Source organism: Mchenga conophoros, linkage group LG10, assembly GCF_057382185.1.
Source record: "Mchenga conophoros isolate Kocher_MC1m ecotype Shallow Benthic linkage group LG10, M_conophoros_male_GT1.1, whole genome shotgun sequence".
Taxonomy (NCBI): domain Eukaryota; kingdom Metazoa; phylum Chordata; class Actinopteri; order Cichliformes; family Cichlidae; genus Mchenga; species Mchenga conophoros.
In genome coordinates this window covers 24,778,297-24,922,475 of record NC_140535.1, presented here as the reverse complement: position 1 = coordinate 24,922,475, position 144,179 = coordinate 24,778,297, and the positions used below count along the sequence as shown (strand labels likewise).

Here is a 144,179-nt window from a genome sequence, read left to right as displayed (position 1 = left end):
CAACAGAACACAGTGTGCTTTGAGGTAGGAGCCAAAAAGGGTGTAGTTTGTGGGTGTGATCACCCGTGTGTACACCTGTGAGCATGGACGCGCTTGTTTTTTGTTTTTTTAAAAGGTTCCTTCATGTAATAATCTGCTAGAGGGTGTGGGGGGGCCACAGCCCCGTCCTCCAGGGCTTGAAGCAGGTGTGGAGGAGATCAAAACTCCAGACATCCAGAGGCCCCCAGAACACAAGAGACCAAGGAAGACCAACAGAGGGGCAGCTGCGCCACTGTCCCGGAAAGAGCTGAGGAGAGTCCCAGATGAGGGCTAAAGTAAATCACTTCAACATAAAGTTGTATCAGAAAAAGAGGTCAATAAATAAATTTCATTTATTTGTTGTTTCACTCACAAAAATGTAGGTCATGCAAGTGTAGTAAACAGTTGCATTACTGACTGTTCCTCCAGGTGTTGTTGTTGGTGGGTGATGCACTTATTCAGATCTTTGAAGTAATCAATGAATTTGTAGCTTGCCATGAGTTCTCTTTGTGCTATAATAGCAGTCCAAGATAAAAGTCACTGCGGCATCATGGCTCAGCTGCTTGTTGCTGGTATTGAAATTTTTATTGTCCCTTCCAGTATATTTCCTTCTGGCTGGTTAGTCTTTATGCTGCTGACTGTATTTACACTTGCAAAAAGCATAATATTTATTTTCCTTGAGTCTTTTCCAGTGTCTTGGTCAGTGTATTGAGGCTTTTTATTGTTTTTTTTTATTTCATTTTAGAGACTGAAGCCTTCACATTGAAGTATTTAAACAACATAATAATGTGTTTCCCCCAGTAATGCGTCATTTGGGGAAGTTCTGACTTTAATTGTTCATCCATTCATTTATCCACTTTGCTTCAGCCTGAAAATGGTTGTAATAATGGCTCAGTATAAAAATGACTATGTTTTACTTTCTTACTTTGAGTACGTTTCACATTTCATTCCTGCTGTAATTTTTACTCGCCATCCACACACATCCATGCATGCGTGCTCATACATCTCTCCCTTTCTTGTTCATCCTCCTGTCCTTCCTAACCTGGTGGGATTTGCTCCTCTTGGATAGGCTCAGAACCAGATGGTGCTCAAAGGCTTAAAAGTTCTGACTGGCACCGTTTCTGATTTATGTTTATCTGTGAGCTGCCTCGCGTGCGCTGAAAACATCCGGGCCAGTGGTTCATGTCTGTTTATGCATAGTGCAGTTGACCTTTGGGATTTCAGTCTTACAGTTTTCTGGGGACAATCTGCCCAATGAAGCAAGGCACTTGATGCTTCATAAAACCTTGACACCACAGGCGTACACGTGTGTGGGTTTAAGTGTGCATCCATGTACTTGAGACATGCTGAAAAAATAAATAAAAACACAAATTTATGTAATTATTAGGTCCATGGTGGGCTTAACTTCAGAAATCACATACACTGTCTCACAGAGTCACACAACTGTGAAAAACGGCAAACCACTGAAAAGGGCAATTTAATATCATGGTCTGAAACTCTGAACAGTATCTTTCCTTATCAGCCTTGTCATGCAAACAGCAGTTGGTGTTCATACTGCATGTGCTTCTGAAGAGGTGAGCGATAAGGAAAGGGAGGAGGAGAACTTAAAAAAAAAAATGAGGATGTGACTGAGATACTAAAATGAATCTGTTGGTCTGCTCCAAAAGACAAACACCATGGCAACCACATGATAACACAAAAGAAGAAAAGATTGTCCAAGTCTCAATTCTTGAAATTGTTCCTGAGTTGATTGGTTCAAACATTCAAATGTGTTCTGCATTTACAACCTTGTGAATCCAAGTAAGGATTAATGCATGATGGGATTTTCTGTGAATGTTGTAGAAAAAAACACTTAAGTGTTTTATAAAACCTTTTTAGAAATACTGTTATGAAAATACACAAACTATCCAAATGACCATTATATTAACACCTATCTAAATAATCAGAATTTGTTCGTGACAAAATAGAAATGTCAAGGCTTTAATGTGACACTTCCACTATTTCCGGATCATGATCCCGGGTCATAAATCTGGCTGTAAAGGCTTTAAAGATATATCTAATTTAACAGCTAAAATAACCAAAGTGAGTCAGTCCAGCAATGGGTATTGTCGTGTATCAATTATTCACCACGCACTGTTTTTAATAAATTGAGAATAAACCACCAGGTGACACTGTTCTCTGTTTATAGATCTTTGACTTTGGAGTATGACTTGCAGGGTGTTTTGCCTCTAAAATGTTCCCTGAATAGAAAGGCAATGGCAGAGAAGCACAGTGACAAAGAGGGACAGAGTAACAAACAAGAAAAGTGCGTTTTTGTCTGGGCTTCTAATTGTCTCGTAACATGATTGATTCTGTTTAAGAAATATAACTCTTTACTAAGGACAATGCCAGCCAATTGACTGTAAAAATAAAGCCACGTTTGTATCTCTGAGAAAAGGTGTGTGTGTTTGTGTATATGTGTGTGTGCACTTTTGCCTGTGCTGCAGTTATCTAGATTTGATTTTGTCCTAGTTTGCTCAGGTCCGTAATTCTCGTGTATCAGCCATACTCAAAAACAATCAAAAGCAAAGCCCATCTCCTCTGATTGGAGGATGAAAATTAGTCAACTTTACGTGCCCTTCAGAAACATGACTCATTAAATTGGTGGACATGTAATCAGAAATGGATTTGTGTTTCAAAGGGATGCAGAGAATAGTGCGCGTGTTCAATGAATGGTACTGACGCACGAGGGAGTCACACCTTGTTCTTTGTGTACTTGTTGAGAAAACAAGCAAACATGTGACCGCTATCTAGAGAGGTTAGGCAGGATACAGAGTGCGTTATGTATGCTTTTTCATTTCAATGTAGGTTTAATTGTATTTTTTTACATCCAGAAATGACTGGGCGGAAAGGGTTTTTCCTTCGGGACTGTTTATCATCATATTATCTCAGGCCTCAGGTGCCTTACTCTTATACCCCCCCACCCACCCACCACCACCTCCACCACCAGCCCCATCTATCCCATCAATGAAAAGCCTTTTCATTTTCCTCAGTTACCAACAGCTTCAAATATCAAACTATGGACGGTTGGAGGCGTTTTATCCTTTCTCTTGACTTTACTTACCAATTTTGCTATTATTCATTTTATCTTCTCTCAAAATAAACAAAATTACCTTGATCTCTCTCTCTCACACACACACACACACACACACACACACACACACACACACACACACTCTTTAGCTCCTCTGTGCCCTCATCATGGGCAACATTTTTCCCATTCCCCTTCCATTAGCAACTGAAGGTCATCTTAATGGGGCCACTGGCAGACCAGAGGAATTGCAATTTAAGACAAAGACAATTAGACATTGATAGGACAACCCACCCCCACCTCTGACACATCAAACCCACATGTCTATGTATGCACCCATACAAATCATTCAACTCCTCTCACAAATCCTTGGCTTCATTGTCATCATTCTCCCACTCTCAGTCATTCCATCTGCCATTCTCTCACTCAGTCACTCCATCTGTCCCTTTCAAGTCTCATTGACCATTTTGCTCATTAGCTTCTTACTCACAGTTGCCCACACGTGCAGAATGCCAGTGCTTACAGCTTCAGAAAATTGCTTATTTGCAGCTGGAGAAAACGGATTCAAATATATAAAGAGAAACAATGAAAACTGTGTACACAGATTCTACATTTAAAGCATTTGACTCTATATATCATGTGCTAAATGGTAAAAGAAATGTTTCAATGAAATTCATCACACTGTGTCTTAAATGGGTCTGCAACAAAAGCGCTTTGGCTGCTTTGCAGAGTTGTATATAAACATAACATATACAGAAATATGTATCTTTTGAGAGGGCAGCTGGATCACTGAAACAGGGCTTAGAAGGAAGGAGGGACTCAGCTATATATTTCATATATTTAAGCCATGGTTTTAAACCAAAGCCTATAAATATATAAATAATACAAAAAATATATTAAAATTTGTCCACCAACCCGTTGACCTCATCTATGCAAACAAGTGTCTTATAGAGCAGTTCATTAGCACAGTGACCTTAAATAAAGCTTAACATGCCAAAGCAAAAAAAAGTGGTGCTTAACACAGGGTGGAGAGAAGTGAACAGGATCAGAATCAGAATCAGAATGGGGTTTATTGCCAAATGTTGAGCAGGTTTACAACATTAGGAAATTGCTGCGGTGCTTCAGTGCAAACATAGTGTCATAAATAGCACTTAAATAGACATGGAAAAAAATAAAAGTAGGGATAAGAATTAAAAGTGCTACGTGGAAAGATATGTGCATGAGATATACATGAGATATATACATGAGAATAAGAATTAAGAGTGCTACGTAGAAAGATATATACATGAGTGCAGGTGGTGATCAGTGCCAAACATGGAATGATGCAGTGACACAGCTAGGGTCATGTGTTAGTGATGGGTACAGTCATATGGTTATTGTTCATGTGTCCAACAGCAGAGGGGAAGAAACTGTTCTTATGGCGAGAGGTTCTGGTGCGAATGGACCGGAGCCTCCTGCCTGAGGGGAGCAGGTCAAACAGACTGTGTCCAGGGTGAGAAGGGTCAGCTGAGATCCGAGCTGCACGCCGCAATGTCCTGGAGGTGTACAGGTCCTGCAAAGATGGGAGTCTGCAGCCAATCACCTTCTCAGCAGAGCGCACAACACGCTGCAGTCTCTGTTTGTCCCTGATAGTGGCTCCAGCGTACCACACGGTGATGGAGGAGGTGAGGATGGACTCGATGATTGCAGTGTAGAACTGCATCATCGTCCGTGTTGGCAGGTTGAATTTCTTCAGCTGCCTCAGGAAGTACATCCTCTGCTGGGCTTTCTTGATGATGGAGGTGATGGTGGGCTCCCACTTCAGGTCCTGGGTGATGGTGGTACCCAGGAAGCGGAATGAGTCCACAGAGGTGATGGGGGTGTCAGTCAGGATGATGGGGGGGAGTGGGGCTGTGTGCTTCCTGAAGTCCACAATAATCTCCACTGTCTTCTGGGCATTCAGCACCAGGTTGTTGTGGCTGCACCAGGACACCAGACGTTCAACCTCCCTCCTGTAGGCAGACTCGTCCCCGTCCGAGATGAGTCCAATAACGGTGGTGTCATCTGCAAACTTGATTAGCTTGACAGACTGGTGGGTGGAGGTGCAGCAGTTGGTGTACAGGGAGAAGAGCAGAGGAGAAAGAACACAGCCCTGAGGGGAGCCGGTGCTGATGGTCCGGGAGTCCGAGACATTCTTTCCCAGCCTCACATGCTGCTTCCTGTCCGTCAGGAAGTCAGTGATCCACCGGCAGATGGGATCAGGCACATTCATCTGGGAAAGCTTGTCTCGGAGATGGTCTGGAAGGATGGTGTTGAAGGCAGAGCTGAAGTCCACAAACAGGATCCTGGCGTAGGTTCCTGGGGAGTCCAGATGCTGCAGGATGAAGTGTAGGGCCATGTTGATGGCGTCGTCTACAGACCTGTTGGCTCTATATGCAAACTGCAGGGGGTCCAGGAGGGGGGCCGTGAGGGTCCTGAGATGGGAGAGAACTAGGCGCTCAAAAGACTTCATGACCACAGATGTCAGAGCCACGGGTCTGTAGTCATTTAGTCCAGTGATCCTAGGTTTCTTGGGGACAGGGATTATGGTGCAGGACTTGAAGCAGGCAGGCACATGACATGCCTGCAGTGAGGAGTTGAAAATGCCAGAAAACACTGGGGCCAGCTCGTTTGCACAGTGTCTGAGGGTGGCAGGAGACACACCGTCTGGGCCGGGAGCTTTCCGAGCATTCAGACTCTTAAACTGCTTCCTCACATCTGCTTCATGAATATGAAGAGTTGTGGTGGGAGGAGGTGGTGTGAAATCCTCTTTTGTGTGGGGTGAGGAGGGGGGTGTTGTAGGTGAACGGTTTGAAGGTGGTGATGGCTCTATGGAGGGGGGAGAGGTGGGGGAATTAGTGTCCAAAGTGTCTCTATTGTTGGGGCCGTTGGAGGTGTGAAGGCTGCCTGATGGCTCGTCAAAACGGCAGTAGAAGTCGTTAAGGGTGTTGGCTAAGAGCAAGTCATCAGTGGAGTGGGGGGGTTTTAGGCTTGTAGTTTGTGATATTCCTAAAACCTTTCCACACAGAGGCCGAGTCATTCTCTGAGATCTGCTGCTGCATCTTCTCAGAGTGCTGATGTTTAGCGATGTCCACTTCTTTAGTGAACCTGTGATGACTTCTGTCCGACCATGGTTACAAACATTATTATATTTCGGTTACTTTAGCTAGGTTAAATTTACTTTAGTCTTGTGGTAACCTAGTTGAAGAAGATGGAGTAGGTTTATAGCAGTGTTTCCCAGCCTTTTCGAGCCATGGCACATATTTCACATTAGAAGAATCACACGGCACACCACCAAACAAAAATGTCACAAAAAGCACCAGGTATAGCAGAATTGTCTCGGTTTGTCCCCAGCAGTGTTGGCCAAGTTACTTGAAAAAAGTAATCAGTAACTAATTACTGATTACTTCCCCCAAAAAGTAATCCTGTTACTTTACTGATTACTTATTTTACTTACTACTTATTATGCATCACTTATTATGCATCAAACAAACATTAAATTATATGCAACATTCACTCACCGGAAGAAATTTGTTTAACATTTAAACCTATTTTCTGCACATTCCTGCACATAAAATAAAATATTTTTTTGTGTTTACACTCAGTCTTTCAAATAAATACAAGTGAAACACAGCAGAAAATAAATAAAATCAAAGACTAGCGGTCCTGTTGCTCTATTTTCACCTGTATAGCGGGAGTGGGGTAGGTGGAGGTTTGCCCTGGTGCAGGTGTGCCGCAGCAGTCAGTGGAAAAATACGCGAGTGTCTCCGTGAATTTCACATTCTGTGGTAGTGCACTCGGTGCTTGCTTGGAAGTTAAGGGTTTTTTTCGCTGTAAAAATAAGTTTTCTTCCCACGCAGTGAACAGCGGACGCTAATGTTTTTGTCACTTTTTACAGAATCAAACTCAAAGTAAGGTCAGTACTTCCACGCTTTAAATGCTGCACGCTCATACTCTCTCCCACACTCGATATATTATCAATTCTTGATCTGGACACAGCTATTGCCACAAATGTCGCACTCGTTTACATCATTGTCATGAGACACTCACAAAAGAATCACAGTTTTAGTAACGCAGTAATGCAGCATGCTTATGGAAAAGTAACGGTAATGTAATTATCTTTTTTGTAATAGTAATCACTTACTTTACTCGTTACTTGAAAAAAGTAATCGGATTACAGTAACGCGTTACTGCCCATCTCTGGTCCCCAGTATACTTTTTTTGCTTTCTTCTGACCACTACTCATGCTAGGGCCTTCATCTGGGTCGGAAATTTCTCCAGGACCACGTCAGATTGAATGCTTTTTCTTTTCAAATATTTATCTATTGCTATTAAGTGCTGCCTCTTCTCACAGCATGACTATTATGTAATTTCTTCTGTCTTCTTCTGTTTTACTGGCAGTTGGTAACCCATTTAATTAGAGCAGGTAGTTGTACTGCCCTCTAGTAGAAGAGAATATAATTGTTCTGCCCATTACGCCGGTCGCTTAGAGCACCAATCAGGTGGAACCAGATAATCTTCCACGGCACACCTGATCATTTCTCGCAGCACATAGTGGTTGGGAAACACTGGCTTATAGCATAAGCTGAAATAACAGTGTCCATTCCCAAATGCTGCATTTGCTTTCTATGGTACTGATCACAAACTAGAAGGATGTTATTGATATGATTATTGCCATATGATTTTATTTTTGCACTTTCAGTATGTGTGAGAGAAAGAGACCGACAGAGAGTGAGAGAATGTGAGATAGTGTGTTTGCTCAGGTACAATGTGGTGGCAAGAATCTAAAAAAATGCCTGCCCAGGGGCCTATCATAGAGATGACATACATGGCAGTCAGGGCTGCTAACCCACACATTTTATTTTAACAACTCTATTGTGAAATTAATTTGACGGAAAGTGAGTGTAAAGAAATCATGATTCGTATTACAAGGAAAACTTTCAGGAGGACATATAGTCAAAGATATCATAGCAGGATTGATTTGGTTTGTTAAATATTTTGCTTAAGATACACTGAAATGCCAGTTAAGTGTACTTGCCTGGTCTGTAAGGATAAGTAGCACTACAAGTAGGAATAGTCACAGTAAGGATTTAAATATATCGCTTCCTCGAACTCATTTATGATAGCTACTGCATACTACAGTTATAATACAATCTTCATGCCAGACAAACTTTAAGATAATAATAGTGATGATACTAATGATAATCACAATTCGTAAGTCTCTTTCAGATGTGAAAGATGGAAATGACTACACCTAAATAGATCATTTAGTCAGCAAGAGAATTCATTCTTATCCAAAACAATTGCTATTGCAGGGCTCATTTAACGCAATTTTGACAGCGTCTTTTTTATGTTTTGTTTTGTTTTTTGATGGAAAATCTACCGTACATACCATAATGATAAAATGGAAGCAATGGGGAAGGGAAGATAAATGCTGAGATATCTAAATAGATTATACCTTCTGTCTTCTATCTAGCCAGTAAGATAAATCCCCCTAGGGTATGACTCATCTCAGGAAGTCAAAGCAGTGGAATCTAGTGTTTTCCGGTAATGCGTACAACACCAAGTCGCGACTGCTTTAATTTGGAGGGCTGTCGTGTTGAGTCAAAGGAGGCTAGGAAGCACTCTTAGATTTTGTACATGTTTGCACGTGTATGTGTGTGTGTGTGCGCGCATGGCTGGTTGCATGGGTACACCTAACACAATCCCAGTTGATGAATAGTTTAGCTGAGTTTCATTCCATCTCATTAAAGGCGTTACATGTCTCTGTGGTTCTGGCTTCTTTCTAATCTCATTAAAGCTGTCAAAAAAAGAAAACCATCAGTGAGGAACCAGCAGGCCGAGATAAAGTTGCTGTCATAGCCCTTTATTGGATAAAAAGGGTGACGGTGTTTGGTCAAGTTAAATTATACGTCCCTCTGTGTGTGTGTGTGTGTACGTGTACGTTAGTGAGTGAGTGACAGAGATAAAGTGAGAGAGACAGACACAGAGACAGTGAAAAACATTTGTCTCTACACAACAATTTGCATAGGCTAGACTTACATCACAGATTGCCAGGAATGATAAATTGAATGGACAGGGAACAGTCTCACCATCATCAGACTATCACTTTCTCCTTCTCTCCATTAAGATATTACCTAGATGTGGCTTATTAAAGTAATTTAGATAGAACTTTCTTGATATCATGGGTAATGAAACAAGGTCTAAAAGGATTATGTCTGGGGTTTTTTTTTTTCGAAATAAACAGGATAGCTCATATGCTATCCTGTTTGACTCCAGAATGATGATAGGGTTATATTCAATAATAATGGTAATAATAATAATAGGTAAAAGTAATATCATACAGTACAGTGTGATTTCATGTGTTAAGCAACATAATAACTATCTTCACCACTAGGACATACATGAAAAACCCCTACACACTAGTTATGCATTTAAAATCTGTAAAGCTGGGCACAAAGGCACAAATGAATGCATGCCTATGCAGCATTATACTCCTTTATGGTTTAACTAATTCATGCATATAATAATTAAAGGCAAAAACAGTAATAAACTTGGCATCTTTGTTAAGTCTGTAATCTTATAAAATCAACATTATACACAATGAAAACCAATATGGCAACAAAATATTTACAACAACCTGCTATTACCGGAGCCAAGCATGGCATGTAATTATAACTGTCAAATCATTAAAATCACTTTTCCGATTTCTTTTCTTCTTCAGAGAACATGCTAGGAAAACAGAATTATGCTGTGATTGCCTTGTAGTCCAGGCTAATGATTCACTCTCAAACAAATGAGTGATGAGTAAGCGATGAGTGACATTTTTTTTTGCACACACACAAACACACACACTGGTTTTGACTATCTTAACTACTATTCCACGTGTGTGTCAATTTTCCTGCCAGAAGACAAGTTCACTTGACATTAATACATGTCAGTAAGTGAATGAGTCTCCACCAGTCCTGAGTTGAAACAGGTGCACCAGCTGGCAAAGCTTGAGAGAAGCAAGTCCCATCTCTACTTCCAGCTGGTCCTCCAAACATACTCACCCATTCCATAAACAAATGTCCTCACAGCTTGCATCTCCACCACTTCCTTCTTCTAACATTTTCCTTTAAAGCATTCCCTCTCATGTCTAACCTCTTTAATAATCCATGACTTCTTCACTTGCTAGATACATTTCCCTGTCTTTTTTATGCTTTTATTTTCTAGGTAGCGTTGTGATGGAAATACTAATTTTGCTCCAAGGGTACTTAACTCAGCACTAAACTCTGCTTAAGTGTTTCTTTCAAGTGTAGCTGTGGTGGCATGAAAGAGCAGTGCATGTGTCTCAAACTCACTTACATACAGTATGCTGTTTAGGTTAGGTCAGAACAGTCAACAACAACTCCCGTACAGTTGCTTATTTGCATTAAGTATGTAAGTGTAAAGGAATGTAGTGATGCAAGTGCACACTAAACCACTAATACCTCCTCAAGTACCAGTAACTCAGTAAATGAAAGGTTGACAATGAAGTGCAATGGCAGAGAATGTGAAGAGAGGAGGAGGTCCCAAATGCAGACATTTACAAGCGAGTGAAGTTGAACAGGAAGCAAGCTGTTTATCGAAGGCTGGAACAAATAACTACAAATAAAAGGCAAAATGAGAGACTGAGACTTGACTAACTAAACCGGGCAAACTGAAGCTAAGCTAAAACACAAGGAAACCAGAACATAAGACATGAACGAGGGAACTGGACCATGATGCAAGAAACACAGAGAGCCAATCAAAGGACAGAGGAAAACAGTCACAATATAATCAGAAGAGGGGAATTAGGGAAACTGGAAACACACAGGGAACAACTGGAAGGAGTTGACCTAACGACACAGAGGAAGCAAAACTAAACACACTAAACACAGGACGCGACACTGTCAAAGTAAAACAGGAAACACTAAGATGCAGACAGGGGAGACACGGAATGATATCATGAGGGGAATATGTAAACCAGAAAGGGAGACAAGACAGAGGGAAACACGGCTGTAATTTAAGAGACAAACACAGAGGACATGACAGACTCACGCAGGAAACAGGGAATGACACATTGACAAGAAAACACAGATCATAAGACTAACTAAACTTAGAACCTAACCAAGACTAAACTCCATACCAACTGTAAACAATAGAACTTAAACATTTCCCCAAACAGCAAAAAGGAGTCAAAAATACGAAAGACATTCAAAATGCTGCATCAACAATCCAGCACCCTGACAGGTTCAGAGCAGCAACGTACAGCGCCACGAAAAAGTTTTAACTTTTTTCTGATTTCTCAGCTTTTTTTTAAGATCAGCAAACAAATTTAAATTTTAGATAGCCTGCTTAAATACAAAATTCAGTTTTATATCATTATCTCATTTATTAAGGGAAAAGAGCTATCCAAACCTCTTTGGCTTTACCACCCTTGCCATCATGTACTGCCATCAAACTTTTGTTATAACTGTAATGAATAATTTATGCTTTATTGTGGAGGAATGTTATTTACTTATTTGTTTAAGGTTATACCAAAGCATTTTGGACACAGACTTTGACTAGGCAACTCTACAATTGTCATTTTGTTTTTCTTGAACAATTCAGACAATGACTTGCCTGTGTGTTTCAGATCAAAGTTGAAATTGTTAAACAATCTTACTGCCTGTAACAAGGTCAAATACCATGGATATCGTATTGCAGATCAAATGTAAGACAATGGTGACATTTATAGCCAGTGTAGGATAACATATTTACAACTGAGTATCCTCTTATATAAATTAGTTTTCAGGCTGAGCACTTTGAGAACGAGACAGATAAAAGGTTTAGGACCACAAGTTATCAGTTCATTGTGGAAACACTGGTGTTGTTATGTCTTTGTGGGAAGGTGATTTTGGTGTAGCTTTTATTTGATTTTTTTGTTGTGGTTTTTTTTTTTTGTTATGTGATTTGTTTAATTTTTGTTTTAAATTGTGGACTTTAAGTCTGGAATAAATAAAGATTATTGCTGAATCATGAACACAAACCTTAATGGAGACAAGTAAGCCTTGCAGTTTTTTAGATGATCTAGGTTTTTTATGGCCTTCTGAATAAGCTCTCAATCACTCTTGGTTCACCAGGTTCACCATACTTCCAGGTATCTTTTTTCCAACTGTGGATAATGGCGCTCATCTCATCCAAAAGCCTTAGAAATTGTATTATGGCCCTTTCCAGACTGATAGATGTCTTGTTTCTCACCTGTTTCCTTAGATCATGTTTCATGTTTCTCTTTAGATTAGAGAATTATGTACTGGTTTTTGAGGTATTTCAGCCTAATTCACTTTGTAAGACAGGCTCTATCAAGTGATGGAATCAATTTTTCACATAAGGCAAGGTAGGTTTGGAAAGCTTCCCCCCTTAATGGATGAAATCATCAAGAAAAAAAAGTATTTTCTGTTTACTCAGGTTATCTTTGTCTAATATTATACTTGTGATGATTTGAAGCATTTAAATGTGACAAATATGCAAATCAGGAAAGGGGGTTACATTTTCATGGGACTGATAGTGAGTTGTTATTGGCATTCACCATCTGAAAGCAAATTTATTGTTTGGCTAGGGAGTGTTATTGATTACAGCCTCTTGGTAAAATGAACTAGTGTCATGACAACTGGGAAAGAAGTAATTAAATGATATTTAGGGACCACAGACGAGCAGTTTAAATGTGTCCTAATGTTTTGTTTTGTTCTGTTTTTTCAAAATAAAGCACATTGTTAAAATAACACATTTTTTTGTATGTATGTATTTAATAATTACAAAATATAACTTACTGTACACAAATATATGTTTGCGTACACTTGCCTAATGTCATATATCAGTATTCTCAGTATCAGTATTCTCAGTATCAGTATTCTCAGTGGATGCGTTAGATCAGTTTTGTTTTTTGTTTTTTTAAATTGGTGTTAATAAATACAGCATTGATCCTTGTTTCACTTCAATCACTATACTCAGTCTGGTGGAAATAAAAGATGAAATTTTAGACACTGTTTACTATTTTTAGAATGCCCAAGATTCCACAGTATAGCATATTATTATGGTGGTTTATATTATTGAAAACATCCCAATGCACCACAGCAGTTTGTTAGAGTGTGCCTACTTCTAAGTAATGTAGCAAACATTTCCCTATTGGAAAAGGCTAACAATCCAATTACTAAAAGGCAAAACCTCACTAATTAATCATAGTAACATGTTTGGGTTTCTGTAAGAGATTGATGAATTTCCCATCACATGTACCTTAATTAAACCGTGCCTAGGACATGTTTCCCACCCTCTTTTTTTCCTTGAGGTTGCATTGTCTATTGGATACTCTTTCAACACTCAGCATAAAATAGTGGGTTACATGTTATAATTACTTTCCAGACTAGCTTTTTACTTATTGGCTAATTTGTCCCCCAATGATGAATTCAAGCCTTGCCAGTCCATGGTCCTTTGAAATATGCATACATAAAAATAAGTAGATTTATGTTATGGAACAATGTAAACACTTCACGTTTTTGCTGTATAAGCGCCAAAGAAAATAGATGAATGTTTTTTATTTTTTTTATTTTGCTGTACTAACTAGTAATTTATCATCACCCTCTCTTCAGCAAGATGGTTAAATCAAAATTAAAAAAACAAAAGGGCTACAAAGTCACACCAAGACATTCCGTCTTTAAATATAGTCCATAAAAACATGGCTTTAACAGCAGTACAATTGTTTATCAACAATGTGATTATCTCTCAAGAGAACAGTTGTAAAATTTCATCTCAAATTGGATTTCTCAACTACAAGAAATCCTATAAGACATGCCAATGAAGAGGAAGGACTGCAGGGCAAGTCTCATTAGGGCTAGAATATTTTAAATTCACCTTCTTTTGAGATGCAAGGACAACAACAGTGACTTTAATTTGTTTCAGATTACTTTGGTGACCTCTGTGACTCTACAAATAATTAAGGTTGCTATGTATCTTATTTTCAGTCTTTTATTTGACTGAAAGGACTACGTCGGTTTTTTGGAATTGATGCTCCGTGGCCATCCAATGATCAGTTGGAGAAGTTTACACAATTAAACTGTGGGGTGCTACATCTCCTTTTTGTTTCATCAAGGCTTCTGGCAATTACACCAAAAAAAAAAAAGGCCTGAGGTTATTTAAATCTAAAGCCATTTCCTTCTCATTTATGTTGAGAAAGAGTCACACAAAGTCCCATGAGGTAAGTGGTTTCTTCACAGTATAAATAATTCATTTCAATGTTATTTTTTTTAGAGGTTTTTGCTCATCTACTGGGAATAACATTACATCTAACTGTTGTAAAAGTCTCAACAGTAAAGAGATTTGTTTCATGCTGAGGAACCAAAGAGCCAAAAGCAGGAATTTGTCAATTACTTCACAAACGTTATGACATCTTGTGCTTTTCTTTCAAAGTCAGTTCTTGAGAGGGTGAGAATAATAGCATCATGTAACTCTGAAAAAGCATTAAATGAACGTTATATGAATGAAATGGATTGATACAATATAAAGGTGTGATGTCAAGCATGTTATTTTATTATCTGCTATTAACTGGAGTTAATAAGCTCTTATTAATAGTTATTTTTTTAAAATAAAAAAGCCTATTTTCATTGCTAAAACATCAACATCAAAGCATCATTCTTTTGTATAAAAATATTGGAAGCTGGCAGTGCTACCCGTCAGGCTCCTAGTAGATGCACCTATGATATTCGTTCAGGTCACCAGGATTTGAACTCAACCCAGAGTTTTAGTAGATGCATCTATTGTATTAACTTGAAAGTCTTATGTCGACTCATTTATTGTATTCACTTACACAACTCAATTGTCCACGCTTCCCGCCCGGCCAATGGGGTAACGACAATACCCCATCGACATTTTACAGCTTTGGAGTAAAACTGATATGGTACAATAAACAACAGATACTTACAGGAAGCACAGAAGTGAATAAGGCTGATATTACTTACATACTAGCCAATCTGGGATGTATGTTGACAGATTCCATTAAAAACCAAAAATCCCTTAAGTAGTTCTCTACCTCGGCCCTCTGAGAACTGCAGCAATGTCCCTTTTGCATTTTAAATCCTACTAGAAATGCACAGCGCTTTAGAAATTTTTCAGTAATGCTAACACATCAATGTGGGCTCTGATTCAATTTTCTGACAATCCACACAAGGGGTTTACTCCATGTAAGACTCCTTGTTGAAAGACTTTCTCCCGACATCTCGTTTCAGATTCCCATGACACCCCAAGGAACAAATAGAATATTGCCAACACAGTGTTACAATTCAAGCAAGACGCTAAAATTGGAGAATGAGTCAAGGAGAGAGGGATTGGTTTTTTTTGTTGTTGTTGTTTTTTCATTGTTCCTTATGTTTTGGGACACATGAAATAATTCACGGTAGTTCTTCAATTTCGTTTATTGTTTATCCATCTGCATTTGTCACAGCACATGCTTTGTAAGCTTCTCTTGAAAATGTTAAGCTGTTATTGTGAATAAAGTAACAGCAGTCCTGTTACAGAAATCAAAGCTTTGAGTATTGATAGTTTACAGCTCCTGCTGCTGTACTGTTTCATAACATTTAAACAGAGAATACACAAAAAACAATACACTGATCTTTAAATATTAGAATATAGACAGATTTGATTTCATTTACTTTACTTACTTGCAAAGTACTACGAAACCATTGCTGGAATCATTGCTGTGAGAGCCTGATTTTGCCCTTTTGTTTCCTCTGAACAGAGCTTCACTGACAACTTTGTGTTTTAGTGTTTACTGTTTAACATATTTCTTGCAGGGCCTTTGAGGTATTAACGTATGAAATTAGCTCCCTACCAAGTTGAAATCATCAGTATATTTTAATGTTTTTTCCTTTTGCAAAAAGAAAAACTTGTCAACATTGTTCAATTTCAGATGGTACCTTTTCATTGTCTTCCTCTTTGCATTTTGCTTATTGGAGTGTTTGCATTTTATAGCTTATTCACTGTGTGTACCTATCCAATGAATTCAGATGGAAATATGCTAGTGGCTAAATTTGCTTTTATGAGAACGGGCTTCATTCATTTGTATTCACCCATTAACTAGAAAATACATGTGCATGAAAATACCACTGGGTTCATGAATTACCGTATTTTATTCTTACTATTGTGCATGTGTCAGTCAGAATCAATCTAACCCAACAGACCTGTACAATCTGTATACTATCTGCATACTGCCAGACCCCCATATCTCTATGTAAGGTGAAGCTGAGAAAGCATTTGTGTTGTAAGAGAGGATCCTGCATTGCTGAGGCAAAAAAGCAGGAGAAAGTCCAACTGAAGAAATTGAAACAATATTGTCTGAAGAGCACTGAATGAGGACCAGAGATCGTTTGAAACCGAAACTGAAAATTATTGAAAATTGACACTTCCAAAGTAAAAACTGGTGTTTTTTTTTTTTATTTACCCCTTATTTATACAGGTAGTCCCATTGAGACCCAATGTCTCATTTGCAAGAGAAACCTGTTCCAGACAAAAATATTAAAATGTCATATTAAAATTAAATAATTATTAATTTAAAAACAAAAAAACAAAACAAAACAAAAACTAATGTACATAGTCATATTAAAAACAAAAACAACTTCCCAGAGACGATTTCACAAAAACATTTGTATGTATTTTGAAGTCTGCAAGTGAAATCAATTGAGAAAGCTTCAAATCCTTTTGCAACATGTTCCATGAAGATGGGGCAGAAAAGGAGAATGCCTTATTCCAATCTCTGCATGAACTGATGGAGTGATGAATGTAGGTGTTTGTGGACAATGACGCTTAAGTGTTTACCAAGAAGCTCTAGAATTTACAGTTCTTAAAACAGCCTCTTATTTTGCATGCTTTTTGTATTGTGTTGCAACTTACCCCTTGTTGTGCCCTTTAGTCTCCAACTCTTTAGTTTACCTCAAATGTCTTTTGTGAAGTAGACATTTTTGAGGTTTTAGTTTTAAAACCTTTTGTGTACATTGGGACCAAATGGGCCTCATCACAGTTTACATTTAGTTAATTTCTCTTCACAGCACCTATTTCATGGTGGAAAACCTGAGATGTATGTAGACATATATCTCATATAGACTTTCTTTTTTTTAAAACAAACAAAATAATAACGTAAATATGCAAAGAAAATTATGTTTTATGGAATCTGTGGCTTCATAACCAGGGAAAAAGGACTGTTTTCTATTTGCAAAAAAATATGAGTTATAATCATATCTTTGGTCTCTGTTCTTTTGCAGCCCTAATTTCTTCCCCTGTGTTTTTCTATAACGCTGCAAATAGAGATAGCCTTATTAAATCAACTCTGGTGTGTTGCCATTTGTTAGCACATCAATTAACACAACAGGCCAGTGTCAGCACCCTACATCTACTGTTCAAAATTGATTTGGGGATTGTAATATTGACACAGGAGCAGAAAGCTTGATTGAAGCTACAGGGGAAAAAAAAACTCCCAGCAAAATTCATTAACACACTCCTTGTTAGCTTGTAAACAATAAACAAAACTAGTTGTGTGTTATTCGTTATAAGCTCTTGAGAAACATAATATTACCATAGTTTAATTAATAAACTAATTTATTTGACTTCGATGCAGGTACAAACCTATGTGAACTTTGCAACCTCTCCAGCTGAGGCCCTTTTCTCCATATAGATGTGCAATAACCAATAATGCTTGGTTATTGCTTGCAGACATGCTGAGAATCAGCAAAGAAGCAATGCCAACATGAGACTGCTGCCAATAATGAGCTAAGAGCAGGTACTCACCAGGCACCGTCTGTGCTGTGGTGCCATTTCAGCACTGGCCAGTTTAAATGGCCACACATCTACTAACCAAATGGCCTTCAGGAGGAGCCAAGAGGGGCTGGCTAACTGAGCAAGTGAATGACTCATCGTGCACAGCCACATGGTTTCAGTAAAACAACACACAAAAATAAGGCTAGATGCTTTAGATGAAGCACATTAGAATTCACATACAATATCACATGCATCCAGACTCCTAGAACAGATACAACTTAACAATACTGAAGCTTGGTAACTGTATGAAAACTATGGTGTAAGAATTGGCAACATAATTTTACAGTTTGGGGTCATCAGTAAAGGTTATGCTTTATTTTGAAATTGTTCAATTTTCCTACCTCTAATATCTATGATTTATATGCAACACTTCAATTAATTACTTTTAAACTTCTATTTAGCAACAAAATGGGAAATTTTTAGAATTAATAAGGGGTATGTTATATCAGCTGTTAGAAATCCATCCAGCCATTCTCTTCCCAGCTACTATAGGGTGAGAGGCAGGGTACACTCTGGACAGGTAATTCAATTCCCCTTCTTTGCAAGCCAGTGTGGCAGAGAGCACATTAATGTTGGTGGTCTATTGAGTACACATTATTCTTCAAATAAAAGAAAAACTGTGGTCTTATATTTTTATTACTTATTCATGGGTCCACAATTATGCTAACAAGTAGCATAGCTTCCAAATAATATTCTGCATGAAGTTCAAAAATCAAAATGCACTCAACTGCTCAATGTAGGCACTGAATGGGTCTGTTGAGAATAACTAAAACAGTCCAGTGCATTTTAATGCTAAGAAGATATTTAATCCCTTGTGCAAGGACATATAGTACAAGTAACCCTATGGTAGCAGGGTAACATGTTTTTGAAACCAAAACCTATATAATCCCTTAAATTCCTAATGTTAGCCACCTTGTTCAGGTCTTTGCTTATTTGTTTAGGTTTTTTTCACTAAGAAAACTGAGAGCTAAATTCTTTAATTTAAGTGTTAAAATGTTTAAACTTTGTGTTGCGACTGCTGTTGTAATGTTGTGTTATATGCAAATCTCAGTGTGTAGGTGCCTTTCCGTGATTGGTGGCTCCAGAGGGCGGCTCATACAGATTGGCTAGCTACCTGTAGACAGCTTATATGATGACACCGCCATGGACGGCCAGTCATTTATCCTCGGCTCATTCCAACCAGCAGGCCTTTTGTTACTTGCCCAGCGCTGTTCACTTAAGTAGGGGTGGACTGCCTTTTTGTTGATTGTAGTTTTCTCATGTTTTTTCTTAGTTAGGGAGGCACGTTGCTGTCATTTGGTCTGTTTCTTTTGAGAAGGTAAATTTGTTAAATCCTCGAGATTGGCTCCTTTTGTTTGTTGTTTTGACGTCAGCTCCTACTTTTTATTACAATAAAACTATGATGGAAGAGAGAGTGAAGCAGGGTAATGTAGTTCATTGCAAATTAAAATGACACATCAGTCAGTTTTAATTTCTCTATATGTCCTACTCTAGTTCTTATTTGTTGTTTTCAGTTACATTTTTGTCCTTCACTTTTTCTGACTTTTATTCTATATTTATCCCTTTTCTCCCATTATATAAATTAAGGTCATTGATGCAAACATGGATTATATGCAGCCCATCCTAATGCAACTGATACTGGGATTTATCTTGTAACACAGGTTGGGTGGACAAATTGTTTATTCAGTGTTATGCAATTAATCTGTTTTGCCATTTAGAATTTCTTTATTGTTAAAGATAAAATGGGTAATCTCTATGTATTTGCATATGGATTAGTAGAATGGTGCCAAAATCCTTATGGAAATACACTTGGACATTTTTCAGTTCTTAAGAAAACATGAGTACTATTTTTTCAATTTCTCACCATCATATTAGTATAAATTCTGAGCTTATTCAGTACTTCGTTTATTGGAATAGATTTTTTTGGCTTCAGAAATTTTTCATAGACATAGCCAATAAAAATGAATGCAACACATGAAACTGGAAATTATATTGAAAATAATTTGCCCATGAAAGCAATATACTTTATGTATTATGCTTTCACGTTCTTAATCCCTGCTAATGTAAAGAGATTGCGGGTCTGTTCTCCCACGCAACCATTTCTGTTCCATAGCTTTTTTTATTCCTCTGGATCTTTCCACAGTGAAATTAATTAAAGACACATGGAATAACGTATTGAAATAATATTCCTGGCAGAGAAAAGTGATTTTATAAATACAATTGCCGGTCCTTTTAATAGCATCAAGTGCTTTGGAAGATTAGGGACAAACAAGGATTCATGCATTGTGTCTTCATTTACAGATTATCCTATTCAAGTGGATTTGTTCATTAAACTCGCTAACCACAAGGAATCAAAAACATTTTTGTTCAAGGGTGGCACAGAGAAACTTCTGTCTGAATTTCTTTTAAAATTTAAATAATGTTGCTAAACTGGCCTTATTTAATGCTACTAATGTTGTGTAACAGAAAGGATGTTAGTGCTTTTAAGTGGAAGTGGAGCTATTTCAGATATATTCAGCCATGTAATTTAGGGCTAATGTAGCTAATGTACCATTTTCTTGGCACTGACAGACAGTCCAGTCTTCCTTCACTCGTCTTTCCTATCCACATGGGCAAATTAACACATAATTGTACAACATTTCTGCACAGCTAGGGCACCCTGTGGGTTCCACCTGGTGTAAGCATCTCATGGTGTGGTATTCAAAGAGCCTCTCTTCCTCTTCTCATGCTACTCCCAGGAAGTAGAGGCCATGTTAAAAGAAATAAGTCATTTTCTAAGTGTTCAGTGGGCTTTTATACTGTACACAAGTTATGACATCACTAATCTTGACTTTAGAAAATGGCAGGACAGGAGTGGAGGGAGGAGAGTCTGGTTGATATATCATTTTCCATCTGGTCTATTTTTGGTCACCTTTGGATCTTTACCAAGAAACATTTCCTGGGGGCCATCATTGTCTAATTTACGTTGTCATATAGACCATACATGATGCGTTGAATACACCTGTAAATGTCTGGGCACGGAAACGTAAAATACATACACAAAAAGGAAATTGTGAAACACGTAAAAATATTTACAGTATTTGTGTTACTACACTATCCCATTTGTCCTACATATTGCGTGTACCCTTCTTACTTCCTGCTACCCCCTTTGCTATACCTCTGAGGGCAGCTGGTATTGTCAGAAAAATAGCAGCGAGGTAGAAGTAGCCAAGGGTATAAAGCCTGCTCTTTTGGTCCATTTTCTCTCCCTCTAGGGAGCTCCATCTTCCTCATGATTTTCTTGCTGTTTTCTTTTCTTGCAGCCTTATTCAATGCACATTTCAATCTGCCATCCATATACTCCATAGGTAAATTTCATCTGTAGTTTTTCAGGCATGCAGCTAATTGTAGTCTTTGGAGCTTGAAAAAGAAGGCGAGTAGACTTCTTTAAACTTAAGCAGCCCCAAAATTGACTTTTATCTCAGGGAGTTTATAACAACATTAAGGACAATGTTTAAAGAAGTCCAGTCGTCGTCTTTTTCAAGCACCCAACATTGCACATGTAGCAACACATTTGTAAGAACCTTTGCTATATCTTGATGTATGTTGATCAACCAAGTCACTGTCAAAAGAGACTAAATGAGACATTCTGTTTTTTAAAAGCATTAAAAATGTCTAACATCAAACAAAAGTGAGAACATAAATAATATTCATAACCAAATATGGATGACCAAGACAATAAAGAGTCATGTATTTGGTTTGTAAATGTGTTTGTATGTGGATGCATATTTCTATGTACTGTATCTATCTAATCCTTCTGGGTCTTTGCTGGTATGTGATATTCATTCATAATAGAATATACTAAATGCCTACATTCATCAGTTGGCTTTATATGACATTTGAATCAGGAAAATATACCCGATGAGAACTGCTATTGATATTAAGGTGTAGAAAAAGCAGTTTTCCTCACTGGTGATTTTTCTGTGAGCGTGAAGTGAGAAGTGACGCTGTTAAAAAGCACAAGACGGTAGCCACCTAGTGACAGTCAGTATGACCTTAACTCCATATCCTGAGTAGTGTTAAAAAGAAACCGAACTGCAGTTGTTTGTGTCTATGCTATGTGAACACATGGCCTCGTTAGAAGATTTAAAATGATTACAGAATTTACACTGGGAATGTCTGAAAATTGTTTTATTGTTGAAAATCTAGAAAAACTGTGCACACTCGTATTCAGCAGATTTGCTTTTTGAATCTTGGGCTTTGTGACAGCAACGTGACATTTTTATCTACACTCACTTTGTGTTTTGCTCACTTAATGAATGCTTTATCAAAATTTCTTTAATTATCTACAGATTCCTGATGTAGATGCATAGCAAAATTGCTTTTACTATATATGTGTTTATCCAACCTATATTAAACATATTTCTGAATAGACTGCACAAAAGAGAATAATTAATTAAAGAGCTTAATGTATTCATCTAAGAAAACAAAAGACATTACTACACAAAGTTGGAACTGTTGAATGGAATGATAACTATAGCTAGAACATTTTTTTCAATTTGTGGGAAAATCTGGCTTTTAGCCCAGAATTTTAAAACAGTTTCTTACAATAGATTACGCTCATTCTAAGACCAAAGCAATGCATTAAGAAAATGTGTTTTCTACTCCCAAAGTAGACAAATTATTGCAGTTCTAAATGTCCCACAAATGGACATCAGTGGTTGTAGCAGATCTGTACGTTTGTTTTTCTTCATCCAACAACCTGTTTGTACATAAGGAGAAAAGAGTGTGCTTTCATGATGATACCTAATGACACCACCTTATTATCTGATGTGTAATTCTTTTAATTCAACCAATGTGTTTCTCACATTAGTACACATCGAAGTCCACTAATGCATGTACTGTATCAATAAAGGATTAAGATCAGACATTTTTGGGTCACTGCTGTCCCTTAAGGTATTGCTAATATTTTTCTAGATTATTTAGACCAGGGGTCGGCAACCTTTCTGATGATGAGTGCCATCTAAAATTTCCTCAGAAGTCAATGTGCCATAGAATTGCACTAGCAATACATTTAATAATGCTTTATATCAACAGTTACACACTATATAGAACAACTTTATAGAATTATATTTGTTCGCAGATGTTGGCAGCTATCAGCGAATAGTTTTCCACTATTTTGAAACAAAAAAAAAGGACACATTTTATCCATAACATGAACTCCATAACTGCAAATGCACTGTACAACAGAAAATGCAAGTGCTATTTATGGTCTCCTCACAACAATGATAAAAAAAAAAAAAAAAACTGGACCAATATGGCATGTTTGTTAATACAGGGATACTCATGTTAATGTGATCTCTGGTTTCCCACTCAGAGACACAGGTCTCTGAGTGTCCTGCATTCAGAAAGCTACCTGAGGACACTCTTCGTGTGAGAGAAAATCTGCTCACACTGATATGTAGAGCCAAATACTGTCAATAAGGCCTCTGCAATGTTCTGAAGACAGTTAAACTTGTCAGGTAGTGATGTCCAGCAGGTGAAAATGCAAGCCCCATGAACACACACAGCTATGGATTCCAGCTGCGTTCGTAGTTCTGCAAACCTTGACCCCCACAGAGTCGAGCTTTTCAGTTCAATCAGCTGAATTTCGATGTCCTCTGTGTCCAGCCAGTTAATGCGAGACAAATCCAGCTCATTAAATTTCTGGTTTGATACAACTTGTTGGTATATGTTGATTTATATACATTTTATATCAGATAAAAACTTTGGTTGTAAGATTCAGATAACTATTTATTAAAAGCTGGACATTTTAAATGAGAATAAGAAAGAAAAGTATTTCTTTGTGCCCCCCTTTCCCTGTTAATGAGACCCGCCCCTGCACAGTTACCAGCCGTCAGCTACAAAGGATCCTGGTGTTATTTGCCTCTCAGAAACAGTTCATAACTTTCGGTTCAACTCATTTATGTCACCTAAAAGGTAAACCTGTTTCTCTATCACCTGTTCAGCTCTGATGACTCAGTAAGGACATCTCCTGGTTGCATCTTCATGTTTCCCTCTCACCACATATCCAAACCGATATCATAACTGATACTGATGACTTGTAGACAATAAAGTGAAAGTGGGGAAAAAGACCCTGAAATAAGTACTTTTAAATACAGGTTTATTTAATATTTCATATTACTTTTTGGTCTCTTATCAATATTTTTCGCACAGACTTGACAATAAGTCCAGTATCTTCCTGATTTAAATTCTGCCTATTCTGCAATCCAAACTAGAAGTTTGTACCCTCTTATTTAAAAATCTACTGCTAATGTTATGTCTGAGAGAAATAATCAAATGGGATATTTTCATGAAGTATGAGTCACCATAAGAGCTAAGAATTAGTTTCATTTTCTAACCATAGACAAAATGCATGTTAGAGTTTGGGTGATTTCCTCAACAAGTAAACCAGAGGCAAGACACACATATAAGCACACATAATCATAAGGGCACACACAGTGGGACTGGCTGACAGTATCTTAAGTCTAATCAGAATCTTAATTAGTCTGCTAGCAGCGTCCCATTAACATATATTCCTCCTAATTAACTAGGGACACACACATGCAGAAGAAGAGAAGCAGAGGCAGAGAAATTAAAGATGTTTCATGAAGTTACATAATATGAGAAAATAAATTAACAAAGTAGAATAACAAAAGTAAAGCTTGAATCCACCAACCTTATTCTGCCTTTCTCATAGGAAAAGGTTATCTCAATAGATACGGTGGGAAAAGAGCTTTTCAAGCAAAGTCAACAAACACATTTAACCATTACTTTACTCTAGATAAGGAAAAGGAATGTGAAAGTAATTGGTCAGTTATCTCACAGGTTAGTATCAGACAACAACTGAATAAACACAGATTTAATACATAAAGTATATAAAAGGAAAGCTGAGTGGAAGAGAAAGATGTGTTAGGAACAGGGGTACGAGGAACACAGATGACCACAGGCTTCAGAAGATTGTCAAGAATCATCATTTCATGGGTAGGTGCATCAAGTGCCGCTATGCACAGATTTGTACAGGAAATGGGCTACAACTATTGCATTCCTAATATCAAGCAATTCCTAAACCAATGTCAGAATAATCTTACCTGGGCTAAGCAGAAAAAGAACTGGAACAGATTCTGTAGCTGATTGCTAGAGTTGAGTCTTGGATTATCAAAAATTGAATCACATAAGCATTTATATAAAAATGGAAGGTGGGCTTTTATATTAGAATACACTGAAACACACACTAACACGCGCACATATACTTCCGGTGTCTATATTTATCCAGATGCTCTAACACAAAGTCATACTTTTGTATTGCAATTATCCCTCAACACTGAGTCACCATTAAAAAAAATGCTGGTTTGATATATTGGCTGAACAGTCACTGCTTCCCTTTGTAAGTTTAATCGCAAACTGAAGACTGTGGGTGATGACCAAAAAAGGTGTTGTGGGTGAAAGATAAAAAGACACATTTCACACTCGTTCTAATGTCTTTGTTGCGATGCCAAGCTTGCCTACCGCTCTATGTCATGACTCATGTACTCCTATTCAGAGCCACAAGAGCTCTATTTCTACACCACGGTGGCTCTGTTTCAAATCTCAGCATAACATTCTGCTTGTGTGGAATGGAAAAGGTTATGCATAGTTACATACAATTTTGTTGCTATCACATGCAAGTTCTTTTGATTTATCTGGCTTTGGCTGGACTACAGTCATGTTAAAACATAGGTGTGTGTGTGTGCGTGTGTGTGTGTGTGTGTTTCATTATAATGGGAAGAGTGTTTAGAGAAAACTCAGTGAAAATGGGCTCTTTCAATTATTCATTCAACAAAATTCTTCAGTGGAAAATGTACAGGTGCAGAGTCTTCTTATGGCAGTTTTACTAATTTTACAGATTTGTGTACAATATTCCAAAGTTCATACATATGTGAATGACTCATTAACCTTCTGAAGTGTTGGTATGTGCTTTCCAGAAGATGAATCACAAAAAGAAGCCATCATGTCAGAAAATGACCCGTTTTAGCTTTTTTGTACTGCATAAGCATCAACTGCATTATATGTTGCAGTCGGTCATAATTCAAGTGCATTTGTCTACTTTTTGTTAATTTTACACAACTGGGAATACTTGCCATGCATTGAGATCACTCTGCTTTTTCCCCCTCATTTGAAATAAGTGCAAAACAGGCATTCTCTGAACTGTATATAATATTTATTATCAGGGAAATAATTTCACTTCCCAAGAAAAGACATAATTTTTACAGAGCTTGTCTTTCAAAAATGTGCAGCTATGTTCTTATGAGTGCCATATACAAGGGTTTTCCAAGGTGGAGGGTGTTGAGAGTGAGTAGGATTGATGCTGCTTGGAAAGAGGTCCAGGGCAGCAGGAGGCTAAGGCTTCTTCTGTGACTGTGTGCAGACATACTCAGCCAGAAAGATGTGTCATTTAGGCTTTTAAGATGTCATTCGTTCCAGATTCTCCTAAATAGAATCTAGAATTTCCAAAAACCTTAACTTTCCAGGAATTAAGAAAAAAAAACATTTTCAAACCATTTACAACCATGTATTTTATATGAATTAAATTTTAAACAAGGTATCTTGACAGGATTTCGTTATCATACAAATCATTACATTTTCACTATCCCTAAGGGGCAATGCAACCAATAAGCATTGTATAAATATGAAAAATGCTCAAACTTGTTTTACAAGGTTTAGAGAAAAATGGGTTTTGCCATTTTTACATTGGAATATAGAAGTATAAAAATATATGAAACAAAAAAGTGCTGTGAAGTACAAACACACATCCAAACTGTGCTTTGGAAATGCATTGCTATCTGGCCAACATGCACCCACTTCCCACACTCATACTCAGATACATCATGTGTTACAGCACTATTATTAAGATTTGTTTTTAAAATCTGAGTTATCTTTATATGTCTACAGCTGATGTGGATAGAATAACTTTGTTTATTATTGTATTTTTTTTTTTAAATACTAGCCATGTCTAGATTGTGGTTATGGTCAAATACTGTACCATACTTTTAATATAGTTACTGTGTACTGTACTGTATCATGAGCATTATATTAAACAGGAGAAGGGAAATAAATTACAGGGAGAACAGATAAAACAAATGCACCAAGCCGCTTTTTTTTCTTTTTTCTTTTTCTTTTTTTTAAGTACAAGTATATTGTAGTCGGTGTTGTTAATAGTGTGAACTGTGCTGACCTGAGATGTTTGACTTTTGGTCTGATACAAGGTATTATTAGCCTCTTAATCACATGACCTTTTGTATTTGTGTGTTTTTGTGTTAGTGGTGGTGTGGACTAAGCTGTGTTTAGCTAATTATTGGTACAAAAATCTCGTATACATTTGCTGAAACATTATAGCAAAAACACCCTGCAAAGGAACATCAACTACATTCATCAAGACATGTTTACATTTTGGCAAAAACAAATACTTATTCTCCGATTAATAGCATAAGATCAAAGTGATCAAGTGACATTGTTGAATAGATTATTTACATTACATCTGCTTTTGCATTCTCTCTTTCCATGTTACAATATAAATGCTATTGAAAATCTTTTTTGTTTTTTTTTTTGTTGTGTAGAAAGTTCTTAAGTATTTATTAATATGTATTAATATGTTTCAATTTCTGATTAACAATATATATGTTTGCTATATACATATATAAATATGCTTTTGGAACATGTTCCCAAATTTTTTGTTGAACTCCTCAGAGATTCACACCAACAATCATTTTCTAGTAGATCCCTCTAAAAGTGACCCAAAAAGAGAGCAAGAGAGAGAGAGATAGAAAGCTATATTAAAACAACAAAGACGACAAATTTTGTGACATAATCACCATAACCATTGAACAAAAATACAATATTTCACTTACAATGCACAGTTTTCAATCTTAAGAAAGCAGTGTGAAATTGACTATTTTGATAATTAACATATATAAATACCAGAGCTGAAAGCTCACTTGAATCTGCACAGTGTGTCTAACTTGTTTGTGAGCTGTTGGAGAGTGACTATAATGGTTAAGTAAATTATTTCTAGAAAAGAAAATTGTATTTTTAATAACACCACAAGTAACTATTAAGACATTTTTTTAATAAACCTGTAAACATTATGTATATGTATTTGTGAAATGAATTAAACACAAAAACTGAGTGAATATTTGGGTAATTAGAAAAAAAAAAGATTTACTTCTACACAGAGCATGCAGTGGGTCATAACTGTTCTTGGCCACACTTTGATTAAACATTAACATATTAATGCTTAGAGTATTCACTCATGCCTTAAGACTCAAAATGAATATCACTCCAGAGGACTTCAGCAATATGCGCAAGATTGTGTTTTAGGTAAATATCTGAAGTTAGCTTTCCCCTCTTCCACTATATTTAACAATGTTTATGTAGGTACAATTTCACATGTGAGGCTTTGCTACTCTTTTTTTTTTTTTACCTCTAGTTTTGTTTTTGTTTTTTAACAGAGCAATTTGATGATCTAAATAGTATAGAGCTACAGGAAAGGGACTTTGGAACTGGTGTATCGCTGCCCTAGGTTTGTTTTAAATTGAAATATATAGTGTAAAAAGATCAATAAGGTTTCTCTTAAAACACTCCCATGAGCACCAGATGTTAGAAGAACTATTGTTCCACATAAATTCCACCTTCTGGGCAGTACTGTTAGCAAGTATTTTGTCATTGTTCTAAATTCATTGTGTATTGACAGCTGTATATTTTGTGATTGTCAACATATTTTTCAATGTAAAAACAATACATGGTAATTTTATACCCATATATAGTATACAAGTCTAGCTTGGGATTAAGATGAATAAATAAACACATTTGAGTCAAAGAAACAGAGAAACAAAAAAGTCAAAATAAATATTCAAATCGTGGTGTCAGTTGCTACTATAATGACATAATGCTTGTATATTTATGAATTCTATTCTTTCCATCGAACACAGGCACCCATTTAATTTCACTGACTGTTTTTTTTTTGTACAAAACAAGAGACGAAGAAACAATCATTATATCATCAAGCAATTTAAAGCAAACCCATGTAACAACGATAAACAGATAAGAAACAAATTAAAGGAAAAACAATGAAGTCACTGATCACTGAAGTGATCAAGTGGGGAGAACCGGTGGCTTTGTTTTGCCGATAGTGGCATTTTGTGGGAAGGTGGTCCAAAAACCTACCAACCAATAAACCAAACAGAGATTTTGGTTATTACATTAGAATACAACTAAGAGAATATGTTTTGGATTAATTTTCCATCTCTTCAGCAGAGTTCCACAAAATTGGGGAATGAATGTGAAAATGCACTGAATTGATTTTTGTGACACATGGTGGCCCAGCACCATCTTAATAGATTATATGTTGGATTATCCTTTAATTTGTCATGCATCTGTTAAAATAAATCTCATTTAAGTGAATAACAGGAATAATATTGTTTGTTCCCTTAGCTGTCTGACACAGTGGATAGCACCCAACAATCATAATAAACTCACTGTATTTTCTTTTAACATGCAACTCTTACTCAATCAATCTGGAATGTTTTGGTAATTTCCCCATTTTCAATGATTTTTCAAATAACAAAATCCTAAAAAAGTATATTTCAGGCCCCCGTGTCCCATATAAACATGACATTTTGATATAATTGAGACAGAAAGCCCTATTAACCTGAAACTTGCTTCAAGTACTTTGAATTAGTATCGGTAAAAGTAAATGGTCATTATAAAGTGTCAGCTTATCCATTCATATCTCATTTATATAACAGTTTGGCAATTACTGTTTAGTTTAAATCTAAAGTAATAAAAACATAAGAAACGCAAACATTTTAAATAACGGAAAGATCCACACATCCCATAATACATAAAATGTTAAACAAATACTCAGGAACAGGCACCTTATGTTTGTAATCTCTAGTGTAAGGTTTTCACGTGTAAGCCAGCAAATGTTCTTTTCCAAGTTATGACAGATCCAGTCCGTAATTTACCGATTCAGTCTAGCAATTACAAGATCACATGGATAGAAAACAAACAAGACACAAAGACAAAATTAGCAACATATTTGCTGTTTGGTCTTGCCCTCATGAATGTCCTTTTTATTAAAAACATTTTTTTTATCCTAATTAACGTAATAAAGCCAGTAAACAACATTAAAGAAAGAAAATACAGTTGGAAAGATCATCCGTGACCATTTGTCAATAGAGTTTACATCAGACAAGTCAGGGATGGTGATTTTTAGCTGTGAAGCACGCCTCCGTAGTCTGCTTTTCTTTTGAGTCATGTGACGCTCCAATGCATTTCGGCCAAAATTGTGCCTGGCCAGCCCTGCTTTGCGATACTGTAGGGCTGAGCTGTCATATGTCAACATGGTATTCCGTGGGTCATTGAGACCCAGAGCCAGCTCTGAAACACCCATATCGTTCTTAATATCCAGGGTGCCCAAAAGGATGTTTTCATGTGGGTCCATCTGCCCAGTAAAAGAGTAAAGTTTGTTAGATTCAAGTTTATGTAGTGTTGGGTTTATTTTTGAGACATTGGCATTGACATTAGCACAAAACTCATTTGAAATCACCTGCACATCATTTTCAGATACCTTATTTTTTTGATCAAGTCCAATTGCTGCATCATCCACAAAGATTGGTTCCCACAATGACTCATGGCCATCCATATCACGTTGTTTCATTCTTGCATACAGCGTGTCATCTCTGCCAACTACATTCCCCACCAGCCACTGCAAGCACATTCAAACAAAACAATATTGCTGTGGTTCAGTTGATGGACTGGATTAAAAAAAATTGTTAGTTACATTTTGCAGTTTATGAAATAATTATCTTCTAGTGCAGCGGTCCCCAACCCCCGGGCCTCGGACCGGTACCGGTCTGTGAGTCGTTTGGTACCGGGCCGCGAGAGTTGAGGCTCAGGTGTGAAATGTATGGTTTTCAGGGTTTTTATCGGTTTTCAGCGTTATTTTGTTATCGTTTTTATCGTTAACTCTGTTTTCCTGGGTCTTTTCACGTGTGTTATGAATAAATCTTCTTTTTTTCGGTACCGGTACTAGTTTTATTTTGTTGTATTTATCCGCGACACCTTAAAGGCCGGTCCGTGAAAATATTGTCGGGCATAAACCGGTCCGTGGCGCAAAAAGGTTGGGAACCGCTGTTCTAGTGTTTCCATTTCAAATTCCATGTAGACATAACCTAAATGGTTAACAGAACAGAATTCCTAAATTGCTATATAGACTGTGCACTCTTTGAAATAGGTCACAGGATATAAATGCAGTTATTTTTCTATTTGGTTTTCTTTGGCATTTTGCCTTGAGTATTTCAGCAGTCCAGGTGCAGCCATGTTATGGTGATCATTTGCATTTTGTCAAGGCGAAAAGCCATCTGTCTCCGAGACCCTCCTCTTTTTCACGAGTCATTTTGGCTTCCAAACACGGGCTACAACAATCCTACTAAGCTGCTTTAACAGTGAATGTTGTTAATTATTATTCTGGACTCTTTAGACAATCTGAATAATCCATTTTCACTGTAAATGCGATTTCATGCATTTTCATGCATGTAGAGGTAAAACATGAGATGTGGTTTGCCTATGTATTCAAATATATGTTTCTAGTTTTTAATTGTTTATGTAAACATTTTTCTGAAAACCATACTAATTCTCAATAAGGGCCCCATTATACCTGTCCTCTTGTGGTGGCAGAGCAGCATTATACAACAAAGTTGACGTCAATTTGACACCAAGTTGCAATAATTCTGTTGCAAGCCACCCTTTTGCCAATTGTGTAACCCGGGACATTGTACTACTGCTGCCAATGCTGGGTTGAAGACACAAGGATCACATTGGTTCTTATCACCATTTTATTGATGAAGGCCAGAGATTTGCAGACTATACAAAGTGAGATGTTGCAGCAGTTTGAAAAGATGAGACTTTGTGGGGAAAAAAAAAAACTTAGCAATTTTTTGACTTCCAGTTTTGGCTTCTTATTATCTAAGTGCCAACACCTATCGTTCACGAGAATACTGTAGTGGGTACCTTACCTCGGGCAAGCATAAATGGATGTGGCTGTGTGAAGATGTCAACTATGTTGTGCAAAGTGACCAATGCAGTGAGTATACTGGACTCAACAAGTCCTTTCTAAATGCTCGTAGGCAGGTAGATGACCAAACTACAGGGACAAGCTAAGCTATTAGATAGTTACCTTGTTTGGATCCATTCTCATCTTTTCATTGTTGGCCATAGCTGTCTTCTCCGCTGCCTTTTTCTGACGCTGAGGGCCCCGGCCAAAGAAGATGTAGTTTACTAGGGCATACTCCAGCAAAGCCAGGAAAACAAAGACGAAGCAGCCCATCAGGTACATATCTATGGCCTTGACATATGGGATTTTGGGGAGCGTTTCTCTCAGGTGAGTGTTAATGGTAGTCATGGTCAGCACAGTGGTAATACCTTAACCACAAAAAACACAAAAAAAGATATTGAGAAATTCAGTAGTCAGATTTAAAACTGCAATTTTGCCCTTTGACCTCAAGATCAAGGTCAGAGGTCCAGTTTTCAGAAAATCTTGTCAATCTGATAACTCAAGAAAGAAGTCATACCATAGAGAAATCTACGACAAATCTTGGACAAGTCTGAGTCCCGGCCTGTGAGTCTAAGGTCAAGGTCAGAGGTATACTTCTCTGAAAATCTTATCAATGCAATAACTCATGAATGTGGCGATGTAGGATTTTCAAATTGATGCCATACGGGAATCAACTAATAATCTCAAATGAGTTCAAATCTAAGTGACCTTGAACCTCAATGACAAAGTCAGAAGTCAACTTTTCTAAAAACCTCACGAGTACAATAATTCAAGAAGGAAGGAATATTAATAACGTTGTGAAAGTAAGGCCTTCACATATAAGGTGAAGGCCTTACTGTATAATATTGGGAAGTGTAAAATTTTCTTAATAATAGTGACCAAATAAAAGGAAATAAAATTGAAAAAAGACTGAGATTGTGGAAAATAGATTTCTTGCAAATAGCAGAGCAACTCAATAATATGTACTCTTTTTTAAAAATGTCAGTAAGAGGGACAAATATAGAAATGTGTGAGGAAGCTTATGTTCTGACAGTTGTGTTCACCTATCAGAAAAATGGAAAGCTGTTGTAGAGTTTTATAGAGAAAACAAAGAATGATTTCCAGAAGCAGGGTTGGATAAGTCTGTGGGAGAATGTGCACTGCTGGTTTTTTGTGGAATGCAGCTGGTGTGTTGGGTTGTCCAAGACGGACAACGGTTTGTTCAGTGACTTGCTGCGCACCATTGGCTGAAATGCCTCCAAATGCTGGCTGCTGATTCGATTGATTAGGTGACCTTGATCAGTGAAAGTAAAGGGTTTGCCCCATGATTTTAAAAATATGCTTTAGAAGAAGAACCTGAAGTGGAGTATTTTGAAATTCAAATGTCAACCTTGATCTTGTTCATTAGTGGAGAACTCCTATTGAGAAAGACAGTTTTTCCAAAGCCTTCCCAAGCAAACTGTCAGACTATGCATATCAATGTGTTGAGAATTTGCTTATTATGCACGGCACACAAACCCCTGCAAGAGTTATTACATGGCAATTTTTCCCTTTTTTTTGTAATTTTTAACACAATGTTCGCTCTTGGATGTACATGTGTTGGGCTTACATTAGCACTGTTCTATTCATATAAAGGAAATGAGAAATGGTAAGAGAAGCCAGATTCTAATGCTTATATGAGAACTTACTAAAATGGTTAAATTACAGTGCTTACGTGTCCTCCTACATATGCCTCATTCATTGAAAAAACAGCAGTACTATTTAAATTCTAGTGAACAATTGGAACAAAATTTCTAAAGTAGTGAGTAACATATAAATAAATTAGAATACATTAATTTAACAATCATTAAAATGCTGCATTTAAATTAAATTACAATAAGAACGACAACAAAAAATAACATCAAGTACTATAAAAGTGCAAACTCTGCTGAGGCAGCTCACTCATTTCATTTTAATGGAGTAGTATTGTGTTTTGTATATCAGGATTATCTTTGTTTGGCCAAGTTTGTGCACACAAACACTGCATATTCAGTGTATATTTATTTAGTTAATTTTGTTGTTGTTTTTAACGTACTTGTTGTACAGTAAAAATTGGTTAAGGGCAGCACGACGTGTGTTTACTTTGATTACACAAACATTATGTAGGAGTAGGTAATAAACAATGGGTACTACTCTGTATATAAGTGGTCATGAGTAACTTTATTATATATTACACTACAGTATATTTCTAACTAACTATGCAGTTCATTTTCTTTCTCTTGCCAATACTTTCTTTAAAGATTTAACACATTTTGGGGTAAACCTGAAAGAAAGGAAGATGTGAAATGTAAAACTGAGATCAGGGGTCAAATGGCATGACCTTACAATATTCTGTAGGGCCATGATATCCTGTCTCTCAAATGAAAATACCATGAAAATTTTTTAAGATGGCGCCGGTGAGGTCGGTGAGGTCGGCTCCCGTCACGACTGCTCCGACCACTTTTTCTTTGTCTTTGTTTGTCTTTGTTTTTTAAGTTAGTTTTCAGCGTTTCTAAATCGGCAAAATCATCACCATTGGGTACATTAGGTATGACAGTGACACTCTTGTTTCTATTGGTATACAATGTACTCACAATTCGAAGTTTTTAACTCCGGATCCGAGCTGGCCGAGTGAGATCTCGAGGGAGAACAAAGGGAAGCGGCGGCAGCCTAGAGGGAAGCGAGCCGGCGTCAGGAACAGGCTGAGAGCTCGTGCACACCGCACACCTCTGCCTAGCATCCTGCTCGCCAACGTCCAGTCACTGGAGAACAAGCTTGACGACCTCAGGGCCAGGATAAAGTTCCAGAGAGACATTCGGGACTGCAATCTCCTCTGCTTCACCGAGACATGGCTGAACCCAGCGGTGCCGGACCACGCCATCCAGCCGGCCGAGTTCTTCTCGGTTCACCGCATGGACAGGACACGGGACTCGGGGAAGTCAAGGGGAGGCGGCGTGTGTTTAATGGTGAACAACAACTGGTGCAACAGTGCGAACGTTGTTCCTCTCACACGCTCCTGCACACCAAATCTGGAACTACTGTCCATCATGTGTCGTCCTTTTTATCTACCTCGGGAATTTACATCGGTCATTGTAAGTGCCGTTTATATTCCACCACAAGCGGACACGGTCACCGCCTTATGCGAGCTGCATGAGGCACTCACACAGCACCAGACACAACACCGGGACGCTGCGCTTATTGTGACGGGGGACTTTAATAGCGCCAACCTCAAACGCGCAGCGCCGAACTTTTATCAACACATCACCTGCCCCACCAGGGGTGAAAGGACACTGGACCACTGCTACACTACGGTCAAGGACGGCTACAAGGCACAATCCCGCCCCCCGTTTGGCAAATCTGATCACGCCGCCATCTTCCTCATGCCAAAATACAAACAAAGGCTGAAACAGGAAGTTCCGGTTCAGAGGAAGGTCGCGCGCTGGACGGATCAATCGGTGGCCGCGTTACAGGATGCACTCGATGACGCAGACTGGGGCATGTTCAGAAACAGCTCCGACGATGACGTCAACGTGTTTACGGAAGCGGTTGTGGGATTCATCGGGAAACTAGCGGATGATACCGTGGAGACAAAGACTATCACAACGTTTCCCAACCAGAAGCCGTGGGTGGATAAAACCATCCGCGACGCTCTGAGATCCCGCACCGCTGCCTACAACACGGGACTCATGACGGGGGACATGGACCCGTACAAAGCCGCGTCATATAACGTGCGGAGGGCGGTGAAAGAGGCGAAGCAGCGCTACGGGAGGAAACTAGAGTCACAACTCCAACAGAGTGACTCTAGGAGCCTGTGGCGGGGACTAAGGACAATAACGGACTATAAAGCACCAACAACCGGTATGACGAACGCGGCCGTGACTCTGGCAGACGAGCTGAACACTTTCTATGCTCGCTTCGAGGCTGCAGCTAAGGTCTCCAACAATGCTAGTGTTAGCGGCGCTAACGGCTGCAGACAGGAAGATACTGCCAGCACCGGAAACGTGCTCGTCATCTCCGAGCATGAAGTAAGGAGAGCCTTCAAGAGAGTGAACACCAGGAAAGCAGCAGGACCAGACGGCATCCCAGGTCGTATCCTAAGAGACTGCGCATACCAGCTAGCTCCTGTGTTCACTGAGATATTCAACATCTCTTTATCTCAGTCGGTGATCCCCACATGCTTCAAAGAGTCCATCATTGTTCCTGTCCCGAAGAAACCCCACCCTGCTTCTCTCAATGACTATCGCCCTGTAGCCCTCACCTCAGTAGTGATGAAGTGCTTTGAACGCCTGGTCAGAGACTTCATAATTTCTTCACTACCAGACACACTGGACCCACTACAGTTCGCTTACCGTCCAAATCGTTCCACAGACGATGCCATCTCTCATCTCCTCCACACATCACTCACTCACTTGGACACTAGAAGGGGGAATTATGTTTAAATTCTCTTCATAGACTACAGCTCTGCATTTAACACCATAATTCCCTCCACACTCACCACCAAGCTGGAGCATCTGGGACTCAGCTCATCTATGTGTCAGTGGATCTCCAACTTCCTAACTGGCAGACCACAGGCAGTAAGGATGGGCGGACATGTCTCAGCCTCCACCACTCTCAGCACTGGAGCCCCCCAGGGGTGTGTTCTGAGCCCCCTGCTGTACTCTTTGTACACATATGACTGTGTGGCCACTACCAGCTCCACCACCATCATCAAGTTTGCTGACGACACCGTCGTGGTGGGCCTGATCTCTGATAACAACGAGACGGCCTACCTGAAGGAGATTAGGAATCTGGAGAACTGGTGCCAGAGGAACAACCTCCTTCTAAACGTCAGTAAGACAAAGGAGCTGATAGTGGACTTCAGCACTAAGCAGGAGAGGAACTACCAGACCCCCGTCATCAACGAGTGCCCAGTGGAGAGAGTGGACTGCTTCAAATACCTCGGAGTTCACATCACGCAGGACCTGTCATGGTCCTGTCACATCAACACCGTGGTGAAAAAGGCCCGTCAGCGTCTCTACCACCTCAGACGCTTGAGAGACTTCCAACTGCCCTCCAAGGTGCTCAGGAACTTTTACTCCTGCACCATAGAGAGCATCCTGACGGGAAACATCTTAACCTGGTTCGGGAACAGCACCATGCAGGACAGACGAGCTCTACAGAGGGTTGTGCGGTCAGCTGAGCGCACCATCCGCTCCGAGCTCCCTGACCTGCACTCAATCTACAGCAGGCGGTGCTGGACCAAGGCCAGGAAGATCGTGAAGGACCTCAGCCATCCCAACAACAGACTGTTCTCTCTGTTGAGGTCAGGAAAGCGATTCCGCTCCCTGAAGACCAACACAGAGAGACTGAGGAGGAGCTTCTTCCCGCAGGCGATACGGTCTCTCAATCACACCACCACACAGTACTGACCCACACATACAGTTCTTACACACACTGGACTTTCTGGACTTTGTTTTTGCACAACACTGGTCACTATATTCTTCATTTCCGGTTAATACTTGTACAGCTGCTGTTATTGTGTATATATTTATTTATATTTAGATTTCTTCATACATTCTTATATAGTTCTATATTGTGTATTGTGTATTTTGTTGTACAGTTATTTTATTTTCAACTTTAATTTATATATTTTATCTTATTCTTCCCAGTTAAATTTACCCTTCATTCTAATTTGTGTTGTACAGTTATTTCATTTTTAACCTTAATTTATATTTTATTCCTTCCTAGTTAAATTTACCCTTTTTAATTTTTCATATTTATTTCCTATCTTATTCATAGCCTTTTCCTTTTTTGTTTTCTTTAGGTCACGAGCAGTTGTCCAAGCATTTCACTACATATCGTACTGTGTATGACTGTGTACGTGACAAATAAAATTTGAATTTGAAAATTAGACACTGTTCATATTTTTGCAAGTGAGGAAACCCAGTGGTTCAGGGGGTTGGGACGCTCATCTTGTAACCGGAAGGTTACCAATTCGATCCCCAGCTCTGTCTGTTTTGGTCGTTGTGTCCTTGGGCAAGACATTTCACCTACTGCCTACTGGTGTTGGCCAGAAGGGCTGATGGTGCGATATGGCAGCCTCGCTTCTGTCAGTCTGCCCCAGGGCAGCTGTGGCTACAACTGTAGCTTGCCTCCACTAGTGTGTGAATGTGAGAGTGAATCAATATTGGAATTGTAAAGCGCTTTGAGGGTTTCGAAAAGCACTATATAAATGCAATCCATTATTATTATTATTATTATTATTATTATTATTATTAATGCATCACATTCAAAATGAGCAGCATTATAGACTTATTTTACTTTTTTTATATATTTAATTTGATTTTTATAGCATTTAAATTGTGCTAGTCATTGCATCCAGGCTTTAAGAAACATTTTTTCAGAGCATCCCAAGAGTTCTAGCCAATTAATATAAATTAATACTGGTCAAAATAGGATTCAAACAATTTTCCCAAGCTGTTGTGATAAGAGCTTAACAATAACAACAGATTTTTGCACATAGTGATCATGTGACATAGCCCTTACAAGTCCATTTTAATGCCTGAAAGGAGGTCAGGATAAAGTAGATTCTGAATCTAGTATGGCGAAGGAGGTGGCCAAACATTTCCCAACTCTGACCTGCCTCTATTATAAAACATTAACTTTTTTCATTAAATCCCATGCATGCCTTCCCCTGGACCACTACATATAGCCCAGTCGTCAATCAGCAAAATTGCCTTGTTGACAAAAAGGAGGGGTTGGGTAGAAATATAGATTAAGCTGAATGAATGGAATTCGGTAAAAAGAAGACAGTGAACCACTGATAAACACAGAGTAGCTCGTTACAAATCTCCCAGGCAACATGGGATTTACATAATCAAGAATGACTGGAGGAAATTGCGGCTCCCCAAAAAAGAACAGACGGTTTCTGGTTTAAAAGTAGAAACAAATCAGCCTAGTCAACCATCATTATAGTTCTATGATTTAACCCTATACTTGATTAATATTTGACCCACTAACACCCACAATACTTGCAAAAGATACAGTAACAGTGTGGTTTATGTGTAAAGTTCAAAAAGTTCACAAAATCGAGGAAATAAGCAACTAGAGATAAAATGAGAAAAGATGAACAAGAGAATGTAAGATGCATGCTCTTCATTTTTGTATTTAGTACAACCAGCACACAGGTTGGGCAAGCTTTCAACTACATATTCCCCTTTTATTGGCCTATTTATTGTTTTATGAACCTTACCTAGAGCCACTCTGGCAGCAGAGGCATCGTAGTTGATCCAGAAGGAGACCCAGGAAAGGATGGTGATGAGAATAGAAGGCATGTATGTCTGTAGGATGAAGTAACCAATGTTTCTCTTCAGCTTAAAACTCAGAGACAGACGAGGGTAAGAACCTTTGGAGAAAGGAGAATAATAATTAAAAATAATGTTTAAAAAAGAGAAAATGTCACGGTCTGTGGAGAAGAAATGCTGGTGTGTGTGGTGGACCCAGGTGCGAACGCAAGTGAGTAGACGGGAGTGAACTTAAACTGAAAGCGAGCCTTTATTATGGCTGATGACATAGAGTTCAAACAAAGCAGAAATACCGTGACCAAACTAAACTATAACTAAACTGGGAAACTGATACTGTGATAAACTATAAAGACTCAGAAAACTATGACGATGACTGCAAAGACTGGCCGTGAAAACATGGAGGGTGGGAACACAGATGACGCGACACAGACTGAAAGAAACACAAAGACTAAATACACATAAGGGATGATCAAGGGAAGTGGAAACACATAAGGGGGAACAGCTGATACACATGGACCTAATGACAGGACAGGGAAAGCGAAACTACATACACTGACATTAGACACAGACTTTCAAAGTAAAACAGGAAACATGGAGATTAGACGTGACCTGAACTTAACCACACAGACATGACGCATGACAGGTAGATGCACGAACCAGGGAGACTGAGTACAGGAGGAGATGACATAAACAACTAAGAAACAAAGGGCTAAGCAGCACCCTAGAAATTAACTAGATGAACTAAGCTAGAGCATAAATGAATACAAAAGATACATAAAACTCAACACTGGGTCGCACAACCCAGGACCATGGCAGAAAAGATGTGAAATGCCAAAGATATCAGGTGTGTGGCAAAAAATATGAACACAATCATCAGTAATCAGGATCAGTTTGAACCAAGTAATTTAAATTTGTTCTTTCCAATATCACTGACTGATGAGCAACTGTTTTTTACTACCTTCCTTAAAAAAAAGGTCATGGCACACACTCAAAATAAAGCTTAAAAATCTGAAGGCTGAAACATGCTTCATTAGGAAAACAGGGGTTTGTGACCATGTTGATCACGTGGTTCTGTCAATGACAGTGGTGTTCTGTCAGGCCAGAGGAAAAATCTCTGCAATTCTTGACTAAAATTTGTTTTGTGGTATCCAGAGGATAAAGTCTAACTTTCGTGATCTTGTGACTTTTGTTCTATGAAGATGAATGAGGACAAATCCAGGTTATTCCTGTATAGCCTGTTATTTGAAATGTCAGCATATATGTGATAGAAACAAATACAAATTTGGTATACAATAAAGTCTTACTACAATTGTCCAACTACAACACATTTCTTTGAGGTTTTTTTTTTTCAATTACAGAGTTTTTCAAATTAGCACTATAATTATGACAGTTTTATAACCAAGCTGTATCCAGTGAATGTTTGACACCAGGGGAATTCCCCCATTTCTATATTGGGTAATAAAATCCAGCACACTTCAGGTAGACACTTGGGTAAAGTTTCTTGCATACTAATAGTATACCAATACACAACAACACACATACATACACGCACAAGCAGTGTGTGCAGACAAAACAAGCTTTCATTGGTGCAGCTGCAACATTCATATTGAATTTACGTTACGCTATCATTCAGTGCAGCGGCTTTAACTTATCACCAAAAAAATCACTGTCCTGCTCACAAATGCTTGTTTGCATGACAAAATCATGAATATGAAAAACTTGAACATATGAATATTTCATTATATCAGGCAGTGTTCTCTTTTGTTTGTTGTTAAAATGTCATGGTATCATCTGCCTCCGAAGACAATGATTCATTCAAAGATCTGTATGCCTGTTTGTTTTCATGATGTTTAGGATTTCTGGAAATTATTTTTTCATATATATAAGTTGAAACAGTGAAAAAAGTCAGTACTGATAAAGTATGAAACATCTAAACTCTTTTATGAATATACAGAGACACTGAGAGATATAATAATGAAGTAAAATTACTAGTAATAATAGTAACAATGATAATGAATCATGATTTTTATGATGCGTTACCTGTGGAGAAGACAACATTCTTGGAAATGAGCTTATGATCCACAATGGAGAACTGGGGAAGTTCGATCTTGTCTACTCCTGTCACAGCATTATCTCCTCCTCGCCAGTAGAATTCAATGTCATCTGTAGTGTAACCATCTGCGAGACAGTACAAGCAACAAGAATCACTGATTGACAATAAGGTCTACACACTATATCTGTTCACGATCTATCCCATGTCGTTCTTGTATATTTAATTAGTAATGATTAGGTTTGCATTTGTTACCAGTTTACAGTCTTTTGACTTTAGATGCAGTCACTGGGCTTTGGTTTACTGATGAAAAATTCATGGCAGTCCGCAAGGAAAAACTCTTTTATTCATTTGAATTTTTTTTTTGTAAAAGCATGTGCATTTTAAATATGCTTCCTATTCCTATTTGCTTCCTTCTCCTCAAAAGGCCTGCATAGTGTATATATGGTTTGAAATGTTTCTAAGTTGTGGGTTTGTTTACCTGTTATTATTTTCTAGTCAAAACAATCGACTTTTGTGCTCTTAACACTCCTTGAACCACACATATAACAGTTCGCAATACTGCAACCTTGGAAGAATGAATGCTGGTCATTAATTTTTGTGTAACTAACATATTAATTCTGTTAGTTACACAAGTAAAGCTCAGTAGTGCAATTACTGTGTGTTAAAATCTTATTCAAAGCCATCTCAACATGAAGATACCCTTACTATTTAGATCTCTCACTACTGTGCACTTCGCAATAACTGCAATGTGGCAAAATATTTATATGTGAACTAACGGTTGTGAGTGTGAGAGGAGATGACCTGAGAGATAGCTAGGATCATAGCTAAAATGAAAACCTAGACCTTCTGTGGCTGATTACCAAGACTACGTGAAGTACCTTCTTAAGGTCTACTAGAACATGGACAATCACTACTGTGACACCACAGCAACTTTGATCACTGAGATGCTTGGCTACAAGATAAACAGCCACAAAAGGCAGTACCCTCCATCAAGATAAAGGCAGCATGGAGGAAGATTAGCCAACTATTGGTGCTGCTAATATAACAAATGGATGCATAAGAAGTAAGCTTCCCATACCTGAGGCCTTAGAAATTGTCAAGCAAAGTCTCACAGCTATGGCCAGCTGCTTGAACCTGAGAGACTGAAGCCAGGTGGCAACAAAGAGAGGGAAAGTAGTCAGAACTGAGGGGATTGTACTACCAGAAGGCAACACTACAAACAACGAAGACAGCTACAAGTACCTGCAAATTCCACAGGCAAATGGGAACCATCAAGAGGCCGCTAGGAAATCTGCAATCATCAAGTTCTTGCAGAGAGTAAGGAAAGTCCTGAGAAGAACAACATCTAGGCAATCAACACCTATGTCCTTCTAGTTGATAATAATATCGTGCTGTGATAATAAGCTGGCCAAAAGAGGAGATAGAAGCCACTGACGGCAAGAAAAGAAACTTCCCTATTATGCAGGGATGGTTTCACCCCAAATCCAGCACCTTGAGACAGTACACTAAGTGTAAGGAAGGTGGGCTAGGACTAGTGAATGTCAGAACCAAGAATGGGACACCCAAATCCAAGATGGCCACAACTGACCGTGTGCTTAGTGAATACCTCAGGCAGAAGAAACCCAAGAAAGAAGAGGAGCAAGAGTAGGAAATATCATGGAAGGACAGGCCCCTGCACTGCATGCACCACTGACAGGTAGAAGAAGTGGCTGATATTAAGAAAACCTATCAATGGTTAGACAAAGGTGGACTGAAAGACAGCTCACAGGCACTAATGATGGCAGCACAGGAACAAGTTCTAAGCAGAAGTTCGATGGAGGCTTATCTGTCTGCTTTTTATTTTTATTTATTTACTTATTGTAATTTTTTTTTGTTAATGTGTATGTGACTTTCGGTCATTCTTCTATAACAAAAAGTTTCCAAAGAAGGAATGGTAAAATGACTTCCTCAGTACAGGTGCCAGAAAAGAAAAAAATCCTCATGGAGTGAAGTGTATAAGGAAATTATATTAGTTGAGATGACTGAAATGAAGTCAGGACTGGTCAGGGGCAGACAGAAATAATTTTAGTTTGGATGAATTTTTTAAGCGACAAAAAATCCAAAAGTACTAGCTTACTACGTGTAGAAATGGATCCTGGTGTAGAAAGTAATATTAAATAAATTCTAACAACAGCTTATCAAGCTTAAACGTGCTGCTGTTGTTTAGCCGCTGGTTCCCTCTTTCTGGTGCAAAGTGGGCCAAAAACAAACAAGAGAGACGGACTCGCGACAGAAAAGCCGATCAGCTGATCATTGATCAGTTTCATGATTGAAGTAGCAGCAGGAGAGCGAGGGAGAGCGAAGAGGCAGTCACTCCATATATCGGTTGTTATGCTTAACGTTGGAATGCTTTACAAACATTCAGAGATGAACTTACACACTTGCTTTACTTCTCTCTGGGATAACTTTCTCTGAGATGAAATGCTGGTTTGGTAGCGACAGGTCTCGCACGCCACAGCCGCTCTATCACGTGACGCATACTGCTCTGACGTGCTACGGTTATGAGCCGAGTTACGCCATGTCGCAAGTTTTGTGAGGTGTTTTTGTGATAATTTTTATTTCTCTCCGATATCCGATCAAATTAGATTAAACAAGATTGTTGCAAATAATTAAATTTTTCCTTGATGCATAAAGTTAAAATATTAAAACTAATAAAACAAATTTTAAAACAAGACTTTTTCATTTAAATACATTTTATATGATCGATTATGCAGAAAAAATAGAATTGGGCTGAAAGGTCTATTGCTTTATTACGTATTCAGGTTGTGTATCATGTTTTTTAAAAGTAACTAATTACTTTTGAAAATAAGTAATCTGTAAAGTAACTGGATTACTTTCTTGGAGAAATAATCAGTAATTATTTACTAATTACTATTTTCAAGTAACTTGACCAACACTGATGACAGCCAATGAGTGCGAAGGATATCTTTGACTTGTAGAAGACCTGGTAGTAAATACATGAGAGGGTTACCTAGACAACAAGAGTCTTTCTGAGCCATGTGCTTATGGTGAATTGACAATATGAGGTCATAGCAGTAATTATCAATCTGTGTTGTGGACACACTCAGGGGGGAACAGAGCTACTGCATGACTGAAGTGGATGACTGAATGGGGGCATGTTAGGAAAAACAAACTGTCAACAAACAAGGACTACACACACCTCTGTACTGTAATAGCATAGATGAGTAGAAGTTTGACCCAGTGCTCTTATAACTTAGTTTTTAGTTACCTAAGAACTTTAACCCTTAGACTGACTTTGCAATTTTATTTTACTGAAGTTTTTGTGTCAAAGTGTTTAGCACATTCAGATTGTCTTAATTCCCATCCCATATGAAATTAACTGCAAGGAATATAGTAAGAGACACAAAATAAATAATTAGTTGAGAGTATATCTATTAATTACAAAATGGTGAAATAAGAAACTTGGCTTTGTAACTATTAACTGGCACAAGATTACAGAACTTAGATTAAAAAAAACAATAAGTTTTAAATAATAATAAAACACGGGGTGACGATATCTATTTTACACTAGCACAAAACCTTCTCTTATGGATTCCAATGTCAGAGAGCACCGCCAGACCAAAAGTAAATGAAATTGTTCACGATAACATCAGAGGAGATAGCAATACAATACTAAAGCTATTTAACTGGGACTCTGGCATATCTCCCTGACCAAATCTGACTCCAGGCATTTTTATCAAGCTTATGAAATAATGTCTCAGTTGATTTGTTTTAATGGGCAAAGAAGGATTTTGGAAGGAGATAAAACACTGGCTTTGATATTGCTATGGGCAGAAGATAATCAGGGATAATAAAAAAAGTGTTTTTTTATATACTTATTATAAAAGAATACCAAGTTCTAATACATATATTAAATACCACTGGCATGCAAGGTCATGATAAAGCATTATGAATCAAAACAATCATGTTATTCTTCACATCTATACTTTTTTTCTAAATATATTGTAAATAAAACTTGTAAACACATTTGGCATTTGCAAACATTTGAAATAAGAATACTTTGAAATACAGTATGCTGTGACTCCCTAAATTTTGACTGTTTATTGAAAATTATTAAAGTCACCAAGCAAGTCCTTTGGATTATTTTTTCCCCACAGTTTATCAGACGAAATGCATATCAACTTAATACATATTAATAGACATTCTGTGATGCGTAAACACATGTGTCCACATACACATTCACAAACATCACCATCACTCTCACACAAAAATCGATACTTGAAATCCATCCCCCGACAAATGCCTGCTTCACGCATAGCCCAGTGAAGCTGAGAAGGATACTCAACTCTAAATATGTCTGCAACTAACTTTGATTTTACAAAGTTCAAAGCGACTTTAATGTTATTCCTAGTAATTAAAAAATATCTTTAAAGTTTTGCAGTATACAGCAAGCTGCAGCTCACTTGGATGCCTGGACAGGGGCGGAACATCTAAAGATAAGATAAATAAATAAGCCATGCAAGCCCACGTGTGGAAACCATTCACACCCCAGAGAATGTCTGCAGTTTCCAAAATGGGCTCTGATAAGCAGTGATGGCAACAGCGAGATAGAGTGGAAGTGGCTGTCCATATCATGGGGATCACTGGTGCAGAAAATATAACTATAACTTGACAGAGATGCTGTAATGAAATGATAGTTTCATAGTGAGCACATATCGACTGAAACATCTAATGTAATGTGCCTTTTACTTTCCCCTCAGTACATGTAAAAGTTATCGAACACGTACATAGCTGTCTTAATTACTTTGTTTCATTTTATGGCTTTTAAAACAGCTTTGCTGAAATGACCAATTTTGTCGTCTTGTGTAGAGCCATACATTTTGTAAAGTTACTACACTACAAGTTTGTAAAGCTGCTACACGAAGATGCTTCTTGGCTAGTGTTCAATGTTTAACGGCTGACTGATCCTAATCTTGGTATGATTTATTGAAAAGGTTCACAGCTACTGTTGTTATGAAGTCAGTGTTGTATCTTTTGATCAAATCAGTTTTCTTTTGAAGGTAGGGCTATACAGCAGCATATAGACTGTATATTACTGTAACAGCGACACTGAGCATTATAAATAATGTATGAATGGCATTTTCAAATGCAAGAAAATCCTTCAATAATAGTCTAGGTGTGAAATTTTGTATACTAATACAAACTTTTGTACCATAGGATCTGAGTTGATCTGAATTGAAGCATGATTAATACTTTGAGATTTGTGTGCACGGTAACAGATTAATTAACTTTAACAGTTTTACATCTCGCTATGCTGATAAAGTGTCCACTGTTCCAAAACCTTATTTACTTGTTATGGAGCACTTTTGCCATAGCATGAATAAAAGCTGGTAAATCAGCGGTTTTACATTTGCCTCTAAGTCACATAAAGTTCAATTTGAAAATAGAATGGCTAATGGAGCGATACATACAGAGTAAGAAAGAAACACTTGTGGTGGAACTTTGAGAAAGGAAAAAAACACTGATGAATTTATAAAGGAGATAGATGGATGGAAACCAGTAGTCTACCCTTTTATATTAGCACTGGGAGTCCTTTAAACCTTTTAAGTGTGCATGTGTTTTCAGAGGTTTTGTCTATTGGGTATGTTTTAGTGGCTATGATAATTACACATACATAATCTATATGATGGATGCTCACAGCCACAGTTAGTAATATCCAGCTAGTTTCTTAAGAGAAAGAAAACACTCCAACCACATTAAAAGAGAAGGATGTGCGCTTGTGGTACTAATGACTGGACATATTGTGAGGTGAGCTCATATGTACACCACTAATGCTCCACTCCTCTCCATCTTCCTCTCAGTTGTTTACCATCATTCTCTGAACTCAGACAATTTGTTCAACTGGACACTACAAAGCAGGGGGTTACATTTGCAGTAAAAATATACATGAAGTTCCCATTTAGATTTTATTATAGTATTTTTTCTTGTCTGTCCCCTTGGCATGACAAACTATATATAGATGATATGTGGCAGTTGTGTGCATTTGTGTATGCAAACAGCAACAAGGACCTGCCATGATCCACTTCTATTCGAATATCACATGAGTGGCTAACAATACTCATACTGGCTATACCCACAAAGGTATAATTCGTATAAATACCAGGTAACAAACTGGTAGATAAACTTCTTCTACATAACATGGAAGCTCCACACATATGAGCAAAGCTCAAAAGGGTATTGAAACAACAAAATGTCAAAGGACCAGGAACTGGCGGGTAAAGCAGCAAATAGATAATAGACAGTGAGACAATATGAAGCCTCTTAACAATAATGAGCACCTTGAAGCAACTGTTATTGTAATTTGGTGCTATATAAATAAAGCTCAATTGAAACGAACAAGTGCTGATGAGCCCTTTCCATTGTAGGAATAAGACCCATACCATCAACGCTTTCAATGTCAAAATAGATATTGGCTTAAATAATAAAGTGGCCACAAGAGTTGGTATGGCAGTAACATCAATACAAACAAACTTCTGAGGGCACTGATGGTTCCATCTAAAGTCCAGCACCATGAGACTCCACCAGCCATGAAAAGAAGGATGGTGAGGATTAGTGAGTGTCAGTGCCAAGATCCAGTTGTGAGAGCCAATACATATTCCTGATGTATTCAGAACATTTCTGAATACATTAGGAAGATGGGTATTGGGGATGAACTGCTATGAGAGTGCCTTAGGCAGCAGAAGATGTATAGTATGTTGACAAGATGGCGCTGGAGTGACGGCAGCCTTTCCAAGTAGCTCTGCAACACCGCACCTTTTTTGTTAACTTTAACTTTTTTAGACTAGGCTTTTCAAACTTTTTTTCACCTTCGGTGCAATAGACTCAATACTTGAAATGTGCAATTCACTTGTATTTTTATTCCTATTTATTCTATTTATCCCCTTCGTATATTTTATTTATATTGTCTCTGTATTTATATATATGTGTGTGTGTGTGTGTGTGTGTGTGTGTGTGTGTGTGTGTGTGTGTATATATATATATATATATATATATATATATATATATATATATATATATATATATATAATATTCTGTAACTCTGTAACTTCTGTCGGTGCTGTGCTTTTTTGGAAAGCGAATTTCCCAGAGGAACCCACCCGAGGGATTAATAAAGTTCTATCTAATCTAATCTAATCTAGTAATGAAGAGGAGGAGTAAAATCTATGGGATACAAGCCCCTCCATGCAATGTATGCATCATCAGCAGATAAAGGAAGTGACTGAGATCAAGAAATCCTATCATTGGCCACAGAATGCAGTCCTGAAGAACAGCTTGAGAGCAGGCCCTTAACATTAGATCCATAAAGGTAGGATTCTACCAGAGAAGAATTATGAAAAGGTGCCCTGGAGACTGTTAAGCACATAGTAGCAGTGTTAAGGTTGCAAGCTGGAAAGACATACACTGAAAGGCATAACAATGTACTGAAGATATAGCACATGTCGTATACATGTGCCACATATGAATTCAAAGTACTTATGGAAGAGTTCCAAAATTTTTGAAAGAACAGAGCTTCGAACTAACCAACCAGACATGGGCGTGGCTGACATGGGGCTAATTATAACTGTGAGATCTAGCAGTTCTACAGTAACATAGGAAAGATGGAGTATGAGAACACTGAGAACTATCAGAGGCTGCTGGACCAGCTGGAGTAGAAATTGAAAGTAAAGCTGCCCAAAAGTAAAATGAGTATTGGGGGTTTAACTCGAGTATTTGCGAAAGGGGGGGGGGGGGGGGGGGATAAATGCAGCAATCAGTTTACTTTCTAAGCAATAACTAAATGACAACAATGACAAAAACTGACAAAACATGCATGATACATTTAAAATGTTTTCTTCCATTCTACTTCCCTTTATTACCCCTTTCCTCAAATAAATCACCCCATTTATTTATTTATTTATTTATTTACTTACAAATGTGTGTATGTATTTATTTATTTTTATTTATACAGTTTCCACTTCAGAATATGCCTTGATGTAGTTTGTAACTATTTAACTGAATACAGAAAGCTTGATTTTAATTATTTTCTTATTGGTATTTATTCTGTCAATTTATTTTTTGTTCTATAAATGTCTTTCAGAATGGATACAGAATATATCCATAACTGAAATGCAGTTATGGAGCTTTATATGCCTATCATGAACCAAGCAAACATTGTGGTACGAACAATGTGGTTTGTGTATAATAATCATGGATTACTACAACAATACTCTCACAGATACTTTTGTAGCAGGCTGCTAGATTACAAATAGCGTGTTTCATTTGAACAGTTTGTAAAGCAGCTGTGAAGCTGCATGAACCCTTAGCCATGAGTACAGAAAGTAAAGTTCCAGTCAAAATAAAATCATCTGACATGACAGTCATCGTAAAACTATGATAATCTTAATAACAGATAACTGTTACAAGAAGCATATTTGCATTACTGTTTTGTGTTAAAATCCATGTATTGTGTGATCCTGATGTTCTTTAAACCTTCATGCTATAATTCCCTTCATACATTAACACCAGATTTATGCCTTTCAGGGTGTAATGCACTTTAGCAGCATTGCAGGCATTCAGATGTATTTATCATTATTCACCATTAGTTCTTATTAAAGCTAAATTTCAACCACTTTTGTTTGGAGGTAAATTAAATTTCTTTGTGAATGAGTGGCACAGTCACTCATTTTACTTTAACTTTACTTTACTATTAAAGTACAAAGGAAGAACACGGGCTAAAAGGGACAAATTTAAATTGCTAGACATAAACCTAGAATTTTAAACTGTTAAACTGAGTCGACATATTAATTCAACTCTGATAAGAAAACACATTAATAAAAAAAAAAGAACACATTATGGTCATTAATGAATCAATTACTTACAACTTTCTATCTCAAGTGTGCAGTTTTGCTCATCCAGTGGATACCTTCTCAGGTCCATCATACAAGCAGCAGTGGTAGTTATCCTGAAAAGAAATCACAGCAAAATTAGAGAGCAAACTCTATTTTTTAACAGGGTAACTACAGCAGGGACTAGACAAAGATATATAATATAGATGCTGTTAGTTGTGAGAATCAACTTTTTGTTTTGTTTTGTTTTTCTTTTAATTGCCTCATTTTATTTACTTTTAATTTATTTTCTAAACAGTTTTGATGACCATTTGCTAGCTGCATGGCACTGAGTAACTGAACAAAATCCAAATCTTGTAAAAATAAAATAATACATAAATAAATAACCCTAAATTATTATTATTTTTTTTTTTTTTTAAAGACTGGAACGGTGGTAGTGGTGGGAACTCCACTGGGCATTATAGGTGAATAGCTAATCCTTATGTCCCAATTCTAGCTTTGTTTGGATAATCCTGTGAGTTCTCTGTTAGGTTTCACCTGGGATATGAATCACTGTGGGGTTTATTCTCTGTGAGACAGTGGTGACAGCAGCAGAAGAGAGAGATATACTGTAAAAGTCAAAATGAATGTAATAATGCCTTAAAATGCCATATGGGATCAAATTAACCTTATTGAAAACTTTGACTTTGTAGGTCAGTATTATTGTGTGAATAAAATGATGATGATGTTAGTGTAACTGGAATCAGCACAATAAATAAAAAATTTCAGACTGAAAGATCAATATTATACTTTCATTTGTTTACTTATAGCAGTTACAAAAAATGTCATATAACTTAAATAAGTATGATGTTACGTTAGTGTCAGAGTTTTATTTAAGTGTGCACTCGTCTTGTCAGACATCACCTTTTCATGAACATTACTGTTTATTGTGAGATGCTGCACAGACAAACAAAAATGACATAAATTGTACAAAGCTATTCTTTTAATAATTAAAAGAAGAATCTAAGTTCCTTTGAATATTAAACAAGGAAATATCTTTATTATAGCATTATTACAGCATGGTACTGATGGGTTAACACTCCTAACATACAGCTATATAAAAACCTCAAATATCTGAGTTGTTCAGTTAATACATTCCATTAAAAAAGTACTTTAAATGACATTTTCACATAATTTCCTGTTTCCAAGCTTAAATGGGACTTGGCTTTCAAATATAGCACCTGATGTGCCACAAATGAACACTTCATGACTCCATGGAGCATGCGAACATCAATAAAATGATAGATTATTATCTTCATGGGAAATGGTAAAGATAGATAAAACAGCTTGGGGGGAAAAGAGAAATGTTAGATTACTGCCCCCCAAGGCTTAACTTATCCTTTCCCTTTAGCATAATAATTCAAATGTGAAAATATGTCATGACTTCAAATGAGGGATGAGAGGCAATCTAAATAGAATCTTGGTGTTTTTTTTCTTTGTTTGTTTTGTTTAACATTTTTTATTAGATGGTATTTCTATGTTTCATGTTTTACACTCGAGGAATTGATCTCAGCAATATGTCAAGACCCTCTTTGACCACATAACTCTGACTCTTTTGATGTGAACCACAATCAGGAGCATATAGAGCTTTATAGTTCCACTACACATACTATTCTGATTTCTGACTTGCTGTTTTTTATAGCTATTAATACTATTTAATGCTTTAGTTTGTTATAGTTACTCCACAGTGTCGCATTCACCTAACACATGAAAGCTTTGAGACCAGGAGGAGACACAAATTTCTTTGGGGTTGCATCAGGAGAGGCATTTAGTGTAAAAAAAAAAAAAGAAAGAGGAAAAGAAAAAGAAAAAGTAGAGTAAATTGGGCATGTTAAAACAACCACTGTGTTAACCCTTTGTGAATAACAGAGCAACCTAAAGCAGTTTCTATCTTAATTTCTTGTCATGGATTATGAGAAATTAACCAAAGAAATGTACTGCTGTGGTAAATGTGCTTATATGTGTAAACAACCCTGGTCAAAGAACCAGAGCTTACTGTTTTACTACTTCTATCCTATCATATTCTGTGGATACTGTATCTATCACCATAAAGGCATTCAGCCTTTCAGTCAATATCAAAACAAATAGGCAGCAAGGGATAATAAGGGATAATAACAGAAGGCAACCATGAGTCAATAGATAAGGTTATGCTGTCCATCAGACTTTGTGAAAGGAACATAAGGATGAGGCTGTGAGTAATAGGCTGCCATTCTTTCCTTGACTCTGGTCTTGTGTGAGAACTTCACTCCCACTGAGGGAGTTGCCACAGAGCAGCACAGCATGGTGGGTAATCGTCTAGGCACACCTGACAACATAGATAAATTTGTGCCAGAGGAGAGGCTCATCTTGAGTCCAATCCTCTGTTACACAGCAGAGATAACCATGCTTGTGTGCCTCTGTGCCTCTTTCGCTTTCTTTGTTCTATCTCTCTTTTACTATGCCATTATTCAAACAGCCACTATAATGCCAATACATTTATATTCATAAATTACAAACACCTACTATACAAACACAGAAAGATTAATGGACATTCAAATTAAGGATATAATCAACATTACATGATATTATTTGTAAGCAAAGATTTGGAAACAATTATGCACCAGCGTTACAAGATTTTACTAACACCTAAAAGGCATCCCATAGTCTGTGTCTATGGCAAATATATTAAAACAAAATCCAATAACTGACAACATGTCTGCAAAGAAGCTAACAGCGGAATTGGAGACAATATTCTCCTTTTATGCTCCACTTGCTGGATTATGGGGCGTTTTAAAAAAGGAGACCTAAAACTTATCCCTGCCTCACTTAAACTGAGCATCCATCACATCAGTTATTCTTCTGTGGCCCACTTCCTACCATGGAGAGGGGAATAGGATCTTTTAGGAGACTACTTAGTTCAAACACCTTGTTAACTTCAGCATGTCTCACCTATTGGATAAAGTTTATTGACAACTTCAGTTTATTCTGGAACTGTAAAGATCACTCCAAGATACTTGCTGCCAATCTATGTCCTGCTCTTGGAACATCTAATACTAATTAAACTCTGTGAATAATTCAATTAAATTTTATTTATATAGCGCCAAATCACAACAACAGTCGCCTCAAGTCGCAACAAGGACAGAATACATAGGCAGGACACCATACATAGTCAGACAGAATATGCTCCTTCCTCCTTAACTAACTCCATCCACCCTATTATCCAAAGCTTCCAGAGGATGTCCCTGTAACAACCTGCAGCCAAGCCACCTGGCTGTGACAGGTGGCTTGGCCTGAACTCACTCACTGGTCAACGTTCCACACTGAAGCTGAGCCAAATTGAAGATATATTACGCAGCAGTGGTTACACACATCACCAATCAGATGCGTATCATAGATGAGACAGACTCCATGCCACTTGTCTAAACAGTGATCCTATGTGGCAAGATCAAAAGCATTAACCAAGTGTACTCAGAGTGCACAGCTAATGCATTTAATTTATAAAGTAATATATTACAAAAAATGATCTTGATTTTATGTTTTTAACCCAAGCCTGGTTAATCGAACACAACAGTGCTATGATTACTTTTCAAAAATCTCCTCTGCGTTTCCATTTCATAGTTTCGACTATAAAAGGCAAAAAAAGGAGTGCGAATGGGCATTGTATACAATGCCAGTGACAAGCAGCTTTCATAAAGAAGATGAATTTAGAAGCTTTCCTGCTTCTAAAATCAGGTAAAACTGAGGTATTTGTACAAAAAACAAGGTGATGCCTACCAGTGTAAGTGTCTAACCAGACACTTGTTGCTCTCCTTTTGTGCAGGATCTCTCAAATTACAAAAACATCCTGTCTCAAAGTGATGCTGAAAAACTAGTTCATCCATTTATTGCTTCTAGGATATCTATTGTAATTCATTTATTATTATCATGGTGTTCTAAAACCTCCCTGCAATGCTTAAGTTACTCCAGAATGCTGCAGTACTGTCAGGGACTATAAAGACCATATACAGTGGGGCAAGAAAGTATTTAGTCAGCCACCGATTGTGCAAGTTCCCCCACTTAAAATGATGACAGAAGTCAGTAATTTGCACCAGAGGTACACTTCAACTGTGAGACACAGAATGTGAAAAAAAAATCCATGAATCCACATGGTAGGATTTGTAAAGAATTTATTCGTAAATTAGGGTGGAAAATAAGTATTTGGTCACCTCAAACAAGGAAAATCTCTGGCTCTCACAGACCTGTAACGTCTTCTGTAAGAAGCTTTTCTGTCCCCCACTCGTTACCTGTATGAATGGCACCTGTTTGAACTCATCATCTGTATAAAAGACACCTGTCCACAGCCTCAAACAGTCAGACTCCAAACTCCGCCATGGCCAAGACCAAAGAGCTTTCGAAGGACACCAGGAAAAGTGTTGTAGACCTGCACCAGACTGGGAAGAGTGAATCTACAATAGGCAAGCAGCTTGGTGTGAAAAAATCAACTGTGGGAGCAATCATCAGAAAATGGAAGACATACAAGACCACTGATAATCTCCCTCGATCTGGGGCTCCACGCAAGATCTCATCCCGTGGGGTCAAAATGATCATGAGAACGGTGAGCAAAGATCCCAGAACCACACGGGGGGACCTGGTGAATGACCTGCAGAGAGCTGGGACCAAAGTAACAAAGGTCACCATCAGTAACACACTACAACGGCAGGGAATCAAATCCCGCAGTGCCAGACGTGTTCCGCTGCTGAAGCCAGTGCATGTCCAGGCCCGTCTGAAGTTTGCCAGAGAGCACATGGATGATACAGCAGAGGATTGGGAGAATGTCATGTGGTCAGATGAAACCAAAGTAGAACTTTTTGGTATAAACTCAACTCGTCGTGTTTGGAGGACGAAGAATACTGAGTTGCATCCCAAGAACACCATACCTACTGTGAAGCATGGGGGTGGAAACATCATGCTATGGGGCTGTTTTTCTGCCAAGGGGACAGGACGACTGACCCGTGTTAAGGACAGAATGAATGGGGCCATGTATCGTGAGATTTTGAGCCAAAACCTCCTTCCATCAGTGAGAACTTTGAAGATGAAACGAGGCTGGGTCTTCCAACATGACAATGATCCAAAACACACCGCCCGGGCAACAAAGGAGTGGCTCCGTAAGAAGCATTTGAAAGTCCTGGAGTGGCCTAGCCAGTCTCCAGACCTCAACCCCATAGAAAATCTGTGGCGGGAGTTGAAAGTCCGTGTTGCTCAGCGACAGCCCCAAAACATCACTGCTCTCGAGAAGATCTGCATGGAGGAATGGGCCAAAATACCAGCTACTGTGTGTGCAAACCTGGTAAAGACCTATAGTAAACGTTTGACCTCTGTTATTGCCAACAAAGGTTATGTTACAAAGTATTGAGTTGTATTTTTACAAATCTGTGTTTGTATTTAATCATTAGTTATTATTAAACTCTCTTCCACTCCCTTCTTTTCTCCTCTCTCTTTCTCTCCCCTCACCAACAATAGATTGTGGTGAATGGCTGCCCTTTCTGAGCCGGGTTCTTCCAGAGTTTTTTTTTCCTATCAAAAGGAAGTTTTTCCTTCCCAGTGTCCCCAAGTGCTTGTTCGTAGGGATTGTGTGATTGCTTGTCTTTCTGATATTGCAGGGTTTTTACCTTACAATATAAAGAATCTTGAGGTGACTGCTTTTGTGTTTATGGTAACGTATACGTAAAATTAGGGCTGTTCAATATAACGATATATATCAGATGGCGATATGAAAACGTCTATCGTTTCATATTACGCTACTGTTTGTTTCGTGGAGTCGCAAAATAAACTGTTTACGGCAATATTTTTCATCGTTTTGATGGTCACTGTAGAATTTCTTAAAGTTCTCTCTTTCTCTTATACTTAATATAATCACCCTACGGACGGACAAGCGACTGTTTTTATGTGTTGTCGTTAGCAACAATGACGGTAAAACCATCGCGTGGCTCTGCCGTCTGCTTGTTTATTTTCCACATAAACCTTTCACAATAAAGCTGAAGATCCTGTTGAGATTTTTCAAAATAAACCAAATCACGTGAAATAGTATGCACAGTGTTTACAGACGAGAAGCTAAAAAGAGCCATCAGGTAAAAAAAAATACTCAGAGAAAACTGCAGCTGTTTCAACTTATGTAACACTCGACTCCAGGTACACGACGCCCAGCTGAAAACACTTTACGGAAGTAGAGCTGCCGAGATTCACAGAATTTACAGAAAATGTAAAATTTTTGTGATCTATATACCGGTATCGTTGTCGGCACAATAAATGTCTTATATTGGGATATGAGATTTTGGTCATATCGCAATGCCCTACGTAAAATTAAATTGAATTGAACAGTACCGAATCTGAACAAACAACACTTAAATGTGGAGTTCCTCAAGGTTCCATTCTTGGACCTCCACCATTTAACGTACAGTATGCATGTTCCCTGTTGTTCAGATTACATAATATTATAATTTCCTATCATTGTTAGCCAGAATATACACAAAGAAAAAGAAAGTCTCTGCCAATAGAAAGTGTGACACTTAAATCTTGAAATCGTGGAGTCATTGGTTCACCTAATTTTCACAGCCACATAGCGGCAATTACAGTCTCAGGCTTTTCCCATCTTTTCCCCAGCTTTTTCCCATTTAAAGCAAATACAAAAAAAAAAGTAGGAGATTACTTAATGTTACTTATAATTTCAATATTAATATTACACATTACTATTACTTTACAGGTATAGTAAAATAAGATCAGACAGCTCTTATGATAAACTTAAGTATTACTTTTTAAATATTTTTGCTAAGAAAAAGAAATGTTGTAATTTACTTAGTTATTCAAAAAATGGAAAAGCCATAGAAAGAATATTTTAGGACAGAGGATGTGAAGAGAGACAGTGAGCAGTCTATCATAACATTTCCTTCTAATGCCAGTAAAGAAGTTCAAAGGGAAGAGTTCTAACATTAACATGCTGTTTCATATTACACACCTCAGGGATTACCACCCCACAGAGTGTGACGGTGAGGTTGTTTGAGCCTAAGAGGTTTAGATAGATTCTCCTTTTCTTTCTCTCTTGTCCCCTGTCTTTGTCAGCATTTATTTCACACTGATGGATTTACTGCTGGTGATGGGGCTCTGTGGCTTCCATGTGTTTAACCAAGGAGTAAATTGCCGGTTACTTTTCGGCAACTTTCTGATCTCTGTGTCAAGTCGGAGTCACCGGTGTAGAACTCAGAGCACAAGCCTCTGGCAGGGCTTTTAGAAAACATAAATGTTATGCATGTTTGTATGAGGTAATGTGTGAGCATGTTACGTAGCTGTTACACTGTAGAAGTGTGCATCAGATTGCCTATGTTTACTGCTGTCTTGCTCTCCATTTACCCTCTCATTTCCCCCAGTTGTTCCATCCATTAAATGATGCAAAGCCACATTTTTCAGTCTGCTTACACTCCCTGGTTGCTAAAAAAAAAAAAAATTCCCTGATAAAGCTGCCAACCACACTAAGTCCCATATGTTGCATCACCTGCAGTGACCCTCCATATTTTTCAAGCTGTGCTCAGAGATTGGCTTGCTGGATTGATCTAACTTGTGAGGTCAAATCAGGGCCAAGTAGCTTTAAGGGAAGAGACTGGATTTCAGGCCAAAGAAATGTGCGGGCTGTTGGTCACAATCACAATAAATATGAGTGATTAATGCGTTGCAATGATTTACTTTTGTTTTTTACTTAAATATTCTCAGTCACTTATTTGTACTCAATTTATGCTGGTCTTAGTTTATAGTAGTTGCAACAGAAACATTTGAACTTTTACAGTCAAAAACATAACAAATAATTAATTGTACAAAAACATTATAATTTAGTACAGTTAAATTATACATACATAAAAAAATAGTAGGACTCAGAGAAGTAGGTCCCTTTTATTTGGGGTTTTCAGTGAAAAATATCGTAAATGTTCCTTGCACTGTACTTGGAAAGGAGTACCCCTGCATAATTGTAGTCTAGCCATTTTCTGTGATTATAAACAAAATACTCCACTCTGATTGCTGGCAGAGCTCAGAGCTCATTGAAACAGTGAATGTGCTGTGCACCAGAGCTGCATTATTTGATATTTAAGATAATGACAGCATTTAGAGAGTCATCATTCCCCATAGCCAGCTGCTTTCCACCCACTGTTGTCCATGAAAATATAGTAAGTAGGATGCTCTAGGTAAAAGATTAACATTTAATCTTAATATTCAAAGACATTTTTTTGTTAATTCTCAATCAGGCATTAGTTGTGTATGCTAAGAGCTCTCCTAAAGCTGGGTTTAAAGGTGGGTATTTTTCAGTGATAAACACCCTATCTACCAACAAATACTCCCTATATATAACAAAGACAAAACACCAACTCTTGTTTTGGTTTCTCAGCCCAAAAATGCTTGCAGTCTTATTATTTTATATTTGCTTTTGCACAGGTAATATTTGCCCTGGAGTCAATTTTAGCTTTTTGCTTTTCTTGAAAGCAGCAACAATTGTGGGTTTAGTTCTAAAACATCTGCAGATGCTACATTTAATTATATTTTCAAAACATTTTTCTTTGTGACAGTACATCTTCCCGAAACACCACAGGTCACTGAACATGGTTGTAGGGATATTTATTTTTGTCATCCTGTAACTTCATATGCCAAAACTGCAGAAGTCCCTGCACCTGGCTTGTTTTCATCTAGAAATAAATCTTTTAAAAGCCTTTATAAAGCCTGAAATTGCTGTTTTATCTTTATGCGCCTATAATAACAAAATAGCCAAAATTTATTAATCTGTCACGGGTTTTGTTAGATATATGATGGACTTAGTTCAGACTGCTTCCAGTCTAACCTAAATCTAATCTTTTGAATTGCATCCACCTATCCATTTTTCTAAACCATTTATCCAAATAGAGCTGTAGAGATAGAGGGCACGTTCTAGAGAAGCTGATAGTCCATCGTGCCACTATGTTTTCGTCCTGATTTTATTATGCATTATTGTTACATTTTTTCATTCAAATATTTTTAATTGATGTCAGACTACAAGAATTTCCATTTGCATGAATTTCATCTTAATGCATGCTTGTGTCTACACATTTTTGTAGTCTAATTGAATTTATTAACATAATAAATTGAATAACTGCACAGCTTTAGTAGGTCTTCAGTGGGCATTAATATGCTGTATCTGCATGTGCTGTGTGGATTTATGAGCACTCACTGACCTGCACAAGATTCCATGACCCAATTTAGGATTTGCAAAAATCTGGTCATCCTACTTACATGATATTGAGTGTCAAAGGTGATGGATTTCTTCCCCCAATTTCAGTCTAATCCTACTCCATCCAAAGTAATATTTGCACTTTGTGTCAAGTTCTTCAGTGGATGGGAAACGTTCAAACCCATATTTCGTGTGATTATGGATTTTTTTTCCATTTGGATATTGCATCAGTGTGTTGATAGCTGTTCATTTTACATTTAACTTGGATGACCTGACACAAGAATGATTTGTACTATTTGAGTTCTATCTCAGTATAATCTGACCTTCACAATCTGCTACTGCCTCGAGCTTTCTTCTGTTGGGTTTTGTTCACTTTAGACATTCTAGACATGAAGCACTTTGGCTTTGAAGCAACAGAGACTTTTTGGCTGCTGCTCGATCCATCAAAGTTTAAATCTGGTAGGTGTCCATTATATGAAAAGTTTATTGAACTGTGTGCAAGATAAGACAGTATAAATGAGAAATATATCAGTCCAAAACTGTTAAATACAAATGAATTAAAAACAAACAAAGGAAAACATTTCCTCCCAATTATAAAGGAAAGGTTTGTCAATTAAAATATTTTTATTATTCTTACACTACACTTTTAAAAGATTACTAGTGATATATTTTGCAAATATAGCTTGCTCTGCATAATTAATCAAGCAATTGATAGTATATGATGGGCAAACAAAACAATAATAACCTAAGAAGTGTAGCTAAGTGAACCCTATGATCAGGCCATTGAAATTTGCTGATGATACAGTGCTCATAATTATCACTTCATCTGCCAAAAGAAGGAGGAGAAGTGGATTATCTGATGGTGCAGCTCTAACAACTTGCAGTTAAACATGCTTGGAGACACTGGGCTGCAATCCGTACTGACCACTCAAGCACACAAATTATTGAATAAATAATTAAAAAACAAAACAAAAACCCTACCAGCAGAAACTCAAAGCATTTTAAAATTATATTGGGTTTATTCTTGGCTCTTTGATCAATTTGCTATTTAATTCTTCAACCATGCTTCAAAAAATTTGAAAAGGAGAATTCTCTCCAGCCTTTGTGCACCTTCAGGGTCAGGGAACATACAGGTAAAGTCATCCTGACCCCGAACATCTCTAGACAACCTTTTTGAGCTATCTCCCTAGCTGAAAAGAACAAATGATTTTGTTGATTTTCTTTCATGATTGGCCACGTGATTGGATTGTTAAAGTGGAGATCCTCTATAATGCAATGTGGCATAACATTTGAAAAAATCTTATAAAATTTAGAGTATTTATAGACAAATTCACAAATAGAACAATACATCTCTAAAGCTTGTGTATGTTGTTTTTTTTATCCCATTTTCTTTCATTTTCCCTTTTTTGCATGAGAGCTTTGGATTTCTTCCATGAAAATTGACTGTTGATTATTCTGATTTTAGCACAAGACAATGTATTATTTAGAATTTTCCACATAGTGCTTTCTTCTTCCATTTCTTCATCTCAGAAAAAATGTCTTATTCTTCCTTCTCCATCCTCTTTATCCAACAACAGCAATGAAGAGTATCACAGAAAAATATAATAGCAAGATTCCATTTTAATCCTCTTCTTAACACATCTCTCATCCTTTGTCTTGTGCTCTCTCAATCTCTATTAAATTTCACCGTCCCAGAGCAGATCCGGTTCATCGTCATGGTAGCCATTAAAGTGTTATGATTTTCAATAACATTTTATAGACTTTGGGCATAAGAGGCCTATTTACAAAATGAAATGATGAGACATCAGTGAGGAGTAAGAAACGCATGGTCATCATGTTAACTCAGAGAGGTTGAAACTCAGTGGAATGATCAATCAATTTATATAGTGCAACTAGGATTTCTGCTTCGGGTCTCTGGGAAAGAGCTAGGTTATGTCATATTATCATATCAAATACCTGCATGGAGGAAAACCATTGAGATATTTAAAGTAGTTGCCCTCCTAAAAGTTTGTTTTAAAAAACGTTGCAAAAGTTGTGGTGTTTTTTAGGTAGAGAAGTATCTTGCTGAATGTGTACAGCATCGTTGTCAGCAAAAATTACCAATCATACTTCATAATTTGTCACCTAATGCTCTTTGATTTTCAGTAGGTTAAATAAATTTAATGGCTTAAATATTTAATCATCTCACAGTGTTAGTCAACCCCATCAAAATTACTTTGATCGTGAAAATGTTTAACTATTGTTAGGAAGAAAAAGTAATCTAACATCATTTGTGCAAATCTAGTTGACATGTAGTAACATTGGGGTAACGGGAAAAAAAACCCCAATGTGCTCAGAAAGGTGTAGCTGGCAAGGCAACAACAGAAACGGTTTTATTAGCAGTGGTACTGAAGAACAAGATCTAAACTAACTGAAATGACATTTACAGAGTTCAGTGTGCTGTAGCTGACTATCTAATCAGCCTTCAAATGAGCAATGTTAGTACTGAACGTCCCTGGATCTCGAAAGAAACAAAAAAGTAATTTAATTTCAGATGAACTTTCAAGGCTTTACACCTACAGCTATTCTAAGTACATCTGCTTTTTATACTTGGTGGTGAGGTAAATTATGCAGAGAGCATGCAAAAGACTTGAATTTAGTGTTACACAAGCCTTTAGTGAGGCTTGGCTTGGTGATGTGCAGACGTCTTTTAAATGAGGACACAAGTAGGTCACTTCCTCAACATTATCATTTTTGCTTAGGGGGAATGTTGCACCTCCCATCAGTAGTTTTCTTCATCTGGCTCTAATGAGCTAATTACTGACTTGGTCCAGTGCAGCAATGGTTGTCTCACTGTTACCTCACCTGCAAGATTTTCTTTTTTCCAGGATGTTTTCAAGATGTTTAAAATAGAAAGTATGCTGACAAGGATTAAGTATGAATTGTTTGACAACATGAAGTAAAAGAGAACACAATTCTTGTGCAACATGTTTGTCATTATTTGTTACCAAGGTCATGCAGCATTTGTGCATATAACATTTTAGTTCTTGTTCTTGTGTTGACAAAAATGTTATTTTAAGAGATTAAAATCTCACCTTAGACCATATAATACGGTGCCATCTGGGTGCAGTCGGATCATTCTGTTTTTTACTGTGACACCATGGACAAACGATTTCTTGTCGTTGAGGAAATAGGTGTCAGGCACCCAGAGCTGGTCAGCGACCCGGTTATCTAAGGTCAGGTTGAGGGGGATGTCAGAGTAGGACAGCCGCTTGTCTCGCCATGCCTGCTGGAAGTACATTGTCAATGTGTAGTCCTGCAAGTGCACAAAGATGGGCAAAGGAGGACAGAGAAAAGAAAAGAGCAAGAAAATAGAGGGTAAAGATAAAATGGTAGGAAAGGAGTTGGGGAAGCATGGAGGAAAGATGAATAAAACAGAGAGATGGAGAAAAACAACAGAAGAGGTGGTTACTTCCCCCCAAAAAACAAGCATTTTACACAGCTGGTCTGTAAGACTTTTCTTATGCAAACTCCTAGATTAGACCAGACTAGACAGGCTTCAATATTGGATGAAGTTCACTTTAAAGCAAATGAAATAGTAGCACTACAGGCCAAAAAACCCTCAGTACAAAGCAACTGGGAATTCCTTCTGTTCATAGAAACATGAGGTTAAGACAGATAGTGTGAAAGAGTGTGTATGTGTCAGAGAGAGGAAGAGAGCGAGGGAGAAAGATGGCTCGTGTTTGGTGTGTAAGTGTGTGTATGTTTTTGTCAGTATGGCTGTGGAGTATAGCACATGTCAGTGGCATGTCCAGTTGGTTTAATGCGAGTGTTTGTGTATTTTTGACTCATGTGACTCATACATAGAAGAGAGAGAGAAAGACAAAGCAAGAGAGACCGCATATTTGAGAAAACTCTAAATAACCTCCAAGCAACCTCAAAAAATAAGTTTTACCGAGTATTTCCTACATGCTCTATTTCCTTTGACAGTGGCTGTCTTTCTGGGATTAAGAACTGTTTGGGTTTGCTGTGTTGTGCTTGCATAACATATTCACCCATCTACTGTTTGCTCAGCCCAAAAGTGGAACGCTAGATATCTCAGTCAAGTCAAATGAAGAAATGTATAGAAAGCGCACTCTCTCACAGAATGTATTCGAGTTGCAGAAATCACTAACAGGAAAGGATTTTGGCTTTTGCTTAATGTTCTCCTAAGACGTGGAAATCTAGAACCAACAGTAACTGTTAGTAATGAGACAGAGAGCTCACCTGCCTACCACACAACTAAGGGCTCAGCTTATCAAAGGAAAGCTGAGCTCTTCTTTAGTTCAAAATTTGTTAAAACCCTTAATAAATTCTATACATTTTGATCATTGTAGTTCTATGTGTGACCTGAATTAAGCTGAATGGTATTCCTTTTTTTTCTGCCACTGGCTTTTGGATTTGGGCAGTAGTTCTGCTGTGAAGCAATGTTTTGATAAGAGAGTTCCTGTTACAAGCATTCAAGGTTGAGGGTGCATGGAGTGCAATGCAAATTACTTCTGACTGTTTATTTCACTTCTGCAATTAGTGGGGTAATGTGCCAGGAAATGTACCACTGCAAAAACAACTACATTAGCAAACCTTAAAAAAAAAGATGATCAAATAAATCCCTCAAATCTACTATGTGAGCCAGGATGTTGACTGTGATCTTAGCATTTAAATTCAAAGAGCAGCAAGCACTGACTGTGATTTCTGTCACAGCTAATTTAGGCTTGCTATCACCTTGCTCTGTCTGTAAAATGTCATGACAATAATACAACATTACAGTAAATACTGACACCAACATTAAATCACACAGAACATGCAACTTGTAGGATGTTACTGAAAAAAAAAGAGAAATGGTGATATGAGCTGCAGTTATGGAAGCACAATTTGCTCAATTTGTTTATTTCTGAATGCAATTGTTTATCACGAAGTTTGTATACAACACTGCACAGCATTGTCCACAGCTCAGTCTATTGAACTATTTATTTGTATTATTTAATCTTATATTTTTATATAGCTAACATTGCAGCTTCCTTCCACTTATGTTGTATTAAAGCTGACCTTGTGGCCTAGCAGGTGAATAAATGATCAAACTCTGTACACTAGCAAAACTGAACATGAGGATTTGTCAGTAAAAAACTGGTTTTGTCAAAATAAACCCATAAGTCATAGCGGTAGATGTGAAAAACATCTACTGCTGTAATAATACAGTATCATTCTATATTGTACTTTACAGTATAGAGCAGTAGTACAGTACTTTTGTGGTAGAAACTATGCTGTCAGTAACCGGCAATGAATATATGAATAAATGTACAAGGAAATCTGATCTACAGTGCACACATCACCTGAAACTCATAGAGCAGCTTAATAATTTATTTTTTAAAAAAATACAAGAAGTGTGATAAATTGCAAGAAAATTCCCTGTTGGTAAATCTGGGGCACGTTAAAAATAGTCAAGCCAGCAGTCAGATGCTCATGTAGCTTACTGCAGTAAGAAGCCTACCAATCATCCATGAAAAACTAAGTTAAACAAACTTGCTGTCTCAGGGAACTTTTTGTCATGACTGGCACATCCACTTCCTGGCAAAGAGGCTGAACATGCATTTTTGAGTATGCCTGTTGGCTACAGATCTGACATCCAACAGCACCATGGGAACTAGAGGCTTGGATATCGACTGTATGGAGTCAGGAAAATGGGAGCAGCTTTCAGAGTAAAACCGCTGTCTGACTTAAATCGGTTTTGTCATGTTGTTGTTGTTTGTACCTTATTTGGCTTGGGTGCTGACAACCATGAGTTTGGGAACTGGGTTTTTCAAGACATAAACAGTAGAGTGGCAATACTAGCATCCAATACTATAATTAGACTTGGAATAGGAACAGAGTGACACTGGTAAATTTAGGGTCACACATAGTTTGGAATTGTGTAAACACCCATTTCATATAATTTCATTATAGTCTTTGTGCCATTTACATGGATTCATCCATATAATACCTTACTGGCAATAAATCAAGAATGTACATTATTTACTTAATTTATGATAAAAATAATAAAATAATAATAATGGGAAACCTTACTTCTGCATCTCCATTTAAAAGTTCATTAGGAGGCTTAATAACATGTTGGAAGACTTTTGGAAACAAGAGATGCTAAAACCCAACGTTAAAGAGACATTAAAATTAAAACAAATGTTTTATTGTGTCTTTTCAGTAAATAACTATAGTCATCTAATTTCTGGGTAGCCTCAGTCTTGCGCCAACAGATCCTTTACTGCACGTGCTGCCTTTGCAACATTTCTGTCCCGGATTGGAGGTTACGTAACAGCTCACACTCTGCTCTTTCTGCCATGCTATGCACCACAGCACGTGTGACTGAAGAGATGCTTGTTGAAATGTTCCCCTCCTATACTATCTCTGATGCCCTTATTAGACACAGCATCACACAAAAGCATTCATGTGATACATGGAACAATAGGAACGCTTTTGTACCTCTTCCTCACAAACACACAGATGTTTTTGTCTGGACACTGAAAATGACATTTCAATTATGTGTTGCACCTTTTTACAAATGTTCCTTGTAGAACTGCAGTTTGTACACAAGGGTCTGTTAATGTGTTGTAAATGTGTATGCTCTTCTTGTGGCATTACAGTCTTGACTAATAAAGGAATACAAGAAAAGAACCGTGATTTTTACCTACAACTCTCTACAAGTTTTCCATTCTTAAAGAATTCTTTGCACTACATAATAACTTTTTCGATCTTATGTTGCACTCACAGTTAGGTCCATATCTATTTGCACAATGACAATATTGTGGCCGACACACAGAGACGACACTGATGATACTTTCATCGTGATTTCTTTCACGCTCAAATTCAGAGCTCCAATGAACAGATGTTTCATCTGCATAGTCTGATCATTTAGGTATAGGACTCTGAACTGTTGGGATTATGTGTAAATTTGATTATAATTTGTAAACAGTTAATTCAATGCTTTTGATTTAAAGGTTAAAATTGTATCTTTTTGATTCAATATCCACTCCAATGGTGCACAGAGGCAACATCACAAAAAACAAAACAAAACTGTGCCACTGCCCAAAAACTTCATTTAAAGCCACAATTCCCACAAGGCAAAGTCCACTTTCTGAATTTGAAATACTCTTTAGAAATAGTGTAAAAAAATAAATAAATAAAGGACAGCCTTGGTGGAAAAAGAAGGGTGTTAAATGGCCTGCGGTTTGGTTATTAAACTGAGTGAATGTTTCAGTTGTCATCCCTGAGAGCCTATTATTGCACACCGATCTGCTTGAGGAGGCTGTGGTTTGCTGAGCAGGACAGGCCCTGTGGAGGTGCCACTGTGGCTAGTTTACAGTGAACATAAAGCTCCCCTCAAAAACAGTTATAGTGCATCTCTCTTGTGGAGGAAAGAGGTTGTAAATCACCAGAATAACTGCAGCGGGTGTGTGCATGTAAGTGCAAGGGAGGCTGTCATAACAACAGTCATAATGAGCATCAGTATATAAACTATGCTGGAGAGAGATAGAGAGATGGAGAGAAATGAAAAAGGAGACAGAGTGAAGCAGGAAGAATGATATTGAATTTACGTGTGCAGAATATGCTGTGCTCCCACACTGTCAAAGAGGGGACAATGCGAAGTGATCATTAAATTTTCACACACAACCCTATGACATGATCCATTATATCTAATAACCAATATCCAATTCAGCAGGATGCTTTACACTCTGCAATAATTGTTTCTTTTTGGAAGGTTAAATATATTATTAGAGTTTTTTGGAACAACTAAAAAAAGAAATTCTATAATCTATAAGACAGTTGGTCAAACTGCTTTTGATTGCTTCTCTATAACATGTTGTTAGTAAGTAAGTCTGTTAAAATACTGTAGAAATTTTATTTTACAGAAATTACAACTCCATATATAGACACTGGAAATATATAGTACTCTTCTGAAAAAGCAGTAAAGTCAATCATGTCATGGGTGCACTCCACTCTATATCCTGCTGTAAGATTGTTTCTATATGCTTATTCTGCTCAGCTTGCCATCAGCATTCATCGCTATAGAGGTACTGTCATTATAAGTCTTAAGTTGCAGCTATCTCAGTGAAATGCAAATGGGAAAGGCGACAATTATTTCCCAGAGCATATTCAAATAAGTCCTTTAGACTGCTTATAATCTTGAGCATATCTTACTCCTAGCTATGGATGATGACCCTCAATTAGTCGTAATGACCAGGATTTCTTCTAAAATAAAACAAATCTGTGTTTAATCCAAGCACGTATCTTATCTAAAAACAGTACACGGGAGAGTTATGAGTCATAAACAACACAGAAGAACACATGGAAAGCCCCTCCATCCACTTAGGAAAGTGATTCAATTCCAGACAGTTTAGGTCAGGCCATTATGTTGAAAGAGTGACAAAAAAGATACTCACAGTCACGCACTAAATTAAGTGATAATCAGTAGCTCTATATAGTATAAACTACCTAATGCCCATGTGTGTATATGTATCTTAAGTGAGCAGGTAATCTGTAACAAACTTCAACATATTCTGAAAGGCCATGCAGATGGTTTGTTCCCGAAATGCTCAAACTATTATTTCTGTCATAAATTGTCCTTGAATATCTTTTCTCCAGTACACTAGAAAAAAATAAAACTAAAGCTCCTTCTACATCTTTTTCAAATACATTGTTGAAGACCAGTTTTGTGAACTCACGAAGAAGAAAAACTACTGAAAACCCCAAAATAAAGGTGCTCCAGCTACCCAGTCTGACCTCGTCAACCCCACTCATCCTTCAAGCCGCCCTGTCTACTAACCCTCTCATCCTCATCGCTGCACGGCATTAAAGCTTTTTCTTCAGGTCTTTCTGTCTTATTCTTTTTTGTCTTGTGTTGTAAGCCCTTGTATAAACTCTGCTTTGTGTATCTGACAATTATTTTTTCTTCTTGTTTTTGGAAAAATAAGTAAAACAACAAAAAACAAAAACAACAAAAAACAAACAAACTATATAGTAGCATACTTTTTTTTATCAGCGTCTTACCAAGACGACACAAAAATATATACAAGCATCCATTTGTGATCTACATATTTGTTTTTGAGTACAGGTTTTACATTGAATGCTCTTCCTGATACAATTATCTCAATTTTTTCTAGTGAATGATAAAATATTTTCTTCATATTTAGGGGAGACAAAAAAGATGGTATGTTTTTGCATTCAACTTCAACCAATTATCCAGTATCAAGTCTGGGTCACAGGGGCCTCAGTCTAAGCAGAGGCACCCAGACATCCTTCTCCATAGGTAACTTTTCCAGTATATTGCCTTTAGCATGTCCTAGGACTCCCTCGGAGCTTCCAGCAGGACATGACCAAAACACCTGACTTAGGTGGCTCCAAAGAGACATCCTAGTTAGATGTCAAATTAACTCACTACACCTTTCTCCCTTTCCCCTTGCTTCTAAACAAAACAGTAACATTAGAACGCCACATTAGAACTTGGGGCAGCAAGTTCTCTCCAACCTGGAGTGTCCATCTTTTTCCAGTCTGAAGCCACGACCCTCTCATAGTTTCAGAATTGGAGGTGCTATTTCTCATCCCAAGCACTTCCCGCTCAACTACAAACCCCTCCAGTGTAAGCTGGAGTTCGTGGCTTGGTAAAGTCAAAAGCACAACATCAGCAAAAGGCAGAGACAACATCCTGAAATCACCAAACCTGATAACCTCAACCTTGGCTGTGACCTGGCTGAGTGGCTGACTCTAAGTCTGAGTTATTGCTACCAATGTAAAACAAGCTCACGCTATGGTAGCACACGGACTGGACTCAGTAGCTTGCAACAACTGGACTGATGTCTGACACTCTGAACAACTCTAAGGACACCCTGAAGGATGTGATTGGATACCTCGACTAAGTCCACAAAACATATTTATTGGGCAAACTCCCACTGGTCCAGTATTTTGCAACCAGGATGCAAACCAAATTGTTGCTATTGAATATGGGGTTTGACAAATGGAGGTAGCTTCTTCAGTACCCTGGAACAGACCTTCCCAGGGAGGTTTAAGAGTATTGGAATACACCCTCCAGCCAATCTTGAGGTACCAGTCCATGTAATGTTGCAGAGGTGTGTGTCAGCTAACCTAGGTCAGGCCCACAATATCCGGGGCATTAAGAAACTCAATGTGAACTTCATTTGACCCAACTTCTTAGTGGCAGGGTTGTTTAATTATCTACTCCAGTGATTGGCACATTATTTGCCTAGTCCGCAGACTTCTCCCAATATGGGAATTGGATTGAGGAAATGCAGCAGCATCCCATTATCACTGTATACTGTGTGAGCAGAGCAGCGCTTTCCCCTTCTCAGCAGGCTTATTCACTCCTTCACACACATTCATACAAGCATATTTTTTTTAGTGTCTACATGCTTTCTATCTAAACTTCACAAACACATTCACACTCTGATGAATGCATTGGGAGCAACTCAGAATTCAGTATCTTGCCCAAAAATACTTTGGCAGACTGGAGCAGCCAGTGATCAAACCACTAACCTTCAAACTACAACCTACTCCACCTTCTGAGACACAAACACCCCAACAGTTTGGAAAAATCAGTTTAAGACCAACATGGCTGCCAAAGCTGCATTCCACTTGGCCTACCACCCTTGAAAAGGTCTTTTTAGCTTGATGGCCCTCTGTTCACCTTCAGTTTATGGGTTGCCACCACAAGTATAGGCCCCAACTGTGTTAAAGCCACAGCTCCATACAGACATTTTAGCAATGCAGGTGTGGAACATGGTACACTGCCACCTTATTGAATGGTACACTAGGACGGTACACCACCTGATCCAGGTTACTACCAAGTTGTGTTCAGCTGATTGCTCAGCTCACACTCTATTTAGTGTTTATAGTATATATACAATTTTAAAGCTTAAGGAGTATATATAGCTATATATTCTAAGGCATAATGTAACTTAGATATGGTAAAGAAATTAACAAAAACTGTGAACCAAATACACAAAGCAGAAAAATAAATAGCAGAAGTCATGGAAAGTGATTTGTTTTGATTGTAAGTGAACAAGGCTGGACTAGAGTGGGAATACAAAGTCTACATCAAAAGAGAAAAGGTGAGGGCCAGAATAAGGATTACTAAATACTATAGATCTCCTTCTTCTAACTAACCTTGAAGAAAGTTTTCCTATTGAGAGATGTGGAACAGTGTGGTTAGTTTGCAGAAAGGAATTGTGTGTGTGTGTGTGTGTGTGTGTGTGTGTGTGTGTGTGTGTGTGGGGTGGAGTGGAGAGGTATGGGGGCAAATGAAAGGCACTGGAAAGCTCAGTGGAACGGTAATGCAAATTGCTTTTATTCTCACTGCTCTTCATTCCCAGTCAGCACCAGCTATGACCTCCCTCTGAAACATTGTCTCCCCTCCATTTTTATTTCCTCATCCAACTATTTATTTTTTTCTTATTTCATGCTATTTTTTCCCATTTGAGCTCAGATTTTCCCCACTCCTTTGATGAATATCCTTCCATCTATTTCCCCTGGAGCTTTTCCTCTCTCCCTAGATTCTTCTCTCCATCTTTCTTAATCTCAGAGGACTTCTTGTTGCATTTACTGCATGTGGTTTGGGAAATAAATAGGTGGGAATTCATCAATGGGGAATTTTAATAGCTGGTATCATGATCACTAAGCAGATGGAAGCCATCTTGAGAACATGAAATTTCCCCTTGTGGGACTAATAAAAGTATCTTATCTTATCTTATCTTATGACAGGTGGTGTATCAGCCTCTAAGGTGCTATATGAGTTCTGTAGCTGTTCAATTCCATTAAGGATTCTGATTTAAATATCTCCTCTCCAGTTTATTACCCCAAACTGTATATCCTGCATTCAGGTAAAATCAACCAAATTTTGACTGAAAAAAACACAAAACAATGATTTTCATATTTAACACATTCACCTAATTTTGTTTAAATTTATTTCTGAAGTGCAGTAACCTTGAATACTGGGGTTGAATACTAAAGCATCCTGACTGTAAGGCCTCTATCACTCTTTCTGCTTCATTTTCTTTGTTCTTCCTCTATTTTGCAATATCTTTAGTGAGGACGAGAAGTGATCACTTCGCCACTCACCCATATGCCCATACTTTAGTACACCAGTACTTCAGTTCCTCCAAAAAAGCCCTCCAACAACAAGTGGCTTTCAATTTCCTGTCTCCCATGGCCCTCACGCCATCATCGACAGGGTACGGGAAACCTGGAATAGGGCACAGCATTTCTAAAGAAGTCTAATAATAAACATCCATCCCTCCAGAGCAGAGTGACATATATTTCTCAGTCTGGGGTTATGATTCAGAGCTGTATCTAGAACAGCTTGCACACTGCATGGAGTAAATAGGCAACAGGAAACTACACAAGGGCTGCTGCGAGGGTTTTGTTTGGCCTGTTTGCTCCAGAATTAATAACACTAGTATTTGTTTATAGGTGGTCAAGCTGAGAGAAAATACATATAATGTAAAAATATATCAAACAGATGCAAAAAAAATAAATGAGTTTTTTTAAATCATATTTTTCAGTGATTAAACCTCATAATCACAAGTGTAAGCAAATTTAAGGGATTCTTGTAAAATTTTCCCAAATTATTAGGACCAGTATTATTAGTGTTCTCTTGATTAATACATGAGATTGGAGTGATAAGAGTAGCAAATGTGAGTTTATTAGAAAGAGTATGATCAATTTTGTTTGTTGCTCAGGTCTTGAGATTTAATTTCCATGAGGATATTTATCTGACCAAAACTCTTTATACTCTTTTTATATATAAAATACATCATCTGGTCAAAATCCAGACGATGTATTTTAATAACTGCCAGATTCTTGTTTGTTTACTTTGCTTAATCTTTCTTTCCATCATGTAGCTCCTGTCTCTCTATTTTGTCTCTTTCTGTGTGTCACCCATTTTCTCCCTCTATACTTTTCATCATTTACTTTGGCCTGGACATAGCTTTCAAAAGTGATCGCTGAAGGTGAATTGAATTTAGAGGAACCTTTATTTCCCAGAGTTCTCCCAAAGCAGAGGTTAAAATCTTTGCCAGTTGGCAGCTGTGTAGCGTAACTGACTACATACAATTTATTAGAGATGATTGGAGCATCTGCAGGCCCTTTTGCATCCCCGGAGAGTAGTAGAGTGGAGTGGCAATTCAGAGAGGGGGTCAGTGGGGGGTGATGGGGAAGAGAAGAGAGGACAGAGTAGGACGCAGATTATTAGGGTGCTTTTGAATTTCACTGAAAGACAGGGTGTAGCTGATGGAGCTTTCAATCTCATTCACATCAGAAGGCTAGCTAGCCAAAGAGATGAAGGGGGAAAAAAAATTAGTCTGTCTCAGTGCATGTTATTTGTTCCACTTACCGCTCCTGCTTTCAAAGATTGCATGTGTGGGTTTTGGGTGGGGGTATGTGTGTGTGGGCAGGTATATGTGTGTGACCTGCATGTCTCATGACGCTAAATGTGTGGTGCACACTGCATGCATATACTCATTTGAAAACTTGTCAAATATCTACCTTTCTGATGCTCCTTCCTGAGGCTCTCTACAACTATCCTTTTACTACAGCACATATACAATGCACATAGAAATACGCTGATCTACTGGACTCCAGCATCTCATGCATTATGGACGTTTGGGGAACTGAGGAAGAACCTGTTTGTTATTCAAGTTGTGTAACAAGAAGTACACAGCACACATACACATTGTCAACAGTGAGCTAATGCAGTATCTCCAGATCGAAGGAAAATATACAACCACAGTGAGCATAAAAAAATTGGCTATAAAGATATGCATGACCCACAAATACAGTTTATTCCAGTTTACCTATGTAGCTAGGAGCAAATGTCTCTTTCTTTTTCATGCACATAGTTTTGTGACTTCAGATTTGATGGTCTGAATACAGTATCTCCGTGAGCTAGGATACCCTTGAAGAAGCAATATTTCCTCACAGCTGGATTGACCTACAATACACACAGGGGTGCTTTAGGGGTGTCAGTGCCAAAATGTATGTATGTGTATGTGGGGCAATGCCATACAAGGATAACACTAGAAATGTGTTATTGTGGACCATAATTCTATCTGTCTTGACAACACTACAAAAACATATAAAATATCAGTGATGGGAAGGGCATAAAGTGGAATGATAACTGCAAAGCCATTTTAAGTACGAACAAATGATGATTTGAAACAGATGACCTACATACTTGAACTTGCATTGCTTTCACTGAAACTAAATGTAATAGGTTGCAAATGTATCACTTTTTAGGAAGGTGCAAGTCCATATATGATAGTGCGGGAGAGATCCTAAGCAAATAGATCAGTTTGAATTGTTTTGAGAACTATATTTGCCATCATGAATGTATACCATTAATAATCTCAGATGAGCATCAAGAAGCCTTAATGCTCAAAGTGCTCTACAAACAAAAATACAATTCAACATTTTTTCATATTTCACCTTCCATTTAAAAATATTTAAGTATCTGCTTCAAAAAGTACACAGAAGACAGTAACAGGTAAGTTTCTTAGATTTGTGTGCATTTACTAACACACCAATTAGGCATTCAAAAAACATTGAACTTTGATATTTAATTAATAATAAAATCTCCTTTGGCCACAGTTACTTAAACATTAACTTTTAATCGGAAACTTTAGTCATGCATACTATTCAAGATGACTATAGGGCAATCTGTTTTCACACAGCTGTGTTAGTGAAGCCATATTCTTTGAATGTCCAATGTGAATAAGTCCCTTGAGATCATGTCTGTTTGGTTAAGGTTTGAGGTCTTACATGGCAACTCCAAAAGGCTGAATATCTTTGTGTGGTTTGATCTGTCTAATGTGGAACCAACCTGGGGGATTCTGTAGTCTAACTGGGAGACTTCAACGCTCATGTGGGCAATGTGTGCAAACCACAGTCTGTCCATAACAAACACCATGTTCAAAAATAAGGGTATCCATGAGTGCATGTACACCAGGATACCCTAGGTCGCAGGTTGATGATCGATTTTGTAATCGCATCATAAGAGCTACCATTAATTCCGCACACACGTGAAGAAAGGTGCTGAGCTGTCAACTGATCACCACCTGGCCATGAGTTAGATCAGGTTGCAGGGGAGGATGCTGGACAGACCTGGGGTCACTAAACGTATAGCGAGGGTAAACTGGGAACACCTGACAGAAGCCCCCATCCATGAGTTCTACAAGTCCAACCTCTGGCAGATGTTCAACAGTGTTCCAAGAGCAAGTGGGGACATTGAGTCCTAATGAACCATGTTTAGCACTTTCAATGCTGAAGCTGCTGAACTGACCTGTGGCCGCAAGGTGGTTGGTGCATGCTATGGTTGTAACCCCCAAACCAGATGGTGCACACTGGAGATGAACAGAGCCATCAGGCTGATGAAGGAGACTTATCCATCTTAGTTAGCCTTTGGAATTCGGAGGCAGCCGATAGATACCAACAGGCCAAGCAGAACGTGGCTTTGGTGGTGGCTGAAGAAAAATCTCAGCTGTGGGAGGAGTTTGGAGAGGCCACGGAAAAAGACTGCCTGAAAGAGATTCTGGCAAACTGTCAGGCGACTAAGGAGGTTCTCTTTTTCCACTGTGTATGGTGGAAGAGTGTGGGTGAAGTGCTGCTGATTTCAACTGAGGATATTTTTGGACAGTGGAAGGAATAATTCAAGGACTTAATTAATCCCATCGACAAGTTTTCCATAGAGGAAGCAGAATTTGGGGACAAGGGGGATGACTCGTCCATCACCGGGGGCAAGGTCACTGAGCCAGTTAAACAACTCCTTAGTTGCTTGAAAACTCTAGATGTTGTAGGGCTGTCTTGGTTGACACACCTCCACGATGTTTAGTGGAGATCAGGTGCAGTACCTGTAGATTGGCAGATTAGGGTAGTGCTTCCCATTTTTGAAGAAGGGGACCGAAGGATATGCTCCAACTAGAGGTGGATCACACTCCTCAGCCTCTATGCCAGGGTGCTGGAAAAGAACTGGTCATGTCCATGGTTATGGAACACTGGAACACCTCCTTACCCCCTCAATGATACTTTAGAGTACATGACATTTTGCCCAAGTGGTCTACATGTGTTTTGTGGACTTGGAGAAGGCATTCGACTGTTTCACTTGTGTGTTCTGTGAGAGGTGCTTTGGGAGCATGTGGTATCTGTCCCACTGCTAGGAGCCATTCGATCCTTATATAACTGTTCGAAGAGAATTATTTGGTTTATCTACAATTGTAACTTCGACAGTGATCTCACAAATTCCCAAAGGTCTGATGAACATTTTAAGCCATTGCAATGTGCAGAAAAAAAACCTTATTTCATATATGGGAGTGACAAAAAGTACAGTACTTTCTTCTGGCTATCAAGTTGTACCACCATTTATCAATCAAGAAACTGTTAGTATTGCAATATAAAATGTATTTGTTTTGTCCGTTCTCTCTAAGCTTTTCTTTTCCCCCCTCTTTCTCATGATCTCCCAAATGGTCATGGCAGAATGCTGCCCCTCCCTGATAGCGGTTCTTCCAGAGGTTTCTTCTTTTCCTTCTCATTGTCACCAAGTGCTTGCTCATAGGTGTTTGCTCAACTGATTGTTGGGGGTTTTCCTTATAATAGTTTCTTTGCCATGTAATATAAATTACATGTTGTTGTTAATGGAATTGAACTTAGGAAATGTACTTATTATATTATACATACATAAACACAAATCACAGTTAGAGAGAGAAGTACGAGAGAGAGAATCTGCAACAGCAAAAGGAAAAGCCCTTCAAAAGACTCATTTCATACTTTATCACAGCTGTCTATACAAGGTTGAATAAGATAGAAATTGTTTCATGATTCATATTCAACACGGGTGCTGGACATAAAACTCCCTTTAATGGCACAACAGGCAACCACAGAACTTGTTCTATCTTGTTGGAAACAAATACGAGAGGGAAAATCATACCTAGCCCATACCTAAGACTATGATCAATAAGCTTGTATTGTCTGTGTTTTGGGGTTTTTTTGGACCGAAAACTAGCCATCTAAATTTAAACTAAACTTGTAACTTGCATAAAAGTAACAATGCTAAAATGCTTTCCCATAAGACAGAAGTGAGAGCAAACATATCCTTTAGGCCAAGTGCTACTGCTGCATTACACCGCTCAGCGCTATCCCATTATCAACTCTGTGCCACGTTCAACTGCTGTGAAAACCAATCCACACCCCTTGGTTCTCCTGCCAAGCCATTATCAACTTCTCGTATTTTGACAAGCTGCGATAAAGTAGGATATAGTCCTGTGCTCCATTGACAGCTAGTATCATGAGTTTTCACACACTGTAAAATCTATGTTATTGCCAGACATGAAGCAAATCATGTGACCAACAGTCAAATTTATAGCAAAGATAAACAGTCACAAACACGTTAATAAATCTGTTTAATCAGAGAAGGAAGAAAATATATACACACAAGAATATACACAAGGAAAAAAAATATTGTAACTTTGTAATTGCTGGCCTCATGTAAGGTTTATTAAAAGATTAGCGTCAAGAATCTTCCAAATAACTTTCTCATTTGGTTTGTTATACATTATAGTTATTGCAACTGACAACATTCTCAGTTGGTTGGTAAAATGAAATAATTTTAATGAAATAGTGATTCGATTTTGACTCCTAATGTAGCACCCCGGTAAGTATTACTGTTGTATTTAACAGGTATCACTGATTGGATCATTATTCTCTTATGATAGGAGAAAAAAACCCAGCATTGTTAAGAATTTTTGCGGCGGCTGTACTACAAAGCAAGTTTAGCATACCCAGGATAACTTTGTCTTATCTGGGCTCAGTTATCTTAATACTAGCAATTCAGCAATGTGTTCACACTATGGTGGTTATCAAATGTAGACTCAGCTTGCCTATAAATTTGGATTAAAAGTCAGCAAATGCAAATAGTTATCCTGTTTTAGGATTAAACCACTGTATCTCTTAGTGGCCACACTTTTGTACACACTGTATTTTATTGTATGTGAATAACATCTACACTAACAATAAACTGAGAGTAAGAAAAAAAAAGACTTGTGTCATTTTCCTTGTCTTTATGTGATTCAACTCAAATGTTTTAACTGCTGTGGTAAGGGTAGCCTGTGAAATCATTGTTTACCTCAAATGTCAGGTGTGAAGTCCATGTCTATGTGTTATAATTTACACTTTTCAATTGTGTTTTGGTCAAGGTGTTTACAATGTCCATCTTACAAATCATTATATATTGCTAATCAGAAAGAAAAACAAGAACAACACCTTTAACACTTAAAAAAACTTTAGTCCCTATTACTGTCCTATCACTGGGAGATAAGGGGTCTTCCATGTATGGTTATGTTATTTTCCTGAGCACTGATTGGTCAGTAGAGAGTGACTGCTAATCCTTTATCTCAAACATTACCTGCTGTAGTGCAAGTGCTTAACTGGCTTTAATTCATCAGTCATTATAGAATTATGAAAAACAAAAACAAACAAACAATTGTATATTACATATTATTAGTGTCTTATTTGCTTAGTTCTGATGACTATAAATGTCATCTGACTTTTATAACCTGTAACCTTCATGTCACTCTAAAATTTTGCCCTACTGACATGTTTAACTTTGTTCAAAAGGTTGTACTAAATGTGAGTGGCTACGCTGTGTCGTATTGTTCCCTGGATAATTACGGCATCTTTCTGTGTCATGACCGTTCTTGTTTCATAATAGACGTTTTAGAAAAAAAACATATTTTTACCCTTCCCTCTTGTCCAATTTTTGGGATGCATTTAAAGAGAACAAACACATACAAATAAAGAGAAGCAAATCTCTGTAAATGTGTCTGGCACCCTTTGCATCTGGAAACACTGTACAGAGCTATTTTGTTGTTTGACAACAGGCACTAAAGCAAAGACTTGCATCTGCACTCTCACACACATCATTTTGACCTCTGGTAGGTCACTGCGGTGGGATGAGCCAAAATGAAGCAATCTCCCTGCACTCACACTTCATGGGATATCATACTGAGTGTGTCAGTCAGAACATGTTACTTGATTAACAACCTAAAAATAGATCCCACGCAGTGATGAGTGTTATCCCTGGTACACAACACTCAACAGCAATGCTTACACACTAACACTCATATTTTGAACACACAGTCGATCGTGATTCAACTCGTGCCCTTCCTATTAAGAAAAAGAGCAGGCAAAATGGAAAGTGCACCCAAATGTGGCTGTGACTATGAGTATTATATGCATCTGTCTTTGCTTTTCTGTAACACAACTTCAGTGACACAACATACTGTGCAGCTCTCAGCTTTGAAGATAAATGTGTGCACAGTAAACTGTGAGTGTCAGAGACATATCATACCATCTTTAATGCATAAATAGTCACCTGGCATCCAGCCATGACAGCATATGGCTAAAAAAATGTTTCAATCAAAGGAAAATAGCTGCCACTAAACATTTATCACTGATTAACACTGGGAATTAAGTAATTATATAGGCTCAGCGTCTTTGGCAAAAATAACACTAGCTTTGAGGAATCTGAGATTAGACCTGTTTGTGTCCTAGTCCAGTCCATTCCACACTGTGCTGACTGTCTTAGTTTCAGCAACTAACAGGATTTTAAGAATATTCATCAGTATGTGGGGTTGAATAAAAAGGTTCTAAAGCTCAGCACATAGTTCATGCTACATTTTCTCCTTGGAAGTCTAGGACTAAACTTGCAAATCCTCATTTGTGATTTAAACATGGACTTCAAACTTGTGCAAAGAGCTCTGAATGTGACCCAATCTTCATGTGCAGGATGATGCCTGGCGTGGAGAGTTTTCTGCTGCACACAAAAAATCAAACAGCAGTCTCCAAAAAAAGAGTCCACAATGTCCAAACCTGAAGGCAGGAGAATCACCAGAACCATGCTCATCAACTGACTTTGTATGCAACCACACAAGCCATCTTGGGTTTATTTCCTGAAAGCGGATGGTTGATTGTACTGTCACTCCTAATTTGTCTCTCCAAAGGTGAGTCCATAAAAAGTTCAAAAGAAATATGTTGTGATATTTTTTGCTCGTTTTTGTTTTAACGAATAAACTAACAAAAAAAAACAACAACCATTGAGCAGGTGTGCGCAAACACTACAGTAATACACACAAACAAATAGAGTAGTGGGACCACTGAACTGAGAGATGCCTGCAAAAATGGTAGGCTAGCCGATTAACCCACTTTGATTTGTAACTCTGTCTAATCCCCCCTGCAGCAGGGCCTCAGCCTTGTGTCATTATCAAATAGGCAAAGAAAAAATGAAAATGAGAGATACACTTTGGAGGGAGAGAGAGAAAGAGAGAGACAGACGGGAAAATATAACAGAGCAACATAATATAAGGGTAGAAATTATTACCTTGCAATACTCAATAGAACAGTGGCAATATGCTGTTAAATCGCCCTGCTCTGCCCACCGACACGAAAACAAGATGATTTTAGACCTACTGCTGCAGGGAATGTGCTGTTGTCTGAACATCCAGCCCATCATTCTCTGTCACAGGCAGCAGTGAATCAGATGCTTAACTAGTGAGCTTGTTTAACCTGAGGGAATTGATTACATGCCTTCCTTCCCTTGACATTTAGAGCTATGGTACTAATTGTACAATATGCAATGTCTGTAATATTAATAGCAATCTAAGAAGTACATTTCTGGTGCATGTGTGGATACAGTGATGGGTGTATGAAACTCAGCTGATATTTCAAAGATAACCAGATTTGAGTTATATCAAGATGTGAAAATGCAGTGGCCAAACACTTAAAGGATTCCTCCATGTACAATTTAGTGTACCCATGGGACACCCAGCTTTTAATATTTTGAAAAGTTTTAGTGAATTTGTTTTTTTGCATTTGCGAAAGTGTTGAACTCCATATGTTCCTTTCTTTGTTCTGCCTATCCAGTTTCCTTAACAGGAAAGAGTGCAGAGAGGCAAAGTGCAGTAAGACAATGGTATTCTGGCAGTAAATATATCCATCTTTGCTGTTTAGCTTGCATTCAACCCAGCACAGAAACTTTTTAACAGCTTAAGGTTCAACACTTTTAACCTTATGATGGAACAGGATGAAAAGTGAGAGGCTAAGTATAGCAAGGCTGTGAACTGTGCCTAAACTTTGAACCTAATTAAATACCATCCATCCATACGTACATGTTCTTCCACCTATCTGGGGCTGGGTCACAGGGCAGGAGCCTAAGCGGATAACCACCATCTCCAGTTTGTCCGTGGGAACAAGAAGGTGTACTCAGGCCAGCCCAGCGTGTCCTGGGTCTGCCCCATGGCCTCCTGCTGGTGGGACATGCCCGGAACACCTCACCGAGTAGGCGCCCATGAGGCATTCTCATCAGATGCCCGAATCACCTCAACTGGCTCCTTTCGATTTGTAGGAGTAGTACTATGAACCCCTCCCGGATGGGCAAACTCTTCACCCTATCTCTAAGGGAAAAGCTAGGTTTCCTTCGGCGAAAGCTCTTTTCTGCTGCTTGTATCCGTTTACTTTTTCCTTTCAGTCGCTACACAAAGCTTGTGACCATTGGTGAGGGTAGGGACATAGATTGACCGTTAAATCGAGGGCTTGGCTTCTACATTTAGCTCTCTCTTTAGAATGACGAACTGATGGACATACCGGCATTTTTGCAGTCACTGCAACAATCTGTCGGTTGATCTACTGCTCTTTTCACTCGTGAACAAGACCCCGAGATACTTAAACTCCTTCTTTCAGTAACTCATCCTTGGCCTGGAGTGGGCACTCCACCTATTTCCAGCTGAGGACCATGGCCTTAGACTTGGAGGCCACCACCTAATGAAGCCAACAGAACCACATCATCTGCAAAAAGGGATTGTTAGACTGCCCAAGTGAAAGCTTTTCAACACTTGGCTACGCCTAATTAAATACAGTGATCGAAAAACTACTTTTGAATCATAACTCGGGGCTGAGGACAGGTTTTGTAAAGACGAGTTGTGTGATTTTAAAAAGATACCTGCAGTGAGATGAGAAATAATGGCAAGCTAACTCCTTAGTCCCTATTTAGTCAGACATCTTTGTACACACGGCTTAAGAGATTTCGACTGCACAAAAACCTGTGGTAATCTTGTCATGGGGACAGCTGCTCCATCTTTCTCTCCTCCCTCCTCTGCCTCTGACTATTTCCTGTGCTCTCAGTAATATAATATCACTTTCAGCTATGTCATTCTTTCTTCATGCCCACCAGCCACTGTTTTTGAATTTTCCTGTTGCTTCTTGACACTGATCACAATGACCTCTCTTTCTACCTTATCTGAAATTAATAGCACATAGAAAACATTTTCCAGGTTGCCTAAGTTGTCTTATTCCCGTGTTGCTGCAGCCTTCACTGTGTTCCACTTGTCTGTACCTGCTTATATGATCATCAGCCTCCTTTTTGATTTACTGCCTACCCACGGCATTTTAAATGTGTTTGCTACATCTGATTGACTTTGGTTCCAACTGTTAGCTTGCTTATTGAGCAACTAAATACTCAATCTTCTCTACAGTTTCAGGCTACACTCAGCAATCCAGATTGGAGATCCTTCAGCACTCTCTTTATAACAGTTGTTGCTAGGCAGTTGTGTCATGGCGCTCAGTTTGGTACTACTTTAGTTGCTTTTAATTGCTATTAGACACTGTGTGAATGGTAAGTGGTCTAGTTAAGAAATATGTTAATTTGTTAAATTTGCAATTGTTTTTTAAAAGATAACACGAGTGGAAATCTTTGTTTTTATTACTGTAAAACATTTTAGGATAACATTTAATAAAATTGCATTACAAGTGCTTTTTGATGTCCATGCCCTGTCTCTAAAACAATCAATACTTAAAATAAAGAAGTTTAGTAATGAATAATTCCAGCTAGTTTCCAAAATATGTGAACACTGATGGAACATGTATTACTTGCTTTGTATGTGTTAAAGAATTTAAATTTACTTTACATACTATATTCATAAAGCCAACAAACAGAGTCTTAAGGCTCTGACACGTGTTTTTTTTTTACCCTAAACTTGTTGGTATTTATTGGTGAGGCACATCCTCGGTGATCACTTTATCGTGTACAGTGCTCATCAAAGGAGGAAATTCCTCATTTATGTTTATTCTGTTCAAGTTTTACATTCATTTTCTTAATCTCCCTGATGAAGAGGATCATTTAGAACCTTATTTCTGTTTACCTGCTTTATTATATCATGGTCTTATCGCAGAAACACAATTATTAGCTTCAGCCTCATTTATATTCTGCTAATAGCTTCTGCTAACACCTACCTGTAGGTTATGTGTTCTTATTGTTGACATAAAAAAGTAATCCTATGTTGTGTACATAAACACCCACATAAATTATGCCTTTTTTTAAAACAAGATTCAAGTGACCCATGACTTAACTGTAAATAGATTACTAAAACTCTATAGGCTGGCATCCATCCATCTGTTTTCATAACCATGTATCCAATTCAGGATCATAGGCAGAGCTGGAGCCTATCACACATAGGAAAGAGGTGGGGGACACCCATGACAGGTTGCCAGTCTACCACAGAGAGACAGCGACATGGATATAGGTGTGAATGTGAGCAGTCACAACTATACAGCCAAAATAGAATCACTTATTACCCTAATATGCACGTCTTTGGACTTGTGAAAAAGGTTGGTGCACTAGGAGGGAACCCACACATGCAGAGGGAGAACGTACTAACACACAAAAATGCCTCAGAACCTAGAATCTTTCTCCAGTGAGGAACAGGGTCATCACTAAAACACAATTTCATCTCCAACATCCTCTGCACAATGTCATATTTACTTGTTGATTTCTATGCAAGGTGAAGAATTTCCATTTCCGTTTCATGTTTTTCCTCTTCATGCTGATTAGACAGAGGAAAGTCATGGCCAGATTTACAGGTGGAAAGAGGTATCACAATGAAAACTGCCATGAAAGAAAATATTAAGAGAGTGAGAGGGTGGAGAATATTCTGTGACACAAGGGTTTCTGTCTGAAGAACAAACTATACCAAGGAAACAGGTTACACCTGGAAGCAGTGGGAGAGACAAGTGAATGCCAAGGACAGGAACTTATTAGAAAAGTTCAAAATGCATCACAGCTTAATAATGAGGGAGTTGAAAATATTCCCTGTGAATATAAATGTATGAGTAAACACGTTTCACTAAAATACTCACTGTGATAAATATTTTTATTTGGACTGACCTCCAAATCAGCCTTTTTTCCCCTTTCAAACTTTTGCTACAATAAGAGTAAACAAACCTGAAAGTATTCACAAATAAATTATAAGCTTTTCCTACCAAATAACATGGTAGCATCAATATACAATGAAGGAGGTCTTTTATTTCCAAATGTGTTCTTCTATTGATATATAAAGGTTGTTCACAATTCTTACATAACATTTTCCAGTGCTTTCATAATCAGCTGATTAAATACTACAAATTAAGGATGCTTCAGATGTTGTAGGTTTTGGAAGCAAAAGTTACTGTGGCAGACTGCAACGCACAATGCAAACCTGCTATGCATCTGTCCATAGTCTCTTTTAGCTTATAAAGTAGTTTTATGGCCCGCAACTGTACAATTATTGTGTTCAGCTTGTTTTCTTAAATAAATAAATAAAAACCCTGAATGTGACCATGGGTGCATTTGTCTGGACTCTGGTCTCTTGCATTATTCCAACAACTTCACTGAGGATCTGTTAAAATACCAGTTTATGAGATGAGACATGACTATAGACCAGCGAGGGCTTTGGATTTGCGAATGTATGCATGTGCATGGGAGAAACACAGACACACTGTACTTCTCATTAAAGACATTTTAAGTATGTCCATGTCTGTTCACAGACTGAGGATAAGAAGTCACTTCACTACACGAGGCACTTCAATGAGCTTTTAGCAAGTGTAACTTTTAATGAAGACGTTTTGACTAGTTATAGCCTTCCCAAAGTTAGAGGCATGGTTATAACTTTTACACTGAAAAAAGAAGATTTTTTTTTAGTCATTTTAATCAAAGTATGCCATCAAGTTGCAAAATTTCCAACTCAAATAAATATTACCAATATTTTCTAAATAGCTTGTGTCAAATTTATATCTGAGCAAAGACGATTTAATAGTTTCACATTTAATTTGACACTTTGCACACCAAAAAACATTGGTGTGTCTTCACAAATTCACACATGTTGATTGAGTTTTAGCACATTTCTTTTTATTTCCTTCCACAAATGAAAGGTGTTTCAGTTTGTGAATCTTCACACATTGCTTCTTCGCTTCCATTAGTTACTATGTAACAACCATGGAGCAGGAGTGTGGGGGTAATTGGAGTACTGGCAAAGCCTGCAGCAATCAACCTGTGTATAGCTTTGGTGAAACCCTGCCAAAGTGTGTGGGCTTTGACAAAAAAAAGACAATAGAGCTGATTTATTCTTTAATGAAAATAGATTTAGTGGCGCTCATTATTTTCTAAGATTACATGACACCCATCAATTGGTTTAACCTTATTATGATCTGATTAAGCAGATGTTTTCTTCCCCACTGACATTTTATACTAAGTGTTCTTCAGTGTTCAAACCCATGTCATGGAAACCTATTTAAACTAATACTGACACGGTTGAACATTCCTCCGTACGTCATCTGCTCATTGGTATACAGCTCTATCCAGATTACTGAAGGTGCCTGTGACATAGATTTAGACATATCTATAGAAGCAGGCTTAATATCATTTTAAAGCTCTTAGGTCTGGGATGAGATATTGTGCAATACCACATAAGTGCTATCACAATCTTTCTTCCTTTTTAATATCATGTGGTAAGCAATAATCTCCTGCCTTTCAGCCAACATCCATTATAATGTATCTTTATGATATATAGTATAAGCGGTAGAGTTTTCCGTACAGTCTTCATGCATTTACACCAGACGTGCTGAGAGGTGGTACCAAAATTGAAGGGGGTCTGAAGTTTGCAGTCCCTCTCCAACAATCAATAAGCTCCTTTCGACCTTTATGTGCATCAATAATGGTATTTCTGCCTTTTGGAGGGGGATAAGAACTTTTCTTCATCCTCAGACAGGAATATTTCTCTCCTGTGAAAACTGCTGGCTTAAACTTCAACTGCTCAGGAGCTAAACCAAAAGTAAATATTGAGACTTGAGCAGCAGAGAAGCAGAAGACAATTACTGAGAGGATTGAAGGGAGATCTACTAATGCCTCTATATTCCCACTTAATTTCCACTATTTTTTCTGTTTTTTATTTTGACCACGACATGAATCAAGGCTTGCAAGCCACTTGCCTTAGGTTGAATGTCTAACATGTCATTGGTATTCCGAGTGTGCGTCCCTCTCTGTATGTCCACCTCTGAGTCATGCAGAATGAACCCTCTGCAGCACTAGGTACATGACCTTCCCTCCAACACCAGCACCGCTGCTGGCTCTCCACATGGTAACTTGTTAATGTCAGAGCTCTTTCTCCTATCTGTCTCTGTCTCTCTCTCTGTCTCTTTATGTCACATACTGAAAAGTGAAAAATGTGACCCCTAGGTCTTAGACAATCATATCCAAAGTCCCAAGCCAAAGATTGTGACACTGGGTCCAAAACACAGGAACAAGTGACCTTTCACTGGCCACATCCTCTTCATTGTCAAGCCGCAATCCTTAAAAAAACCCAAACATGTAATATAGTTTTCTATATGGCACAATCATCAGTGAAGATATGCATGTACAGTTTTAATATTAAAACCCCTCATAAATATTATGAGGGGTTATGTGATGAATACCAGAGACGGCCACCCATGCTTAAAGGCTCTTTTAGGTTGAGAACTCATCTAAAGTGAGTTTGATGCAAATGGATCTATGACACTGAGGACAAATGCTGCAAAAGATGTATTTATTTTAAAAGGTCTTTTGCAAAATGTCAACAAATACATATGCCATCACCTGGTGTCTCTGCTTCAGATGTGAGGCCTCCAACATAGAGTAATGCCAGACTAGCAGATTCAATTGATATATACATACCAAAACATGGATGTTCTGTTCTACCATGAAGATAAATGCAGCTCTGCTGGATGCATTCCTCTGTGACATCTCTCCATTATCCTCGACCCTCAACCCTTTTCCGTTCAATAAAGAAAGTACACAGGGAGGTTCTATCCCTGCACTGAAATAAGTGGCAGACAGAGAGCCAGATGGGGTAGAGGAAATGGAAGAAAGGAAAGTGCTTCTACACCAGCTGCTATCCTGAAAAGTGGCTACATTTAGAGGAAGACAAGAGATCAAAGATGCTGAGACCATTACACACACATGTGGCCTCTTCTTTTTATGAGACTCCAGTGGGTCAGGTGGTAATGACTCTGCTTTCACATTAGAGGGTGTTTAATAGGCCAAACCTAACAAAGGCTTCTCATGATCAAAAGAAGCAGCTTTTTTGTGTTTAGATGGAGAGTGGGATTTTTTTTTTTTGTTGTTTGTCCGTGTGGGGGTGCATGAATATAAATCCCAGCTGTGGTGTGCTTGTAGGCAAGAATAATGATGTTAGGTTAGGTCAGTTTTTTTTTCTGAATGTTGTTGGGAGTTGAAAGTATTAGCAAAAATAGTTTTGGCACACCATGGTATCTAGCTCATAATCTATTACAGTTTCCTGATTTGCTTCCCGCACTGCTCCATGTAATCTAAATAACATAAATATCATTATTTACTTTCTAGCACTATTGTCATTTAATAATAAGTTCCTGCTGTTGTGCATTTTCTGAGAAAATATACAGAGAGGACACAAATTAAATGAAAAACCATGATGCTCGACCCCCACTGTACAGTGAGGTGATGTAACGACCTGTTATGCTGTGGGAACCTGAACCCTGCCATTTGGGTAGACTTGATCAAAATAGGAGAAAAGTATAAGGTTGTTCTAATAATAACTTTTTGCTACGATGAAACACTTCTATCGTGTCATCCTGGATGACAATTTCCCCATCCATAGGGCATAAGGGTCCTAATGTGGTTTAATGAGTTTGAAAATAATGTGAATCACTAGTAACGTAACACATGGTATGCTGTCCTTTTTTCCTAACCAGCCTGCATCTATAAATTGCATAAACATGTTCACATGCTTAGTTATTCTATAATTAATCTGGATGAGGATGGAAAGAACATCATGAATGCATTTGATACATGAAAATACATCTTATTTTAGCACTTACAGTACAGTTCTGAACCTACACTCTCTTTAACAAGTACATATACATGAACAACCTCTATGTAAGGCAGCTTTCAACATCCTTCACACAGAGAAAACATGGCTTTAATTAAGAATTCAAAGCCACAGTCCTAGGCTCCAAAGACTTGCATTGTGTATGCATGTGTGTGCGTACCTGTGTATGTGGGTGTGTGTGTGACTGATTGTGCAAGTCCTCAAATACATGCAAATAGACATATTATCATCTGTTTTCTCACTCTTGCGAATCAACAGAGGCACGAAGATAACAACACAAGCGACAGTGTTTGGGTGCTGCAGCCCACAATTTCCTAGAGTGAAACATATGCAACATATCACAGATAGCAACACCAAAACAACTGCTGCAGCAGGACACAGCTAGACATTTCATGTAAAAGTTGTAAATACTAATGTGCCAGCTCCCACTGTTGAAGTAAAACATTAAAAGAAGAAGTTTAAAAAAAATGTAGGAGTGACAATGCACCTATCAAAAGCTAATGCATAACATCATAAATATCATTTTGGCCCCCTTTGCTTGGTGTATTATAAGTGTCAAGCTGACCTTCCAGTGTGATAAAATACATGTCTCTGTTTCTCTCAAAACCGAGGTGATGTTCTATAATATCGTCACTAGGAGGCGCACTTGTATGAAACTTAATCACCTCTCATAGCTACAGCTGCTGAAGTTCCTCCACTGTCACTATTACTAGCAAAATCCCAGCTTTGACAGACTCGTCAAAAACGATGTTTCAGAAAATCTTGTCAGCGTTGAGACTTTTGTTAATATCAAAACTTCCCTCAAGATAGATGGAAGTACACTGCAGGTGCGTGCCATGTATGCAGATTGAACTTTATTCCCTAAAACAATTGATCGTGTTAGGTTAGTGATGCTTGGCTGTGCAGCCTTTTTGCTCAGAAAATGAGGCTGCAATCAGCTTAAAAGACCAAAAACCAATCGTCCATCTATTCCAGTCAATTTAAAAGCTCCAAAGAGGTTTAATTCGTGTCATGACACACAATGATCAGTGGCTTTGAAGTCTCAAACTCACGCCCACTGATTTGATCTGGCACGTTCACACAGCCTATGGTGGGCATCTCCCACCATAGGCTTAAGCATAACAGCTATCACTATCGTCACACACTGTCCCAAAAGTAGAGGTGATAATGGCCTACTTACCATATTGACTTCTGATACCATGTCTATGCTGGCTATATCTATATTCATTCCCACTCCAACCGGAGGACCTGGGCAGATGAAAACAAGCACACACAAAAAAGAAGACACTGCACATCAGATGTAGCCCGAGTGATTCGCTGACATATCGGTTAATAATGAGTACGTGACTAGGAAGCACACAGTTGTGAATTTAGCTCTTGTCAGCTGAATAACAGTTTACAGTGTTCATTTCGGGTGGGATTAGATGCGTTGGCCAGCAGTGAAAGTATTGGTATTGCCTCTAAAAGTTGCTGACTTTAGCTCAGATAGTTCTAACGTATTTCCGTGACAATAAACGCCTGAGTTGGACGTTAATATTAAGAAAAATGAGCAGATACTGTTTTTTTCCCCAACTCTGGAGACTCGTCATTCAAATAAATGTGCTGGTGCAATTTATCATCCACATGTGTTCTGGCGTTAGTCGTATTTTATCTACACTGTCATTCTAAAGCTGATATATCCTCCCCCCCCCTCCTTACTTGCTTAAAACTGCCCAGTTAACACATTAACTGTAATATTTCACAGGCTGACAACGCGCTGCCTTTAACATAGTATCGGAAAATAGAAGTACATTTACCTCCGAAATCTGGCCTCAATCGTATATCATAACCTTTTAACAGTCTGTCCACCGTTTCTTTGACCAAAGACATATTGCTAGGGTCACTGACACTGGCACTATGGACGAAGAAAACACAGAAAGAGACAAAATCAGATTCAAACAGGATATATTCTTCAAACAGAAGTGCCTAAGTATTTCCCATGCCGTCTGTAATACACTTAGTAAAAGGAGTGGAGCATCCTCCGTCACTTACCTTTGAGCGCACACCATGGCCACAATGACGGGGAGCAAGCAGACGATAAAACACATCATTCTTCGTCTTCTGAACACTACCATATTTAAACTCTGTGTTTTTTCGCTCTTTTAGGAAAGACGAGGTCTAACTTATTCTTGCCAGCGCAGTAATTCCAATGCCGGGCGCATGCGTACTCCCGACCACAACACCGAGAGGCAGCACCGCTGCCGCTGATGGTACTGGCAAATCTAGGAGAAAATTTAAAGGAGAATCAAGACTTTAGGTTGCTCAGGGGCATATGGGGGTCTCCCCGTTTCTTTCCTTTTTTTTTGTTTTGTTTGTTTTGGATATGCGTGAGAGAGAGAGAGAGAATGCGTGGGCGTGTGTTTTGATTTTTTACACGTTGAGCGGTTGTTTAAAAAGCAACAACTGTGATAGAAAAAGCGATAGTTCGACACTCGTGAGATTACTGAAAATTGTGGGTGTGGTTGTGTCTTTCCACTAGCTTTTTTTTCCGGACATCAGTTAGCCAACTCGTCAGTCCCCGAGCAAACCACTGAAGGCACTAAATCTCTTTGCTCCTGCAGAGCAACTCGGCAGCTCTCAGTTGAAGTCTGCACGACACAGTTCATATTCTAAATTTAGCATCTTTGTTTGTGAAACAGCAGCACTGTGGTGAAGCATTTAACTAAAATCTAGTTTTATAGATTCTGGAATTGGTCACAGACCTAAGCGTTGGTGAAGAGGAAAGGATATGTATGATACGTTCTTAAACCAAAGATCTAATCGACATAGGATATGTGCAAATATTATCAGATATGAGTATACATCAGTGACATTGTTTGTCCAAACCAGGAGAAAAAACTTTTCCTACAGCTGGGGTACACAACAGGTCCGCAATTTGCTCAACGCCCAGAGAAAGAGAAAAAAAAGCCTTTCTATCCATGATGCTTAAACCAGTGAATTCAGTCAGCCGCTCCCCTTGACATTGCCCATGGAGCGCTCTCTCTCCCTCTCTCTCTCTCTCTCCTGTATATCGTGATATCGTGTCTAAACCAGCAGTTGCTCACACATCGACCTCAACGCATTGAGGCCTCTGACAAAAAGAGCAGCTTGGCTTTACATTCTGGGAAGCGCCTTGCCAGCGCAGTGCCTCGAGGTTGGAAGCAGGTTTCATGGAGGAGAGCACTATGCGCTGAAGCTTGCACTCTGCGCGTCTCACACAGCCGTGCACGCTGGTGGCTCCACGCACCGGTAAGCAGGATGTGCGCCGCTGTGTAAACTCGGACACGAAGCGTCATGAATATGGTGGGATCAGAGGCAGATGCAAAAGGCAGTGAGCCCCGTGTAGGAGTCCAGTAGCGATTCACAGCTCTGTGTGTGTGTGTGGTACTGGTGGTGGGGGGTGGGGGGATCCTGCCAGGAAGCTGCAGAATTTTCTCTTCAATTCAAAGCACAACTCTCTTCATATTGAGACTTCTATTCATTACTGTGATTTATTCACATAAATCAATGGAATCCCTGTATTATCAAGACAACAGGTGGAATTTTTGCACCTTATTCGACCTGATGGCGTTTCTGGAACTAAAAATTGTGCAAAAATCTGAAAACAAAAACCAAAGTAAATTTAACTTAAAGTCTAAGTAAATCAAATAATAATCGGGGTATATTTGAAGCCCCATTGCACACATTGAAACTTTATCTGCAGGGGGCTGATATGACACGTTAAGAGACAAACATTAGGTTGCCAGATTTATTATTTATTTTTCGTTAATTCTATACAACCCCATACATCAAAACCAAACATTTTTTATTGCTGTAAGTTATGAAGTAGCTTGCATTTCACTACAGGGAGGTACAATCATTTCAATAGTCTTTAATGAACACTGGCCATTTGCAAATCATCTTTTGCACACAAATGCACAAATCCTACCTAAAAAAAAGAAAAAACCTGAACAAGTTTGAAGTTTTGCACATCAGCATTATGGGCTTTTGGCCTGTTTTACTAATAAGTCTTTGTACGGTTTTACACTGAAACACATGCACAGATGCTTTGGTCCTCATAAAGCCTTGAAAACTCATATATCACTGTGCTCCTCTTGGGTAGTTAACAGTTGGCATTCCACTTTACATGATCACCCGTAAGAATGTTTACCACCATTATTTTGGCTGAATTCATTCAAACTCAAATTATTTTTATGGTGCTTTAATGACTTTGTCCCCATTTTTGTCATCTGGAAGCCACCATAGATAAGTTTAATTGTGCTTCAAATCTGCTATAGTTGTAAGCTATTTATTTGGTCTTGCTAAAATTATTTCTGGCACAAAGCCCAGCTATAACTATAGACAAAAAAGGACGAAATTTAGGGACTTGGAAACTCAAGATGAACACATGGAAATACAGTTTTAGTTTAATGAGCTATCCTTTCAATACCATGATATGCAAAAGTATTCCACCACGCCACATTTCTTTATATTTTGTTGGGAATTTAGGAAATAGGTGAAGCAATTTATCGAAACATGCAGCCATACATGGAAAAAGAGTATATAAAGCAAAGAGTTTTTACGCATTTAACAAGCTTGAAAGTCAGTGTTTGGTATGGCAATCTGAACTTTTTATCTCTTAGGCAACCTTTATTGTCATTTCCTCATCTAGTTTTCAGGAATAGTTCTCCAGACTTCCTGAAGAAGACTCAAATAATTTCTTTAGATGTAGGGTATCTTTTCTTCATTTCTCTCTCAAGATGATCCCATAGTTCTTCAATAATTTTGATGTCTAGACTCTGTGGTGCTCATTCGATGACTGATAGTGTTCCATTGTGTGTGTGTTTTGTTTCGCCATCCAGGTATGCTTTTACTGCATTGGCAGAGTGTTTGGAATCATTGTTATGCTGAAAAATAAAGCCATTACCAATTGGATGCATTCCAGATGGTGTTGCATGACAGGTCAAATGTACTTTTCTGCATTCATAAATACATTAATCAAGATCCCCAAGACTACTTGTTGAATTGCAGAATCAGAAAGTCTGTCTCCTTGGAAGCAAAATCTAAAGAAATGGGTCAAGACTTTTGTGAAATGTTGTACTTGGTCACTTGCTGATAGAAATCCAAATGAACAAGAGCATAAATCATATGCTTTCTGTTGATTTTATTAGTTGGTATGTTTGTGCATTCAGAAATGGGCTTCTGCATATGTTGGGTGTAACAAATGGTTCCTTGAGTTACTGTTGCCTTCCTATCAGCTCAAAGCAGTCGGACCATTCTCTTCTGGTCTCGGGCATTAATAAAACAATTTTATAAAGAGAACTGGCACTTACTGAATGTTTTGCCTTTTTTCAGGCTATTCTCTGCAGATCCTACAGATGGTATATCAGCAGTTTCTGAATTACAGGCCTGGCCAAGTACATTTGGCATTAACAGCCATCAGTGTCACTTAAATCACTTTTCTTCCTCATTCTCCTACACAATTCCCTGTAAATCATGATGTATATCCGAAGTTAGTCGGGCTTTAACGTGAATATTGTGTGCTTGTGTCTATTTATTTAATTTAATCCTGCCAGCATGTCTTATATGAAAGTAGCTCACATAATTAATCATACATGGTTGTATAAACAAAACAGTTTATAAAAGTATGTTGGTTTGAAGACTATGACATATCTTTGACTCACCAATACTCATTCGAAGATAAACAGATGGAGGAATTATACAATTCTACACAAGTTATAATACTGTGTGTATAAAAAACATAATTCTGTAATCTAGCCCTCATATCTCAGTGTGTAGATTCAGACATTACCTTGAATCTGCCACTGAAGAAAGCAATTAAATATTTTGACCTGCTCTGCTGTTCTTAATGCCTGGTTTGGCCAATTGTTAAACATCCTCAAATGGGCTCTCATGCTTCCATTTCCTCTCTGTCTTTCTGCATCTTTGCACTAAGAGGAATGTAATGACTGCCTTTCTGAGCGTCCCAGTAAAACACTTCTTCCAAAGCTATACTCAGGCTGCCCTGTGCTGAGGAATGAAAAAGGATGTCCGCAATGTTTTCAAAGAAGCATTTGTGTTGTTTCATGTCAGTAAACATGCGTTTGTTTGCTGGGATCTTGGCAATATGATGGAAGTATTCAGGGAAGAGGCTTGTGATCTCGCTCTGCGTGTGTGTGTGTGTGTGTCTGTGTGTGTGTGTGTGTGTGTGTGTGTGTGAGAGAGAGAGAGAGAGAGAGAGAGAGAGAGATAGCATTCTGTGCCTGAGCACACAGATAGCAGATCTCAGTTAATCATCTGCCATAACGTTGATTTAGGTTTTGAACATGACGGAAAACTCAAACAATGGCAGAGGATGTCAAACACTGACTGTTTGGATGGGCACTACATTCAGTATTCTAATAGTTTGATCTTCACACATATACAAACATATTTAACTGAAGGGCGATCAGCTTTTTGGCCACAAATTGAAAGTGACACATTGTGACTATAGATAGGAAATATATATTTTTCCATATGTCACTGATACGTAAATGTAACGTTCAAAGATACTGGATCTTTGTTTTAAAAATGGTCATTTATCGATACTTTTAATTTCATAGCAAATTCATTATGATGCGGAGCTCTTCTGCGTTAACCGTTGTACCTATAATGTCATCTCAACTCACCATTTATCTTATTAATGAATTGTTACACATTAAAATCTTGTCAAAGCTTTTATAAAACCTAAACAAATATTAGCAAAACAATCAGACCAAAGCAGTTTACTTGTATTTATTTATTTATCACGCATATGCTGTGGGAAGGTGGGAAGGGAAGAAGATTGATTACTGTGCAGTACTTAATAAACCTCTACTGGTTGTTGTCTTACTGTGGAGTTTGCACCTGGTATGTTCTCAGCAGGTAAGGCTTCCCATGGATTGACTGTCTGATATCCATCCAAATGGACAGAGATGGACCAGCAGCATGCCAAAGCTCATGGCCAAAATAAAGTGCCGTCATTTCATCCTCTCTCTCTCTCTCTCTGTCTCTCTCTCACCATGTCCCTGTGTTGGATAAAGTTGGATTGACTGTCAGATCTAAAATTACAAAACAACATAGTATCCAACAGTTAACGTACATCACATTTATAATATAATCAAACACAATTTGTCAGGCAGGGAAGGAAATTGCACTCTGCCTTTCCCTGTAATTAAAACACCTCTCTGTATTTCTCTTTTATGCGAACTGCAATTACAGCATTGACACCGCTGATTAGAGCTCCTTAACTCAGCAGGAGAGCTCCATTAGAGGACTTGGGAAGGCACTTTTAAATTATGTCAATGCGAGACTGTCCTCGCGTAAAGTACGACCCAATAGGTTGTTTGTGGAAGCAGCTAATATGAATTATCCTTGTGTTTTTAAAATTGAACGACCTCTAGTGGTAAATGCATGTAAAATATGCGCTGGCGGTGTCGCTGTTATATGGGGCAGAACTCATCACCCTGGTAACCTAGAAAATGGAGCTTTCTAACATGTGTTTATCCTTGTAAAAGGTTCTGTTTTATCCCAAACTATAATCTGGTCCTAATCCTGACAAGTAGCCTAGTTTTAATGCCTAAATCTGGGCAAACAGCGAATGAAAATGAAAGTAAACATCGATTGACTCTAAATGTAAAAAAAATGATTCAAAAAATGACTCTAAAGCTCAGCCTCTCAGTTGAAAGTCGTGCATGTTGCTAAGTACCCAGAAACCCTTCTTTACTATTTCAGTAGTTATTTTTATTTTATTTTGTTTCAGTTTTGAGGCATGGTGCAAACAACCATTGATTGTTTATATGGAGGGCTTTTTGAAAATATTACTTGTATTTTTTCATTTATTTTAGTGTTTGGGTCAATTAAATTGTAAAAAGGGTATTTGAGATGTACTTGAGGTAATGCAATATTTTAAAATATTCTCAATCAGCTTTCTGCTTTTGTGACAGTGGTGTATTTTTCCATCATCTTGAAATTATAGAAGTTATTTAAATATTTAAGTTTATTTAAGTTATGTTTCACTTATTGTGTGTTGTGTGTAACTTGAATCTGTTGTGTTGATCTGACTTGTTAACTTAAGTTCAATTTAAAATAAAATAATTAAATTTAAAAAAAAAAAAGCTTCACAAAAAGACGATCACCAGTGTGTAGTGTAAGCATAGTTGACCCAGATAAAGTTATTGATAGCTAGACATGGAAAAAAAAAAAGCTTACGCGGTGCAGTAGTGAAGGAAATAGTCAGATTCTCTGTCTAAGCAACAGTTGCTTCTCAGGCATAACTAATCTTACGAGGTAAAAATTCTCTCGCAAGTTTAAGTTTTGTAGAGAAGACATTCACCTCCAGGCTGCAAAGTGTTATATAGTGGCCTTTAAAAGGAAAACAAAAGGTACAAATTAGCATAAAGTAGCGGTGCAGTACTTAAATCTGCCTCTATTAACAACCTCTTCATACTTAAAGGTCCTGAAATGAGTTCCCACACAATGAAACTCTCCCAGGTGAATCCTAAAAAGTCAATATATACTAGTTAAAGATAAAGAAGGAGAGACCATTTACAACCACCAACTGACAATGTCCCAAAAACATCCTAAACAGAGGAAGAAATGTACTACTTTAAAACAATCAATAATAATAATAAAGGGTCAATTAATGTGTAATCAAACTTTTGTAAATGGTTACTTCCAAGTTAGAAAAATGTTTTGTTTACTAATCATCAGTCATGCTATTAATGTAAGTAGCTTGTGTAATATAAAGCACATTATTGCATCCATTCAAAGCAATGGACAGTGCACAAGAAAGGTGAAGGAGAGAGTACCGGCAGGGTGAAGTAGATGGAGACGACTGTCAGCGGTGACTGGTGACAGAAGGAAAGCAAGCAGCAAAATTAAAGATGCGCTGATTTTCAGTGGGACTGACCAGAAGGAGGGCTATAGAGGTTGAGTGGTTTAGAGACGAAGTTAAGAGAGACAAGACTGAGATCATTTGGACTTGTGCGAAGGAAGGATAGTGGATAGACTAGAGTGATGAGTGTCTTTTAATACATATATCTGATCAAAGCTTTTTGACTTCCTTCATTTAGGATCCCATGATTTGAAGACTAAAGAAAAAGAAAAGAAACAAGTCATGCTCTAATGTACAACACATTTTTTAATTTCTTTAAATTGCATATTCTTTAAATGGCATATTGAGGATTTTGCATCAGGAATGAATTAAATAGAAACACACTTATCGGTCCTCTGAATAATGAATACATAAAAATATGACGGTCCTCTCTTGCACTTCACCAACATTTAAGTTCATGAATGTTTCACCAGATCTAATAGATTCAAAATCCTATATTGGCTGCACTCCATCCATTACAGTTAAAAACTACCCATCAGCACTGCTTTGAGCTGTCCGTGAATGTGTCCTGAACAGGGTTAATACTGACAATGCGCTTACACCAAACAAATTGTGAGGATGGCGGTATCGACCTTTACCATGTAGATTGAAAAAAATAAATAAATAAAAGAAGTCCATAACCCAAGTTTTATGCTTCATTAGCTTGCCTTAACTAGCTTCACTACCAGAGGAAGCACCACCTGCTAGCTTTTCAAGGTTATGGTGTCCTTACCTGCCCAGCTAACACCAAAACAGCAGATAGTTGGCCAACTCCATTTTCACCTCCACATTTTCTTCATTTCTGTCTCAGTATTTCACTCTGGCCCCAACAGACGTCGGTCATTGCTGCCAGAACTGCAGACAGGAGTCCAGGGTGAGTGTCAGCTTTAGCCACAGTTGGATGGGTGGAAAGATGAAGGGAGTGATGGAAGGAGGGAAGGGTGGGAGGATTATTTGGAGGCCTCTGCCAGAAACCTCACGTTTGGTGTCTTGGCATCAAAAGCGATGATTTAGACTGCGACACAGGATGACAGCGATGTAGTTGGCTTCTTGTGTCGCCGTTCCACCATGCCACCTGTGGATTTCAAAGATCAAGAGCTACAGTTACACAGTGAGGCTTATACTTGATGCACTTTAAAGGGGCACTTTTTTTTTAACATGTGATCTCAGCTACAAAATTAAGGGAGCCTTACTTTTGTATAGCAAATTATATGTTGACAGCACAAAACCAAATCTAATCACAAATCTTTTTAATATATGTATATATATATGTATATATATATATATATATATATATATATATATATATATATATATATATATATATATATAAAGTTGGACTCATTTTTTTTTCAATTTCAAGGACAAACTTAACAAGCAGACCAGTGATAAAAAGTGTGAGAAAGATTGTCAATATATAATCAAAATGCCATTTGAAATTTTTTTTATTTTTTCTGCGTCTTTTCTTCAAATAATTTGATTCAATCAAGTTTAATCAACTCAGGTCGCAGATTTATGAAGGCACTGCCTCTGCAAGCACACTGACTTTAACTTGACATTGACTTTTTTTCTTCCCATGGACACTGAATATCAACTCTTTATTCTTGCATATGGAAAATAAGGAATACCATACGCATGACAAGATTCCAGAATGTCAGCAATCAAATAATTTCTGTTTCATAATTAAACCAGCATCTGCAGAGCAAAACATTTAACTTTCACATCATACATATAAATATTATTATTTCCTATTATGTATTCTGTGGCTTTCTGTTTTGTTGCACCACTTTTATTTCCACTCTCCTTACAGCAGGACGTTGGCAGCTATCCAGCACAGTTCATTGTGAAGCTTTTGGCTGTAGTCAGGCAAGAGGTCAACTGAGGCAGCGAGGACAACTGTTTTCTCCAAATCAACATTTTATCGTACTATGATATAGTTTGGTCTCCATGGAAACTGCAATGGAAATTTCTTCCTAATGTTGAAAACCACGGGAACTGGTGCAGCACATCATGTGTAAGGAACAGCGATTTTAAAGAACTACTGCTTTGTGTGCGCTGTTATGGATGTGTGACTACGGGGGCTGACGGGAAAAAAAAGATAAAACCAGGCCAAGTCCCAAAGATTTCAAAGACTGAATTTAATGTAGGTGTTATGCAACGGCATTATTGATGGAGGAACACTCGCAAGCACCAACTGTATATTTCTAGCCATTAACCTACAGACGAGCGGAAAAACAAAATTCAGATACACAAAATGATTTTATAACCTCTACCACTAGTCCCCCTACAACAACCTAATACTAAACTCTAAATAGCACTTTGAAATACAAATTCCAACTCCTTTATACCACCACGTACTGAAACATATCAGTCACTTAATAAAACTTGATCCTGACGTAAACCCTAAAGTCATCCAAAAATTACTTTTAGAAGCACTGACCTAAAATTGTTCACTGTTCTTGAGCACGTTTAGTTCATGCCATCTCCAAACACGCATCCACATTACACCACACATGCTGAGTTTCTTCTACTGTAAGTGGTTACCATAGATACTGCATTGTGAGGCACATGAAGTACAGTGGGTCCATCTCACGTGGGAAAAATCATTTATTTATAGAAGCACTGTGATGCGGCCAGAAACGAGTTTAGACAATGCACTTTTTTTTTTGACTAATCACAGGCACCGTAAGAGGGACTGTGGAGTATGGTGTGCAAGTTTGTCAGCAGTGACTTTGAATTCTTATTGTATTTTTCTTTGGCAAAATAGAACCAAGTCGCCTGTCAGAGCTGTCCATGGTGCTGAAGGACAGATGCACAAGAGCGGATATCTTCAAATCTTCTCTCATCTGTTTTTCTTTCTGTTTATCTACAGTGTAGCGTGCTTCCTCACACCAATTTCAGTCTCTTTAAAAAGAATTTTATTGAACATACAGCTTAACACACACATACACACTCCAGTTCTACCATCTGAAAGTTCCTCCTCCCTCAAAAAGGTCAGCAAGTTGTGAAAAGTTTCTTGCAATAATCTCCTAGCTCTGCATCTTGCTCCTTGAGAGGCTGCTATATGTGTTCAAGTACAGAGTGCATATCATGACATGTTTAATTAAATCCTGTTTTGTTGAATAATGAACTAATTAACAAACTCCTTCTGAAGGCTTTTTCCTCCTTCATCAAAACACATTGGATTTTCAAGTATGTCCCGTTATCTTCCCGAAGTAATTGTACTTCCTAAATTGACATAATTGAATTGCTATTCATCCTGGCATATGAGGTGTATTGTTCTCATGGAACGAAGCATACCTAATTGCAATCCATCAGAATCACTGTGCCTTTTTCATCTCAGTTCAGAACTTAAGACTAATGAATGGTTTAGTGATTATATTTTATGGAAATATGCTCTGTTAGATATAATGACCTCTCATTAATTGCAATTGTTCTCTTGACATGGGCTTTAGAATGTAGTGACCGGTTACAAAGAAATTATAAATTGGGAAGACAGAATTGCGACTAACATGTAAGATCACGATCACCATGCCAGGACAATCAATAAAACTGATGTAAGGAGTTGCCATAGCTGAATTTTATCTCTGCTGGCTGTTCATATAACAATATGGATTTAGACGGCTCCCAATTTAGCCAGCCTAACCATCTGTTTCTCTACTCGCTGCACCACTGATTGTGAATGTTTGGTTGGAGGACTGACAGAGTGCACTTCTAGATGTAGTCTCCAGGCAGGCAATGATCCAGTCAGCATTTTAATATCTGTCTATAAGTCAGTCATTATGCTATTTAGGCAAAACGTCGAACTAGCAAGCGCATTGTTCTATCAATCAGCTATCCAGTCAGGTAATTATCCAGGCAGCAACTTGTCTGTCTAGGAAAAAAATGCTATGATGGAAGGAAATTAGGTGAGCAAACAGGCAGACAAGTTACAGATATATTCAAAAGTGTATGTCAGTCTCTGATTTGGGTCAAGCCAATCTTCTCCCACACAAACAACATCATGTAGCTTCAGATCCTTCTCTTTTCAGAAGTGCTAATTTTTGTAAATGTTAAATATTCTTATAAGTGGTGGCATGCTTAAAAAAACAGTGATCTACTAAATGTGTGGTGCGTCCAGTACTACTTAAAGCAACCAAATTGCAGAGGTGGCTTAAATAGTGATGGCCCTTGTCTGCATCACAAGTATTTATGTGCGTACACTTGTGACTGCTTTTCTGAGATATCAGAAGCTTTACAAAGCATGTTTAGCACATTCACAGCAGGGAGGAATAGAATGTGTTCGCTTTTGCTGTGGCTCATCCAAAATCTCAGCTAGTGCCAGCAATGCAAATCCGGTCAGAAGCCTTTCATGGTCAGTGCACTGTGGTTGGTCAGATGAGTTGACCTCATGCTTTAAAAGATCAAGTTGATCGCGGCATTAGGGTCAGATAACATTATGTACCAGCAAGTCAACAGAGAAACTGAAACTGCCACTGCAATTGCTTCTAATACAGTACTACCTCAGTATATGCCTGGTCTGTATTTCCTACTATTGCCACTGTTGCAATTGTACCCACCACTTCTAGGATGGCCACTGCTCTCACCACAATACTCGTGTTGTATAAAGTAGTGTTAAAGCTTCTGCTCCCATACCTCTAACAAATGCTGTGTTCTATTTTGAAATATCAAATCTTAGTTTTATCATCCAGTATGCAAAGTGAAATTATGCCCTCCATGTTCTTCTAATAATGCAGCATACAGGATATTTCTTTAAAGAATTATAAATGTTCACCAAACTCTTTCTTAAACTTTCGATTTTTACTTTGATGATATGTCTAACAATACAAGATTGGGCGATCGTGGCTCAAGAGTTGGGAGTTCGCCTTGTAATCGGAAGGTTGCCGGTTCGAGCCCCAGCTTGGACAGTCTCGGTCGTTGTGTCCTTGGGCAAGACACTTCACCCGTTGCCTACTGGTGGTGGTCAGAGGGCCCGGTGGCGCCAGTGTCCGGCAGCCTCGCCTCTGTCAGTGCGCCCCAGGGTGGCTGTGGCTACAATGTAGCTTGCCATCACCAGTGTGTGAATGTGTGTGAATGGGTGGATGACTGGATGTGTAAAGCGCTTTGGGGTCCTTAGGGACTAGTAAAGCGCTATATAAATACAGGCCATTTACCATTTTAAAGAGAAAACCAAGAGAATAACTTCAATTTATCAGACAAATTACAGCAATATCCAGTTTTCTTTTAAAAGAATCAAATCTGAATATGCTTGAACTGAAAGTGATCGTTTCCATATGATTTAAACAATATTTTGAGATCATTATATAACTTCAGCTTTGAGTACAAAGAGACCACAGTTGCATAATCAGTCTTCACAATTTAATGCCTTTAGAAGAATTTCCTATATTTGTATCCCTCATATGAATTATTGATGGAATCACTATGATATCACTTATGATATGATACCTCTAATGAAAAAGTAATGGTGCACTGGAAGAAAGTATTGTAGTTCATTGATCACTGAGCATATAACCTTACAGAGGCTTGCTGGCATTCGTCAGTGAATATTGGCTTTCACTTTTTTTTTCTCTTAAAGTTGTTCTGTTTTCAAGAGAAAAAATCAGTTTATGATTATTGCATATGAGTTATAATTAGCATTTTTTCCACATAGTGGTGGTACAGTAACTATTCCTCCCACACAATACTGTCTTTGACTTTTTTTGCACGAACCTAGATGAATAATAAATAAATAAATAGAGTGATAAATTTCGCTTTTGCACTTCATTTGCAGGGTTTACTTTTCCGATATTTTTCTTTCTTCCATACACCTTGCACAAAATGTGCTAGTGGAAACTCACTTAGCAGGGTGCAATTTCTTGAACTGCGGTTTTGCAACAGAAATAAATTCATGTGACCTCAGTTCTGACTTTTACAGTATGGTGTTTCCCCCCCTTGTTCTGGGTCTGTGGAGTTTGAAGGTGCACTAAATGTACCTACCGCCCACTCCACTCAACCACCTAACTACTATATGAATCATGCTTTCGCTCTACTTGCAGTTTTCGGGTTTTGCATGAACAAAGTCCCGCGATTACACACACACACACACACACACACACACACACACACACACACACACACACACACACACACACACACACACACACACAGAGACAGAAAAATGAATTTGAAATCAATCTGTACTCAAAAAGGTCCCTTGCTATACTGTCCATTGATATAACAGTATTGTATTTGTGCAAGCTCTCTTTCTCTACTTCTCCCTCCTCCCCTTCTGTATCTCTCTTCGCGCTTTTCTTTTCCATCGTCTTTAAAAACACAAATAAATAAATAAATAAAGGACGACATTCTTCGTTATTTAACCTTCAAAACGATCTAAAGCAAAGTTGCCGTCGAGACCGATGTATTCCCTGCAAACTGCTTTGTCCCGTTAACGTTAAAGCTCGCGTCGTTCTTCCTCTTCACTCTCTTAAAAACTCTTCAGGTTTTTCCAGCTGAGCGATTCAGGCTGAGGCGGGCGCAACCGCACTAGAGGGAAAGTCAAGTCGTGCTGGACTGGCGCGGTATCCTCTCACGGTTTACAAGTAAAGCAAGAGCGGACTCGCATTTTATCAAGCTTTGAAAATGATGGAATATGCTGATTTTAAAAGTTGACCTGGGATTTCTAGTTGTCAGGTGTCGAGGCATGGCTTTCCTTGTAACTTGCTTATTTTTGTCTTGGTGAGTATGGCAACTCTTTTCTCTGCATGTTCTCGGACTTTTACGCATCTTAATCACAGACTGTGGATGCTTGTGCCTTTGAGAAACTCAGTATATTCAACTGATTTTCTAGCTGTTGAAATGAGCTTTGAGCAGTGCATATGTACTTTAGTTACAGTGCTAGCAGTGTTTGGGGAAATCAGCACAGTGAGACCAGTATATATTTGGATAACATCACGCGTATATTGGATAGATTACTGGATGGCTATGACAACAGACTGCGACCTGGATTTGGAGGTATGCTAATGGACGTATTATACTGTATTTTGTATAATATTGCTTCATGATGATTAGATCCATATCCTTCCTTAAAGGATAAAGTTTTACTCAACTAGTTGTGTGTATCTCATCTAGTTTACGTTATCTCTTAGCCGTCTTTCCTCTCTTACATTATAATAAAATCACAAGTTTGCTATTAGAAACTTTTCATAAAATTATCATATCTAAAGCATGCTGTTTTGTTGTGTGTTCATTTTATCTGATGTGGTTATTTTAAGTCTGTAAATGGCACATTTTATACATATAACTTTATTCCTTAACCTCTTTATATTTTAAGAAATTAACAAATAAGCTAGTCCAAAATTTTTGTCTGCATCAAAGCAACCACTTATCTTTCTGCTGTAGGTCCAGTTACAGAGGTCAAAACTGACATCTTTGTCACCAGCTTTGGACCTGTTTCAGATGTTGAGATGGTATGTCAACTATGCCGACCACTGAAGTACTGATACAGGATACACAAGGAAAAATGTGTGGATGTTATTCACATACATGTGTTTGGTTGATTGTAAACAAAGTACATGTGAAAACAAGATTTCACTGCAATGTATATGGTCTTTCAACCTCAACTCATGTTACTCCCAGCATTCAGTATTCCAACATTTGGGCAGGATGTCATTAGTGCAGCTTAGGATTTTAATCTGGTTGACAATCCCCCCCACCCCCCCCACCCTCCGCCATAGCGATGTGGCTGTGTTAGGATGGAATAGGCGGGCTACTTCTGCCACGGGATAGGCTGAGTGATGTATGTCTGTTGTACTCTACTATCTTTGGTCTTAAGCTTTAGATACTGCTTCACAGCCTCTAAAGCCTACTAGAACTGCCATGCGATATGCTAGGGGCAGTTCTATAGAGGGGTATGTAAAGCTTTTAAGGGAAGCAAGGCCATCCATGTGATCTAAAGGCTGGATCGACTCATAATACTGACTTACTGCTGACTCTACAGATGAAATAAACTGTGTCTATTTTAACTGTGTATTAATAATGAATTACTCAATCAATTCACTTAACTTTCAGAGCTGGTAGGGAATGAAACATGGAAAACAGAAAAGTAAAATTTGCAACAATTGAAGAAAAACTATATATATATATATATATATATATATATATATATATATATATATATGTGTGTGTGTGTGTGTGTGTGTGTGTGTGTGTGTGTGTAAAGGTGACCAAAGTGTACAATATGCTATGTCTTGAGGGTTTTCATCATAAACAAGGTTTTAGTTTTGGCAGTATTGGCATTAATAACATAATCCTCCAGAAAGAAAAAGAGACTGAGAAAGAGAAAACAATTCATCACATTGCCAATACTCTATCCAGCAGGTTCCTTCGAAACCATGGCTCACAAACCCATCTGCCATTATCTCCGGGGGAAGCAGATAATAATGGCAGGAGATAGTAGATGCAGCACCAGCAGTAGGAGTGGTCATAGTAGTAGTAAATACATTCGTAACCCACGCTCTCACCTCCATCCAGGAATACACCATGGATGTGTTCTTTCGTCAGACGTGGATTGACGAACGACTAAAATTTGAGGGCCCCATTGAGATCCTGCGGCTCAACAACTTGATGGTCAGCAAGATCTGGACACCGGACACATTTTTCCGCAATGGCAAAAGGTCGATCTCTCACAACATGACTACCCCCAACAAGCTGTTCCGCATCATGCAGAACGGAACTATCCTCTACACCATGAGGTAACAGTGCTGGACAGTGAGATTCAAACCTAGCCAAGACCGGAATAGAGCACAGACCTGGAAAACAAATTAGATGAACAGGCATCCAAGAATATGCACAGACATGAAAAGAAACAGCGTGCCATTCCAAAAACAAGATATGTGCCATCTGATACTGAAAACAGCCCTGGAAAGTGATTCAAACAAACATGACTCCAGCTTTGTTCCAAAAGGAGATATGCAGAATGAAAAAAAAAAAGCCCCTAGAGTCAATAATGGCACAAAAACAGATTTTTTTGTTTTTAATTAGATTATCTAAGTGGATGAACTCTAAAACATTTAAAAGTAAATAAAAAGGCTTTATCTAAGAAAATTTGTAAACTATATTACAATAAAGGGATGCCACCTTTGTCTACATTACAGATTTTATGAGGGTGGGGTGGGGGGCTATAGACAAGATGGCAGACACAAACCAACTTGTTTGTTTTTTTATTGTTTTTTTTTTTTTTTACATATATGAAGTAGTGCTACATTTATTGGTTCACTGGCTGAAAAGAAAATACATTCGAAGGCAATAGATGTTTAAATAACAGATAAGCTAACTGTAGTTTTGTGAGTATAATGATGCAGTTTCTACAGTCTCAGCTTGAATTTTGTCCTTGTGTTAGCTTTGGGTAAAAGATCTAAACTTTTTCTGAATTACTTCATCTTAAAGTTGTTTTTTTTTGTTTTTTTTTTAAAGTAGTTTAACTTGAATCATTTCATTTGGGATCAGTTTCCCCCCCTTCGTCTGTGAGCCTGAGAAATTTCCTCAAAGCTCTGAGCTGCTTATTAGCTGTGAGTTCTTGTATAAACTGTCACTCTGGTAAACAAGAATATTATAACAACATTGTAGAACTGAATAACCTAAGTCATTTATTACATTAACAATAAAACCAATATAATATCACTGGAAATGTTTTAACAACTAAGGATATTATTAAGATGTTGTGTTCTGTGAATTTTATAACTTGAATAATTCCAAAGAATCAAATGTGTTTTACAAGTAAATAAACAAATAAATAAAATAAAATAAATACAAATAGAAAATAACATTAAGTTGTTATTAAAAATAAGTTATAAATAAGTTATGAAAATATGTAAGTATATGTTTTACTTATGAGCAGACAACAAACATGGAATTCTTCTTCTGCCATTAAAAATAAATAAATAAATAAAAACATCCTTTGTGAAATGTGTTATCCACGGTTGTCCTTCGCCAAGTTGTGTGTTCACCGCAGTGAAATGGTCTTGCAGGTTTTAGGTCATCTATGTTACCAAAAATATTGTATAATCCTATATTCTGTACTTGTTTTTTTGCTATAATGCTGAATGGCACCACACCAGACCCAGCTTGAAAGAGCAGTGTTTATAAAGCTAGTATGAAATATAAATCATACACTTAATTAAACTGTTTTCTATTCCTACAGATTAACTATAAATGCAGAGTGCCCCATGCGTCTGATGAACTTCCCCATGGACGGCCATGCCTGCCCACTTAAGTTTGGGAGTTGTGAGTTAGTTTTTTTTCAGCCTTACTCACCCGACAGATGGTGTCACTTTCAATCACTGATTACTCTGTCACTGAGCAGATGACTGACAAGATATCGTCAAAGATCTTAATTTGAAATGCCATACATATGTGTGTATCTGTGTGTGAATTTTTGAAAGTTTTCATTTTTAATCGCCCTTTTTATCCATGCTGTCTAGATGCTTACCCCATCAGTGAAATTGTGTACACATGGAAGAAAGGTCCTCTGTCATCTGTTGAAGTGCCACAAGAATCATCCAGTTTGCTGCAGTATGACCTTATTGGTCAGACAGTTTCCAGTGAGAGACTAAAATCCAATACAGGTGAGCAGATGTTTAACATCACCTGTCATAAAGAGTGTGCAGTGGTCACTGTGTTAAAACTAAAACCTGCTAAAGACACTTCAGTGAATCCGTGAACTATTTACCATTACATGTTTGTGGAATGTTATGTCATGCATGAACTTGCATTCTTTTTAAAAATTTCATCATAAATAGAACAATACTTTTCACCAGTCAGTATTAAAAGACTGGTGTATTCATCAGATGGCAACCATGTCAAGTAAATTCTCAGCATTGACAAATCTTTTTGGTATTTACTCTTCCAGGTGAATATGTCATTATGACCGTTCATTTTCACCTGCAAAGGAAAATGGGCTTCTTCTTGATTCAGACTTACATTCCCTGTATCATGACTGTCATCCTGGCCCAAGTCTCATTCTGGATTAATAAGGAATCAGTTCCAGCTCGGACTGTGTTCGGTAAGAGCTCCTTAAATTCTCATACTCATTTAGTGTATAAATTTCAATGTCAGTTTCAAGATTTGAAAAAAATATCAGAAAAAGGGATTTTGACGTAGACTCCAGAGCTAACACATTTCACACAGCCATTGACTACTTGGATTGAAATATTTGGAACGCTGAAGAACATTTTCAGTTTGTCTTCCAAAAATAACTGGCAATTTTTTGTAAATATTCAGGTTTTCTCAGTTCTAATTTTGCACCATTGCAGTTAGCTTCAGATTATGACACAACTTGAGTGCCCATTAATTAGCTGAACAAAATAGCCAAGCATACATTATCCATTATTTTGTTGTGGCTTACTTCTTTTTAGTAAAGTATCAAAGTATCAAAAAGCCAAATAATAAACTGTCTGGATTTATTGACTTGCCGCCCACTGGTTGACCCCACAACTCCTGACTCTCACTTTACAAACTTTAAGCAACTATATTTTCTCTGTTTGTTGCACCCTAAATTAAACTGCAATGAGCTGTCTTTAAAATGAAACCTCCTGCAATAGAACAAAGACCACCACAGTCATCACAGTCAGGTTTTACCTTCATTATCTCTATTCCTCCTCCACTATGGTGGAGCTGAATTAATTGGGAATAGATGTCCTTTTTGAAATTGGTCATGCAAGGGCTGAGAGGGGGAGGATGTTTACTTGGCCCTTTTCCGAGCACTCACAGGTTCCGCTTGCTCACATTACATTACGCTACAGTTGCTACCAAGCTCTAGCCTCAGGAGCAGCAAGGGTGAGATACACTGAACAAAAACAGAGATAGACTAAGAGGAATGACAGCAACAGAAAGACAGAAAAAGCACAGATGCAAAAAGTGAGGATAATGTGCAAAAGTGCACAGATTTTGCTATCATTTTTAACTGAATTTCCATTATTTGTAAAACTCAAGATGCAGCTGTGCACAGAAGCAGTGCTAGCCCTTGTCTTTGGAAACGAGCCAGCGCTCCAACAAATCTGCATTCTCCTTCAGAGAATAGATCCCCGTCATTAATGTTTGCATGGAAGTTGAAGCCTCGTGTAGAAAGCACATCTGTGGCAACTCATTAGCCTCACTCATCCTGCTGTTCTCAATTCACTCAGTACTGGCTGGAATGAAAAGATACAGACAAGCAAAAAAACCCCGAAACAAACCCAAAAACCTGCTCATTCTAAATCGAGGACAGAGGACACAAGAGATTATGTACAAAACAAGTTGCATTGCAAGTGATGGCCAAAAAGCCACTGCTTGAATAAATTGAATTAACACACAAGTTTTGGGTTGTGACTAAAAGATAGACAGTTTAGTTACGTTTGAGAAGAACAGATAAGTTATAGGTGACCTATAAGTGTAAGAATATTAAACATACAAAACATGTATTAAGGGAGTTCAAAACAAACAATTATTGTGTCTATGAAGTCATAATTCATTTGTGAACTTTAAACACTTCTTTGACTTCACAAGACATACATTTGCTACAACAACAGAAAACAGTGAATAGCTGTGTGTATTAATCTGATAATCATTATTTGGAAGGTAACCAGAGCTAGTGCACTCTCATTTTCTTCAGATGCATCCTAGGTTGTTTTGTTCTGGAGACAGGCCTGACACTGACAGTGCATTAAACCATACCATATTGCGTGCTGAATTGTCAACAACCTAAGAGCTGAAAGTCCCTTGAGCACAAGTCTTACAGACTTAATTGAGTGTGGCCTAATTTGTACCTTGCTTTTTTTTCTTATAAAAGCCCATAAATGCCCCAAGCATTTCATTTCTATCCTGTCTTTATACTTCATCCCTCTCCCTCCCACACTCTTTCTTTCTTTTTCTTTTGCCTCTCCCTCCTACCCTGACAGGCTTTCTTTCCATGTTCCTCCTCCCTTTTGCAGTCATTTAACTGGTGCTTCAGATTTAAACAGTCAGACTGGTTGACTGTTGGAGGAGGTTGCATCTGAGGGTTGTTAGGTTTTACCATCAAAGTGCTGTGTAGAAAATGTTTTTGAGACATTATTAGGTGCATTAAAACCCCCATAAGTTCCTACAATGCTAATGAAAAGTGCACAGCTACAGTGCACATTTGGTAAACCATGGGAACAGTGTTCAATGGCCCTTTATCCCTGCTTGCTTTAGCTTGATGAAAGTGAATTAGATATGTACTTTGGTAATGGGCTATTAAAAGAGATGTTCATTGTCGTGGCTCAAGAGTTGGGAGTTCGCCTTGTAATCGGAAGGTTGCCGGTTCGAGCCCCGGCTTGGACAGTCTTGGTTGTTGTGTCCTTGGGCAAGACACTTCACCCGTTGCCTACTGGTGGTGGTCAGAGGGCCCGGTGGCGCCAGTGTCCGGCAGCCTCGCCTCTGTCAGTGCGCCCCAGGGTGGCTGTGGCTACAATGTAGCTTGCCATCACCTGTGCGTGAATGGGTGGATGACTGGATATGTAAAGCGCTTTGGGGTCCTTAGGGACTAGTAAAGCGCTATATAAATACAGGCCATTTACCATTTACCATTGTCAGCATCTTTATCTGACTTAATAAGGAAGGAATCTGGGTGGGGAAAAGGGAAATTCTTATCTAAGGATTAAGAACTACGGATCATTTCTATTCATGAATTAAGTAGTATTAGGGGCTATGTCTGAAATGTTATATCTAAAATGGACATGTAATGGACCTTTTGTGTGATAAACTACTCTTCTCCCAAATGAAAATTACTTAGAAAAAAAATTTAAAAAATAATAATTATATATATATATACATGTATATTGATTTCCTACTAAAAGGAAGTCTGTTAGTCTTAGTCTAAGCTTCAAGTTCATGTTCATTCTTTCTTCTGATCATCTCTCTCCATCATCTTGTCTGTACCTCATATTAGACAAGCAAACAAATATTAGCAAATACCATACAGCCTGGATGTCTTTCTCCAGAATGTTTATAGATATTCGGTCTCTTTTTACCGACGTGCCAATGTGGGGGCAGGGGTTAGTCTGCTTATGGACAGATTAGCATTCCCTCAAGTGACTTTTTGGCAACACTTTCTGATTTGAAATGCCACATTCTAGTTATATGCCATAAAACAGGACTGCTGCCACATGTTAAAAATATTCCATGGGAAAAATATGCTCTGCTTGGCTCTGTTATTTTCTTGTTACATCATATACACATATATTTTTATCAAAGATTTATGACATCAACATCTTAACTAGTGTTACACAGTATCTTTTGTTGTATGATGTGCAATGTGCCTTTTTTAAAAAGTATATCTTTCTCTATAAATATTAATAACACGATGCTACGATTTTGATTGGGACCTGGAGGTGCAGGATTAGAAATGAACAGCTGAAATGAACAGAAAAGAACAGCTCAGGTTCAATAATTTGGAGGGAAAGTAAGAGAAAAGGATGAGATAGTATGAATATAAGAAGAGGAGGGACACGGGGTATATTGGAGAAAAGATCTTAAAGATGGAGCTGCTAAGCAAAAGGAAAAAAGGAAGACCACAGAGATGGTTCATATATATGTAGCAAACGAGGATATGCAGAGTAGGGATGATAGAATTGGATATAAGTGATGAGGTGAAATTGAAGCAGATGATCCATTAGCAACCCCTAAAGGAAGCAGCTGAAGAAGAAGATGTATAAATGTGTATGTCAAGTTAGCTTATTATGATATTTATCAGTAACTCGTACGAGTCCATCATGATGGTTTGTTTGCAGTTTCATCATGGATATTGCTGATACTATTGATATTTTGATGAAAGTATAAATTTGAAATCTCAAATTTAGCAACTGCATGAAGAAACTGTAAGATTTCTCCCAATATTTAGGTTAACAATCATTGTTAACCTAAATTGTTAACTTTTTTGTTCTTTAGGAACAAATGTCCCAGTATTGCATATTTGTGTGTGGATTGTTACTGTCAGTGTCTTTAATGTTTTTACTTTTTGAGAAGCAATGAACACCTAAACATCCAGTTTTCTCAAATCCGTCTTTACAGAAGAGCTTCAACTTTGCATTGTTAGTGGGTTTGCTCGTGAACTGCTTATCCTGATCCTTCCACATCATTTCTGCTGGATGTATATCAGAACCTTGATGATTCCAAAAAATAATCTTTCTTTTACTACAAAAACTTTTTGGTAGAACGACCGATCAGTGTTTGTTTACTGGTTGTCTTTTTCTTTCACGTTTTCTCTGGTAAAATTAAGAATTTATTGTTTCATCACTAATGGCAAGCTGCCCTGGACCAGATGCACCAAAACATGCCCAAACTACAATACTCCCACCACCACGTTTCACAGATGGGATAAGGTTCCTTTGCTGGAATGCAGTGTTCTCCTTTCTCCAAACAGAAACTTCTCATTTCAACCAGAAAGCTCGATTTTTGACTCATATACATCCAATAAAATGTGTTCAGACAATCCTTTGGCCCTCTGTTTGAACAGCAGTGCTTTCTCTTTAAAATCCTGACATGCGTGAAATAGTTTTTTTTTCTCTTTTTTGGTGTTAAACACCATTGTAATAAGTGGTGTGAAGATTTGGGTAAAATGATAAATGATTTCTAAGATTTGATCTACAGATTTTGAGAAAAAAAAAGGCTCAATTTAAACAGGCAGGCTCAGCATCCTTATTTAACAATATATCTACTGCTGTCTCCTTCCCATATGCAGGTATCACCACTGTCTTGACGATGACAACGCTCAGCATCAGTGCCCGCCACTCACTCCCTAAAGTCTCCTATGCCACAGCCATGGATTGGTTCATTGCTGTTTGCTTTGCCTTTGTCTTCTCCGCCCTGATTGAGTTTGCCGCCGTCAACTACTTCTCCACCTTACAGGCCAACAGGGAGCACCGGAAAGCAGCGGCCATGAAGGCAGCAGCTCAGGAGGCAGCAACTGCGGCCGCTGCTCCCGCTGTGGCCGCAGGGAATGACGTAGAGGTGTCCTCAGTAAGTCTAGCTCACCTTTTCAAACTTCTGTTTACATGTATCAACAAATATTCTGATAATTAGCTAGTTGAAGATGACCAGCCTGCTGTTGTTTCTTTCAGATAAAACATCTTAATATCACAAAAGTAGAGAAATGCCACCTTTACTTTTTTGCTTTTCTTTACTTAAACCAGTAAAGGACATGCAGAAAGTGATGGTATAGTATTAGCTCCAGCTTTAAACATTAGAAATTGGTTAATCCCAGCAAATGAATGAAGCATGGGATTTAAAAAATGTGGCTCAGTAACATCTGGCTAATACTAAGCAAAGTGTATTTATGTATTTTTTTGCGCTAATTGCTCTGTGAAATCTTATCTTATCTTAAAAAAAAAAAAAAAAAAAAAAAAAAATTGAATTTCCCAGAGGAACCCACCCGAGGGATTAATAAAGTTCTATCTTATCTTAAATGGCTTGCACATATTGATATGCCCCTATTTGAATTACACAAATTCTATAAATTTACTTATTAGTTTTGGTTTTTCTGAATTATAACTCAAGGAAGGTGGGAAGCAGTTTTTTTTGTGAAGTATGAGTCATTTGTTTGGGAAGGGCTAAAAACACAAAAATGAGGTGGCCAAAAGTGCTTGTGGTTCTAAGGTTGAGGTATATAACATGCGCATTATGACATCATCTCTATATATTGCATATCAGGTTCTTCTCCCTAATCATTGTGTTTATTTAGATCTGAGGTTTGACTTGACTTCTGGTATCTTGCTAAGCTTCTGTATTTTTTTTTCATCCTGTCTAGCTTGTGTTTGTCTCTCTTTAGCTGACGAAATCCATTCTTTGCTCTGTGCTGTTATATAACAATTTCAGCGTTTCATTCTTTTCACAGTTTATGTTGGCTCTGTCAGCATGACATAAGCACATCTGTGTGGCAAACGGAGAGCAGTAGATAAAAAAAATAGTAATTGTGTTAAAAAAGGCGAGTACTACAATATGCAACCTTTTTGCTTAACTTACGTTGAGTCTAATTCTTGAATTCTGAATTGTCTAATCCTGAGTTAGAAAAGAGTTTGCTGAAAAAGACCTGAATTACCTGAACACTTGAATTTTTTTTTAGCTAACTCTGACTATATAAAAGTGTCTGACGAAGTTGTATGTATAATAAAAAAAGCCATTGTTAACTGAGCTCTGATGCAATGATTCATGATGGCAGTGATATAAAGAGCAGAGCTGTCATTTTATTCCAAGGAACTTGAAAAACAGCAATGAATCACACAACTTGAAATGTAATTATTCAAATTTAGTTCAATTCATTTCTGATATTTACAATAGGAGTTATCTTAGAGCACTCTACACTGTAAAGCCATACTGTAGGAAAAATGTAGGTAGTACTCCCTATGAGAACCCACGTGGGGAGAAAACACATATTCGAACTATATTCTGTCTATAGTGTAAAATGATTTAAACCACATTTACTTAAGTTTTATGATCGTATAGTTGTTTCAGCTTCATGCCAGCGATGACAAGAATATTTCATCACTGTGACCCATATCTCCATGACAAATGATTGTTCATTGATCAATGTTTAAAGCTTAGTCTGTACTTATTGCGTCAACACAGTGTGCATCAAAAGCCATGTCACTACCGGAGCCACACACTTTGATGTCTTTTTTGACTAGTTCTACAACTCCTGTTATTTGTGCCATTTTTTAGAGAATGCTCCATGGACACACAAATGCAAAAAGAGTTAGCTGGAGTTTTGAGTCTGTATCCATCATATAGCAGAAGACTCCTACATGGGCCAGTATTTCTTGGAGGGATACAATTACAGCAATTTGAAAGCATCAGACTTTCTACAGAGCAATGTGATGGATCACACAATTGTGCTTGTGTCCGAAAACTGCTTTATTAAATCTTAAAGGCCGCTTTGAAGGAGAAAGAGCAGGTAAAATTGGTTGTTTGAGCTCTGGTTGCTCCAGTCTGCATGCCAAATATCCTTGGTCAAGATACTGACTCCGAGTTGCTCTCCAATGCATCCATAAGAGTAAGAACTTCTATGAATTTTAGATTAAAAAACACTTACCAAAAAGAAAAAAAATCATAGGAAAATGTACTTGAATGAATGGGGGTGAATTAGGCAAGTTGTATAAAGCACTTTAAGAAAAGTGGTATATAGTCCATAATGGTAGTCCATTTACCAACCACTTTCATTTTCATATTTGTTGTTTATCCTCTGTTTAGTGAAGATTTAGTTTGCATTCCAATTTATTAATATTAGAAATGTTCCCATTTTAGTGTTACGGCAGATTCGTGTTTTTGTTCACTTTATTTTAAACAGCCTTTCAATTTAAAGAACTTTTTTTCGATACATGAGTGTTGTCTTCAGTCGAATATCTAATAAAAAGAACAATAACAATATTTTAAAAAATGTTTAACAGCAAAGCCTTTCATGAAAGACATTCAACAAATATAATAAACAGAAACATAAGAGAAATACCAAATTACCTGAAGAAAATCTTAAATTTTTGTTTGAATGTAAATGAGAAAGGCAGGCTTTAACAAGTGTAGACCATGCCAAGTCCCTGCTGCATACATGAAGTAATCATGTCAATGCAGTGTTTGTGATATATTGTGAAATTCTGCAAAGAAAATTAAAGGTTGTTCTGTGAGCAATGGGAGACCTTACCCCTGCTTTAGCATGTTGGTCCTGCTTGACAAGAATAGATTTGATTCTACTCTTAACCTTTTTCCCCTAAATTCTTTCTGTCGTATTTTTTGCTGACAGAACAAATACGACATTTGCCACATCTATAATGTAAATAGAACACAATACATGAAAAATCACAAAATCATGCTTTTGTTTGCAATTTATCCAATGCTTCTATCTCACCCTTTTGATCAATTAAATGTTACAATATTGCTTTTCCCTGCTTCCTCTCTCTGCTCTATGCTACTATTGTAAGACCTCTATTCTCTACTACACACACACACACACACACACACACAGAGATCTCCCTTCTGCGTCTCTCCTGCTACTTTTGCTTGAATGTGCTGTCCACACATAAACAGTGAAACATAACAACCTTCACTTTTTCCAGTTTTGCACTCATATAACTCACATGCAGATATTATCTGCAACACACACCTAACCAACCCGTGTATATACATCATCGGCAACAAACGATGTCCCCTGCATCCATATAGTTCACTCATCGCTTTCAACAATGCCTTATCTATCCATCTAGCTACAGTATATCATCCATCCAGCCCTTTCTCCCAGTCCTTTATTCATCCCTGTAACTGTGTGATAACCACAGTGAGTGACACGGGGAGACAGCCAGTGGCTCAGTGAATGATGTTGCTGCCGATTATGTAAGAGCCATAGATTAAGGGAATATCCAGCATATCACTGCACGCTCACAAGAAGGAGGGCAACCACCACCACAATAAAGCAGAGAGGGGGCTGAGAAAGCAGGCACAGTCCATTTAAAAAAAAAAAAAATTATTTTTTATTTTTTATATGGAACAAGATGGAGAGATGGATGATGGGCCAGTGTGGTTTGTTTTTTGTGTTTTATGTGAGTTTGCATTCGTGTGTGTGTGTGTGTGTGTGTGTGTGTGTGTGTGTGTGTGTGTGTGTGTGTGTGTGTGTGTGTATGCATTAAAGTTACACTGAGAGGAGAAATAGAGTGGGAGGGATGCATCATGGAAAATGACTGCTTTCACCAAATATGTAGGAGGAAAGACTCTTTATTACATAGAAAAAAAACACAACAATGGCGTATCACTGGGAATAGAAATAGCCATCTACCAGTCACGATTTAAAAGACCACGACCTGTTATGACTGTCATGTAAAACACAGCAGGCATGGAAACCTCACAAAAGCAAATTGGTTCAGTTAATGAATCAAATATACAACTGTAAACATAATGGGGGATCGAGTGTTTGTCAGTGTGAGTAACGGGTGCTGAATGCATTTCCAGTGGTGAGTAGGTGGTGCAGTATTTAGTGCTGGAAATAAAGAAAATATTTTTTTCATATTGAGAAAAAAAAATAAGGTGAGAGATAGAAAGATGTGATCTTTATGCAGAGGTTGAGCCACGGGTACTTGCAATCACAGAATTTGAAAAGATTGCTTAGGCGATGAGACACTGATTAAATCAGGACATTTTTAAGGAAATTCTTTTGCTGTCCTGTCGGCTTAATAACTAGACTGAAAGAGAGGATTTTCAGGTTCAGGGATCAACACTAACTAAAAAGTAGCGTCATGGATGGTGCATAACATTTTGACTTTTGTTGCCAAGATGTCAGGTCTCTCTTGGAAATGAGATTTTTTGATCTCAATGAGATTTTTTTTTTACCTGAATAAATGAAGGACTAATAAAAAAATTGTAATGAAGTAACACTTGTTGAATGCACTGATTACAGGTATTTATTTAGAAATTTCTATTTCTACATCATTTAGCAGTCTTCCACCCCCCACCCCCTATTTTTCTATGTTTATAGCTAACTCTATAATAATTCAGTATGTGAAGCATAACCATAAATATCCACCTTTATCAACGGTATTATTAAATGATAATTTAGTCATGGTAATTCGATGGACATCCAGTTTTTGGAGAAAATTCTGCTGTGAAAAACACTGAACAACTGTTATCTTTCAGTCAACATGAGACAGGAAATAATCAAACCACCAGGGACCGGCGCTACATGAAGCTTACATCTCTAGCCTATTCATTTTTTATTCAGCACAGTTAAAGTTTCCAAGCCTAAAATGACTGCCTGCCAGGCTTAATCATTGGGAAATTTTGTATTTTTAAGAACTTTTTAGAAACAAGCTACAACCATTAAGCCAGTTAATGTATGTCATTAGCCTACTTTCACTTCCCATAATGGCAGTAGTGTAGGAAAGTTAAGTAACTTTCCCACACACTATGCAGAACTGCATGCCTCCCACTGTTTCCCACCAACTCTTTATTGAAATTTTCAGAAGTCATACTAGTAGCAGTTTTGCAATGTAATTTAGTCATGCAAATTAATTTAGTCATCTAAAATGTGCAACTGTGCCTTAAACTGTGCAATCACCTTGAGCAACCATGCTATGATTCAAAGAAGTCACCTGAATTCACTTCGCCTAGGGCAAGATCTCTGTGTTACTGAATTTGCGAGGTTAAAAGAGTTATGTTGTCACCAGTGTTTTTGAAGGCTTTGATATATGTGTGAACAATTTGTTTCTTATCCTTATTTCTCTGCCAGTAATCTCTTGGTACTGTACATAAAAGTAAAAAAACAAAACAAAAACAAAAAACAGTTTCGTGAACCCTGTGAGATTGTGAGATTAATATGGTTTAAATGTGCAAAATGACAATGATCAGGAAATTTTTTGTCTTTTCATTCATTTATCCGTATCCTTCGATGGTTCATCTTATTGGATCATAACTGTTGTGTGTGACTGTGTGTGTAATATCCATGGCTTTTAATTTGTAATAATTATTTACATATATTCACCCACTTACATCCAAACACCCAGAGATGAGGCTCCTTAGTGGACAGAAAGTGAAATCGTGCTGTCTATTAACCCCTTCACACACTATGAAACATAAACACACTCGTGTGTAGCTCTTAACCTGCTCTACTCACGGAGACCCACATCCAAACATGATCCATATATCCGTTAGTCAGCACCCAACCTTTCTGTGAGTCTGTTGAAAACTAGAGCAGTGAATAAGGGACAAGGACTTGATCTCCCATGAGATTTAAGAGGAAGCCAAGAGATCCTGTTGTCATCATGAGCAATAGCTTGTCATTTGGCTCAACTGCAGACATGTGCAGTACACCATGCAGAAGTAATGCATGCGGTGTGTGTACTCACTGCATGTTGTTACCTAAAAGGGAAACAGAAACAGGTAGCTGACATTTGAAGCTACAGCCTGGTGTTGTGAAGCATACAGTATACCACTCACAGATAAGAGGATACACTATTATTCACTGAAGAGTGAACTTAACCTCGAAAATGACTGGTGGTAATGGTGGTTAGATCATCTGGACCTGCTCTCTCTCTCACAGCCCTTCCCCAGTGTTGCTATAGAACTTTACAGAGCTTGATATATTCATCAAGCCCATAATAATACAGCTTAAAGAGAATAGAAAGGTTTAAAATGCTGCTCAAACATTAGCTTTTTTATCTTTGTCTAACACCTCCATATCAAATGTTTGTGACTTGCACTCCTGTGAACTTCCTCAAATGATAAACACATTTAAACCCCCAGACGTATAATATATTAAGATTTTACAGCATGATTGCACTACTCAGCATAGCTGCCATGGAATGACTGACAAATATTTTATATTTAATTTGATTCAGTATTAATGTTGTTAATTTAACTGCTAATGGATTTTTAAACTGGCCACCATGGATTTTATTTATTTATTTATTTTTTGGAATGTTTCCCCTAAGCCTTAGGATTGTAACAGTTTAATAGTTTCTTAACCTGTAGAGGAGCATGTAATCCTGTAGCCTCACAAATCCTGCCTAAATCTCACAAGTTCAGATTTTGTTCCAAGACTGCCAAAAAATATCCACACTGAAGTGAGAAACACTGAATGCTTTAGTAAACTACTAGGAGTTTTTCCCCCAAAATAAAATGTAAAGAACTGTTCAAACTCTGCTCTGCAATAAATGTTCTAGAAACTTGCAAATTTAACAAGGAATATATTTGAAATTTCCATGTAAACAAAAAGTGTCCTATAACGCATAAATATGGCACAAAACAGCATATTTAAAATAAATATTAAATTATATTATTATAAAGTTCAGTGCTTACTCAGTGAAGCTGCTGATCAATAAAAGGCCATCGTGGAATGACTGTATTTTTTTATGCTGAAATTTGTTCCTTTAAAAGGGAACGTGTTCTTTCTCACTTACTCTACCTGGAGGCAACACATTGTTACTTGACCCATTTTCCAGATGTACACTCCCCTTACTTTCTGTACACATACTGTATATGATTTACAACTATTGGAGCAGGGAGCATGTGTTGCGATCACACTAGTTTACTCAAAGTTGATGAGGCGTGAGAAACCCATGCGTCAATATATTGAGCTTCTTTCGTTTAATATGGTTTGTTTGCCTCCCACAACTACACCAGCCTTGACAGAATGGGCTGAAGTTTCAATCAAAATCAAAACATCATTGATTTTCTTTTCTGGGTGTAATTACTGTGATACTCATACTCATTTTAGATATAGATCACATGCTCCATAGAACATATGGACTTATCTATTTACAGTATGTTAAACACACCACTATCATCAGAATGGATTTTTCCTTTTTTCCTTATTTCCTCCCTTAACACTAACTAGCATTGATGTTATAAGATACTGACATTATAACATTTTGTTTTTCCCTGGTCTTTATATACTTTGTATCGTTCTTATTTTCCTCTCCAAGGTGGATGCCAGTAGTGTGCTTAAGAAGAGGATGAACTCCACCCCGATGTTTGAGCGTCCTGCCAAGACATTTCCCAACCCACCGGTCAATGCCCAAGCATTCCTCCAGCAAGGTTCGGCTGTACCGGCCAACAATGTTCTGACTGGCACCAGCATCATCGACAAATACTCACGCATCCTTTTCCCCCTTTCGTTTGGCGCCTTCAACCTGGTCTACTGGATTGTCTATCTTACCAAGGACACAATGGAGATGTCCAGGTGAACAGATGGCATGTTGTTACAAATGATTCCAGCATTTGTTTTTATGTGTTTGTAGAGAGACAACAGACAGATTTTAGGATGACTACTGCCTTACTGACTATAACTGAATGGGTTTTTTTCCCCCCACTCGGCTAGGAAAGCCCGATGGGATATTGTCGGCAACCTGCTGGGTGGGAGGGTGGGCGGGCAGGCGGCGTCAACACCCAAATTTGTGAATGCAATAACTTGAGAACAACGCAACATAGTAGTATCAAATTAGCACCATTGGTACATCTACTAAAATCTCACACAAGTTTGAATCTCACAGATCTCAGCCTCAAGGTCAAGGTCAGAGGTCAAGCATTAACTTGACTACTACGAAACAAATGTACAGCTTCTGTACTTATATAAGATATAATGATATATGAAATGTTCATCAAATTATTGACATATGAACAAGAAAATTATTTGCACTTTACATTACTGCTTGGTAACAGTGTGGTAATAATAGAGTAATAAGGTGGAAATGACAAGGTAATAATATGGAAATAGGAGTTTACTATGACTTAAATACAAATTAATATCAAAGTAATAACTAAGTAATATCATGCATAATCAGTGGCTTTAGCTGAGTAATAGAGTAATAGTAATAGCTGAGTAATAATAATATTGGGTGAGAAGGTGGAGTCTGAAGGAGCAGTGAGGACGTTGGATGGGAAACTGCAGGTTTAGTTATTTTGCTACTTTCATATTAATACCACACTACCACAGTATTACCAAACTGTAATAGAAAGTCTTTTCTCTGTCAAGTTTGCATGCTGAGGTTCTCACACGCAGTTGGTGTTAGTCTTTTCATCAGTTACAATTACCTACTTTGATTCCAGATCTTCATAATAAACTTGAAGAGTCAATATGTGGTAAATTTTAAAAGACGCAAAAGATGCTTTTTGCTCAAAAAAGGCTCATAAGGTTCCACAATATGACTGTGTAATCTGGTTTATGTCCCCACAACAATAATACAATACACATACATGCATACACATTTCTCACAATTAAGAAAAATGTGAGAGTTTTGGATGAAAAGAAAGGCAGTATGCTGATTATGTGGGCAGGTGGTTCTGGAAGTTTACATTTTGCTAAGTCTCCAAGTGTGTGAGAAATAGCTTATATTGTCTTCCTTATTGGTGGATTTTGTTGCGCTTAGGGACCTTTGGCTATTGAGCAAAATATAACTGAAAATATACCCATCTGTGTTCTAAAGTTTGTCTGCTGTGTGTGTGTGTACTTGTGTGTTTGTATACCAATGGGTCTCTGTGTGTAAGAGATAAAGGAAGTTAGAGACAGAGAGAGAAAACAGAATATGGGAATGTGAAGTATTCATTATATATATTGTTTTACATTTTTTTCTTTCTTCATTGTGCATTTGCTATTCTGGAAGGGCATATATTATTCATCAAATACACAAAGATCTTTCAACTTACAGAGAATTTTTCCAATATGACTTTTTCCAAACGTGTTAGAGACTGGTCACGGGGTTGATACTGAACGGACTGCATTATTTACAGGTTTTATGAGTATGTACTTTCAATACATAATGAATTCTTGCCCAAATAGGATGAACATGCAATTATCTTCTGTTTCTCTTAGCAACATTACTAAAAATATATCTCCTAGCCATCATTTGCCATGCATAGATTGCACTTGTAAACAGGCATAATAGCTGTGTGCAAAGCTTTAATGAGCCATGCCTGTCCAAGCCAGAGAAAATAAAGAAAAAATAATTAATGTATAATTGCTTGACCTCTTTATAAAGTCATAATTCTCTTATATTTGGGCTAATGTGGTACAAAACTGTGCAATATCTGTAATGGCCAGCAGGGGTTGGCTCTCCTATCTTAAAACAAGTCAAAGTGTAGAGAAGACTAGGATAAAAGTAGCCTAATTCACGCATAATTTATTGTCTCAGTCAACATTTCACTAATGACTTAATGGTCTCATTTGGGAATTTCAAGTCATATTGAATGCAAAATTAACTTTATGTTGAATCTGCAGTCACATTAAGTGAAATATATGGTAAAAAGGGACCGCTTGCTCTCTTTATAATTGGCAACTTCATTAATCTACCAGAAAACAACCCTTCTACTCACTTGATCTGTGACCTCAGTAAACACTTTCCTGATAGGTTTATTATCTCAAATGCTAATTTAATGTCTTATTAAAACTTTAATTTATAGTCTAATGAAAATTTAAAGTTTGTTATTGAATCATGCTAACTTTTTTAATCAATCCACTTTTTAACCTCCTAAGACCCGAACTCTTCCACTGCATGGATTTTTAATTTCTCTTTGATATTTGGACATATTGGGGCCCGATGAATGTAAAAACAAAGATTTACCAGATTTTTGTTTTTTGCCTTATTTTTGTTTTTAAGAAAAATGAGAGCCACATATGAGCATATTCATTTAAAATTTTCATAGAACAGTAGCAGTATAATGTCCTCGTAAGTAGATATCAGGACCTTGTAGAGCAAAATTCAGTATTTTGGTCTAAATAACCCAAAATGTGATTTCCACATATGTGGACACCAGGTCCTGATCAGACACACACTCTGTATGATGATCTTTTCTTTGCTGTTTGCTAACTAAGCTCCCACTAATATTTAGTTTTTTTAAATTTTCGTTCAAATTTTCATACAAAATGTGATCTCAAAGAAATCCTTTAGCTTTTTGTCAAACATCAGGATTTCTACATATTGAATTCAGCGAAGGCGACAGCTTTCAAACAATACACCTTAAGCTTACACTAAATCAGTTTAGTAAACAGCATCAAATCATATATAGGATGTGACTTGAAACAGCAACTTGAGAGGCTAATACTCACAACAGACTATATTATGAATACTTATAGTACAACATAGTAAACTAAATCTGAATCTATTTTTCTGTTTTTTCAGGTGCTGTCTTTTAAATTGTATACTGCACATAACTTACAGTTATTGCTGATATACACAGCAGTCGTGCTGCGTCTTGGCTTTGTTATTGCTAAAGCACAAATAGCGCTATGGTTCTTTTGATGACATCATGAGATGCATTGTGCTCTCTTATATTACATCTATAGCTCCCGTATGACACTTTGATAGGATGTTGAGATTTATACTAGTTAGAGATAAAAAGGCTCACTTTATTGTGTATGTGTGCAACTTAGTGTGCTTGATTTGTCCCGGCCATATGCTCTAAACAAATGTGTCTGCCTGGTTGTGCATTTATGTTCACACTATCGATATGCACACTATCAATGTGCATCAACACTTCTGACTCTGGGGCTTTTCAACTGTGTGGGTTCAGCTCCTTTTATTCTCCTTTCTTGCTCTTTCTCTAAAAAGAGAAAAGCCCCCTGGCATGAGCTGAGACAAGTCAGATGACATGACAGTGTTGGAAGGGATCAGGATAGCTGTGTGTGACTAACCCGCTTAGTGACACACTCCTAACTGTTTCTGTTAATTGATAGGAACTGCAAGCTTGAAAGGAGATCCTGACAAACGTCCTGTAGAAAAATTGCAGAGTGACAGCATTTCAGCTCTGGGAATCAGGAGCAATTAAAAATAAGAAAATGGCATATAATAAAGTATGCATGTGTTTCTTTTGGAATTCATGTGCATATGTCACAGAGGAATTTCTTCACATACAGTGCATTTAAGTGTGACTGAGAAAGTGCAGTGAGTGGGGAGGATTGATGAAAGGCAAGAAGGAGGTGATACAGTGATACAATACACAGAGCCCCAGGGCTAATAACTGAAACCCCCAGTGGTCTTAGAAGCAGCTAGTGCAAAGAACAAGTATAACCACAGGTTGTCATTCTGATCGATAACGGCTACATGACTGTAAGAGTTGAATCGTCTAACATCGACAAAAACTGCCACTGAACACGCTTGCTGCAGGTGGTGTTGTAGAGATGGTTCTTATATTCATCCTGAGAAAGATCAGAAGGTCTTCTCCAATACAGAACATCTCATGTCTGAAATCCTACTTGCGAACTTGGCATGTCAGCAGAAGACAACAACCGCAAACAGACCCTTTTTGGGGAAAATAATCTTATTGACAGTGATATGCTGCGAAGAGATGCACCTGTTAAAATGTTATCCATTTTTTCAGCAGTAGATATTACATCTTTGGAACAAAATTACTTATTTTCAAATCACAGTGGGTCTCAGAGGCAGCAATAAGTTACTATCGGGCTTGGCAAGGGAATAGAGTTCCTGGCAGGATGATCAGAGGTTTTTGGTGTGCTCGTCATGTCAGGAGCTGGGCAGTTATCTGCTGAGATGACTCTAAAAAGTAACAGTACTGCACCTCAATCCATTCCATGAAAATAGACAAGTGCAGAGAAAAACTCACAACGCTTTTGTTGACATAATGATGATTTCTAAAACACTAAAAACAGTCATAAAACATTTCTTGGCATGCATTTTGTTATTATGAAATATATATAGTTGCTTGATAATTCACTTTTGGCATCTTGCCAACAGACTCACCCAAATGATAACCTTTACAAGTAAAATCACACTGAAATTTGCTGCCAATCTTTATGCCACATGGAGGTAAACATGAATAAAGAGGTTATAAAGCTGCCAATAGTTGACTTTTCTCCATAAATAAACTGTTTGGTGTTGTAAAGTTCACCCTTTTCTCAATTAAACATCTGATTATCAGCATGAATGAAGGGAAACATATCAACGTGGGTGAGAACCTGAATGGTGAATTGCATTTTTACCTAATTTGCTTGTTGCCTGGGATAATTGAGATATATTTGGCTGATATTTTGAATTGTGGCTAAAGTGGTGCAAACACTGCCTAAGATTATAAGTTAAATTACAGTTAAAATAGCGGGAGCGCTATAGATTATGACTGAAACACGGTCCACTGCACAATACTTTCACAGTTAACACTTTACATTTCTTTGCTCTTGTGTGCAGCACCACCTACACTAGTAACCTCTTGATTCTCAGTAAGACCCACATGAATCCAAATATTGTATCCATTAAATGAAAGTGAGCAGCTCTTTTCATTTCAGAGAAATAAATATACAACTCCAGCGGCCTAACTGAAAGCAGATAGCTGTGCAAGCAACAGACCCTTTTTCTCTCTTTGTGTCTTTGCTTTTTTATTGAAGGGTCTCCTGCAAAGATGAGGTGAACCAAAAGAAAAGATTTTGGTCTGCTGTGAGTGTAGGTGGATTTGTGTGCAAGTGTGTGTCTACTTCAGTGAGGATACAGGCATACAAGTGTATAAATGTGCCGTGGCAGCAGTGCCTACCGACTGCAGGCTATTTTAATGAATAGCACCATTCAGGGCGAGACATGAAGGAAACAAATTTGCTGAAAACACTTCCTTCCGTGAAGGGCCCCAGCTGGTTGGTTGACTGGTTGCTGGCTGCCTAGCAGGCTAAATGGTGTATGTGTGTCAGAGTGGGTACAGCAGGCGATAAGCCTTGCTCCTCTTTATTGGCCATCAGAGTTCCAGGCTTGAAAAAACAACTTCCCTATTGTTGCTCATAAATCAAAACCACTAAATGCTCTTTCAAACTCAATTCCTATTTTCAACTGCAGGGCCATAGCCATAGCTTTGGTGTAATGATCATTCAATTACAGGCCACTCATACAGGGAGTAGAGAAGACCGATATAAACAGTGATCCCCTATCTATCATTTTTCTCTCCTGGGTCTTGTGAGAACTGTTTACATCTGCCTTTGTCTGTCAGGCGTTTATCACACATCTACCTTTGTTTGCATGGAAGCCTGTGTGCACACTCATGCAGAAAAAAAACACAAGCATTTACAAATCTTAATAGGATAATTTGTTATCAAACAAGAAATCTGTTCTCTTTTTTCTTTTTTTCGCATCGTCTATCACCCCTTGCTCCCATTTGCTTTTTCTATTTCTTACTCTATCTAGTGTCACTCTTTTAAACGCTTCCTTTCTCAGTCACCATCTCTCCACTATATTACCACATCTTCCACTCTGCCATGGTGCACAGTCTGCAGTCGGAATCTTCCTTGATAAAACGGGACAGCCTGACAGGCTAAGCAGAGTGCTGTCCCTCTACCTCATTTTCTCAGCATTAATCACCCAGGCTTTCAACTGCAAAGAAGAGACTTTTCTCTGTGGGACTCTCCCAGTGCTTTGCTGATCAGTCCTCTTTAGCAACTGTACAGATGCAAATTTGTCATTTGGTTAGTTGAACAAATGCAGTTAATAAGGAAAGGCAGCCTTGTTTTAAGATAAATGGTGCTGTTACCAAAAGGTCACAAGTTCACTTCCTTTAAGAGCCTGTCTGCAGTTCTTTGACCTGTCAGTGCACCCTAGAACAAGACTGATGATTCATTTCAAGTCAGACTCTTTGAATCTTTTTCTTAAAGACATATGAATTGTTTTGACAGTAAAATATTGTGAGAATGGAATGACAAATGTCGTAGCAAATGTCACATATATAATTTCTGTCACCTGGACACATGTATATTGCAAATTGTTTTGTTTAATCTATGCAGTGTTCCCAGGGGTCGCCAAGTGGGCTTTGCCAAGTGGAGGTAGTGTAGGTAAGGGGGCAAAAGGGGAAAAAGACTCATTTACAACTAAGTCTTACAATAATTTTGTAGGGTATATTCATATAAATGTTGCTCCTTCTTTAGGTTTTCCTTTGCTCTTTGTCGTACATGCTACATAGTATATGCAGGAGTTACGTGAAATATTGTATTATGGCTGCTTTCCAAAACCTAGCCTTTGTAAACATGGAAATTGAGAAGAGTTGCTAAAGAAATTCAAATTCAACTCGACCTCATCTCGAAACAAGTCCTGTTACTTAGCAACGACAATGAATCAAATTTGGGGCAGTTATTTTAGTAATTATTTTGAAACATTATCAAAATTACCCTTCATTTCAATGGTCAGGGGACCATAAAAACTGCATGTACAAAATATCCAAATCCAATCGAATATACTTAAATATTTGTTGACTTTACCCATAAATAAGACTTTTTTTTTTCACTTTTTCCAGCATATTTGCTGTTATAAAATCTCCCATGAATTTCATTTTTAGAAATTGTTTGAGTTTCATGTCTATCTTTCTTATGATGCTACTGCTGCTAGCTCAACCCAACAGTTGTGTAGCAAAGAGTCTGCCTACTGTACAATGTGCCCAATAAGTCTATTGCACCCTGCCCAGTTTGGCCGGCACCTGTTGTCCTCCTTGACTTTAAATAAGATGAATTTCAATCATCATTTAATTTGTTGTCAAAGAGATTTCATTATATGAATTGCCAACTTTAGCCATAAATCATATAGAGATCCACTGAAAGCTAATATGAATTAGTCCTAAGCCTTAAATTTCCAGCTTACCAAATGTCACATGCTGAGCAGCACTTACATTTGAAAGTAATCTCTCAGTGTCCTCTCTTTGTTGCATTTTTCTCCACCTAAAGTGGGACGTTTTAAAACATCTTTGTTCTTCCTGGAAAATACGTGAACTGTGCACATCTAGCTAGTGCACAGATTCTGTGCCAAACTGCACAGAGAACCTGTTTGTCACTGGTGATGTTTGTTGAACTGCTAGAAAGGTTTCATTTGAGATTACCCATAAAAAAGTTATTTTGTAGTGCTAGCTAGATGCTGAAGTACTGCTGGTGCAACATTATTGATATCTGCATACTTGTTATTAATCTCTGGCTGTCTTCACCAGCATGTCTTTTATACTGTCTTCCTTCTCTTACCCCAACCGGTCGTGGAAGATGGCCGCCCCTCCCTGAGCCTGGTTCTGCTGGAGGTTTCTTCCTGTTAAAAGGGAGTTTTTCCTTCTCACTGTCACCAAAGTGCTTGCCCATAGCGGGTCATTTCATTGTTGGGTTCCTCTCTGTTTGTATTATTGTAGGGTCTACCTTATAATATAAAACGCCTTGAGGCGACTGTTGAATTCAATTGAATGCATAACAGGAATGAATCAATGGTGGAGAAGGGGCTGCAGTAGGTAGGGTAGGGTCAAGTGGTGAATTAACTGTAGCATCAGCTGGAAAGATGGAGTCAGTAAGTTAGGCAGTTTCATACAAAATACTAACTATCAGATTTATTTAGTCATTGAATCGAAGATTCTGTAATGCTATTCTAGATCATTCCAGCCCTCTTAAACCCCAGAGTGTACCAATAATACAAGGCAGTGACAATAAATTATAACAAATCAGTATACAATGGTACATTTGTTGTCATACTCCACTGTGTTTTACTTTTGACTGGAATGACACTATGGTTAAACACTTATGTCTACTGGATTTACAAATGCTAAATGCCTATTTTTAATCTGTCTCAGCATATCACAGTTAAAACTTGATGATATAAAGGATGAAGTTAAAAGACACAAAAAATACATTTGCATACTGAAACTATTAAAGATTTTGTTTTCATTTTTGTATTGCAGTGGATTCTAACTAAAAACACACAGAAAACCTCCAACTTTTGCCAGCAGGCATGTAAAGTTCTCTGGCTAAAAATGGCTCTCAGTGCTGTCAAAAGTGTCACCGGCTTCAACACATAAGGCAGAGATGGTAAAGATGTAAACTACCTAGCTAAGTTTTCCAGATGGGTTTCACAAAGTCTTTCAGGAGAACAGTGGCAGTGAGACACTGAATAATTTCAGATTTATTTTACCTTTAAATTCAGTCTGGAATGGTGTTCAGGCAGATATGGACAGATGCAGATTTGAATAGGTATGCATGTGTAGGTTTCTGTAAGCATATATTAGTTTAGTTGAATGTGTTAAAATCCATTCTTCATGATCATGATGCTTTCTATTTTATTTTAAATAATTTTTACTAATTCAACATTTTCTTCTCTGATTTTTGTCTTACAGGGATACCATCTAGGCCTAGTGTTTGTTCTTCTGGATGGCACACACACACTTACATGCATACATTTACATTTATATGTATCAGCCACAACCTTAAAACCAGCGACCATTGAAGTGAACAACATTGATCAGTTCATTTAAATGCAGCACTCTTCTGGGAAACCTTGGGCTCTGACATTCATATGGATTTTACTTTGACTTGAACTGCTTACCTAACCTTTGTTCCCGACTAAGCACACCCCACCATTGCAACAACATTCCCCAACAACTGCAACCTTCCCAAGCTGTATAATTTACCCCCGTGATATAATAAAAACTCCTCAGGAATGGGTGAAGAACACAACAAAGACAAAAGTTCCCAGATACTTATCTGATGATGAATCAGTGGAATTCTCCAGAATGAGCCACAAATTCACAGGAGATACACTCTAAAGAAGCCAGGCACCAGAGGACACCCAGCCTCAGACACCCCATGTCCATATCTGGACAGGTTAGATTTGCTTTTGCAGATCAAGTGGAACCCAGTGCTAGGCAATTAGATTCATTGTTATGGCTAATCTGATATAAATTTAAGAGGCACAAACAAAAAGTTCCACTTCTCCATAAAAAAGCAAAACCCAGTTAAGTAAGTTATTAAGTTCTTTTGATGTTTTGCACTACTTACAATGCTCCTACTCCATTTATCATATCAAGTAGCCAACTCATGTAGGTAAGTAATAATGGTGGTAAGTGACAAAAAACTGCTATGTACACATTGCAACACAAGCCGGATTATTTGTGCCAAATGCTTCCCCTTAAACACTTCAGGATGTAAGCGAAAAGTCTGAACCTGGAGTTACACAGTACATGAAACAAAAGATAACCATGACTCTGGTCATGCTCCTGACCTGATGTACCACCTATTTGGACATTATATTCCCTTCTACTACTGACTGCTGCTTAGTCACTTGGCTCTATCTGACCCATCTCTAATCATTGTTATTTACATTTTGAAGAGATCTAGTTCCTTAATCCAGAAAGAATACCACAGGAGATTCAGATATTAATTGTAGGATATGTTTACCTGGCTGCAGAACTAGGGCAGCCACACATCTATAAGTTATAAAAGTTATAAGTTATTTTTGAACTGCCAAAAATATTATGCTTATCCATTTATTCAGATAAAATATTTTCTAATTTAATATCAGCTCACTGACTTTTATATGGCTGCAAATACAAGTAAACATAGTATAGAAAGACTCCAGATAAAGGCTTCAAGGCTACCTGTAGAATTTCTTCTTTATCTTACAACATTAAGATAAAGAAGAAAGGGTTCAATGGGTTACAACATTAACCCATTGAACCCTTCCTAACAGCAAAGCAGATATAATCTAAAAATATAATATAGAGTAAGTTTGCCACTAAACTTCGTCTATAAGTTACACGACAAAAGCAAAAATATATTTAAAAAAAACAAACAAACAAAAAAAGCAGGTTGCCGGATTCTAGTGCTGGAGAAGATAGAACATTTATGGGGAGATTCACCACATAGAGCAATCTGATCACTTAATAAACTGGATTTTCACACAAAGAAAAAAATACTTGCCAAGCTCTTTTTTTGCCACCTCAGTGCATTGTATTTCATTTTAGCTTGTTGCATGGAAAGCAAGTGCTTTGAGAGCAGATGTACCTGATCCTTTTGCCAACTTGACCAGGCAACTCAAAGCCATATGAGCTCCAGAGCCCCATGCTCTGGTATAATTTAAAACAGAAACTACATCTCTCTACCACTCTTTTTCATTCATTTCAAATCTCTGAGATATAAAAAAAAATTACCCATTAGTAATAGCTGGGGTAGGACCTACTTTGGGAGAGCAAGAGCTAAAGCATCCACAAAGATCCACTTTGTTGTATGTATTGATTTTCTGTGTGCATGCAATTCACATGCAGTTCCAGACATCAGAATGATATTGCATCTGTGGTTGAAATGACACATTTCCTGCTTCAATATTTAGAACACATGTAAGGCAATAAGTGTACTTGTCCTGATACTGCATCCATTGTGACTGAGTGACTGAATTGCAGGAACTCTCTCACTGCCAGCTCTACTTTCCACTATTCATTTTTTCCCTTCCAACACTCTATTTTTTGGTTCATTGGCTTAATTTCCCTCTGCTGGAGTATAGAGGATGTGAAGAAAAATCTTCAAAGGGTTTAGATGGTGTGTTCCACAGATTCATTGGCTGCACTGAATATTTAGTGTCACATGCAGATGCAGATAGAAAAAACGTGTGCATACAGTTACTAGAGGGTTAAAAACATCCACGCATACTACTTATTTGAGCCACATTTTTGGACTAAAATATTGACATTACTTGCAACCATTTAATACAGCGAGGCATGGCAATAACCCCCTTTTCACAGAAAATATTTAAACCTTTATATGCTAATGTAAGCATTTTATTATTCAATACTTATTTTTTCTCCTTTTTTTCATAATTTTAATTGGAGTTAAATGATTCCTGCATTGGTTCCCAATAATTTGTCAAGATGACAGCCATTGCTCTAGTTTTTCATTAAAAAGCAGCAGAAATAGAAAATTAAACCTATCATCACCAATTATACAAAATGCCAAGACATATTCATTAATAATCCACTTATGTGGATTAGCATATGATTATGCAGTGTTTCCAATTAAGTACAAAGGGTAACATGTTCAAGATATGTGGTGTCTACATCTAAACCAGTGTGTTTACTGCCTCATTGCATGCATCATGCACGAAGGGTGTTTTGATTTAAAGTGCTTTTATTGACAAAGACACAAAAAATAATGTTATTTAATATTTGATAGTATTAATAATTATTATTCATATTAAATAAATAAAAAAACACCTGACTACAGCACCAAAAGATTGTATGAAGTCTGAAGTCTGTGTCTGTTGAGTGGCTGTTTGATATTGATGAAACATAAACAAACTTTATGGTGGAGAAGTTTTTCCCCATCTTCTTGTTCAGTTTTGAATATTTAGTTTGAAACAAGAAATAACATCATGTTTAATAGTATTCAATCATTTTATGTAATTATTGTATATATGAACATTTGTGAAAACACAGATATAATCAGTAATGCAAAGGTCAAATGAAGACAATATGCAATGCAACAAAAAATGCAATAATAAATCAATTTGAACTCTAAGGTTCAGATCAATTTCATAGAAAATGTTGGTAGGATGCAAATGTTTTCTTTTTTTTTCTAAATTAGCATTTTAAATCTGTTAATAATAATAATAATAATAATAATAATAATAATAATAATAATAATAATAATAATAATAATAATAATAATAATAATACATTAATAGAAGGGTCTTTGAATATTGCCAAGGATTATACATAGCTGTTTTGTATGCCATCACTGCATGGTATGATCACAGTTGCCATTAGGTTAGCCACTTTATTAGGGTTAAGCAAAGACGTGTTCTGCTTGTTCTGTTTTAATAAGTTTGTAGATCTGTGAAAGATAGAATGTCTTGTATCCTACATGAAAAATCTGATGTTCTAGGTAAATTGTGTTTGAGATCCTTGTTCAGTTGACACTGAGATAAAGTGTATTGTGATCTACGATCTTTGTAAACTGATTTTCAAAGATTTGCTCATTTTAAAACCTGTTGTGCATTTTTTTTCACATGTAAATTAGAAGACTAAAGTAACAATAATGGCAGTCTCTATAAACTGTCCTTGTATCTTCCTTCTTTCCCTACTTTATTCATCACCCTCTTCCCCTCTGTCTATGAGGCAGAGGCTGAAGAGATGGGACGTTTCAACCCTTAATGCCCTGTATGTCAGGCTGTGTTGTGGAACTGCCAGTGAAATCAGACTGCCAGAGAACTATTGGTGCAACCCCAATGGAGCCTCGGAGCACTGACTTTGTTCCACCTCCAGCAGTGACTGGGCATTTTCTCTGCAGAACAATATTCAGTCAAATAATCAGTTTAAACAGTGCTGAGAAACTTTTTTTTCTATACTGACTGAACTTGTATGCATTTACCCAAAGCCTAGTTGCAAGAATCACATATGCATGAACTCTGACCCTTTATGTGTATGTTAGGGTTGTTGAATGTAGAAGATAACGGACTCTATATAAAATAGAATTCTATTGTTCTGGTGACTTTGGCCACAAATTGGCCTTTGCAGTTTTTATTTTTATTTTTTGGTCATTCCACAGACATGGCTTATTGATTCTTTATCAAATAATGTTTTGTTCTGTTTTTCTTATTTGCCTAGAAGTTTTTACCACACCTTAGAAGACAGTGAATGCCATATACTGTTATATTATGTGTATATTTTGTGAATATAATGAGATATTTATGTATGTACTCCTATTGTATGGCTCTGCTTGATGATCATCTCCACATCTTCACAATATTAGCCATTTGTACCTGTCTGAATGACTACAGCTTTTTACATTTTATGAATTTAGTTGATCCCTTTTTGCTCCTTTATACACTGTTACCAAGTAAGGCTTGCTTTTTGTTTGTGTTTATTTATTAATTTATTTTCAAAAGATAATATGTGCATATGTCCATGTTTTGTCAATAAATGACCCCTGCTCATTTTCACACATATATATATATATATATATATATATGCATTGAAACATGCATTTATATATACATTGAGTCATCACTCAAAGTGCAGACTGAAAAAAGAAATCAGAACAACAATGAGATGAGAGTACATATTTGCACTATTTCTCCTTATAAAACCTTATCAAACTCTGAGTTCACGCTACAGCATAGTGTTAGGGTTCATTTCAAGCCTTTTTTCTTGTTTTCCAAACATTCTGCTTTAATTTGCATCAGGTAATTTTAATATTGCAACACCCAACCTTTAGATCATACACTATTGCTCTGATTTTTTTCCTGTAACATTTCTTTTAAGAGTTGCAAATTCACTGTTCCGTCAGTGATTACGGAATAACCCGGGCTTAAAAATAGGAAAAGAGTCTCAAACTGCGATGCTCTATGTTAGTATTGGCGTGCGGTGCCTATTCCCTCTAACAAAATGCTGTGCAAGTTATCTAGATTTCTTCTATTTTTCACGTCTTTTATGATGCATGTTATACTCCCAGTGTGCTCTTTTGAGGGAAGCGCCTGAATTTCCTGTTTGTAGGCAGTTTTGGACTGGTGAACACCTCTCTGTATAAATGCCTTTCTAGCTTTATATCAGGTTCATACATCTATGTAATACATCACTTATGGTCCTATGAAAGTTGTTTCAATTCAGGGATGGTTTAGACCAGCTCCCAAACTTAGCATGTTTTTATTTATAAGGAGAGAAATCTTTACAAACCTCATATAAGATGGCATTAACTTAATTGGAACACCTGACTTCAAGTAGCCTCTGAAGAAGTCATTAAAATAGGTTCATCTACTTTTTTGTTTTAGCCTGCACCGTGAATGATTACTCTGTGTGTTTAATAAAGACACGGCAAAATTACCTTTGTTTGTGTGTTATTAGTTTAGTCAGAAAATCTTTGAAGCTCTTGTGAGATTTGTAAGACACAATCTGTTGTTTGTAAAACTTTCAATATGCAATTTATGTAGTTCTTCTCAATAGGACACATTTCCTTATTATTGACAAAATAGAAACTCAATACGGTTTAATATAGCTTAATTTGTTTCCTTTAACTACATTATATGAAGACCATATCTTGCAGTTAAGGTGCTGCACAGTAACTGTAATTAACACAAATATCAAATCAGAAAATCACATGCCTGTAACTCAGTGGGTTTAGGCACATTCAAACTGAGCATTAGAATGTGGAAGAAAGGTGACTTAAGTGACTTTAAATACAGCATGATTGTTGCTGCTAGACTGGATGTCTGAGGATTTATAAAACTGCTAATCTAATTGGATTTTTCCACAGAATCATCTCTAGAGGTTACAGAGAATGGTCCGAAAAGGTGAAAATATCCATTGAGTACCAGTTGTCTGAATGAAAATCCCTTTTCAGAGGTCAAAGGAGAATGGTGAGACTGCTTTGAGCAAAGGTATGCAACAGTAACTTAAATAGCCACTTGTAACAACCAAGTAAATCACAAGAGCATCTGTGAAAGCACAAGACATCTGGTGGTATTGGTGTAAAACTGGGGGGGATATTTTTTGGCACATTTTGGGCCCTTTAGGTGCATGCGAGCATAATTTTGTTGCTGACCATGCCCATCTGTTTATGACTATAGTGTACCCATCTTCTGATTGGCTTCAATCCATCAGAAACAAGCCATATTATTAGATACAAATCATCTTGAATGGGTTTCTTGAACATGAAACAGTTACAAGATCTCAGTCCAACAGAGTGTCAAAGCAATTTCATAGATCAGAAGATTAGCATCATGGATGTTCAGTCAATAGATATGCAGCAAGTGTGCGATGCTATTGTGTCAGTATGAACCGGATCGCTAAGGAATGTTTCCACTACCTTGTTGAATTCAAGCCATAAAGAATTATGGCAGTTTGGGAGGCAAAACAGGGTTCAACTTAGGACTATAAGGTGTATAAGGTGTACCTAATCAAGTTTCCACTAATTGGAGCATGTCATGACAAAAAAGGTAGAGGAATGATTTATGGTGACTCATTCAAGCATTTATGTAATTCACTCTGAGTATTATCTGCTCCATGAGTGGGGGTATGCTACAATAAACTACAGCTGATCGCACTGCAAACACAGAGTGCACTGCAAACAGGTACACAAGCAATCATGTTTAGACAGCTAATATACAAGCATGAACACGTATACAGGCAACACATGGCCAGGTGTAGGTGAAATAGTGCTTTAAACCTCTATCACACTCTACTCCCTCTGCATTTCAGCTTCTCTACATTAAGAGCAGCTGGCAGGCAGAAATAACCCAGACCACGGAGGGAAAAAGTACATTTTATTATCCAACTTCCTCTTCCGTTTGGATGGTGCTTGTGAGACCTGTCTTAGTCTTGGTCACAGCAGCCAATCAAAAAAGGGTAGAGTGCCATCTATTGGCGTATAACCTGAATCCTCAATTTTCTCCATCCCCACCTATCCACTCTTCCTCCCCCCACAGACACACAGGCACACGGCTCCGACACACTGACTCACCATATGTTTTTACACACGCAAAAGGAAACACAGTTTGAGCACACACTGTAACCCCGCACACACAAAGACTGACACATGGAAACGTTCTGGTTTTTTTTACCCACACAGTTGCTAGGACACACAGATTCATACATTTATTAATACTAATAAATACAAATCAGCAATAATTTCTACAGAAAGTTAAATAAAATAAGATAAAATATCATAAAAATAAAAAATGAATAATATTAAACACTACTACATCACACTATTAAGCTATATTAAGGTATTAGTAAGCTATTAGCAAGTGGTTATTTCATTTAATGGCAATACTCCTCCTTAGTATGTCATTTATAAATACATAAATATAATTATGACTGTGATTATGATTTTTAATAGCAGTAATGTAGTAGCAGTGATAGCTGTACATTGTGTAACAGTAACACACCTAAGTAATGAGGACAATGATACATAAATGATTAGTTAAGCACTTCCTAATACCTTGCTAATGCTTAATAGTGTGACTTTATATGTATGTAATTTGGGGTGACTTTTTTCTGAGATTTCATGATTATTTCAGAATAAATTATGCCAATATTTTATTTATTGAATTTTAGTACAAATAAGGAACTTATCTTTGCTCATAAACATTTTCACTTGAATTTACCAGGTGATCATAAACGAAATGAAAGAAAGAAATGCAAAAACATAATTTAAATACTCATTTTAAGCTGTCTCTATGAAGGTAACCTTCTCCCCTTTTTTTGGGGGGGGGGGGGGGGGGGGGGGCAGGAAGTTATCATAGCCAAACTATTGTGTAAAATAGGTTTTGCACATGCTTTGTTTCCTTTATGTAAAAGTGTAAACATAGAGTTCATCCAGTAAGCCTGTCTGGCTTCCAAGGTCACTGGAGTTTGAACTCTTGAAGGTAGAGCTGCAAGAACAAGGATGACTCGTGTAGGTAGAGTAAATTGAAGGCAGCTTATTCTGCCGACCTTTGACCACTGTGAAAAAAAATGTTTATTTACACCCACAGTTGCACACATGCAAGTAAACAAGTGCACCCTCCATGCAGACATGCTAGCCGCAAATAGAGTGTGCAAAGTTGGGCCAAAATGTAGCTGTCTATGAGTGCTCATGACGATTTCCACAGCACTGTCAGCAGGCACCATATTAACCACATCAGATTCACTCAAATGCCAGACTGTCACATGCAGTCTGATTCATCATCTTTCCACACTGTCAACACAGGAGAGAACGAAGACAGAGAAACAGAAGGAGGGAGTGAGCGAGGGGAAGCAGAAACAGAAAGGTGAGGGAAAAGATCCAAACATGCAGAGGTGAGAGAAAACTGGATAGTGGAAGTGGATAATATGACAAACCGGGAGGAGTGAAAGAAAATAAGCAGGAATAGGGAGGGGGAGAGTGGATTCAGATAAAAGACGAATAAATAGAAGCAGCACACAAGCAGAACTCAAGCCCTCTCGTGCCTGACGAGGCAAGTTGGTGCTCAATAAGAAACGTAACGGCACAAACCAGCCACTAACCCGGGAACTCTGAGTGTCACACAGATGGGAAACAGTCTCAGGCTCTCGCTTGTTGTCTCTCCTTCTGTGACAGAGCCACCGACACACTAACTGTAGCGTTTTGTGTGGAGGTGCTTCCTGAATCTCATTTCATTTTGTTCCATGTTGTTTTCTTCTGGAGCATTAATATAGTTTGATGCACACAGATCTCCAATTCCATTTGCTGCTCAGTAGCAACACAGCACATGAAGGTTTGGAGGCTTCACTTGATGTGGAGTATTTTGAATGAAGCTAAAACCAGACGTATCACAGTTCAGCTGTTGAATATATGGAAATATATAGACCTGAAGTATTAAAGAGCACTTCTTCAACAATGCTTTGTGGCTCTTTCCAGTGTATCTTTTTATAAACCTAAAGAGAAAATCTTCAGTGTTTCATGATATTATGCAATGTGTCACTGTGTAAAATGTAAATGAGATCTAAAGTGGCACATTACAGTTGGAGTGACTTTTTAAATGTCACTTGTTTCAAAATAATTTTGAACAGGGAGAGAGTGTGCTGTATGGTGATGATGATATACACCTAAATTACAGCTTTTATTACCTGCTCATTTCTTAAATATGGAAATTTTAACCGAACTTGGAATACTCTACAATGAAAACACTACATAAACAATACAACAGCAGGAAGAATGTCTTTTAAATTTGATCATGCATGCGGCTGTAAAACAATTATTTTTTTGTTTTCAGTTCTTTTATGCTTCATGATATGATGGCAGCTCTGTTCATCTGTGTGACAGATTATTGCTGATTTATCTGATTGATTGCATATTCACAAGCTAGTCTACTCCTACTGCTGGGCCCAAGCCTGGATAAATGGGAGGGTTGTGTCAAGAAGGGCATCCGGTGTGGAAATCTGTACCAAATCAAATATGCAGATTCATCCACTGCAGTGTTCCTTGGGAAATAAGGGAGCAGTCGAAAGTACTTTTAGCTGTAGTTTCTACACCATCCTGAAATACTTTACTGACACAGAAGCAAGATTGGAAACCACAGAGATGATTATTATGTAAAATATGACTTTGCTTTTGGTTTAGCTTCCCCCCCAAAGCCACCTGCTCTCTCTCTCTCTCTCTCTCGCTCACACACACACATGCACAGACAAACACAAAAAACAAATATTTTTTGTGGAGGAATTAAAAAACTCAACCGGAATCTGCGCTAAACAACATTAAATTTCCTGCTCAACTGAAGTGGGTCTGCTAAATCAATGTAAGGCCTACATAGACACAGTCTCATTTCATGAAAATATACTTCCTGGTTAATCTGATGAACATCCTGTTCTGATTAGACCTGCACGTGGGGAACGGTTAAAAATAACCACAGAATCGGTGACAAATGACCTCCTTCAATACACTCCAGTGCCCCCTGCACATTTGAAACTGAAACATCACATTAGGCAGATGAGGAGCTTCAAAGAGTTTGTAGTTCATTTACGGTTCTCTTTGAACTCAATAGCACATAAGTGTATCCACATGAAAGTAGATTCTGTCCCATGCACATTTACTTCTGGTGAACAGGTGTCATTGAAAATTTACGTAGTTTGAATCTCTTTTATTAAATTGATTTAAAAAATAGACATTATAGCTATGTTATATAAACTTTTGTGGCATTTTGTCTTTATTGGATAGCAATACTGAAGATAGACAAGAAGGCGGAGAGAGAGAGAGAGAGGGGAAGACACATAACAATGGTGTTCAAGCATTTCAGCTTGAACTGTAGAACCAGTTTTCACAGAACATCTAAAGTCAGGACAAACATCTTTATCTTAACATCATCTTCTATAGTTTATTAATGTGTATCTACAATGAATTTCAAGCATCATTGTTCTACCAAAAAGACACTAATTCTAACAGTGTGTTAATGTGTGCAGGTGCCAGCTCTTATATGGTCGAGTTTTTGGCAAAAATTAGGACACTGGTTACATCTTTTCCACATGTGTAAATATGTCAGTGAAAAAGCAATAACATTTGTTTTGCTGTATATTTTCTCCTAAGCACACTAAAATTTATCAGCATACACTGATGGCTAAACAGTATGCAGTGCAATAGTCATAAAATGGAACACAACAGGGCACTACCACCTGGGCCCCACTTAAAACAATACATTGTTCTAACCACCTTTGACAGTACAAATAACTATTGCTTCTGTCGCCTTATTGGCATGGAGATGTAGTGCCCTCATCTGCGTTCTAAAGCTGGTTCCTATGAAGTCTCTTCATACCAAATCCTTTAAGTATATCATTAAAATTCTTCTCGATACCATAGCAACTGAGCTTTTCCTGATGCAGGAGGTCAGTGGGAGCCTTTAGAGAAAACAGCAGGTTACCAATGGCTGGGTCTCCCACGCTGACAGGTGAGAGGTTACATCTCAACTTCTGCATCAGGTTTGAACTCTCCTCCACCAGATTACTCATGAGTATACATTTGTATTGTATTTGGTGTTACTCCAATCCTATGTCAAAGACACTCAAGGGGCCTGCTTTTTTAGTATTCTCATCTCATCTGTTATTTTGGTTCTTGAATTGTTAGCATAACACTTTTTGTACAGAAGATGATGGTAGCCTTAGTTTATCTGCTGCCTGTAGTTTTGACATTCTAAGAGAAAATATCACCAATTTTAACTCATCAAGCATTCATGCAATAAAGGAAAAGAGGGTTTGATCACACAGTGAAATAAATTAATGTAATCTAAAGGCCACTTCCTGCAGTTTATGAATTGATTTTGAATCAGCATCAGCAAAACCATCATGTTTTTAGTGTTTCACTGTACAAGCAGTAAACACTAAAAACATTCATTGCTTTCTAATCTAAAACCAAGTCAAAACAACTGGGAATTGTTTGTTTTTTTTCTTTTAATGATAAGTACATAGCAGAATGATAACGTGGATGCTCAGAGAATCGGGATAATGAATAGCCTCCTGAAACCTGTATTGTGAAACAACTGACAAGCTGGAGGAGGTGAAAGCATAACCTTCATGACAACCATCAGGGTGTTGAACATGAGCAATCCACCATATGTGCCTGTGTGGGCTTGTGTACTTATATTCATCACATTATGGGTATATACTGTAAAGCTGTAAACACACAGTCACTGTTTTTTTTTTCATCATTAAACATATCACTGATATGCCAGACTTGCAATCTTTATTTGGTTTATAATGGAGCACTGTAACAAAAAATAATTTCCCCCAGGGATCAATAAAGTATTCTGATTCTGATTCTGATTTATTTAATTTTATTTTATTCTATTCCCAACTCCCCTGTGGTTTCAAACCCACTCCAAGCTTCACTTTTTCCCATTATTTATCTCCCCTACCTGAATCCACTTGACTGATAAGCCCTGTCAATATTTTTCCCACCTTCTACTTTTTGCCAGATAGCTTTGGCCCGCTCTGCTTGAGCTCTGTAACCTTGTTTTTGACCTGTTTTGATTCCTGTGTTTCTCCCTGCTTCGATTTTGCCTACATGTTGTAGTTTATTTTTTTATTTACTTTGGAGCCCTGTAAGAGAAGTTTCCAAAAAAAGATTCTCAGAAACAAGATTCCAGTAAGCAATTCTAGAGTGCTTTCTCTGTCTTTGCTCAATTTTTGAACTAGATGCGTAAATAAATCACACTTCCGAGCACATCCTTGTTAACAGGGACGATAAAGCTAAAAACTTCTAATGCTTTAGAAGATTAATGAGTTACATTAGTGATGTTTGTAATGCAAACCAAAACAGTGCCGGTGCCTGACTATATTGTCTGCCTTTAAGTTTGCACTGGCATTTGCCAGTGCATTTGTAATATATTTATCTGTCCTGATCACAAATGGTCAAGGACTGTTAGTGCTGTATTAAAAATCCTTTTTTTTCAAGATTTAAAAATGATTTAAAAATTAAAAATCAGCAGTACTTTCCAGCTCCTTGTGAAAATGTATGAAAATCAATACAGTCATCTTTATTTCCAAACAAATAATAAAATGGTAAATGGCCTGTATTTGTATAGCACTTTACTAAGTCCCTAAGTACCCCAAAGCACTTCACACTACATTCAGTCATTCAAACACTGGTGATGGTAAGCTACATTGTAGCCACAGCCACCCTGGGGCACACTGACAGAGGCGAGGCTGCCGGACACTGGCGCCACCGGGCCCTCTGACCACCACCAGTAGGCAACGGGTGAACTGTCTTGCCCAAGGACACAACGACCGAGACTGTCCGAGCCGGGGCTCGAACCAATAACCTTCCGATTAGAAGACAAACTGCCAACTCTTGAGCTTTGAGCTATGAGCCATGTATTTATGGCACGTGTTCATGCATGCCTCTAAATGTCTCAATTGTATTCTACATACATGTTTAGTCCATTAGTCCATTCACACTAATGGACTAAATAACAATGCTGGTTTGGCTGCTATCCAGTAATGTTTAGCTCTGTGCCTAACCACAAACATGTATCTAATTCCTTACATTTGCATAATGTGAAGAATAGTGTTACTCCTGACCCTGCAGTTTAGATGAAAAAAAAACCCCATTTATTGCAAGCATTACAGCAGGGGAGGATGACAGAAAGAAACATTGTGAGAGAAAAAGAGCACATACTGGGTGATGGGAAAATCTCATCTGTACTTAAAGAGAAACCAGTGCTATTAAGCAGCTTGGTGTGAGCTTGACGTCTAAATTATACTCTACATTATAAAATACCAATGATGCGCTTGGCCATTAATCCATATACCGCAAATAAGAAGCTAGCTCATAGTCTGCAGGTAGTCGATTCAAATGTAAAATATTAACATGGTTACCACATAACAGGTAATAATGGTTTTACATTGGGAGAACAATATTTAGAATTTCAGCACAGAAAAGGAAGAATATGAAGATATGTGCATCTTGAAACGAAGCTGAAAGGAAGTTCTTAAGTTGTCTATGGGGGGGTTTAGAGTTAAAGTGTTAAAGGTTCACTGTAAAATGTAATTGCATGGTAATTTGAAATTACCACATTTTTATGTTTTATGTTAATATGTTAAAAAAGTAAGTATGTCATATCTAGCTTTATTGAGGATTATCCTGCCTTGTAGAAAAAAATATACTGGGGACTTTTATTTCAAATTGCTAACGGATTTGCTATTTTTGACCTGTAGCCAAAAAGTCGACGTGAAGTGTAACAAACCTGAAGTAGACATTAAAAATATAAAGAAAAATGCGCTATAATCCATTTAGGGAAATTCCTAAATAACAGATCTACTCTGCCAACAAGATAAAGCAAAAAAAAAAAAAAAAACTTACAAGATTACCTTAAGTAGAAGAATGATAAGAGGCTAGATTGTGTGGACAGAATTATGCTAATATGGAACACAGGGGACCTCCCCTGGGTATAGGAAGCAAGCTGAATGAGAAGAGACTACAGTGCACAGTTGGTAAATTTGTGCATTTTTATGCTGTTGTTATTGTTATTTGTATTTAAAAAAAATCTTTTTACTGTTATAATGAGTATGAGCAATGAGAGTTTGATGTGCTTAAGTCTATATGGCTTATGTTGTTTGTGAATATATGTGAATATAGACTACCGTTTATGTCCATATTGTTAAAGAATGCATTTGTGGCGGGTGCAGCATTAAAGACAAATAAGGTCAAATCCACATTACCATGGTAACCCACCAGAAGAGACCAGCTGGTCCATCTGTTATTCAGCTAACTTTGAGTCGGCTCTCCCACACCTCATACCAGCTGCTGCTGTTATAGTCATACAGGATCTGCTTGTTCACTCAAGCAGCAACATCCTGTGCTGCGCTGTTTCCCTGGAATATAATTGTGAAGGATTCAGTCCCCCCCCCCCCCAAAGAAAAAAAGACTGTCATGCCCTTTTTTTTTTGTAAGCGGAAAGGTCAGACAAATGGAGGTATCTTATTTTGCCTTGCTGCTTAAGGTAGAGAAAGGGGTAAGACAGGGAGAGTTTTCTGTGCTGTGGGTCATAAAGGTAAGCAGTTTTGTCTGGTCTGTTTTTTAGATGTTTTTTTCTATCCAACAAGTAATATTGACTTTGTTGCAAGCACGGTGGTTGTACTGACAGCTTTCAATACACCTTACCAAGTTTGCTTGCATTAGCTGAACTTAACACTTCACCATCTTACATGGCCTCTTCCCTCATTAGTCCATGACAAATTAAGATAGGAGTGTGTTGAACTTGTATTTGGTAGATTTTCACTTGAACTCTTAACCTGAGGTCCAATATCATGTTGGAGATATTGGAGACTGATTCAGAATGAGGCTAACATTAGGCTGAAAAATTGAAATAAACC

General features: G+C 37.8%; 2 protein-coding genes across 2 annotated transcripts; one reads left to right on the top strand and one right to left on the bottom strand.

The window, feature by feature from the left end:
• Nucleotides 1-26,143: 26,143 nt before the first annotated feature.
• On the bottom strand, nucleotides 26,144-90,421 carry gabrb2b (gamma-aminobutyric acid type A receptor subunit beta2b). The gene is made up of 10 exons (XM_085289538.1): nucleotides 89,813-90,421; nucleotides 89,578-89,675; nucleotides 88,962-89,029; nucleotides 62,588-62,808; nucleotides 50,309-50,391; nucleotides 41,378-41,515; nucleotides 39,286-39,438; nucleotides 32,181-32,425; nucleotides 30,573-30,710; nucleotides 26,144-30,446 (listed from the first exon to the last, which is right to left on the bottom strand). Exons 1-10 carry the CDS (start codon nucleotides 89,893-89,895, stop codon nucleotides 30,099-30,101), a joined length of 1,575 nt encoding a protein of 524 aa, XP_085145664.1. The 5' UTR covers nucleotides 89,896-90,421; the 3' UTR covers nucleotides 26,144-30,098.
• Nucleotides 90,422-102,817: 12,396 nt separating this feature from the next.
• On the top strand, nucleotides 102,818-134,702 carry gabra6b (gamma-aminobutyric acid type A receptor subunit alpha6b). The gene is made up of 10 exons (XM_085289532.1): nucleotides 102,818-103,385; nucleotides 103,537-103,661; nucleotides 104,049-104,116; nucleotides 105,180-105,400; nucleotides 106,849-106,931; nucleotides 107,129-107,272; nucleotides 107,557-107,709; nucleotides 112,384-112,661; nucleotides 120,098-120,354; nucleotides 129,228-134,702. Exons 1-10 carry the CDS (start codon nucleotides 103,300-103,302, stop codon nucleotides 129,238-129,240), a joined length of 1,428 nt encoding a protein of 475 aa, XP_085145658.1. The 5' UTR covers nucleotides 102,818-103,299; the 3' UTR covers nucleotides 129,241-134,702.
• Nucleotides 134,703-144,179: the final 9,477 nt, after the last annotated feature.

Excerpts from the sequence above, each read along its gene's own strand:
- gabrb2b (XM_085289538.1), bottom strand. The coding sequence starts at position 89,895 with ATGGTAGTGTTCAGAAGACGAAGAATGATGTGTTTTATCGTCTGCTTG. Across the intron at positions 30,711-32,180 it reads TGAGAATGGATCCAAACAAG|TGGCTGGTGGGGAATGTAGT; the intron begins GTAACTATCTAA and ends ATGTGCTTGCAG. Across the intron at positions 30,447-30,572 it reads GACTTGATCAAAAAAATAAG|ATGGACCCACATGAAAACAT; the intron begins GTATCTGAAAAT and ends TTTACTGGGCAG.
- gabra6b (XM_085289532.1), top strand. The coding sequence starts at position 103,300 with ATGCTGATTTTAAAAGTTGACCTGGGATTTCTAGTTGTCAGGTGTCGA. Across the intron at positions 105,401-106,848 it reads ACTATCCTCTACACCATGAG|ATTAACTATAAATGCAGAGT; the intron begins GTAACAGTGCTG and ends CTATTCCTACAG. Across the intron at positions 107,273-107,556 it reads GAGACTAAAATCCAATACAG|GTGAATATGTCATTATGACC; the intron begins GTGAGCAGATGT and ends TTACTCTTCCAG.